This window comes from Aulonocara stuartgranti, assembly GCF_965226115.1.
Source record: "Aulonocara stuartgranti genome assembly, chromosome: 7".
NCBI lineage: Eukaryota > Metazoa > Chordata > Actinopteri > Cichliformes > Cichlidae > Aulonocara > Aulonocara stuartgranti.
This window is the reverse complement of record NC_138945.1, coordinates 16,265,258-16,409,436: the sequence shown is the minus strand read 5'-3', so window position 1 is coordinate 16,409,436 and position 144,179 is coordinate 16,265,258. Positions and strand designations below refer to the sequence as shown.

At 39.6% G+C, this 144,179-nt stretch overlaps 3 protein-coding genes across 7 annotated transcripts; 1 reads left to right on the top strand and 2 right to left on the bottom strand.

Annotated features, from left to right (window-relative positions):
• Window positions 1–58,547: 58,547 nt before the first annotated feature.
• On the bottom strand, window positions 58,548–109,167 carry fcho2 (FCH and mu domain containing endocytic adaptor 2). 4 transcript variants are annotated; one of them, XM_082542333.1, is made up of 30 exons: window positions 108,953–109,167; window positions 98,354–98,445; window positions 95,485–95,559; window positions 91,840–91,981; window positions 90,184–90,336; window positions 89,844–89,948; window positions 88,458–88,556; window positions 82,986–83,082; window positions 79,792–79,836; window positions 79,603–79,669; window positions 79,479–79,503; window positions 79,194–79,244; window positions 78,492–78,549; window positions 78,161–78,336; window positions 75,905–75,929; window positions 74,503–74,542; window positions 73,711–73,796; window positions 72,387–72,476; window positions 67,966–68,475; window positions 67,425–67,540; window positions 67,209–67,332; window positions 66,949–67,092; window positions 66,657–66,716; window positions 66,030–66,141; window positions 63,413–63,568; window positions 62,561–62,693; window positions 62,018–62,217; window positions 61,359–61,423; window positions 61,071–61,235; window positions 58,548–60,992 (listed from the first exon to the last, which is right to left on the bottom strand). In XM_082542333.1, exons 1-30 carry the CDS (start codon window positions 108,983–108,985, stop codon window positions 60,970–60,972), a joined length of 3,267 nt encoding a protein of 1,088 aa, XP_082398459.1. In that variant the 5' UTR covers window positions 108,986–109,167; the 3' UTR covers window positions 58,548–60,969. The 4 variants fall into 4 exon arrangements, with proteins under 4 accessions (XP_082398459.1, XP_082398456.1, XP_082398457.1 ...); XM_082542330.1 differs by lacking the exons at window positions 67,966–68,475; window positions 72,387–72,476 and having other exon boundaries at window positions 108,953–109,164; XM_082542331.1 differs by lacking the exons at window positions 66,949–67,092; window positions 67,966–68,475; window positions 72,387–72,476 and having other exon boundaries at window positions 108,953–109,163.
• Window positions 109,168–110,129: 962 nt separating this feature from the next.
• tnpo1 (transportin 1) lies at window positions 110,130–133,398 on the bottom strand. 2 transcript variants are annotated; one of them, XM_082539630.1, is made up of 25 exons: window positions 133,222–133,391; window positions 132,998–133,109; window positions 131,730–131,805; window positions 131,029–131,178; window positions 129,850–129,956; window positions 124,483–124,616; window positions 123,774–123,855; window positions 122,879–123,001; window positions 120,962–121,080; window positions 120,567–120,627; window positions 120,177–120,345; window positions 119,700–119,852; window positions 119,364–119,589; window positions 118,998–119,169; window positions 118,728–118,814; window positions 118,531–118,638; window positions 118,030–118,188; window positions 117,841–117,928; window positions 117,658–117,756; window positions 117,480–117,575; window positions 115,517–115,592; window positions 113,826–113,925; window positions 113,659–113,733; window positions 113,287–113,425; window positions 110,130–113,208 (listed from the first exon to the last, which is right to left on the bottom strand). In XM_082539630.1, exons 2-24 carry the CDS (start codon window positions 133,100–133,102, stop codon window positions 113,318–113,320), a joined length of 2,673 nt encoding a protein of 890 aa, XP_082395756.1. In that variant the 5' UTR covers window positions 133,103–133,109; window positions 133,222–133,391; the 3' UTR covers window positions 110,130–113,208; window positions 113,287–113,317. The 2 variants fall into 2 exon arrangements, 1 of the variants encoding a protein (XP_082395756.1); XR_014277701.1 differs by lacking the exons at window positions 110,130–113,208; window positions 113,287–113,425; window positions 115,517–115,592 and having other exon boundaries at window positions 133,222–133,398.
• A 712-nt stretch (window positions 133,399–134,110) lies between these two features.
• Window positions 134,111–143,154, top strand: LOC309710302 (MOB kinase activator 1B). Its single transcript, XM_082539631.1, has 6 exons — window positions 134,111–134,397; window positions 135,433–135,599; window positions 138,760–138,853; window positions 139,615–139,748; window positions 140,712–140,875; window positions 140,981–143,154. Exons 1-6 carry the CDS (start codon window positions 134,384–134,386, stop codon window positions 141,056–141,058), a joined length of 651 nt encoding a protein of 216 aa, XP_082395757.1. The 5' UTR covers window positions 134,111–134,383; the 3' UTR covers window positions 141,059–143,154.
• The last annotated feature ends 1,025 nt before the right edge of the window (window positions 143,155–144,179 follow it).

Below are 144,179 nucleotides of genomic sequence, written 5' to 3'. Positions count from 1 at the left end.
TGCAATAGTTTTGAAACTGGGTGAACTGGGTTTAAACACAGGGCAATTTTACAGTAAACGTACTCACATGCAGTGTTTTTTAATACCTGTGCGACTGCTGGTCGAGAAAAGAGCCACAGTCAGAGCTTTTAATAAAAAGTGGCTCTGCAGTTAGTTGTTACTCCAGCTGAGAGACTGAAAAAAGCAACACTGGCAAGACCGAGGGAAAAGTACATCAATAACACAGCTAAACATACAAGAAACAGCCCTGCTCTAACTCACCTTCCTTTTCTCTCTCTCTCTCTCTCTCTCTCTCTCTCACACACACACACTTATAAGATAGCACATGCACAGCAATAGTGCCTGTACTCTCCTACATCTCTTAGGTTTTAAAAAAAAGGAAACATCAGAGAGCAGAGTATGCTTAAGCTGGTGGAGAAAAGATGAAGGTGGAGGGTGCCGGGCTGCATGAATGAATGAAGGTAAACGACACTGGAAAACCCAGCCTGAGTCAAAGTGCCCCCGCTCTGAGAAGTTTGCGTGAGGCAGCTCAATGGAACGTCGGGTTGTTTTTCCGCTCCGCTGCTTTCTGGACTGAACCATAAACTAAAGACGACATCCTCTCATTAGTCTGCCCTCTGTAGCAAAGCCAGGCCATTTAGTGTACCCAAAATCCCATTGTTTAATTGTGCGGGTCAAGTCAAAGGTCTAGCAAAATATTGATGAACTTTTTTAAGGAAAAGGAGGAGGAGGACGGTGGGGAGGCGGGCGAGGGCAGAGGTGCGAGGGCCACAAACACAGCTGTACTGAAGCAAAACAGAGCCAGAAGACAGCACGGTCGCAGTTTGCGCAGTAAAATTACAATGCACGGGATCACCAGAGCAGCACAGATACAGTTCACTGGCTCCTCTGTGAAGAGAGAAAGCCCTCTCACTTACAGCAACGCAGTCATAACAGCAAGGGCAGGGGGGAGCATAACGCCAGTGAGACGGCATACAAACGGCTAAGTGTTGTGGATTACACTGTTTGTTCAAATCCATCTTAGGTGGATTACGCTCCTTCACTAAAGAGGGTTGTTTGGGGGTCAAAGGGCAGTGAGGCAAAGACTGCTAAGAAGGTCCTCCAAACACAGCTATCTCTCTAACCTGAGGGGATTCCTGCAGACACCAATCTTTAAATCCAAGTTTGTTCCAATATATTTAATCCTCATTCCTCAATCCTCACCTTGTATATAACAACTAGCTACCCATCCCGTAGTTATTCCATATTTTATACCAAAACATTAGAGCAAAGAAATAGCCTGAGCCCAGTTCCCTGTATGTGTGCACATGCTTTGGTCAATAAAGCTGATCTAAAACGGCCTAAAGAGGTTTCTGAATGCCTAACAAGAAATAATAATGATAATAACACTGTTGTGTTTATGCATATGGGTCTATCTCATTGCTTTCCACCTATCTGAGCTGTCAGCTTGTTGCATTATTACAGTATGTCTCTGATGAGGCAGTGAAGTGATTTTAAGCTGAATTTGTGTGGTTTTAATCAGGGCTGAGAGGAAAGGAAAAGGGTGACCCGTTTGGCCCTTTTGGGTCAAAGTTCAAAGAACTGAAATGCATCTTGACGCTATAACCTAAAAATAACATGAAAAAAAACCTGCCAAAACTGTGCCAAACTTCTAATAGCAATTCCCACCTTAATTCAGCCAGTTATTTATTAATGAAATGAGCTACTTTGAGCGCGCTCTGAGTCCCATCAGCCAGCGCAGGAAGCTTCGAGGAGGGATTTGAGCACACAAAACAAAAACAAAGTGGTCACTTTATGCCTCAGGCGCGTTTCTGGTGACATTTAACAGCAAGGAAAGCTATTTCCTTTACCATTCAAAGCCAAACGCCCTTAATTGCTCGAGAAGTCTGCTGCAGTTTGGGAAACACTTTGTGATATTTCTCCAGCTTGATCTTTGCGGTTCACTTGAGTCTGTGTTTATTCCCGTGTGGAGAAAATTGGTTTACTCGAGTTGTAATTTTGATATGACACTAAAATATGCCCTTGAAAGCGCACCATTTGGAAAACCTTTGTAGTCCTAATGGCCATTCATTATGGGGTTTCAAGATACGTTTATGTTGCCATTAAATCTGACTAAACACAGAAACAAACACGTCCCAAACGCACCTTATCTTTTTCAGCGGAGTGGCCCGGCTCGGCCTATCAGATCACTGCTGAAGTCATCTGTTAACCAGGACCGCATCGATGGGATCATTTCACCGATAACAATCTTGGGAACATTTCTACTCGCAAAAAAAACCCTCCAGCAGATCGCTTCTCTGTGAGCGGGCACCCGTGGACTCCCACAGGGAAAATGGAATTTCCTTCATGCTTTGTCACAGGCTTTAAAACTTAAAATCAGCATGCATCCACCGAGGGAAAGAGCAAAAAGGGGAAAAAAAATCCTCCTCTCTGGACTTCTGTGGGTGTGCGCGCATCGAAAACGTTCACTTTACGAGTTATTTTAACCTCTCACCCACCTCTAAAACTTTATTTAAGACGAAGAGGGCAAATACACCGAGCGAAGGCTGTCGCTGTCACTTTATGTGTTTCAGAAATTGGAAACAAGTGTTTGACAAATCACTGAAAATCACGGCACATCACTGCCTTCTGTCAAGAGACACCTGGTGACACTGGTGATAAAAGTTTTTCTTTTTTCGTTTTTTTCCTTCTCCGCATTACAAACCGTATAATTACGGAACAATTTTAAGACTGTACTCTGAAATGAAAGCATTTAATTCTAAGGATGGTTTTTTTTTCAAATGACACACTCTTAGTTTTAATGTAACGATTCAATGCCTTGATTAGAGTTATTTCAAAAAAAATTCAGTATTTACATAATTTAATTTCTATAAATCCAAATCCTACTATTAAAAGTGTGTAAGTTTTCTACGTAATTCAGTGATGTTTTTCTTAATTTGCTGAATTTACAGAGGTGAAGCGGTCACAGTGCTCTTTTAGTTCAACTGGGGTAAACCTGCTGACTGGAGCTCTTCCAGTTCAAACTCTGCAAACTGGCCTGATTAGAAGGAGTTTAGCAGTTCTTGCCGGACTGGAGCCAAGCTGTGATGCCTTTTCATGGATTATTTTCGTGGAATTAATCGTAAACGTAGGGTGTTGCCTGTCCTTGCAGGGCTGCAATGTTTTATATCCAAAGGGTCGCTTTAAGAAAGGCTGTGTGTACTTTTAGCATCACAATTGCTATTAAAAAAAAAAAAAGATTTTATTGTGAAAATTCATATCCTCCCTGTGGACAGTATATGGAAAGGTGAAAAGAGCAGCTGTACCCTGCTCGGGAAATGTTTGATTTGTTGTGTTCTTCAAACAAAAACTGTTTAAATAAAGTTTTAAATCGTCCAAAAATTTAGCAGTAATACTTTATTTTACATTATTTTAAAACAAGTGAACATATTTTCCTTGATTTGACCACACGACATCATACATGTCTCTGCTACTTTTCAAAGCGGAGAAAGTAGCTTTGAGTTTAGGCCCTACTTGTAACTTCACTCATTTGATTCTGGGGCACAATGAATGTAGCTGAATAGAATATTTTGATATATTGATAATGAGAAACTGTAGAATAACAGTACACAGCTATTTTAAGCACTTCTTTCTTTTGCCTTTTTACGTGAAACAACAAAATAATACAACAGGCTATCGCTATTATTTGATTGACACTGGGTTTTTTGTTTGTTTTTTGTTTTTCCTTTTTTTTTTTTAAGTCATTGGCTTTCCCGGGCAAACACTCATCCCGGAAATGCAGCCAGCATCGCCCATGCGCGACCTGTATATTAATTATTAATCGCTTACAGCTGCTTACGGTTTACAGTTTGGCATGGGCACCAGCTCCTTAGCATACAGAAGACCTTTCCTGTGTCCCTTAATCAGGATTGTGTGTTTGTGCCCTAATTATTCATAATGGCCCGTGAGGGAGGAAAAAACAAAAAAGAAAAAACGAAAAAGAAAAAAAAAGAAGCAATGCTTTTAGGGCAAAGGGATTGGCAAAAAACAAAAAACAAAAAAAACAAAAAAACAAACACACCTTTGTAATTTAATAAATCGACGAAATTCATTTTTTTTCTTCCCCCTCCATTCAGGCTCACGCGCCCAGAAGCAGCCATATGTGACTCATGGGTCTAAACTGTGTTGCTTGGCTTTATACCGTCACCAGTAAAATATTAATGCCGAACAGTCAAGCTGATGAAAAATCTGTTTAAAAATGGATGTTTTGTTTTGCCGTAGTCTGAAGTGAATATGTTTTGGGGGTGGTGGTTGGGTGGAGGTGTGTGTTGGGTGGAGGGCTTCATGTGGGGCTGAGTCGTGGTGGGAGGTAGGCTAATTGATGAAAGGGACGAGTGTGTTTTGCCCCAAAGCGAAGGAAGCAGTTCTCCTTTCCTTCACTGCCAAACACACTACATGCGACTCACATTTTCTCTCTCTCATCAGATCAAAGACTTGCAAAAGGTTCGAAAACAAACAGAAAAGTACGGCTCCAAGTCTGCCAGACTGAAGGAGCAGAAATGAGATTTTCGACAGAGGAACTTTTTTTTTTCCAGTGGAGTTTTATTGTTGTTGCTTTTGGTAACGTTAGAAAAATTATTGACTGATTGATGTTTTTTATTATTGTGCACGAGGTGAGATTTTGGATTTATTTGGGATTTAATCCAATAATCAAGTGTACACTTGCTACTTGGACTTGTATTTGTACTAAAAATAAACTGCAGGTCTTGTGTCCAGCGGAGAAACTTTTTCTTTTTTTTTTTTTACTTTTCTGCTAAACCTTTTTAAACATTATTACGTAATGATATTCTTCCAAATATGTTATTTTCATTTTGGGGTTGCGCGTGCAATAAAATCAAAAATATGTAGATATTTAGATATATCATTTAAATAATAATAATAATAATAATAATAATAATAATAATAATTTAAAATTAAAATGTGACAATAAAGTTAATAGTCACGGACTAATAAGACAGTCACGACATAGGTGGGCTCAGTCTGGTTGCAGGCTTTATCTCACGCATGCCTATTGGCTCAGAGCTGTCGCTGCACGCAATATTTGTGTATGGTTGCAGGTCGTTTTTTGCTCTGCCTCCTCACTGACTGGTCGTGTTCTTGTAGCTCGGTGTGAACTATGATGTGGAGACCATGAATGTGGGCCACAGCTGCCCCGAGGGCCGAGAGGAGGATACCGAGAGGCAGAGCCACTTTTCCTGCTCCTCGTGGGGAAAAGCTGAGTCTCTGAAGCTTCTTAGATCGACACCCTTAAACCAGCGGGTGCATTATGATTAAAATCTCTTCTATCTTCTATCAACTCTGTATATTTTTGACTGACATTATTTTTTGAGAGATTTTTCATATTGATTTGCACAGTTCCCCAAAATTAGCTAAATCTCATTAAATCGGGCCATAAGACTGCTGATGCAAGAAAATGAATGAAAGGCCATTTTGAGAGCAAAAACAGGCTACACTTTTGTTTGTGCTGGCTAATTGCAGTAATGTGGGAACCTGCAATTAATGGGTTTAACACCTAACAGATGGCTCCGTATTTACCTAAAGTAAATTTCCGATAATCCGCATGTATTTATTATTGCCTCCCATTAATAATGGAAGTCTAATAACACCCTGCTTCACTGCAGTGCCAGAATGGTGTAGCATGAAGGCCTTTATTGACCTTTTGCAGCTATTCCTTTACATTTTTAGCAGGTAGATTACATCACAGAAGAAAATTAAGTTTATGTGATACATTTGTTTCTAAATCACTGCTTTTTTTAATTAAAAGTGAACATGTGGCACTGCTCAACATTAAAATGTGAACTACATAATGAAAGGTGATTATGAAAACTCTTATTACTGTGTTCAGAAAATGATCAGATTATAATGTTAATGAAATTCTGCAGTTGTGAAACAAAGAAGAAGAAGGAAAAGAAGGAGAAGGAGAAGGGAAAATGCTGCTTTAACCTCTTGAATGGGGTTGGGAACATGATGTCAGACTTCTCCACATCCAAATTAACCTCCAGCCATGGGCATTGATTTGCAAATCACTGCCATGTAGACCTTCAGTCGCTCCCTATGCTATTCAGTGCATCTAAGTTCAACAAGCACTGCTGCTCACCTGCTACTGCCTTGACTGCTGCCAGCTGCCAATTAACACCTATGGCATGTTAATTAGGCCGCAGAGTATACCACTTCAGGAGACTTTTCAGACCCCTCACCACAAGTGCCTTTATTTTCACAAGAGCTCATGTTGCAATGTGCATATGCATCTTGCATGGGGAATCAGGAGGAAGCCGATGTGGGATTCGGCTGAGATGTTTAGCTGTGACATGTGGGGATCAGGTGAAGTTTGGGTTTAATTAAACTAGTTTACTGTTGTGGGCTATAGATTCATGTTTAAGGCAAGAACAAGCGGAAGGTAACTGAGTTAGACAGGTCATAAATTAATTAACAGTTTAAAGGATTATATAGTGAACGAACACATCAAATAGTAGAACCAAATTGATGTAAAATCAATCTAAAAGCTGAAATTCACCAGCTGAAAACAATGAAATGAAACATCTATTTATCCAGTATCCATGCTGTTCAGTTTCTGCTGCTCCCTCATACATGAGCACAGATGAGTAAGACAAACAAACCTTGAAAGTAATTAACAAATGGCTGGCTCTTCTCACGCACAACTAACCGTGATTCATCTCCACAAATCTGGAATCAGTCAGCTCTGAATAGCTTAAAGAACCTGCCCAAGTGAGTCCAGAGGTAGAGGAATGCCTCAGAAAATAAGACAAATGCACAACATGGCATCATTAGTGCCATAAGGGATACTAGAGGTGAAGTGGGTGTTTGGGGCCGGTGCAGGAGTGTGGGGACTGAGGAGCTGCTGTGTGTGTGAGTGCACGTGCTTGTCAGTGTGTATGTGTGTGATTGTGTGTATGCTGGGGATGTTGGTGGTGGGGTGATCATGAAACATTACTCAGAAAAGAAGAAAACCACCTAAAAGGCTTGAGAAACACAATGACACATCAAAAGGGAAAACCTGAAAACCTTGGCATAATAAGACTCATGAATGAGCTCTGATCCCAAAGGAACAATGTGTGTTCAAGTGTGTGTGTGTGTGTGAGTGTGAGTGTGATTAAGGTATTACTTAGGTTGTGTTGTTTCTCGTTTCTCCCTTCCTGGTTTTCTGTTTTCTGTATGTTTGTCACAGTTAAATGTTTTAAGCGAGAGCCACTATCCACACATGGCAAAAACACGGAAGATTGGTGAACCTTCCCTGGAGTGGCTGGCAGACCAAAATTACCTCAAGAAAACAGCAACAATTCAAAGGTCACAAAAGACCCCAAAACAAAAGTCAAAGAACTGCAGGCCTCACTTGCCTCTTCATCACTCCACCATAAGAAAAAGATGGGGCAAAAATGACTTGCATGGCAGAGTTCCGAGACAAAAACCACTGCAGAGCAAAAGGAACATAAAGACTCACCTCAGTTTTACTAGAAAACACCTTGATGAGCCCCAAGACTTTTGAGAAAAGACTCTGTGGACTGATAAAACAAAAATTGAACTTTTTGGAATGTGTGTCCTATTACATTTGGCATAAAGGCACCACACCATTTAAGAAAATGAACATCATACCAACAGTAAAATATGGTGGTGGTAGTGTGATGGTCTTGGGCTGTTTTGCTGTCTCAGGACCTGGAGGACTTGCTGTGGTAAATGGAACCATGCCTTCTGCTGTCTACCAAAACATCCTGAAGTCCTGACCCGAATCCGATTGAGATGGTAAATGGCCTGTATTTGTATAGCGCTTTACTAGTCCCTAAGGACCCCAAAGCGCTTTACACATTCAGTCATCCACCCATTCATACACTGGTGATGGCAAGCTACGTTGTAGCCACAGCCACCGACAGAGGCGAGGCTGCCGAACACTGACGCCACCGGGCCCTCTGACCACCACCAGTATGCAATGGGTGAAGTAAAAAGGTGGTTCATGCTTGAGAACCCTCTATTGTGGCTGCATTAAAACAATCGCGCAAAGATGATTGGGCCAAAATTCCTCCAAAGTGCTGTAAAAGACTCATTGCCAGTCATTGCAAATGACTGCAGTTGTTGCTGCTAAGGGTTGCCCAACCAGTAATTAGATTTAGGGGGCAATCACCTTTTTACAGAGGACCATGTAGATTTCGATATTTTCCCCCTTAATAACAAACTTAATAAGTAACTGCAAATAGTTTTTACTTGTATTATATTTGTCTAACATTAAATTTTGTTTAATGATCTGGCAACACCTCTGCTGCTATGAGCTAAGCATGTTGGCAGTGTCACACAGCACAAAAATGAGTGTTTTGAATGATGCATGCATTCTTTTAGCATGTGGGATTATTTGTTGCTTTGGTGTTTGAAAGAGAGTAAAAATGGATACAATGAAATAGCAAATCTGTAAATGTTCTTTAATTATAGGGTTAAAGTTATAGTAAAAAATGAAAAATGATCTCTAACGAATAATAATGACTTGCGTGCTGGTACGCTGAATAAACACTTTTGATTAAACTTTGCAGCACCAGATGCTATTGATAAGTAAATACAGAGCAATAAAGTACAGACGTGGAAGAGAAACAGAGTCATCTGGGTTCTGTATGCCCACACAGCGCTGCAGTCCATTAGCTGCGTGTGTGTGTGTATGTGTGTGTGTGTGTGTGTGTGTGTGTGTGTGTGTGTGTGATAGCCCAGTCCTGCTTTCTTACTTCAGTTTTATGATTTGTCAACAAACAGTCTGTTCAGTGTCCACTGTTTCTGAGCTGACCCCACTCTGTATATTATGACATCATTTCCTTATTGTTAGGCAATTTCTGTTAGGCAAGGTAAAGTGACACTGTGCCAGAAGTTAAGGGATACAATATAATTCGCTTTTCTAAACAACGAGAGGCCAGCTTTGTATAAGCAGAGTCTTTGGACTTGTAAAATAGAGAAAGTTGCTCAACAAATGGAGATTTGTTGAGGATACTAAAATTGTCAAATTGTTCTCAATGAAAAAGTCCTGAATGTGTTTACTGCATGTGTGAGTGACGTAGGTTGTAGTAATGCATTACTCAGGCTAACACAAGTCATGTACTGAATTGCTTTTAAACCACAGCACTTAAAGTGCATCTGAAGTCCTGTAGTGTCAGAACTACCTTAAACAAACAGGACTGTGGGTCGGGAGAGCTGGTGCAACAGATTAAGGTCACACCATGTCAAATGTGTTGCATTTTTGAGGAAGTTGTCTTTACACCTTTGTTCTTTTATTTCATGTGATGTCAGTTTAGAAACAAGTGAAGAGAAAGCCTAAAAACTGAAAATAAAACAAGAAGACCCAAGTCTCTCACAGGCACCCGCTTCTCTGTTTTTACTTGATCAGCAAGTTAAATATCTGCTGGCTTCATCGATGCAAGTGGCTTTGTAAAAATGGGTCTGAAAGTTGTGTATTGTGTGTATTGTGTACAGTTTTTAATTGAAGATAGCACACAAACCTTAAAACAAACAGTACACAATAAAAGGAGATCACAAGCTTCAAAAACCATACAATTCAAAGAGTCAATATGTCACCATTCAATACTCCAATGACTGAAGGGAAGTAGAGCAGAAAAATATTAGTAAACTGCGGTGAAGTGGAAGAACCTTTTCAAAGACAAAAATGGAAAGAATAATAAAAAAAAAACCCAACAAAAAACATTACTTAAAATTCTAAAATGTCAAAGACTAAGTCAGGGGTGTCAAACATAAGGCCCAGGGACCAAAGATTCAATCTGGCCAACAGGACAGCTTTGAAAGATGTGACAAGGAGCCTAGATTTTGAACTTTTAACTCTAAACTGGTGAAAAGGTGATGACAGAGACCTCTTCAATGGCATCATATTGCCCAAAGTAACAAAGTAATAGATAATCAATTAAATTACAGAATAATTCCTGTTTTACAGCATCTACAATAGAAATGTCTTAAGTGTATTTTTTTAATGGTCAAGAGTAAAAAACTAAAGCCAAAAAACTAACCACTGTGAATTAATGTTGACGTTTTTATATAAGGATAACTGAGAGATTTGATGTGTGATTAAACATCTGAACACTGTCCCTGGTCTAAGTGATGTCTCCATTAATACCTCTGCTTTTTGTCTGTATGTGCTGCCTCATAATATTTTAAATTAGTTGTATTTATTTATTTAGTGCAAAATCAAAATGACAACAGTCACATCATAGCTTTATTTGTATGGTAAAGACAGTACACAAAACCTCAACAACGAAATGTCTATATGAGCAAGCACTTGGCAACAGGGGGAAAGAAAAACTCCCTTTAAACAGGAAGAAACCTGCAGCAGAACCAGGATCAGGGAGGGGGAGCCATCTGCCCTAATGGAAAAGGAGGGAGAGAGACAAAACAAAAGAAATGCTGTGGAAGAGAGCAAGAGTTTAAGATAATACTCAAAATATCAAGAAATGTGGTTCTGAATGCAATCAAAAAACTATAAAATGCTACAGTTTATAAACTAAGATTGTTAGACCTTCTGGCCTTTGACTCCTTAGCAGAGTTTTAAAACCTAAGGTCCCTAAAAATAAAGATCAAATCATCTATACGGACCATTAATTGATCTGGATGCCAGGGCAGCCAGTAGGACTCAGGCCTTACCCTAGCAGTGCAAAAAAAAAAAAAAGGGGGGGGGGGGGGCACAACCCAAAAAACAGAGCTGGAGCTGGACTCCAGCTCTAACTGAACTTTAAGAGTGTGCTCTTCTAATGCTACAGCTAGCAATTTGGGTAATTACCAGTTCAATAATATCAAAATAGGATTTTAGTAACTCTATATCTCATTTACCTCTAAAAAGGTGCACGTTGGTATAAAGTAATGTTCATAAGTTTAGGAATCCCTAAAAAAAAAAACACAAGTTGGATTTTTACCACATTTGGTTCTGATATTATTAATACCCTTATTTTCCTTAGATTGTTGTTATTGTTACTTAACACGATGAAAGGTTGAAAAATTGGTTTATGTTACGGTCTGAGATCTGACAGGGTGCATGGAGTGGAGTTTCCACGTATAAACACAGACACACACACACACACACACACACACACACACACACACACACACACACACACATCTCAAAAGCACAGGACTGGGGACTTAAGTGGCAAACACTCTGCAGGCCTGCCCAATTTTCAAGGCGATTTCCTAACTTGAGAAAGAGCGGGCTGTGAATAATTGTGGCTCTCTTCATGCTTGTGATAATAATGTTATTCTAAAGGGGTGAAAGTGGTACGAATGGTGGAAAATAAATGCTTAAGAGGAGAAAAAAGGGAGAAAATAGGATATGTAAGAAACCACACATTCCAACTTGCTGCCAAATTACTCCTTTATCGTGGTGTTTCATTTACTCCGACAATTAGAGCGATGGAGGGACTTTGGTAACACCACACTCCTTCTCAAAGACATCGACCATGTGTTGAGGAACGCTGATAAACTCTGGTATTTTTTTACTTATTTATTTGTTGAGCCCCCACCTTTCTGATAAATTGGGTCATTGAAACCCAGACACCGAAACACTGTCATAGAGAAGAGCTAATTATTTGTCTAAAAGTGGCTTCTTAATGCTTCTTAACTTGGGTTCACTTTAAAATGCTAGCTGGTTGCTTGTTTTCTATAAACTAGTTTGTTTTGGGGTTTTATTTTGGGGGGGGGGGGGGGGGGTGATTGATCACTAGGCGTAGCTGTAAGTCAGATGGTCACGACAAAAAACAATCAATTTCTATGTTTTCATGGACACCTGCAACCTCTTGACTTTTTCCATTTATAGTTGCCTTGTTTTCGGCCAAACACCCGACCCCATTGTGATCTGGATGTGTGTGTATTTTTCTAGTTTGTTCTGCCACCTGCCAGCTATTTTTCACCAGGGCTGTTTAGCCAAAATGCTGGAAAGTTGTTCACAGATAGTATCACACACAGACGTAGCGTCCGAGCCTGAAATGTAAAACCAACACAGAAATGGCTTAAACCTTGTCACATCTGGCTTAACGTGAGGTGAAACCATAAATCAAGCCGAAGAACAAAAGCTTTTATTTGAAATTAGCAGAACTAAACAAAGTTGCCAGAGAAAATAGGTCAGTCAGTAGTGCTGGTATGTTTGCATGTGTTCTAGTGTGGTGAGTGAGGTGTTGTTTAGGTAAAAAGAAAAACCAAAATAGTTCTACAGCACATGGCAATCAGTAGCAGAGCTGTTCTCCTCTCCGAGGGAGCAAGTGGAGTGAGCTTTTCTGCTGGGGAACACTGGGCCTAATCACTGATCACTATAATACCACAGCTACTGAGTACCTGCAACACAAAACATTCAAAAACAACCTGCCAGCCCAGCTGCCAAAAGAGGCAGGGTCCTCATAACCTGCATTATTTTCAGTAGTCAGCAGGGGGCGATACCTGTGGCTTGCAGCTGTGGGAAAACGACTGTGTGACTGTAAACATTTTTTTGGATGAAGTTCATGGGTCAGTCACTCATTTCACGACATACTGACTGACACTTTAAGGCAATTTTGTAAACTTTGCTAATTTTGAGTTTCAGAAAAGATCATTATCAGGTGTGTGTTCAATGGCTAACAACATGTGACTGGCAAACTGGCAGCCAATGACTGCGTGGTTTAACAGTCGGCCCACTCCTTTGCTCATCACCTCCAGTTTCAAAACACCAAGATGACAGTGGTTAAGGTGTTCACCTTCAGACTTCAGAATGGGACTTCACAAACCAGTGGGGGCAGTCATAGTAAGAAAGACAAACTTTATGCTGTCTATCAGTACAACAGAGCCACTCCATGAGTTTGCAACCTATAGCAATACGTAGAGGGTCATTCCATGAAAAATCAGCTGACCTCTCAGAATTAGCTGGTATTTATTTGTACAGTAAGTTTAGTATATTCATTAAAGCCATGCAAAATAATACCTTCATGTTCATGTACAACAGCTTCATAAGGACACTTTGCAGTAGCTTAAATAACTGGCACTGCATCCAAAACTTGCAGTTTGTTCACATATCTTTGTTTTTCTTCTTCTGAGAGATGATCTAAATACTGGTGACCTGAAACAGACAGAAAACTGAAAAGTCTGAGCTGTATTTCTTTGTCTATTGTTCTTCACTGGTCTTTATGTCTGAATGTTGTTTAGACTTTGTGATACTTAGTAATCATGTTACAGCTACAATTACATTGTTACTTGTACTACAAAGATTCTTCAATTATGGGTAGACAGAAAACAAAAAAAAAACATGCCCTTCTCTTCCTGCTCTTGCATTACAAACTGCTGATTTCAGTTTGTGTGCAGAGAGGAGTAAAAGGGTAGTGTACATATTGTGAGGAGTGGACATAGGGATATTGCTTTTATTTTTATTGCATAAAAGGACAAAGGGGTAATGGTAAAGTACAAACTGTATCCAGTTTAGAAACAAGTGCTTTAAACTGCAAACACAACATTGTGCCTTTGCAAACACCTGCACAGACAGCATGCTAATGCAAGACTAACAAAGAACCCAGAGTGAGTGCATGCTGACACCAACCAGCAGCCAGAGCTGCACCTTCAACAGGTAACAAAGGCAGTGATTAGCAGTCAGTGTAGCATTGTCCATTTCCACCTGTTCATGTTTCTACTGCAGAATCACTGTGACGATCACTTTGAAGTCTCTTCGGGCTGGCTTCCATCTTTGCTTTGTGTTGTCAGCTATGTGTTTATACTCAAACCATAAAATAAAATTGTATGTATGTCCTCATCAGAATAGAGATTTATTTCAGTGTGTGACTGTCACCCATGGTTTGTATTGTAAATTGGTAGTTTGTGATAATGTATTTCAAAGCTGTGCTATTGAGTAATGCAAAAGTGCAAAAGAGTAATGAGAAGCGTAGCAAATTCTTGTCTATGGCAGGTAATATAATGCATAATCTTTTTAATAAACTGGCTAATTACAGATGACACACCAACAAGACTGATAAGACAATGAGAATAATACATGTAAGACTGACAAATAAAGGTACAAATGACTCATTAGGCATCCTCCATGTCACCTGACCCATCTGACAAAAAATAAATAAAGATGTATGACAGATTTCATAATGGAAAAAAAAAAGATTCGTCTGCACAAGTATTTGCTATTAGTTCCTGCTCATTGTTTCACTAAGTGGACACAACTGTGTGTTGGACTTTGTGTGGGTCGGTGTGTTTGAAAAGGATGAGGGGAGGCATTTGTGTACACTTTCAATGTTTTGTCTGGGGTTTGAGTGCCCAGGCTATTCTTCCAATCTGTGTGTGTGTGCGTGTGTGTGAGAGCGAGACAGAGAGTGAGAGCGAGCGATACCCTAGAGAGTGCTCTACACACTCTCTGTGTATGAAATGAATAATGCATCCGGAGATTCTTTTCCTTTCGCTCTTCTCTCGTTTCCTATCCTCATCTCCGTCACTCGCCTTAATCCCCAATCTTTCAATCATGCGCTTGTTTTTCTAATATTCACCTATAGTTACATGACCCATGTTCTCGTGTCTCATCCTCTGCCATCAATCTACATCATCGCCTTCTCTCACTCCCCCGTGCTCTCCTCCCTCTGTCAGTCAGCCCCTCCCAAGACTACTCATGCGTAAGGCAGTGGGGTGAAAATGCTATGCTCTCGGCGCAGCTTCTGCACGCAACAGTGCTAGGATCGTGTGAGAAGGCCGGCAGACGTGATGCAGCCCCACATGGCTGTGCATGGAGCAACAGAAAAGAGAAGCAGTGCAGCTCAGCCGAAACCATGGCAACGTTTCACACTGATGAGATTTTTTCATTTGCCACCTTCAGGGTCAATCAAGCAGGTCAAGGTGAAATGGCTGGCACTCACGCAATGCCACTCTTAAAGGGAGGGAGGGAGGGAAGGGGAGAGTGGACTGACAGAATGCACTGAGAAAACAAAGAAAGCTGAGTGACTTTCCGTTTTTGTAGGAGGGCTCCTAATGAAAAAAAAAATCCCTGGGCATATTTCTTTTTAAACACGTTGATTTAAAGTGGTGATTACAGCAAAAGGCTGAGGGAGGAGGAATGGCTCTAAATCACAACCATCACTCATTCCCGTTTGATTTTTCGGGGCTCAATCCTCAAAGGCCAGCGAGCGAGTTCCTTTGACTCCCACTTTCCCCTCGGGCCGCCTGCAGCCACTCTCCACACCTCCACTGATCCCGATCTCATTTCAGGGGCGGGTTGTAATGAAGTCCTCACCCTCTGATGTATGTTCCTCTGAGGCTGCGGGCCGTGTGGGCCGAGCTGCTGAGCAAGCGAAGGCCTCTCCATTACAGACGGGTTAACGTCTTGTGTCAAGCTTCGGTCCGTGCGGCTGCAGTTGTGATAACAACATAATGACTTTCTACCTCTGATTACCAAAGGCTCCGAAACATGCAGGATCAAAGTAAATAAAACAGAGTAGCACCTTCAGCTAGAATAATAAACCCCCCTGAGAAGTGGTGCATGCTGGGAGGATTACTCATATTTTTTCATCTAATTAGGACAATACATCATTTACATTTCACACGGTGGAATGGGGCCAAACACAGAGGCACAGGTTGCTCAACATGAGGTAAGTTAAAACGTGTGAGCAGCCAAGGAAAATGAAGCAAATGTATGAAATATACAGATTGTGTCTAATTATTTTAACAGAAAACACGAACATTTTTTAGTTAATTGCTGTAATTGTAGTCTTTGTTTACATCTCAAGTAATACAAGACCGTAAAATCATTCGCGATCTATTTCAGTTTCTTCTTTAAATAGACAACTGCATTGGAAGTGCTTTGAATGTTTGAATGTAGGGTCCTTGATCTGAGTGCATGTGTGTGTGTGTGTGTGTGTGTGTGTGTGTGTGTTGCATGTGTGTTTTTTGTGAGATGCCGCAGGTGTCTCTGTGTGTGTGGTCCCGTAGTGGAGGTGCTGGCCATATTAGGGAGAGTCTTTGAGTGAGGAGGCCTCTTGGAGAACCATCACTCGCAGGGTTAATATCTGTTTCCCGTCTTTTCCAAGTGGCTCTTGAGGAACTGCGAGTTTCCCCATTTTATTTTCAAAAAGGGGTGAAAAAAGGCTTCTCTTATGAAATTACAAGCACTCGAAAAGATCTAATGTGGTCTTAATTGTCTCACAGCATTTGACAATGGGTGTGGAGGGAGGCCTTGGGCTTGGTGGGGGGGGGGCGGGGGGTGGGGGTGCTTTCAAGTGTGTTTCGAATTACAATTCTTCCATAGAAAATGTGCTTGGCTCTGTTGTGAGGCTTTGTTGTCTTGAACAGGATGAGAAGGTGCAGGCTTTGGTGAGGTACCTATTTAGAAGAAGAACATAGGACACGAAATGACAGGTTTGAATCGAAAGCTTCTTCTGATTGCACAGAATCACAAAAATGAACTGATGCTATCAATACGAGAAAAAAACAGCAGTATTTATTTTGTGTTACAGGATTAATGTTGCTGTATTACTTCTAGTGGCCGTTGACATGCAGACGTCTCCATAGAGCTAGACACACACCACGCACTCCTACCTACATCCTGTCTGTGACTATTTCATTTGGCTAAAATTTACCCAACTTTAACTCTACTGATAGAAATTGATGCTTTGAGGGATTAAATCAGAGAAAAACTCACAGAGGTGAGCTGCAAACTAAAACTTTTCACTAAATAAACACTATTGAGGTTACTGTGAGTTTCACAAAGGTTTGATGACTGAGTGCCAAGCTAGGGTGTCAACAATAGGTGATTATCTCTTCATCATAGCACCTGTTAGTGTGTGGAACATTTTGTTCTCAGAGTTGATGTGTTAGAAGCAGGAAAAATAGTCAAGTGTAAGGTTTTCAGCAAATCTGACAAGGGCCACATTTTGATGCCTACAGGACTCTTCAGAGGATCTTCCAAAATTGAATCTCTTGTGGGGTGTTCTTGGTCTGAAGTGGTCAACGAATCAGGATTTTTTTTTTCTTTTTTTACAGGACGTGGATGGTCAGGTGAGTGTGCATCGCTTACCCAGGAAAACACACACAAGGATGGCGCAAGCTGGTGGAGGCAGTGTGATGCTTTGGGCAATGTTCTCCTGGGAAACCTTGGGCCCTGCCATGCATGTAGATGTTACTTACCTAAGCACTGTTGCAGACCATATATACCCTTTCATAGAAATGGTACTCCCTGATGGGTGTTGCCTCTTTCAGCAAGATAATGCACCCTGCCACAAAGCAAAATGAGATGGTTTGAGGAGCACAACAACAGCTTTTTATGGTTTGTCATTATTAAGAAGGTTAAGTCTGGTATGATAGTTAGAAAAGAAGAGTTGATATTGAAGAAATGCTCCCTTTGTCTCACGCTGAGCTGTTAAGAACATTTTTTGCTTGTCGCATCAGCAGGTTGAATAAAACATTGTCAAGAGCTGCCACTGGCCTGTGGGCTGCTCTTTGAGGTCGGTCTCATGCCCCCCATGTTGCATCTACACCTGTTAAAGAGTAACTTTTCTTTCAGACTGTAAATGGAAGACAGCTCAAGGTTATTTTGGGCCATCGCTATCAAGTAATTACTCATGGAAAAAGATGGTGTTATAGAAACAATGATAAACAGTTTATTCTTTAGTTAAATGTTAGTTACTTTTCAACCACTGCTGTCACTCAAGCTCCAGTTTTTCAGCCAGATTCAGTTCATCTAAAACATTGTTGATTTTCATCTAAAACATTGTTGATTTTCGCCACTCTAAAACCCAAAGAATCGTTTTGGGGGTTTTTCTCCATTCAAGCGCAACAAGAACCCAATGAAACTGAAGCCAAACTGATCCCTGGGACTAACTGATGTGTTTGACTACGTACGGCCACCCCGGCTGTCAAGTTTCTCCTTTGCCAGCTGCTGTAGCCTAATTAGCCATTTTCAATTTCACCCTGCCAGAAGAGATGTATTTCGTCGTATGTGAGTTTCCCTCACCAGCCATTCACTTAAACATGTTTCCCACCCTCCGCGGCTAGAAATCTGCATGTGGCGCACATCTGGGCCTTCATTCACGAACATTCGGGGTACTGAGGTGGTTATCTGACGAGAGGAACACACAAAGAAATCTGGCAGGCCTTTTTTGCTTACTGTGTGACCGGCTCAATGTTGACAGAGAGATGGTTTGAGAAATAAATGTGTTTTGGATCCCACGGAGCTCAGTCGGGTTGGTATACACAAGTGCTTTTGTTATTTTCCTGTTTAACTGTGAAAACTGCCTCCACTGCATCTCGTAGCACGAGCTGAAACAATGAGAACAGTTTACAGCGTCTGATTATTTTAAAATGAAATCAAAGTGCAGCCATTGCTTTACAAGGGATTTATAGCTTGCAAAAATAAAGAAACAACATGCGCACACACACACAGACAGACACACACACACGAACACACATGCAAACAAACCATCTCTAATTGGATCACGGCGACTCTTTGGGCGGAATCAGTGACCATGGAGGCTCTATTCTCTGATAAGCAGGGATCTAACCAACACTGGCTGTCTGTTTACTGACCTCCACAGTCACTTAGCATCCACTGACACCTAACGCGACCAGCTTATTCTCCACTGGAGCCAAATGTCTGCTGATGGCAGAGACCACCATCCCCTCTTTAGTTTGGGTGCAGTGGTCCACGTACACACGGAATAATAAAGTGTGTCACCTTCCACCCACCCACCTCTCATTAGGACAAGACGACCTGTGCAAATGACTCTTGGGGTATTCTATGCGGGTGGTGGGCACAGGGGTTTCCCACTCACTATGTTGCACTGGCTCAAAGATAATAATTAGGCTCAGGGCTGTGCTAAAATACCCTCAGAGTCTGGTTCTGGTTGGATTTATACAAGCATTTAACATTATGTGGCTTTTAAAACAATTTAGAAAAATTATACCCCGGTGATAGTGCTCTTAAGTTGTGGTTTTCCCCATTACACAGAGCATGTGCAAGGCAAGAGTATGTAACAGCATAAACCTGCATGATATTAATAGTATGCACGGCAGCAAATTTGGCAGGGAGGTGGCTACTTCACAGACCTCACTAACAGCAATGCAGTTTTCCCATGCTTCATAAGTCACCCATAGCCTCAGTCATTTCCTCTCAACAGCTTTTACTCTATTTTTGGATTAACCCTTTAATGCCACAGCCAGATTCTGAACAGCATCAGCCCATCAAATCAGAAAAACATCTAATCATTTGAAAGCACAAAGCTTCACAATTTGTGATTTTTTGGAGATACCACATTAGCAATAATCGTTAGAGTTGTAATCTGTAGTGCTCAGAACTGTTCAGTTATTAAGGGCTGTGAAATTTTTCATAACAACAGTTCAACAACATGCTTACCAGTTTTTGGTCTTTTAAAAAAAGGGTTGATACTTAATAAAACTCCAAAAAACTATGAACGAATGATGATTCTTTGACTAAATAAAACTACATGTGGAAATTCATCGACACCAATAAAGGCAATCTAAAATTAAAACATTAATAAATGTAATTTTTAAAATTTCAAAATACTTTTGAAAATACATACACGAGCAGTTTGATTTTAAAATACAAGTTTCTGGCTCATAAATTAAAGTAGAGCCCTCATCTTGTATCTAAGTGTACATGTAAAATATGTGGGCCTTCCTGTGAATCAGAATTTGGATAGTCAAATTACATTCAGCCATTCACTAGAACAGCCTGCATAGTTATTCCTGTTTTGAAGCATTAGCAAAAACACATGCAAAATCTATTTACAGACACCATTGTACACATAACATCGACATCTGATGCGATTTTGTATACTTATGAAATCAAGCTCTTTTTTCTAATACTAGTCAATAACCACAGGTGTGCTGGGAGAGCAGGGGGGGGAGGAGACCACCCCTACCATTTGAACATGAAGGAAACTAAATTAGAGAGAGATGACTCAAGCAAACTTAACTACTATACTTTTTACTTACTTATAATTCATGCTATATGAGCAAGGGGAATATAGTAAAAAAAAATACACTGCAATGAATCTCTCAATCATATGTAGCAGCTATTTTTGCTACCCTCAGTTTCAAACCATTGTGATTGTTTGGTAGTAAAAACACAGACTGACACTAAATGTTTCAAAGAAGGCCAAAACTTTCAAAATGTTTTTTAAAAAGTATTTTACTGGAGCAATGACTGTGGCAGTCTGCAATAATGGCAATGCAAATGCGAATTTGAGTGGGTGTGTTATGCAAGAACAACTCTTTGAGTGACTTTCACTTTGTTTTTTAAATCCAACTGCAAATATAACTCTCTCTCTCTCTCTCTCTCTCTCTCTCTCTCTCTCTCTCTCTCTCTATATATATATATATATATATATATATATATATATATATATATATATATATATCTCCTTGTTTCCACCCTCCATGTACCTGTGTGATGCACCTCATGATGATCACCAAGTTCATCATTGGTTGGCATATTACAGTGAGAGGTTATAACTATTTGAATACATAAGTATTTGAATTCATGTACAATGTTCCTAAATAGGTATTTTTCTTGATCATGATACTTCACCTGCTGGCTGCTTGTAGTCTCAATCAAGCTGCAAGTTGCACTATACATCTCTGCCATACTGGCCTCTTTCTGTCTCTGTAGTTTATATTGAGAACATGTGGCAAAAATTACTTTGGAAGCATATCTGGAGATTTCTATTCACGGGGAATCTAATTGGTCAAACTGTTTGTTGTTCATTTTGACAACTTTAGAAATAGTCAACCAGAGGACTCACACAACATCAAGCACGGCAAGTTTAGATGCAATATTTTTTTCTTTGTCCCACGGAGGTATGCCTATAGTATGCAAAAATAAGAAACATCTGAATGCTATTTGTCTAACTTTTCAAATTAGTGCAGTCACAGTGGTGCCTCAGTCAAAGAGAGCACAGCTTTCTGTACAACCTTTGTGTCAAGTGTACTGTAGACTTGTTAAAGTTGCAAACACAACAGAAGGCTGATGCTGGGCAGATGTAAAAGAGAAACAGTGAAGACATGGATCAGCTTTTATATCCTGCAAGGTCTAGGTAAGTTATATTCTCTGACAGCGTATTGCCCTCTAAGGTAGGTAAGGTTCTGACACAATTACATGTGAAGTTATTGCTGGTGTTGGAATTGTTTCGAGATCTATATTTTATGATGTTTAATGGTTTAATGGTCATGACTTGGGAAAATGAAAACAACTAGGAAATGAATGTTGTGGAATCTAATGTTCACCAGCAGTAATTGTTTTCAGCTGCCTGGTGTTTGCCTCACAGGTTGGTACAAATAAAAAAATCATCAAACATCCAGCACAAGGAGCTGATAGTATAAAGGGCCATCAAAAAGTAATCGACTGCAGCTTTGCATCAGCGTATGGAAGCGCAGCGCACAAGAAAAGGAACAGGACATTTTTAGTTGGAACAGTGGTGACAAACAACTATTGAATCAAAACTTCACAGAGTGGCTGTTAAGTCCTACAGCATGTACACAAACCATCATCAGATGCTGTTTTGTTGCTGGAAATGGAAATTAATCATTTACACTCCTCCTTACTTGAAAATAGCAAGATGCCCTAGCAAGGTTTTAAATGCGATCAATCTGCACATGGTCATCTGACATCGGTCTCGTCCAATTATGGTTAAACAAAGTGGGGATGACGCTCATTACGATGGGTGGAGATGCTTTCTCGATTCCTTTCCTTCACTTTTTGACAGATGCTATAATTCAAAATGTGAGGGGAACATTGGTGCGAGTTAAATACTGAGTGTAGCCCACGCTCTCATTCGACTTAGCTGGTGGTCCGTTTGAATTATGGTTTAGGAAATGTTTTGTGCGTGTGTGTTTTTAACTTTTAAAAGGAACGAAAAAGCCAATCTTGACAAAAGCTATCCTTAAAGCATCCATTACGTCCCGCCTCATGTGTTGTCTATGAACACCACATGCTGCTGGTCAATGGCAAGAGAAATATGACTTTCTAAAACACTTGTGGCAAGTTTACAGTACACTTCATTCACTGCATGTCTGTCCTGCGCTCTTTGTGTCTGCTCTTATAAAAACATGCACATAAACACACATATGAAACCGCAAAAAGAAGAACGTGCTGTAATGGGACAGCGTTTTACATCACATAAAAGGATTACATCTGTCAGCGGTGAAAAAAGCAACATTATTGTATAATATGTGCTTTACATTGTGTTAAAACAAAATAAAAGGATAAAATGTTCACAGTGGTTTAAGAAATATTCATGTCCTGAAGTTAAAGGATATATCAGTGTATCCCTTCAATGCACTGAATCCCTGTGTCGAACGCTTTACCTTTTGCTCTGTGCCAAAAAAAAAGAATAAAAACTTATATTAGGCACACTACCAGTCACGGTTACATAGATCTTAATTTCTACAATCACAGGCCTGGAGTTCTCTTTTTGTGGATCTCAGAGGTATGCTGAAATCAAATCCCGAGGCTGAAAGTAGCCCCAGTGGTTACTCTGGTTTAAGTAACATTTGCTAAAAAACTATAGCGATGATCAAGTTTTTATAGAGAATACAGTATATATCTGTTATTTTACTTTAAATATATAAATCCTAAGTGGCAGGTAATGGGTTTTAGCTTTAGTGGCACAAAACAGACAGAAAAAAGTTTGTCAAGTTATTCTGAAAAGTTATTCTGACTCAAGAAAACCAGGCCTAATGTTACTACTCCAGCTTTGGTCTGTAGCTTTACCCGTTAGCTTTCTGGTTAGCCACACTTCCCCTCTTTTGCATGTATTGACTGCTCCAGTAGGTTAGCAGTTAGCCTTAGCTGAGATGCTGTAGTGGTGTGGGCTTTAAATATGCCTTAGCTTTAGGACAATTGCTCTTCTAAATACAAGAAGGGCATTTTGAACTCAACTGCTCCTTTGGATTTTGGCATGTTAAATACGCTAGCTTTACAAAGACTGCTAAATGAGCCTCATCCTTCTAGGCATCATATTTCCTTGCATGCTTCCATATTTTATGAGCTATCTCACCCAAATTTCCGAAATAATTACTCCGATCGGGTATTTTGTCACAGAATTCTTTCACCTGTACTTTAACAAATTTTCATTTGCTATCTCTAAATCAGAAAAAGGTTTTCATCTAGCAAGCCCCGTTATTTTACTCACATTCCAAGTGTTGGACAACTGGGACGACTGGAAAAAGCGTTTCAGGTCTGGAGTAATAAGTTTGGTCTTGAAAAGGTTAAAGGCCAGAATTAACAAAGGTGTTTTTGTTAGTCCTCAGGTGCACAAAGCAAATCAACTTTATATGTATAATTGTTGTGTTGCTTTGAATGAAGGAAAATTAACACATCACCATGGAGTGCACTCCTCCAGCCCTGGACTATAAAAAGATGTACAGTTGAGCTACAGTTGCAGCTTCCATGGTTCCTCCAGCCAAGAGTTTAAACTGGTTTCTCAGTTCTTCCTCCCCAAATTCTCTCTTTCTCCACAGAATTATTCCAAATTTTCATGTTAAGTGTGTGCAACCTCAAAATGAGAGCCAGCCCCACTCATTAAAGAAAAAAGAATTAAAGTTCAATAAAACTGATAAATCGTCAGTTCAGTTTTACAGCTAAACAATGTTTTGAATTAACCATATCAAAATGAGTACGGCATCTTTGTGATTGGTCCCTGCTGAAAGAGTCAGAGCCCACCGCTACCACGTGGGTTTTAAATCACTGTTGCCATGTGCTGAAACACTCCATCGTGAATACTGACCCAGAAAAAAAACAACCAAGTGGGTCATCAAAGTTTGTACCTCTCCCTCTGATGCAGTTATATCTGTTGCCAGTTATTTTGGCCTCTGGTTGGTGTTTGTGCAAGGTGCTCTGCTATGATAGATGCCAACTAAATGTAGGCCTGTCATCCATAATGTTAAAAAAAAGAGCATCCAGTGCCACACGTTACTGTAATATATCGAAACAGCAACATATCAGCATTTCCATAAGATCATCATGAACCTAATAGGTCTTTTTAAACAGCAGCATTCATTTTGAGTCATGTTCCTCTTAACAAGTGTAAAGCCAGTGCTGACACTGCTGTTAGCTTCAATTTGATATCCACCAGGTGATACTCGGAAAGTGGCGTACAGTGGGCTGCTAAATGAAAACATTTAGCTTTCTGCTAGAAAGGGCTCTCATCAGAGCAATGACAGTGGACTAAAACAAACACTCAAACAAGCGGGGTGAAACTGGATTGCCACTGCCAGTGACCTTATTTCATATTTTACATCCATTTTGCACTTGCTGATTGTTTATTTACCGGTTGTGTTTCTACTGCTTTCTTACAAAGAAAATGCATTTCATACTTAAGAAAAAGTTTTGCAAAAAATGAATTGCATGAGAAGCAGGTAAGCAAGCTGGATGTATGATGCACCCATCAATGTGGGAGTAACATCCAAAAACATGTAACACTGGCAGTTGGACTTAAAGTACAGACTTGAGAAGGTGATATGAAAGCGCTTTTTTTCTTATGGCCAGCAGAGGATGATTTCTTTACATAGAAGTTCATGAAAAAGGATCCTACTTACTTGATTTATTTATACCTATTTATTGTCATAGTCCTCACAGGCCTGCTGTCTTGTGCTTCCTCTCTTTCTCTCTCTCTCTCAACTTCGCTCACTGCTTTTGTGCCAGTCTGTCCTGTGATTATGACATCTATGGGTTCAGTTCTTCAGTAGAGATTTATATTCATTATGTAATTCATGGCCCCATTTTGAGTAAAATATATAAATATCCAGTCCTCAGGTTTCTCAATGTATTTTTCTGTTTCGAAAGAGTCAAGGCTTAATATTTAATATTTTCCAGTGTTTTCAGTCAGCCTCTCTCTCTCTTACTACTGCTACACTGTATCAGTGTAGCTATTTCAGTGGCGCGCCCAGTGGCACATTAGACGCCAAGAAAACTGCAGTTATTAGCTCACAGCTGAAGTTCAGTTTAATCAATCAAGCTCTGATCAGCTCTTTAGGTCGTCCAAGTATTTCTACTTTCATATTAATTTATGTTTTTGTGAAATGTTAATTATGCTTAGTCATTTTAGCAAGTGTCTGAAGTGTCAAAGTTTTTACAAGGTGACCGTCTGCTCAGGGAGGAGGTCGGGGTAGATGAGCAGGTCAGCCAAACATACAATTTTTAATCTCTCGGGTTCAAGTCATCATCAGTGATAAATCCTATCAGAGTATATGTCTTTTTTTTTTCTTTAAAAATAAAATGCTCTTTCAGGTCTTGGCAATAAACAAAAATGGGGCACAGAAAATATTCTTTCTAAATGACACACATCAAAATCTATTTACAGTGTTTCTTTAAAAAAAAAAAGTTGTTGCTTGTCTTTAAAACATACGCTTAGGGTTAGGGTTCAGGGCTAGGCTTGATGCTGTCACTGATGATGACCTCAGAGCGACGATATGGTAGGGCTGTATTTGCTTCCTGTTTCCATGTGAGAAATAATTTAAAACTATCAAGTTATCCCAGTGCAAAGGTTATGTGTTCACTGAACTCCTTCTATGGATTGTGTGCATTATAAAATAAAACAGGAACTAGAGTTGTTTCTAAGAAAAGGTTAACATCTGGAGTATAAATTTCAATAATGACAAATTGATCGGATTATGAAAGAGACTAAGTAGATTTCATTATAGTTATAAATGGACACTAAATTTGCTCGTAGCTGGAACTATGCATATTTCCACTGAACGTGAACTGGAAAATATAAGCATGATGGAGGGAAAATGAAGAAAAGGGACTGATAAAAAGAGGCAATGTATCCCAGCTGAGTAATGCAAGTGGCAGATGAATTGAAAACAATATCCCATCGGTTGGGCTTGCCAAATTCAGTTACGGATTTCGGCTCTAACCTATTGGAACCCTGGAGCTGTTTTGAGGGGAGTGAACAGGAAAGCAAACAGTATTAATCCTCAAAAAGTTCAAAATATCTTCCTGTCATAACAAAGGATTGAGCCCTTGTTCTGCGCAAAGTCTGCAAAATAATATTAAGTGCAGATGTGAAGGAAGATGGAGGCATAAACACTGGACCCTGTCTTCTATAAATGTTTAAAAATGAGCCCTAATGCAGAAGGGCTGTGGGTATTTGCCCAGCTGTTGGATAAATAAGCAGTGAGATTCAAAGGCTGGATAACCTCCACCAATGCCCATCAAACCAAACAGATGAGAGGCCATAATAATCTGCTCCATCCTCAAACAGGACATCACTGTCTCCAATTAGCATTTTGAACTAGTTCCACAGTGGAGAGGGTGGAAATTTGGAAAAAGGAAATATAAAGGGGACATTGTTGATCTGCCTTAAATAGCACAGAATGCAAAAATGCGTGGCAGAATAACTGATTTTCTTCTATTGTTTAATGATATTTTGCTAACATTTCTCAACACTCCCTTTTCATCCAGGCCTCAGCGCAAGCCCAATGTTTGACCATCTAATGCGAGTTTCCCTCTTTCTGTCCGCGCAATTAAATCACAACAATTAATAAAAGCAGACGAGCTGTTTCTTTGCAAACACTGACGTCACGTTTCGTTCTGCTCAGCCTTTTTTGCCATATAGAGGATCTTGAACTGTGATAATGTGTTCTTCTTGGCCAGCTGTTGGCCGAAAGATGAATGATTGCATTCAGAGCAAAAGCGCTTTGATGTGCAATAATTGGCAACAGCGTTCTTCCAGAAAAAAAGAAAAAAATAGGACATCTTTCAAGAGACTCGAGAACTGTTTTCACTGCCTGCTGAGCTCGTTCTGTGCTATGTTGGGGGGGGGGGTGCGGGGAGAGTAATTAAAGCGAGGTGGAAGAAGTGAGCTGACATTCATCAGGGTCGAGGGAGGAAAGCTGATGCTGAGTCCTGGGCCAAAGTAACAGTCTAATTCTTCATCTCTACTTATTTTCTTGGCCTTTCCACTCTCCGAAGTTTGTTTTGTCATGGTATGGTCTTTTTTTTGTAGCCAAATCTCTATTTCCATATTTAATCTGCACTATTTATTGCACAAATACAATTTCCAGAGTTATTATGTAATTAAATGTATGCTTTGCTGCTGGATACTTCAAAAGGCCGGATACTTCTGAAGGCATTGCTTTCTGCTGATGCAATCATTTCCCTGGGATATTGAAAACAAACACATTAGGCCTAAAAGAACTCAAAACCTGTCTGGGACTATAATGCCTGGCTTTTTGATTGGCGTGAGGCGCAGAATGCCACTTTTCAGTGGAAAACCAACGGTCGTCTTTAACAGCCCACGTTTTCCAAGCTCCCATGCAGTGTAAATTATAGGATAATATGGTGCAGGCGATTGTAGACTCTGTTTATTCAATCCATTTCTTCACACAAGTTCCCATTGCCTTTTCCCTTCTTTTCTGCCTTGTGTGTGGCGGTCCTCTGATCCCTGACCCTCGCCATGTGTTTTCACTTTCGGCTCTGATCTCAGCTCTGTGACCAGCGGGGAACCAAATACAAATTGAACAGTAACCATTCACAGGCCACTCCGTTTCATACCTCCGCTAAACCCGCTTTGTCTTCCCAAGGAGGCGCTCGGGGGATAGCTGTCCCCGGTTTGTTCCAAGGCTTTGAGCCCCTCTCGCAGCCATCAGTCATCCGACAACAAATGCGGTTTACTGTAGCTCGTGGCGCAATCGACATCTTCTAAATGGACATCACGGTATTCCCCTCAAAGAATCAACAGACCACAAAACACGGGCTAAAACGAAAATGTTTAAACTTGCTTTGAGAGTGATGAGCGGAGGCCCAGAGAAAACACTACAGAAAAAAAAGAACAAATCATCAGTGTTTGGGTGGTGTGCTTTTTATTATTTCAGTTAAGGTGAAGTTTTCATTAGACCCATAAGCCCCCTCCTTTGGAAAGCGAGCCCCCCCCCCCCCCCTTTTTTTTTTTTTCTCCTGTGAAACTCGCTGGACAGCAGCCGCTCGCAAGTGGCAGGGTATGTTTGTTCAGCTTTTATTGGGAGATGTGGTTTGAAGAAGTTAAAAAGAACCCTTTTGTTGTTCTTGGGGTTCATATTTTTCCTGGAGTTGCTCCACGCTCTGTATTTGCCCCCACCCCCCTCGGCAACCGAAACTGAAAAAGGATAAAACCTGAACGCAATAACTCAACTAAAGTGAAGACAAACTCTCCAAAGACTTGACAGATAATCTCTCAGATAAGATATAAATCAAGGAAAAAACTACTAGCTGCAAGCTTTTTACTGAGAGCGGCTCCCAGAAGTTGTGCCTGGACACTTCATGCTCCAAATGCCCATCTGAGACTTAGTGAGCAATTTAGCGATCGGACATAAAGTAATCCGCAAAACTGAACCCAGACTTACACCAAAAGCTTTAGTATTTGATGAAATGATATGGCACAGATAACATCTACGGGCTATTATTGAAATATTAGTCCAGGGCAGGACATGTGGATATGCTACAAGTGCATAAAAACATCCCTACACGTGGGTTTATGATGTGATTTTTTTCCCCCAATAATCTTTTCTTCACCCGGATTCTCCCTCGGAGTCTCTTTATTAGAGTAAAAACACATTCATCACCTGTTTCGCGTTAACGTTTCACGCATGCAGTCCCAGCCTCTTGTATCTTGTAAACTCTGCTTCGTTTACTTAGCCTGGCTTTCATTGCAGCCATTTTGCACGGTTTACCTTTGTTTAGTTTATTAACCCAGGGGGTTACTTAACCTAAACATCCCAGCCGAATGCTTCAGGTTTGTGTTCCAAAGTGTTTAACAAAAGTCTTCTTTTTTTTTCTTAAACACAGCTGAAAGTGGTGCTAGGTGAGGATGATAAAGGTTCGGTTGCAACAAATCATTTGCTATCTATTTATGTCATCTGATTACTCGATAAAGCTCACGTTTAAAACATTTGATTCAAATGTGTAACTCGGTGCTGAGGTCTAACGTGCAAGGGTTAGAGTAGTAAGCAGTAGTGCCAATCACATTTAGAATTAAAGCTCTCTCATTTAACTCGGGCATTTTTGTCCTAAAACCAGTAATATTTTACCTCCTATCTGTCTTCAAGGTTGCATCAGTCTCAATATCACATGCCACCAACTCTCAGGGGACTTTCCTTCAACAAATAAAGGCTCAGAGCGGCATTAAACACAAGTACAACCTAAAACCCAGTGTGCACGCCGAAAGTCGAGGCAGCCTCTCCTCATGTGCTAAACCAAATATATCCCCACAGTTTAAGGACCAGTTCCACGGCTAATGGCAGGAGCTGGATTCCCATGCTCCGGCATTGTGTCTCTTCCAGATGCAGCCAGGGGAAAATGGGGGAGGCACGCTCATGGGTGGTCTGCCCCACATGGTCCCACACTCTGCGGTTTGCGCCCTACATCTGACATCTCTCATCTACAGTGGCTCTCAGCTGGGGCGCTCACAGCTCACATTCTCCGTGCCATTTTTACTGCAACAATCTTGAGCTCCGGGACGAGGCTGGAACTGTTTACCATCCAATGTCTTGATCAGGGAGGCACACAGCAGATCTGGCTTCCTAAATACTAAAACGTTCAGTTTTTTCAACAAAGGATGTTGCAAAATTCTTCAATAAGTTAGTGTAGTACTTTCACCGTTAATCAAACAGATGATAGTTCTTAGTGATTATTACTTTTATCTTTTTAGCCACTCACCATACGCCTGCATGCTGCCTTTTAAATAATACTTCGACATAATAATCGACACTTTTATCTACTTTTATCGTGCTCAGATAAGTGAGCATTAACTACTTATGCTGCACCACAACCATTACTTTGCGCGCATTTGGCTTAAAGAGACTCTCACACGCCCTTGCTATGGGGGTAAAATCGATCATTTTTTAAGCCAGAAGGCTTTAAAATGTTCACACAAATCATGCTGATATTTCAGTAGTGAACACCGTACAATCTAGGTAATAAATGAAGGGGATGTTAGATCATTTATATTGAAGTGGATTTATCCTCAAGCCCACAAATACCACATTTTATTGACTTTCATATGCTGGAAACCTGATGTGAAGTACAGGAGGACAATTAGCGTCATAATAACATTTTATGGGAATAATCGATATAGAGCAGAGCAGAGATTTGGGCTGGGGCAAGGGCTTCAAGTGTGGTCTTACATGCGATGAACGCAGTGAGGCTATGGTTCTCAACTAAGTTCTCATGAGCAGAGCACCCAAATTGTTGCAATCGGCTTTTAACCCAGCCACACACGTAGATAAATACTGACACAGATTTTTGTTTTCTCTGATGAAAAAAATCGTATACGCTTCATACTGTTGCGTATCAGAATAGGTGACTCTTTGCTTTCATTATGTTGCCTGCTAATCACTCATGCTGCAGATTGCTTTGAGAAAATTCAGCATTTTAAATTTTTGTGTATCATAAATGTAAACATTTTAATCTGAATTGTGTGTACAGTGCTGATACAATCTGTTGCATGTTTCATGACAGATGTGCTACATTTATTACATCACAATTTTGAAAAAAATATATAGATACATATATACTGTTATTGTAACTATGTGTGTGTGTGTGTGTGTGTGTGTGTGTGTGTGTGTGTGTGTGTGTGTGAACCTTCAGTTGTGAAAATTCAGGCCACTGTGCAAGTGCCTTAAATCTGTATTTTATCTAGTGTCCAGCAGGGGTCGACTCCTGTGGTTGTAGAAGAAGTTAGATTGTATAGCTGTCTATGAGAAAATAAGCCTACTATAAACTTGATTTATGACTCCAGTAAACTCAATCCTGGTGAATTTATTTTCTGAATCTTTAGTTTCAAGTCCTGTTTAACACAGCATGGCATTCATTTAGTAAATTATGGCCCAGTTTATTGTAAAACAGACAGTAAATCAGAGTATGCTTTAGGGTTATGACTGAGAAATCACAATAAGAGCGAGAAGTTGTTGGCTTCGTCTTGCTCATCTCGTCAAGTTTCAACAAGATGATGACACTCAAACTGCTCAACTTGAGGCTTCAGAACCAGGCTCCTTAAATCATTCAAAGACAACATAGGGGCTTCATACACCTTTTATATACAGTCTGTCCTGAAAACCTAGACTCAAATTCTTTCATGGCTGCTTGTTCAGAAAACCCTACCTAACAGCACATTGTTTTCAATGTTGACTTTGCCTTTTTTCCAGCTCTTTGATTAGTTAGGTTTGAAGGGAAAATTAAGTTTTAGGTTTAAGTACACAATCTTTACACATTTAGCATACATGAAAAGGTAAACTTTACCTATGCCCCTTTAATTACAGTGACAGTAAACCTGCCCATGGTCTCATGCTATTTCTTTTAGCCTCAAATTGACTCTATCAGACTGCTCAACATATTGAAAATCTCTTGTAAAAAAGGATAACCAGTGAGCTACAATGGGATGTCTACAAGTCCTAACAAAACATCAGTATGTGATGAATTGGGAGAGCAGGTTGCGAAGAACATGATCTATAGCTATGGCGAAAAAGTGATGCTCTGTAAATACAACAACTGTGAAAAACCCCCAGATGCAGTTGTAACACGGCCAAGTGTTTTCGAGCACATATGTGTGTGTAAAGCAGATGGGCGGTTATAAATTCTTCTACTTCAGAAGCTGTTTTTCAAATTTTTTATGTGCAACATGTTTCTGAGAGACATTCTCAAAAAATGAGCTCCAGAAGATTAACCAAGCCAAAGGTGATATCATTCATCACACAGTACTGCAACTGTGATGCAGATGAAGATGTTTCCGAGCCAAGAGATGACACTGATTGGGGCTTCGAATATTTCACAACCTTATCTATCTACTAAAGGCATCAACAACTTTGCTGTGAGTCATTTGAACAAGGACATGGAAAAACTCAAGATAACTTTATTGGTTATTGTCATCAGAATAAATCCAGGGCTTACTAGTTTGTTCGGTATACATGTACGAAAGCTACAATTATGGACAGATGGAAGGGATAAAAACATTTTCGAAATTGCAGCAGTGTCATGGAGAGAGTTTAAGACCTGGATACCCTTTTTTCCAGCCATTGTATCAGCTACTAGTATGCAAAAAAACTCCAGTTGGACCAGTCAAAAGTTAGTAAACCAACACAAACAAGCCAAATGTGCTGACATGCTCAATGAGTGCAGCAAAAGCATCATCTTGCTCGCACATTAATTCTGCTCGTCATACGCACAGAAGGTTAGAGCAGCAATAATCATAGCCATACAAAATAAATACAAACTATATGCAATTAATCAAACGTAATCTGATGAATGTTAACTGTTGTGTTTGGCACCAGAGAAATATAAGTTGCTCAGTAGCCTCTGTTTCAATTTGTTACAGCAAAGCCTCCAATTGTTTAAAAGCTCTAACCTTTAAGTTTGGTTAAGACCGCAAAAATAAGAGTAAAAGACCTACTGACATGTGCATATGGATTAAGCACTACTAGTCACTTTAATAGTAACCAAGGGATTTTTATTGATTGGTTGTTCCCTGATACGGTTTCATCTCCGCTGAGGACATCGCAACAAAGAAACCCATAATTAAAGGAACATGCTGAAAATGGCTTTTTCTTTTTAAAGAGTATTACATAATGAAGCAGCAGGGGAAGATGGCCCCATGCTTGCTGACAGCAAATTAATATCTTCAGCATGAAAGATTAAATGTTGGCATTGTTAGTGGCATTTACAAGAACAAACTTGGAATAAATTTTACGCCCTCCACTTAAACTCATCAGTGAAAGCATAATGAAAAGCAGTTCAGTTAATTCTAACAAAAGTCTCAGTGAATCATTTTGTTGAAGTAATATCTGTACGTATTTAAGAAAAAACACAACTGAATGTAGCTAAAACTGAGACTAGAATGTTAGAACATTTAAGACTGACTCCATCGCTGAGCCTGGTTCTGCCAGAAATGTCTTCCTGTTAAAAGGGAGTTTTTCCTTCCCACTATCACCAAGTGCTTGCGCAAAGGAGATCATCACATTGAGGTTTAGAGTAGGTTTATATAGAATGATCTTAATGTTAACCTTGTAAATTTTTAATTTCTAGCTACATTTCTCTTGTCTTCACTCAAAATTTGAAAACAAAATGCCAGCACTGTATAAAACCTGACAAGTGAAGGGTATCGTTTTATACATTGACCAGAAATACATTGTTCTGCATTGTGTTACAGTCTTTTTACAGGCTTTCAGTAAAAGAAATCTTTTCCACCAGAAAAGATTGTTTCAGAAGGAAATTACAAACTTTTTAGTTCCATCAAAAAGAGATGCTTTTGAAAGATAATGTTTCTAAGATAAGAATGTCACAAGAGTGTACAGCTATGCTAGAAGCTCTCACTAAAGCTGTGCTTAGACACAATGGGGCTTTGCACTAAATGCTAATGTCAGGACATTATTTAAATTGCAACCAAAACACTGTAGCTACACAAGCACGGGAGCACGAGACTGTTTAAGATACTTCCTGATGGTAGTGATAACCTGCTTTACTGTTAATTATACTAGTGAAAATACTTTAAAATGTTCAATTGCACCTGTGGGAGAATACTGCAGGTAATTGTCTTGTGAATTCACTGCAAGCGAGTACTGTAGCTTTCATGTGTGCGGCCTGCATAGACTCTGATCAGGCCATAGACTCAACTAAATCACAGTTTCTCAGTAGTAAGAAAAGTACAAACGTCCTGCCTGTGCTCTTTGAGGAAGAAATTAATGTCTGTATCAATATTTTATGGTAATCTAATTGCTGATGCTATCAACTGTTGCTTAACTTATGGTGCTACAAATTAAAAGTCAAGGGATCCAAACTGCATGCTACGTCATCTCTTAGAAAGGTTTTACTGGAAGGTGAAATATTAATTAAAGTTAGAGTCCTCCTTTGGACCTTTTTATATCCTTTATCTCCTGTTTATATATGTTGTGTATAATCTGTACTACTTGCACTCATTCTACTATCATGACTACAAAGTACTTATCAATGACTGTCTTATCAGTAGGTTTTATACTAGTTTACTACTAGGTTGCAAATTTTGCATTAATGATGTGTTTAATGCATGAAAAATATTTTTTGCAGTCTGTGTGTATAAGTGTGTGTGCGTATGTATGAGTGTGGGCTTCATTGTACACACACATGCACAATGTTTATATGTGTTTGTCAGAGAAAGCTTTGTTTCTGGGTGTGTGTGGGGTGGGCGTGTTTGATTTCAAAGCACAGCAATTGAAACCTAAAACTTGGGAAAAGCTGACAAAACATACCGATCGCAGGTGGTTAATGGGATGGGAGAAATGACCAGTTGACCAGCATCATAGGTGACCCCATTCTGATGTGCCCTCCTCAGTGGCTGACCCCCATCTGCTAGATATTACTCCTATAAAACTCTTCTGTTTGTCCAACATATGTCAAGGATGGGTGGTCCTGAGATAACACGACACGGAGCCCTTATGTCAAGTTGCTGAATGACACTTTACCTAGTGTTCTCATAACACTGTCAAAGCAGTTCTAAAAGGGGGGGAAACGGCTGCTAGTGTTGCAACTACAGGCACAACCTGCTCATTTCTTCATGATGCCACTTAGATGCCAGTTTCTGGAAGGATGCAGGTCTTTGGCAGAAGGAACTTTTATCTCCTTTCAAACTGCCAATTGCACCGTCTCACACTGATGCCTCAAGAAGACACAAAAAAAGAAGAGTGTCAGAAAGAAATCTACGGTCTGGGAGCTAAGATGTGAAAGTTCCAGGTGTCAGGGGTGAGAGGTTGAAGGTCCTTGTAATGTGGGTGGTTCTGATGAAGCCCTGTTTGCAGTTAATGAGGGCTAAACAGACATGCTGATCGCCCCTTGTAATTCGCAGGGGACTAATCGCTGAATATTCCCTTTGACAAGAGAGATTACACAGAGCCCGAGGCCGGACAATAGAGATTTGCCATGTAATGTCTGTGCTATAGACAGGGGACACAAAAAAAGAGTGGATCAGACCATAGGAGAGAAGAATTAGAGGAGGGAGAGGCAAGGGGGGTGGATGTGACACTGGCCAAGAGGTGCCACCTTTGGAACAATGTGATGACGTGGGTGGAGGGTGGGGTGGGGGGGACATAACAGCACCAACCTCAGAATCACATGGGTCAATTATGACCTTAAGGAACGGCCATATGTGTGAGGCATCTTGATTGGCAAACATGAAAAAAAGAATCCTCAGTTGTTCCCCTTTCAAGCAGTGCAGATTCCTTCAGCTCTACACAGTTTTACATCTTTTTTTTCTCAGCAAAAGAAAAAAGACAAACCCACTGCCTCTATCTTAGCAACATCAAAGAGCAGTAGCTACACTAAAATTTGATAAAGTCAAATGTTCTCTATAGACTGTATATAAAAGATGAACATTGTCTCTGTGGCATAACCAATTGGAACGTCATATCGCATTAAGAAGCCTTGAAACTGAACATACTGGTGGTTTCTTTCTTTGTTTTTTCAAAGCCAAGGGTAATCTTAGAACTGTTATAAGAAGGTGGAGTGCTAACTTATCGGCTAATGCTAACAGGCCTCGCTTGCAAAGTAGATTCATATTATAGGTGCATCTCCTAGATATGGATACCTGCTAAGTAGTGTTACCTAACATACAAATAAAATATTTAAATTTCACTCTCAAAAATAGAGTGCAAATGTCTTGAATGAGTAGAATAAATGACAGCAGAAAAAGGGTGAAGCTTAGCTTAAAGCTACCAAATAGGGCAGCCTGCATAGGTGTCCTACTGTGAGGATATATTCCTAATAATGCAAATGCTAAGCTTTAGAAAGAAAAAAAAATTAATAGCACTTTACTTCCTGGTATAAAATTTGGAATTTTAACATAAATGTCTGTAACACTTGTCTTGCTTTTGGCCTCGAAATGCAGAGTTATTGCTTAAGCTAATGGGGTTGCGACAAATATGACTTAAAGTCAAAGTTAATATTGCTCTGTGTGTGGAATGTGTCAATAGGCTGTGTTTGTGAGCATGTTTAGCATATAACCTTAATAAGGCGATCACAGACTGCATTTTCTTTTGTCACTTTTTTCCTACTTCCCCAAAGTAGCCACTAAAAAAAAGCATGATTTATCAGGATCTACATAAAAAAGGAGAGAATTTCATCAAAAAATTTGTTGCCTCATAAGTGTCTATCAGCCATTCGTTCCATGAATGTCAATTTTGCTCAGCAAGGAAAAACCCAACGGATGGATTTGGGTCTCAGTCTATCAAACACATGGAAAGCTCATATCTTGATGAGGTCGAGCTCACTTTAGTGGTTTCCAGTAATACAGATGACTTTCACAGGCAAAATTATTCCACACTAAAAGCAGCGTTCACTCCTACATGTGCAAATACACAGTATATACTTACGTTGGTGGTCTGTTAATATACATTACATTTGGACATTTACATAATACTGTGGCCAAATCCAGAGGTTTGGGTTTGTCATCATAGTTTTTAGATACAGCATAACCTTCTGTCTTTATAGAGTAATCTGAGATAGAAACCCATACTTCTGTCAATTCAGAAATTTCAAGCAAGTCGTGTTTCAAATACTAGCAATACTAGCAAATACTACATGTAAAGATATTAATTGTGTGCATAAAAGTGGAACAAATTAATGATGAAATGTTATCGTTAAATAGGAGAGAGACCTCAAGTGAGGGATAGATAAGAAAGGACGAGAGAAGACATGGAAGCTAATGCAGAAACAAAACAGAGGAGACACGGAGGCAATGTGAACACTTAGAAACATGATAAATGATATCAATTCTTATCAATCAAAGCAAGAACAAAAACTCTAGTACTTGACACTGCACCAGTAACCATGGCAGAAAATGATATGGTTTTTATACTGGCATATAGAAATCCAATGATATGAGAAAACATTATTATTGTTATTAACCATATCATAACATAATCACTGTTAACGCCACACTGTGGAGCCCTAATCTATGTGTACAGAAACATGGATTGCAACCAGTGTAGAATTAAGCCAGAATTTCATATTTAATTTAGCTTTTACAATTTTTTCATATAGAAATCTGTGCCAGTGGCTTTGTGATGCAGGGCCAACTCATAAGTGTCGTTGGTGAACTGCAGTAGCTACCTAATGCAGTATCAAAAGCCACAAACAACTCAAACAATTGCTCTTTAGAGTGTCTAGCTTTATGTCTTCTGGTCAACATTATCTATAATGAAGTGCAATGTTTATCTCAGTGTAAAAGAAATGGGAATGGCTTTACTTTGACACTGCATGTCATTGCTCTGAAATGGCACACAACTGAAACTCTTAGATGCTGGTGTGATTGTGTACAGTGTGATGTCTCTGTTACCCACTTCAGGGCAATTTACTGCCATGAGTTACATCCACTTGTTCCCTTAAGAGGGAATAGTAACTTCAGATCAATACAAAGTCCTGAACAATCATCTTTTTCCTGTGATGAATAACTTTGGTCCTGATGGGAGTGATTGCTTCTCCTGGATGAAAATTCCCAAAGGGTTATTAACGGGTTTGATGAGGCTGAAAATGATGTAACTCCTGTGTTTTGGCCTTTGAAATCACCAGATTTCAACAAGTCTGAGTACCAAAGGGAGATATTTGGACGAACAAGTTAGCACCAGATAGGGAACATCTTTTCACATTTATCATTCCATTCCACCAGCAGACTTCCAAGACTTCCACCAGTTGTTTTTCCTTTAATTTGTCACTTTGTATGCATACAAACAGTCTCAGCAGGGAGTGTTTGGCGGATTGTGAGCAATACCACGTGACAAAGGTCATGCGCAAAATAAGGGTAATAAGTCCAGACTTGCTATTTTTGACCTTGTGTTATTTACAGCGATCTGTTGCTTTAACTCATTTGTTTTCTCACCATTTGTTTTCTTCCTCAGCTTGACGTTCCTATATGTCAGTCATATTCGAGACCTGCGGTTTTCTGTTTTGCCAAAAACATCCTTTGGGGTTTGGCATGCATGTTGAAATGAAAGGATGCATGCAACATGTTGCAAGAGTCTGTGAAGAAGGACAGGATTTTCCTTGTTTTTCAACCCCCCCCTTCGCCGTCCTTTAGAAGCTTGCGTGGACCACCAAAGATGTCAGCTCCAAATGCAAAGGAATTACAATCTCAGGGATGATGATGCGTGTTTCTGAGCCTCTCGTCATGTTTGTGTGCATTTACTTTTAAGCGGTACTCTGCATAACTTCACATACACTGAAAAAGAGCTCGACTCCCAAAGGCTCCATGGTCATGGGAATCTGAAGCTGCACATTGAATATAAACTCCCAGTGGCAGTCTGACGAGAGCCCTTTGGCTGAGAACATGTACAGTATAGTTTGCGAAAGTTGCAGGTGCTGTCATTGGAGGCGTTATCCCCTCTTTCTCTCTCTTACACACACACACACACACACACACACACACACACACACACACACACACACAGTTTGTAGATGAAGTACAAGGTGCCAGGTTGGAAAGGGGGGCGGGCATGGATACACTGAAGATGTAAAGGTGAAGATCCTGACTGTGGTGCCTTGATTTAACAGCTGAAGTTTTGAAAGGCCAGTGCATATAAAAGCCTGCCATCAACACATATAATCTCTTAGCTGAGCCCATTGAAAGCTGGGTCCCAGGGGTTAATTCTCCCTTCACTCCATGTTTGAATCAATTCCTGACTCACATTGAGATGAAAGCCACAGAGTCCCAGGACCGAGCCCGGACTCCGAAGGCCCACTGATCCCGGACGACTGGAGTGGATTATTGCGTGTTCGTCTCGTCGGACCTCCATTGGGACAGGGAAACTGAAAAGAAAAACAATAATTAGAGATAATTGCTTGTGTCCAAACACAAGCATTAAAGCCCTCCTCCCTCCCATCTCCTTTCGTAGTATGTGAGGTGGAATGAAAGGGACACCCCCCTGTTTTGACAGCTGGGCAGGCGAACATAATTTGTGACAGCTGAACTGAAACGTCTTTAACCGCAGGGAGACAGAGAGAGAGACAGAGAGAGAGACAGAGAGGGAGAGAAGGATTTGGTTTGAGAAAGTAATGGTGGGAGAGGGAGATCAGACAGAGAGATCCTTTTCAGCAGAAAGGAAGATGTCAGAGAAGGGCAAAAAGAAAGAGAGAAAAGAATTAGAAGAAACTGATTGCTGTGTGGTGGGGTGGGATGAGCAAGATTAAAAGAGGGGAAATGGTCCCAGAGTAGGACGAGTTAACATCAAATACAAGTGTTACAGAATAGAATATTAAAACAACAGGGCTCGGGTGAACATGGTGTCATACCAGGTCTGACACATTGGGTTAATTTGCTGCTCCCTGGAGGTGACCCCTGAACTTCAGGGACACGGGGGTCACAGAGACCTCAGAGCGAGACAGGCAAAATCATGTCAGTCTGAGAAGCCGGGTCATGGGTCACCTCTGATATTCTGGGTATATAGGCCAAAACAAGGACCATATGTGGATGGAAACACATTTGAAACAAAAATAAGTCATGAATTTCCATCTTCACTCATAACTGGTCACTTGCTTTCTTTCTGTTATTTTTCTCCTCCCCCTCTTCTCCCCTCCTGCCCCAAACATCTCGACCCACCGCAGACTTTCTGCCCTAATTCAATAAAGTCATAAATACCAGCGTAACGGCAAATTGACATAATGTTGGCTGTATGCCCTTTAAATTGTCAGTGACAGAAGTTTTCCCAGAGGTGAAATATTAATACAAACACAGGATTTCTTTTCCAAAATACCCAGCTCCCAAATTCTCCTATGTTTACTTTTCTCCTTGGTCCTAATTTCTGTTAGTGTGAAATGTTATACTTACTGTTGTATTTACTGACAGGGGAGGGACAGAAACCCAGGACCTGGGAATGTGATCTTTATGGCTCAGATTGCTTGGCCAAATAAGTGACTCTCTGTGCTTTCATTTTCACTTCATATAGAAAGTTTGAGCCCGTCTTCCAGCTTCCCTAAAGTATTACGTTACAAAAAAAAGAACCTGTGCATTCTGTTGAGTGTCTAAAAGTGCTGCAATTCATGAGGGAAAAGGGCCAAAACATTTTCATTTAAGAACGATGTTGAGGATCACCACTAGGAACGGGAATTGATAAGAATTTAGCGATTAAATTCCATTATCGATATTACTTGTCGATTTGATTCCTTATTAGTTCTTTTATTCATTCTCATTGGGTTCTCACTAGCTCCGCTTTGAGAGTTATCACCATCACTAAGTAGCATATCAAAGCATTACACTGGTGCAAATTACTTGCGCACTGTGTGCTCAAATGTTTGTGCATGTTGGATGTATTTCCTCTCTCTGTTGTGATCAGTGTTGGGTCATTTCTCAAAGTAATCTATTACACATATCACACAGAAAACCTTTAAGTACGGTAATTAATTAGCCCAAGGAGAAAACCAGCAGTCAGACACTTCAGGGCGATCACAAACACAAACCTCAACAGGTAGAAACGAAGGATACAGCCTGACTGCTTATTTTTTTGTTACCTGATGAAGTTCAGCAGCGGCGAGCTTCACCACAGCTCACAAATGCTCACTTGACAGTGTAATTGGCATTTACTCAGCTTTAGCATCACTCTAGGTTTTTGGCTAGCTTAGCATTTACATGCTGTCAGCACTCTTGTTTCAACAGAAGTTAATTTAAAAAAAATTGCATTTAATACAGAAGTCCAGTTATTCTGTAAGGGGGAATTATGTAATCCTTTATGTAATGTTTGTTTGTTTGTTTGTTTTTTAAATATTTGTATACCAACTGCGACCTTATCATGGTGGAGGGGCTTATGGGTCTCAGCACCTATGTTGCTGTTAGGGTCTCCCATAGCAAACTGGTCCTGGTGAGACAGACAAAGAGTGATTCAAACACCCCTATGAATGAAAAGTTCACCCTGCCTGGGAAAGGGTTACCGGTGCCCCACCCTGGAGCCAGGCCAGGAGAGGGAGCCCGAGGACGAGCACCTGGTGGCCGTGTCTTAGTCCTTGGGTCCCGGCAGGGCACAGCCCAAAAAAGGGACATGGGCATCCTCCTGTAGGCCCAACATTTACTGGGTGACTGCAGAGGTGGAGACCCTGGCGGACCCCTGGATGCACTGGTTACTGAAACTAGCGATTGGGACATGGAACGTCACCTCTCTGGTGGGGAAGGAGCCTGAGCTAGACCTAGTAAATACTAGCTTATTTTCTACATTACAACTCCCAGTTCTATCACTATATATTCAGAGAAAAGGTGTAGCTGGATTATTGTAGCTCTTGTCTAAATGTCTACTTTTAAAGTAAAAGTGAATCAGTGAATACAAAGTGCAGATTCAATCTGGTTTCTCCATTTTTGTATTTGAGAATAATAATGTGAAGTGTTGGAGCCACTGGGAGAAAATATTACTTTTATTTTTAACCTTACGAACGACAAGTTCTGTTATATTTTATTTACTGGTCAGTATTTAAATCACTGAAACATCTACCCCGAGACAACTGTCTAAATATTTACATTTCTATAGCAATGAAGCATAGCATTGTAATCAATCAATCCCTATCTGTATCCAAGCAAACAAAAACAAAGAGTACTAATAGCATGAAGGGAAAGAAAACAAAAATAACATTAAAAAAAAGAATTACAAAGTTTGGAAGTCAAAAAAAATGGAAGTCATTTTTTAACACTAAAACATTTACATTCTACATATTATCCCCAAAAATATAGGATAATAAACTGTTAACATTCCACTGTAAATGGGTAAACACATGATAAAGATCTTCCAAATATATTTTTTAAAAGGACTTCATGATGTCAACTAACTCAAGATTTAACTAAAGTCGTTATTATCTTGTAAAGGGATATGGGGATTTGAAAATAAAGGAAAAAGAAAAGAAGTTTCTCTGGCTTCTGCAATGGACCTTTCCTTCTCACACAAATCCCTGGGAGTTCATTTTGTGATACAACCACATTTTAACACACAGGACTTGTCTGCCTCCATTTATCTATGATAGCCACTATAAAATATCCCACATCTGGCATCACAATTACTAATGCAATCGTGTCATTTTAAAACCTCTGACTTGTGGAAGCAATATAAAATATAAAAATCTTATAAGGACTGCTAAAGCCAAAATTTGATCAAATGCAAAATTAAACAGTGTCCATAAGTGTAATCTCGGGACTCTTTTCCTTCACCACATGATGTGATGTCCTCCTGCTCTCGAAGACGGCACATGTGATTGCACTCAGAACAGAGTCACATCCAGTGCGGTTGGCCTCATAACATATACGGCAATTTTCAATAAGGCAGCAAATGACCTCGCCGTGCTCTCCCCCAATGAGCTGAACACCTGCTCTCTGAGGTAAGTCAAAGAGGGAGATGGGATTCATGAGAGAGCAAAAGAGAGAACAGGGGTAGAAGGTTAAACACACAGGGGGGAGGATGGCAGTATGTGGCTTACAGTCAATAAAAAATAGCTTGAATATCAAAGTGGATCTAAAGAAGTATGTGTGTATGTGTGTTCTCGGTGCGGTGTTAGCAATTTAGCTGGTTTTTTTCATACCTCCAGTATAACTGGAGATACCTGTACAGCTCGTTTGTGTGTTCATATGGTGCAGCTTAAAAGTGGACTGTGTGTTTCTGAGCCCAGCTCCACACAAGGATGAGTAAGTAAAAATGGGTTATTATGCTGAGGAGATCTGCAGATGATTTCCTGTGGGCAGACTGTTTATCGGATCTCCTTGAGACTCATCCCCATGTAAACTTGTGTGTGCATATGTGTGCGTGTGTGTGTGTGTGTGTGTGTGTGTGTGTGTGTGTGTGTGTGTGTGTGTGTGTGAATGAATACGAGTAAGAGATACAATTAGCTGTAGCTTTGCATTTTTCATCTCCATCACCACGAAAATGTAGCTGAAACTGATGAAACAGTCAGACCTGTGCAGTCCTTCTGTCTCTGTGGGTGCATGTGAGTTCACTGCATGTGTGTCTGTAAACTTCATGCACAGACACAGATCTGCTCGCCGGGTGGTGACACTGCTGGCGAGCGAACTAAAAACTGCAAACGACAAGAGCTGGAACAACAGGAAGATAATTCAGATTTGATTGGTTTCACGTGTTCTTCATAAACAACAAAAGTTTTTTCCTGCGCCTCCAGCGTGTTTTTTTCCTGCAAACATGGAATCCATTTGTCCCTCCGTCTCCATGCCCTGTAGTTGCCCAGGCTCTTACGCACACACGCGCACAAACATACACACAGACACACACACACATGAAACATGCTCAGAGTGAAATGAAAGCAGGCACAGAGTCAGCCCACCACTGTGGCACTGGAATCTTTTGATATACTGTCAGGAACTTATTTTGAAAACAGCCACTTTCAACTGCTAAAAATAATCACGGGGGACTCTGAGATGAAAATGTGAATGAGGTTTGCCAGCTCTTGCTCTCCAGTCAAAATAATAAGAAATGATCTGTCGGACGCTTGTGTACTTTAGTGCCATGTTAGTGAAAAAGCTTGCTTGAATGCATCCAGTTTCTGCACTTCTTTGTGAGTGACATTTTAAAGGGAACGTCCACTAAAATACAAGGAAACATACTTTTAATTTACTTCAGGAGTAAAACCGTTACAGAGGGGTTTGGATTTCTTTAAAATTGAATCAAATTGCGAGATTTGCTTTTGGAGCTCTCATACACATAAAAAATATGCTGAAAAGTGTCAGTAGCCATGTTCAGCTATAATATGAAAAATAGGGGAAATACATCTGTAATACAGGGGTGTAAAACTCATTTTACATTGTAGTGATCACTTTGATCTTAAATAGGCCAAACTAGCAAAACTCCTCTTTGTTTCAGTGTAAGTAATAAGTAAACATTTAATCCATGAGATATGCTGATATTTAAAAAAAAAAAGTGTGTAAAAAGTGCGATTTCAAAAGTACGTCTCAGCTTTTCTACATGATAAAGAAATGCTGCTGTAGTAAAGAAAGGACAACTCTTTGGACTGAAATAGAAATAAATGTGTAAAATTACAGGAAGAGTTCTGCCAGCTCATTGCCCAGATGGTCCTGTAATTATAAAACAGGAAGTTTTTGTTAAATCACAGAAAACCTCCTGTTTTTTTTCTACTGTAGTCCCATTGTAAAAAACTGAAAAATCTATACTACATAGTGAAAAACAGGAACTTTTATGTCACTGAATTGTTAATCAGTTACTTAATGGCCTCTGTGTAGTATGAATTGCTACGTCTTTATTAGTGGGAAAAGTCAAACTTGCTGTAAAACTTGTGAAAATACAGTTAAATCTCCAACATTTCTTCCTTCATTCATAAGTTCTAAAGCCATTGCAATGGGCTGAATCAAAGTCTTTGCCGGGCCGATGCTTATGTTTCACACGCCTGCTGTAATAGAAACTAAGACTTGTATAAGATTGCAAAGATGTCAACACATAAATAAAAACCACCAAAACAATCTGAATATAGTTAATGAGTGAATTAGGATATAGAAGTTAAAAACTTGTTACTGCTGGAGCATGTAATTCAAACATTACTTTCATTTGTAACGATTATAGTGCATCAGGATGTTGTTTGGGAGTATGTACGTAAAATCTTGCACATGATATCAAGATATTTTTTGCTGACCGTGCAGGTAAAAAAAAAGGCATGAATGTTGGGGATTTTTTAAACTGTTTGAAAATATGATCTCTAACAAAGCTATATCACTGCCCTACTGTTAGCCACAAGATGGAACAAAAAAGGGAAAGTGTTAAAATGACTGGGGGTAAGACACACAGCTCCTGCTGGGGTAAAAAGCCTCCACTCTACAAACGAGTTCCTTGTGTGTCCTGCACTGAGACAATTTCCATTTCAGCTGTTTTTCTGCACAGAGCTGAGAAAAACCATTTTGGTGGTGGGCGGGAAATTATAAAGAAAAAAAAGTATTTTTGATAGATGTTGATGTTTTATTTTTACCCAAAACGTTGTTGTATTCTGTTGAGAAGAGAATTGGAGGTAAAATAAATAAATTAATTAATTAATTAATTAAGGAAAGAACTGAACAAAAAACAAAAACAAAAAAAGTAGAAGAATCTCCCACGTGCTATTAAAAGCCCCCACAGCTCAGCACCAATGTAATTTAATGATTTAATCATTTAGTTACTTAATGCCATTATCCTGGGTTTTTACCTGGATCCATGAATTTGAAATTATCCATCCATGTTTTTAAAACACAGTCAAAATCATTTTTGTATGTGTTGCAAGTAAAATAATTGAAATGTCAAAAAAAATTACAAATTAAGGTATCAGGGGTTTTTTTTTTTGTTTTTTACAAAAACATAGAAAATAAGTTTGTATAGATAGAAAGTGGGGGGTCTTCCTCCCTTCTCAAGATTTGACATAATTTATTATGTCAAATCTTATTTATTTATTTACTTTTTTTATTATATACATAATAATAATCATATATATATATATATATATACATACATATATATATATATATAAAAAAGGCCACATTCAGGCTATAAAAACAGACTATAAATATGTTATGTATATTTTTCTACAGTCTGTCATGTGCGCTATAGTTTTTAATAATTCAGTGACATAAGAGAGTTTGTATAAGGAACTGATCTCCAGTTACAGCTTGAGCACCAGCTTCAGCTGTGTGTGAGCAGCACAGAGCAAGCCTTCTTTACTCTTATTAGCGCGCCCCATATGGGAGCATGGTGTTGTAACAATGCAAAGACAATATCTCCGTCCACTCACTGCCAGCGTCCAAAGCCAGGTCAGTGCTAATTACACTAGTCTAATGATGATTTCCAGGGATTATCTGAGCCTTTGGTATTTTTTTTATTTCAAAAGGTTAAAAAAAAATCTATCTCAGATAGCTGTAGTTTCCAAATCTGTCCACAAATGTTTAGCTGGGAGCGCATGTGGTTTAAGAGAGAAGGCCTCCAGCTCAGGCCTCCTCAAGCATTATCAGACCACTTTAGGGGGCCGAAAACATCACGTGACACACACACACACACACACACAAATTCAAATGTAAAAACAATCCGACTGAGTAGGAGTTTGTCCAGTCCAGAGGAGATAGTTTTTTTTAAAAAGAAAGAAAGAAAAGAAACAGAAAGGAAAAGCACCTGTTGCCTTCAGAGAGAGCTCTGCATATTCCAGACTGAGACAATCAGCTGTTTCATTTGGAGAAAAGTTACAGAAATCATCACGTATTATGAGATTTTGCAGGCTGCCAAACAATTTCATTTTTTCAAACTCGTGATTGTAAATAATTGATTGTTGCTGCTTTCCTTTTTAAAGACCTCCAGCTGGAATTAATAAAGCGGTCCTCCTTATTATTAACCACAAAATCACTGCTAATAACCCATTCATAACCTTCAAAACTCATATCAGAAGTCATCCTGGGGGATTTTGTTGGCAAATATAGCCCCTTTTTTTCGCCTCTTCTTTTTTTTTGGTTTTAATTTTTTTTTTATTGCGGACTTGTTATCGTTCAGCATGTTCCGTAATACTTTCATAAATCGTCTCCAGTTCTCCAGAATGGTGAAATAATGGCTCTTGTCGGCCACCCGCATTTTACTGTGCTGTAAAAATAATGAAAGTCATATTGCGCTGCGGTTACAGATCTGCACAGGCAAACGGCACAAGTTTGAAGGAGGTCCCGAGATTTTTTCCTTTTCTTTTTTTTCTAAATTGCTATGAATTTTCATTTTTGAGACAGTTTTTGGAGAGCTGCTTTGCTGTGTGCGCGCTTTTTTGGAGCAAAGCCGAGTGTAAACGTAAGGAGATGTTTAGCAAGAGTTGGAATAATTATATTTGTACTTATCAACTCCATATTTCCCGAGCTGAGCCTCCAATGGGGAGGAAAAAACAGAAGAAGTAGGTAATTCAGTTCAGTTATCACCGCTGCCGAGATTCAGTTTGTGATTCCTGAAGCCGAAATAACTAAAAGCCGTGAGAGACAAATACAGTGTTCATAGGGATACACTAATAAATGATCTCAACTTTTTATTTGTTTTTAAAGTTTTTAAAAACTCCTTCTAAATAAGTCTTCTAAATTAAGTAAACAATTAAATGAAGGCTTGTACAAATAAAGATCTTTAATGCAATCATTCGCTGAACTCCCTGTGTGGGAGACGGTACTGCCTCATCTTTAGAGAATCTGCCTCATCTTTACAGAAACTTTACTGAGCGGTGTTTCCTCTTTTATGCACGTATTTATTTATTTATTATATCATTAACTTGTCCGAATAAGATGAACACCCGGAGATCGTTACGCTTTCTTCGTGGGGGACCTTATATACTTTCATGATAAGAGAACCGAAAGTGTTGCATATAGTTTACTGCAATATGGCACAAGAAATTAGATATTTAAATAATATTTAACATATTCAAAAACATAGAAGTGGGAAAAATGATTTAAAAATAAAGGTAAGTGCTGCATATCACACTAAATAAATTTAAGTGGCAACATATATAAATAAATATAAATATTAATGTAATACAGCCTAAAATAATAGCAGTAGTAGACACAATAGGCTATCTGCGGTTAAAATAAATAAATTGAGTGACCTGACCCGGTGAAGGTGTATTTGATTTCCTCACCCTTTCTGCCCCCGTGTGGTGCAGTGACTCTTGTGTTTATGCTGCAAACAACAGACATAAACTCTTGGACGACTTCAGTGCACACAGGAAAACACGAAAGACGTCAAAGTCGAATATTTTATGATTCTTTTATTTAGCAGTAGAAGAGGAGGGGACACAATTTGTTTGGATCAATTTATTTTGCGCCAGTCACATTTTGCCACAGATGTGTCAAATCTACAGTCTGGGTTCTGAGGTAACTGTTTCTGAGGTAATTGCTGCTGAGGTAACTGTGTTGGTGAACGCCACACAGATATGGGATTTGTGCAGAATTCGGAACATACTTGTAAAGTCCTGTTTTTCTTCTTCTTCTTCTTCTTTTGATGTTAATTTACCCCAGCAAAGAGCCTGAAGAAACAGAACTCTTCTAAAGTATACTCTGATAAACTATCCCCGTGTTTGTTTCAGGCAATAGTTTGCATTTCCTCTGCTAACATTTACAGGGCATGTACAGCGAGAACCAAGCACACGATGAGTGGTATGTGTGTGTTCTGTGCCGAATATAAATGTGTGTTTCCAAAACCTTCGAGCCCTCAGACGGAGGGCTGTCCATAAATCTCAATCTGAATGAGGTTTTCTTCCAGGGAGCCTCGTCTTAGTGGAGCTTGTGATTTCAAACATAATCATTATGTGAAAGCTCCACGATAACACATGTGCCATAAGCCCAGCTGTACTTATTTTGCTGAGGAATGAAGCGCCACAGATACTGGGGGTGGCAGGGGTGTGGGGGTTATTTCACAGGACATGATCAAATCAATCGCTTTAACGAATCATCTAATGGATCAGTGAGGAAAAGAAAAATCAAAGACAGATGAGTTTCTGGAGAGGTTTATACTCGGCTGCATTTGCCAGAGGAAGGGTTGACGTCTTGGTACGCAGGTGGATATGAACAGGTGGAGCAGGTCTCATCACTGCTCCCCTTTTCGTCTCTTGTTTTCTGTGGGCTATGAGAGAGGGGGAAAGTGTGTGTGTGGGGGTAAAATATCACACAGAACATTATAGGCAGATTGAAAGGAAGTGAAGCAGTAGTTTACAAATGTTTACAGGCCCAAATGATGACGCTCAAAGAAAAACCTCAGCGCTTTCTTTAGCTTGTCCCTTGATCGTTCCTCTGTTTGACATTAAAGTTGGGGGTTCATATGAGCAAGGCAACACTTTATGGTTTTCCTAGGTTAAATGTATTTTGCCTGCTGTCTTTTTTTTTATTTGACTAAATTGCTTTTCTGGAAGCCTGCTGGGAGTAATTGTTCTAAAACAATGAAAGAAAGTGAAAACTTGTAACTTCCCCGCAAGCCTTAACCTTCAGGCGACCTTTCGGGAATGGAAGGTCACCTGGTGGTTACTGCATGCTGCTGGGATCCTGCAGTTAGTTTTCTTTTTCTTAAAAAAAAAAATGTATGACATATGTATTTTTAAACTGGGCAAATATGCTGACCTAAAAATTTTCACATGACAAAATTACCCATGCATGCTGTAAAAGTGTCTTTTAATCGGATGGGGCAGCAGGACGGTTATATTAAAGGATGAGTAGTTATTTGGGGGTTTAGTTGTATTTGAAGAGTTTCAGTCAGGTTTCAGAGCTCATCACAGCACAGAAACAGCTTTAGTGAAGGTTACAAATGATCTTCTTCTGGCCTCTGACAGTGGACTCATCTCTGTGCTTGTCCTGCTAGACCTTAGTGCAGCGTTAGATACTGTTGACCATAATATCCTATTAGAGCGATTAGAACATGCTGTAGGTATTACAGGTACTGCGCTGCAGTGGTTTGTATCATATCTATCTAATAGACTCCAATTTGTGCATGTAAATGGAGAGTCCTCTTCACACACTGAGGTTAATTATGGAGTTCCACAGGGTTCAGTGCTAGGACCAATTCTGTTTACATTATACATGCTTCCCTTAGGCAGCATCATTAGAAGACATAGCATACATTTTCACTGCTATGCAGATGACACCCAGCTCTATCTGTCCATGAAGCCAGATAACACACACCAATTAGTTAAACTGCAGGAATGTCTTAAAGACATAAAGACCTGGATGGCCGCTAACTTTCTGCTTCTTAATTCAGATCAAACTGAGGTTATTGTACTCGGCCCTGAAAATCTTAGAAATATGGTATCTAACCAGATTGTTACTCTGGATGGCATTACCTTGGCCTCCAGTAACGCTGTGAGGAACGCTGGTCGAGGATATGTTGCTGTGAGGACATATCCTCGACCAGGACATGTCCTTCAATGCACATATTAAACAAATATGTAAGACTGCGTTCTTCCATTTGCACAACATCTCTAAAATTAGAAATATCCTGTCTCAGAGTGACGCTGAAAAACTAGTTCATGCATTTATTACTTCCAGGCTGGACTACTGTAATTCATTATTATCAGGATGTCCAAAAAACTCGCTAAAAAGCCTTCAGTTAATCCAAAATGCTGCAGCAAGAGTACTGACAGGGACTAGAAAGAGAGAGCATATTTCTCCTGTTTTGGCTTCCCTTCATTGGCTTCCTGTTAAATCCAGAATTGAATTCAAAATCCTGCTTCTCACATACAAGGTCTTAAATAATCAGGCCCCATCTTATCGTAATGATCTTGTAGTACCATATCACCCTATTAGAGCACTTTGCTCTGCAGAACTACTTGTTGTTCCTAGAGTATTTAAAAGTAGAATGGGAGGGAGAGCCTTCAGTTTTCAGGCCCCACTTCTGTGGAACCAGCTTCTAGTTTGGATTCGGGAGACAGAAACTATCTCTACTTTCAAGATTAGGCTTAAAACTTTCCTTTTTGCTAAAGCATATAGTTAGGGCTGGACCAGGTGACCCTGAATCCTCCCTTAGTTATGCTGCAATAGATGTAGGCTGCCACGGATTCCCATGATACATTGAGTTTTTCCTTTCCAGTCACCTTCCTCACTCACTATGTGTTAATAGACCTCTCTGCATCGAATCATGTCTGTTATTAACTTCTGTCTCTCTTCCACAGCATGTCTTTTATCCTGTCTTCCTTCTCTCATCCCAACCGGTCGCAGCAGATGGCCCCGCCCCTCCCTGAGCCTGGTTCTGCTGGAGGTTTCTTCCTGTTAAAAGGGAGTTTTTCCTTCCCACTGTCACCAAAGTGCTTGCTCATAGGGGGTCATATGATTGTTGGGTTTTTCTCTGTATCTATGAAGCACCTTGAGGCGACTTTTGTTGTGATTTGGCGCTATATAAATAAAATTGAATTGAATTGAATTGAATTGAATTGAATTGAATTGAATTAATCATTCCAATTTCACTAAGACAGTACTAAGTTTACTTTGTGGAAACAAGCTGAAAAAAATCCATCATTTAGTCACTTTTTCAGAGTTACAAAAACCAGCACTCATGTGCCACATTGCTTAGTAATTTCAGCGGTAATCAACACTGAGGTGTCGACTATCAGAGAGACCTTAATTACGCCATAATTGACTTGGGAGTGCAGTGACGGCCAAGAACCACTTTGGGCTGAGAGAAAAGTGATCTTGTGGCTAGTATGAAATGAACCCTGGCACACAGTGTCTGCTTTAATGAGCTCAGCGAGGAGCTGCAAGTTGTAACGCACTGAAATTCTGACATAAGATTCGCTCTGCCTTTTGTTGGTTTTATCCACTCTAGCCTCGACACGTTGCATATGTACCCATCTTCCAAAGCCAGACCTCTAAAATAACAGCATGTTTAAATAATGGTGAACCCCAGCGGGACTACAGCTGTTCTTCTTCGGGTTATATTCCTCACAATAAGCATGGTTTCCTACCTGTTTGCACGATACACCGCATCATATGGAGGCAGTGCTCCATCAATGTCGTTCACGGAGTTGTCAGTCTGGGACCCATTGGCCTGGCGTGCTTCTTGAGTTTTACCAGTTGACTTAACTAGTACTGGCGTCGGTGATGTAATTGGCAAAAATGGTAAAACTCGGAAGGTGTGCACCATAGGTGTTCCATCGTCGTGAGCCTTCACATGCAAGAAGAAACCTAGGAATAGGAAACCAAGTGCGACTATGGCCAGGAAAGGGCCAATCAGTTGTTTCAGCTCTTCTTGGGGATCTTTGAAGTGAATCCACCAATCAATGCAAGTGTACAGGATAGCCACTATTAGCATTATGCTTCCAGTGTTCATCAGGCATTCTCCAGCCTTGTTGCACCGCAACTGGCTTGCAGTCATCTGAGTTGGGTCATTAGATTTCCCACTGGGATCCTGTGTAGGATTTCCACCCTTTTTTGGTTTTCATTCCAGCCCACTTCCCCACCACCGTTCTCTAAACGGGACCATGCTGTGAATGCAGAGGTATACTGGCTGGAAACTGGATAACAGTGAAGACTCTTATAGGGGACAGGTTACAAATTAACTACTGACCCTGACACCAGCCTCTAGAGACCATGACTTATTAACACAAAGAGAGATTCCTGCATAGAAAATCATCCAACCCCGCCACATATCATTTCACACAGACTCATGTGAAACTGGCTCTGCTGTAATGCATTGCTGATAATCAACAATGGCTTGTGCTGAAGTCTTGCATCTTAAGTGGAAAGGCTTACAACAACATCACCCTGTAGTACAAAGATGAGCTAGTTGTCTAACTACTGAGAGTAACTGCTCCAGCTGCTCCTCCATACTCTACTTTAGGTGTCCATAAGCTTTAGCAGGTCTGTGTCTGTGTGTACTACAGTAATAAAAAAAAAAAAAAACACACCTTTGTTCATAAAATTTTCATTCGGAATGCAAACACAGTCACATGCAAACATGTTTTTAGAATTTCAAGCAGTCCTTTCCCCCAGAGGGCAGCTTGAATTTGCCTACTCTGAGCGCATCTACGCTGTGTTGCGTGTAACCAGCCTGTCAGTCACAATGCGAGGATAATGCGCCACTGATGGCAAAGCAAAACAAAGGGTCTTCAGTTGGATAACAACGGACTATCAAACACACAATACCAATAGCTGATTAAATCTAACCTGTGTGTGTATCTGTGTCCTCGAATGTGCGTCTGTCTGTTTACCATAGCCTCAGCTCATTTCACAGATACAAAGGATCCATATGAGCGCAGTGTTTAAAGAACCTCCCAGAATTTAAGCTGCGCAGATTCTTTCAATTAGCAAACTCCAAATATTTATGGAGTGAACATTTCCTCTCTGGAAGGAAGGAAAGTTTTGTGTGTGTGTCTGTCTCCTGTTGACTCACTCTGGGGTGTATTGATCCCCAGGGCTTATGCTTCGTTTCACTTCAGCTCTGCCATCATCCTTCAAAAGCATATCTTTGCAGCATTTAGACTGTCACTTTCTATCAGAAATAGTCACAAAGCGGCAATATTCCAAAAGGCTATCCAGAGAAAAGAGGTAAGAAATGATGCCACGCCCATGCAATGGATTATATGCCCACAGATATAAATAGCCCTAATTCATCCATCCTTCCATCATTTCCTGTCTGAAGTCTAAAACACTTTATAGGGTAGAAAACTGATTCATTTCACCTCTTGGGTCTTTCATTTTGTACTAATTGTGTCTTCCAAATGGCGCTAACATGGCAAACATGGTCAAGAGGTCCAGTTTGGTGACTTGGATACGATGAGTTGACACCTACCACTCCTAATAATACATGATCCTAAAGTTACAATGTGTAAAATTTTAATAAGTCAGTGACAGTCACCTATGTCCAATGACAGCGATACTGAGGTGAGATTTTGAGGATATCCTGAACTTTTCTGTTGGAAAGCGCTGCTGTTTTTTGATGTTGTCAGCTGCTGTTAGCCAATGTTAGCAAAACCTTCTTTGAAATAGATCTAACACTGTTGGACTATGACACGATCTGAGAACGCAGAGAATATAGAGAGGTTTATGAGAGGAAACGTATGACACTCAAGCCTAATGTTAGCTGGCATAATGTGCTTATAACTAGCTGCTGTTGTTTAGCTAGCTCGCTGTAAACTGTTTGAAGACGTGAGGTTCGTATGCCTAATCTACTGACAATAAGTCATTTTGACAATACCTTGAATAATACGTAAGTTTATTTACACTAATTAAAGTACATTTATGAGTACAGTATTGTTTTCTTCTTTTAATAATAAATGAAAAAAACAGCTGACTGTACCTTTAAGTCTTCAAGTTTGTTGAGTTATTTATCAGGACCTGTATTTTTCATACATATTTGCAATGTGTTGGTTGTCTCTTATATCCTCATCCCAGTTACAGGGCTTTTTGGGAGAGTTTTTCTAATCCAAATTAAGGGTGTACCAAAAGGGACATTTTGTAGAGCTCATTCATTCATCCACCAATTTTCTAACCACTAGCCATTGAGTGAAATTTATAATTTGTGATATTTCTCTATGTAAACTAAATGAGTTTATTTAATCTAAAGGGACAAAGTGCTCCAATATCATTTTTAAAATCTTATAAAAAAAAAAAAGCAACGAAACTGTGATTGTCCTAGGCCGCTAAAGAAGCACGAGAAGAACTGCAATAGGAATAGAGATGTGACTATTTTTCAGTTTTCCCCTCCCCCACATACACACACTAAGACACACATGCGTAAAATGACAAATAGCCTGTGACGTGCCTCTGTGAACATGGCACGAAAGGGCCCACTCCCTTTCCCCAGGGCTAATAAGGCACTGCAGTCTGCTCCTGGGCAGATCTCCCTGCTTAATCCAAATTTTACTACCAATAAAGGAAAAGTCTTATGCGAAACGACGCCTTTATTTCTGTTAGTGTTTGCAGTCGCCAGGTAGCAGAAACACAATAAGTGCACTTCATTATGTTTTCCTGATCCCCCAGGCCCACCGGTTTGCATGACTCAACATCTAAATGTGCAAAGAAGCAGAAAGGAAAAGGACTCACAATTGGTTGATTGGAATTCTGAAATCGGCCAATTACAAAGCTCAATTATATTACTTCCATCTCACATTCAGGTTTTGTTTGTGAAAGAATGCATCCGTGCGAGATACATAATTGAGATACTAGATTCCTATTGTAGCTCTACAGGCTCAGACTAAAAAAAAGGTAATTGTCTGTTACTGTTAGCTAGACAAAAATTGAAAATTCTTTGTTTTTAGTTTCCTGTCAGATCTGTTATCAAGTTACATTCAATATTTTCTTTGAGAGGGGGAAGCAGTCGACAGAGTTCTGCTTGCTCAGTGGAAAATGTGACAGGTGGCCTCGAATGTGAGTACGACACATTCAGGGTTTGAGTTATTCTTAAAGGTCTCCTGGATTTTGGTACGAGCACGAGAAGAAGAGGAAAGGAATGCATATTGATGCCGTAAACTTACACCATCCTTGTTTATTCAGATGGCTTTTCTCATGGTGAAGAGGGAGATCAAATAGGCACATCAATTATAAATTGTGCATAAATGTTACTGATGTGGCTCTTGCTTTTCGGGATACTAGAATAACTCAGCTCTATGGCTCCAGTGGGCCTTTGGACAAACAGAAGTGTGATGGTGGACAGCAAAAACTAAATGCTCCCTCTGGTCTGATGGTTGCACGGGGCTGTTGTGACGTTAAGTTTCTCACAACCGATACCAGACGCAGACAGCTCGACTGTCCAGAGCAAAAAATGTTCTCCATTCCTTTGACCAAGAGGCAGCCCAGAATATAAATCCTTGTATACGCTTGTCTTCTTTCTTTTCCTTCCTTCTTATTTTTGCTATCGAGATATAATATGGTGCCGACAGTGTTTGAGTAGCACTGGTCAAATGCAATTGAGAACACTATCAATCTTCCCATCCAGCTCTTGGTAAGAGAGCATATTTCCACTCTGCTGTTACCCATTTATTTTTGGACCATTGTTTCAAAGGCTTCAGTTTGGCATTTCCACTGCTGCTACTTTGGTTAGCATTTTAAGCCAGATGTGACCATATCTGGAAAAGTGAGTAGTTTCTCACGTGATTTCACGCGCACTTGATCGAGTTACTCACCATGTTGGACATAATACAGCGTACGGTCACTAGGGAAATATGTCTACTCCCTGACTCGTTGGCGAATTTTGCTACATCAGGCTGAAGATACTGTTCATGAACATGGGCAGGGTAAATACACTACCAAAAAAACTGGTCAAACACTCATTTTATACAATGTAGCAACATTTATTTCCATCCAGAGTTGCATTCATTTTTCCACATTAGCGATGGGAGAGTCGGACTATTGCGTACTCTTCCCCAGCAACTCCCAACAGTTCTCAGCGGGGTTAAGATCTCAACTCTGTGGTGCTCAATCTGTGTATAGAAGTGTATGTAACAGCTCCTGCTCCCTGAACCACTTTTTCACTGTTTGAACCCGCTGAATCCCAGCATTGACATCTGGGAATATTCCCATGTCATCAGGGAAGAAAAAATCCACTGATGGAAAAACTTGGTCAGTCAATATACTCAGGCAGTCAGTTGACCCAATCTTCTATTCACAGCTTCAGTTATGTTTGCCAGCCTAAATATATTAATCAGTAATGAACTATTTGCCTAGTTAAATCCAGGTGGTGATTTTTTTGGGGTCAGGAAGTTTATATAAATCACAACCTGGAAAGTCCTCTAGGCACCACCAGACACAAAGTAATGTGTAATAAGCTAACCACTTTATAAGTGAGCGATGTGTTAATGTGTCCATGTTTGAACTGATCAGATAGTCTGATGACTTGGCTTCTGCGAATGGCTGTTTTCTGGGATTTCAGTGAAGCCAGGACATCTCAAGGCTAAGATTTACATTTTTATCCTGCAAGCATGTTTATGAATAAAGATCTTTTTAAAAGCATAAAAATGTCATCAGAGAATTTGCATTACAACAAATGTTTTCCATGTATTACAGTCCACATGGACTATGTTCTTGCATGCAACCAAAGCCTGCTCCAACGGTCAATAGCATTTGGACTACAAGCGCACTGCAAAGGCAAACCAGAAAGCTTCAGGTAAAGTTTCATGTAACACAATGTCAACATAGCTTATTCATATCTATTTCCGGAGATTTGCCATAAACAATTGCTGAACAGGATAGTGCCCACTTTTCAGTCAAAGCTGCAGTGCCTTTTATTTTGCATATTTTAAACTTCAATAGAAATTAAATAAATCATAAAAAAAAAAGACCGAAAAAAAAAAAGCGATTGAGTCACCCAAACATTGATGGGGACCTACAGTTTCTGGGACAGACTGGCTTCCTTTTTCATTTGGTTGCCACAAATAGACATTTTCTTTCTCCCTGAAGACATCAAGCTGTTCCAAAGTGCTCTCCCTCTCACATTATTAGTCTTCCTACCTGTTACAGCCCGCACACACACACACACACACACACACACACACACACACACACACACACACCCCCACAGAGAGATCCGCTGATCCACTCTTGCTGTATACATCGTCTGGCCACACACAAGAGTCTACATATGGACCAACACACTTTTTGGATATAATTTCAGATCACATATCTTACTTTGGCCCTTCAGAAAATAACATCATACACAAGAGACCCTAAGATCTTTTCCTCTGTGTCTGAGTGAGGCGGACAGGGGGAGGCAGAGTCAACACTGATGGCTCGCACATGTGGCTGTGAAACAGGCAGCTCAGAGGCTGTATTTCAAACAGCAAGGAGGAGGTCTTCAGGCAGAGAGACACAAGGGATGACTGAGTGTGTAAATACGCACAAGGTGTTGATGTAGTGTCGAGTGTGTCATGCCTGCATCCTTCTAAGCACTGCATAAGGAAGTAATAACGCATGTAACCATGTCCTTTATCTCATGCTCATCTTGCATCCTGATAGTTTTAATATAAACTTTTTGACATGGATTTTGGTTTTTCTCTTGCAATGCTAGATAGATGGGGTAAGGGTTGCAGGCTTTACAGAGCCATTTCAGTCAAAGACTACCTCCTCCCCCCGGGCACTGTATTTATCAGTTCAAGTCAATGCAGTGTCATTTTCACATCTTTCAGCCTTCATACTGAGCTCAAATTTCCACTAAAGCACACCCATCTGTCTCAGCACCAAAGAATAAAATGTTCACAGGAGGTTTGCTTATTACTGTGAGAACAGATCATACTCGTCTCAAAAGAGGTGTTTCTATTTGGCATTAAAATGGGATTTTTCGATAGTTTAATGGTTTGACATTGTATGGTAGTGAAGTTGCAGTAATTATCTAAAGTAAGTACATTTGCCAAATAGAGGCATGCAAATTTAAACATAAGATTATTAAGATTTTCTGTTTTAATTCCAGGAGTTTATCAAAAGTACTGAATTACATTTATATCTATATATCTATATCTATCTATCTATATATATATATATATACATATATATATATATATACATATATATATATATATATATTTTATAATGAACAAACAAAAATAATTTTCATATAACAGTACATTTCTAATACTTGACTGCATTCATTGCAGTCAATGACTACACAAGCCTAGAGAGAAGACCCAACCGGTCGCAGCAGATGGCCCCGCCCCTCCCTGAGCCTGGTTCTGCCGGAGGTTTCTTCCTGTTAAAACAGAGTTTTTCCTTCCCACTGTCGCCAAAGTGCTTGCTCATAGGGGGTTATATGATTGTTGGGTTTTTCTCTGTATGTATTATTGTAGGTTCTACCTTACAATTTAAAGTGCCTTGAGGAGACTGTTGTTGTGATTTGGCGCTATATAAATAAAATTGAATTGAATAGAATCTATTAACATCACCAAATGCTGCATTTCCTCCCTGACGACGTTCTGTCAAGACTTTGGTCAGATTGAACAGCACAATCTGTCTCATGAGGCATCGATGGACTGAACTCCTTTATATCTTATCCCTCACAAATACCAACGCATGACAATAATTTTAAAAAAGGAGAGTAAAAATAACTAAAACTAACTATGCTAACTAAATGCACTGCAAAACCCTACATTCACACGTGTCAGTTTGAGTAAATACAATAATCAAGAAGTCGCACGGGACACATTTAAAGTAGTCATTTTCATATATTTGTATATGTTCATATATTATACATTTAATACAGGCACAATAAGAAATCATAAAATAGAGACAAAAAGTGGCAGAAATATTGGTAAAAACATATGAGAATCATTTACACAATCTTGCTCTTTTTAAACTCTGTCTGATACAACAAATAAAGAAAAAGAGTGGAAAGTGACCATAAAAGGAGCTTTGGGGGTACAATTTGAGTGTTTTAGGGACAGCAAGAACCAGCTTGCTGACACTGAATGCAGAATCTCCCTACTCTTTTTTTTTTTTTTTTTAAAACCAATGATACAACTAATTCAGAGGGAACACAGTGTGACACGCGATAGTACAATTCCAGGACTTTGTGTAAACTCATTTCAAATGCCTTCAAAATATTTGGCTTATTAAAGAGTCAGGTACAAAATTTATTTCTACAAACACTTAAATGAGTTTTCCTAATCTATTTAGGAAGTTAATCTTAAAGGCATTAAGAGTCAAAACTAAAAAAAAAGATGATTACATGAATCACCCTGGCCAGATATGATGACTGAAATAAAATAATCCTTCTATTTCTACAAGTTGCGAGACACTTAAATCAAGTATCATCATGAGCCTAAAACACCTGTAAACCAGTCAAAATCTACAATGAACCCGGTTCATTAGCACTGAGGACACAGTCGTATCTGAGAGGTCAGTTGGCCACGTGTTGCACAGTGTATCAATCTCCTCTCATTAAAGGTTTCAATAATTTTCAATCACAGCTTTCAGGCAATTTATCATTCATTCCTCCAAACATATCACATTCCAACACATTAACCAATTTCAGGACCATGCCAAGGATGAAGTCGACAGGGGAGGGGGGAAAAACAAGAAGAACAAAGGGCAAAATATTCAGTTAAGAAGTAAAACAGCCTCTACAGCACTATTCCTCCATTAGTAAAAGACAAGAAAGAAGCACCAAGAGTCAGTTGTGGCCATTTCCCCACACATCCACGTATTGTTCACAGCTACAAGACGCTGTACTTTCCCCCCAGCTCACTCTGGGTAAGAAGCAGGACAGGCCAGTGATGTGCGACAGAGGCAACGGCAGTGCTGTGTGACAGTATCACTAGATTACTTGGTATTAAGTAATCATGATAAGGCATTTCAATCATTAATTTGGCCTCAAGGTGCTACTTTTCACCAACATCGTCTGCTGTGTGGTGAGAGTAAGAGATCGGATGAGCTTCAAAGGCTAAAAATTGATAAAAGAGTACAATGATTAAACTCAGTCCAAATGATCATTCGTTTCTGGAAGACACGTTACAAAGCGGAGACGTTTTCCCTTCGATATCCAAATAAAAGAGTAAAAAAAACAAACAAAGACATAAATGGCACGTTGTTGGTGCTATTCTCAATGACAGGAAATGAAAGGAACAGATAAAAGTTAGATTCAGGCACATTTCAATACTAACACAGAAGTATGTTAAAAAATAAATCACTGGCAGCTCTTACAAAAGCTGCCAACTTCAATTTAGAGAAATGTCCCTTGATTCTTTTTTATATCTATCTATATATAGATAGATAAAACATATGACTTTTGACACAATGTTTTACAGTCAATTAAAAGGCTTAAAAACACAAGGCATGACTAAAAGGGGGGTTTACAAAGGAAAATGTTAAAAAATTTTAAATAAGCACACTGACAGCGGTAAGGGTGATTGTTCAAAAGGACTCTGGTATTCAACCACAGAGAAATGCAGCTTCAAACCCCAAACACTAACAGAATTTTTTTGCCTGTTGTTCCACAGTATAAGAGGAGGCACTGAGGTCAGATCATTATTGGTTTTGCTTCTTTCTTTTTTTTTTTGCATTTTCCGAAAGCAAAATATTTTATAAAGATTAAGCCTGTGCTGCAAGTCTGCGAGTTCAGATTTTACCTTCATTGCACCAGTTTAAAAAAAAAAAGTGAAAGTGAAGAAGCTGATTTGTGAGCCGAGTCAAAGGTGGTCGAGCAGAATATTCAGCATTATTATTTACAGTTTGGACAGAGAAAGAGAGAAATTGTTTTCTTTTATATTCCTTACAGGTTCTTGGAAATTATATATAAGAGCAAAAAGAGCATCTGAAAGGTTGTTAGTGCACTTTTTTTCTGTTTTTTATGATTTCAAATACAACATAGAGCCATAAACTGTTTCTGACTATACAAAAAAGGATTTGATCGGAAAGAATTATTAGACTTATCTACACATTTCCTGAAATCTCATCTTAGTTTTCTTTTCTTTTTAACAGTGTTCAATACTCAGTGCTGTTTAGTTTTGTAGTGAGAGTCTCACTTCCTGGGTGTGACAGGAGGTGATCCAGAGGTTCAGGGGGCCTTTGCGAGTGAGTCGGCAGGTTTTGCTCTTGGGTTTCTTGGCGACCGCGATGATGAGTCACCTCAGCAATCTGCCATATAACGCCCTGTGGACAAAAGATGTGAAATTTGAGTCATTAAATAGTGCCACCTAGTACATGTAGACCATCAAGCTTTTTACACACCTGTGGCAAATCTCTTCTTGCTGAGGGAAAGTCTGTATCCGGCCCCCTGCAGCTCCATGTCCACTCCTGACAGGGTGCTCCCCTCATTCATAAACTGCACTGCCAGAGTGGAGGGGTGCGATGGGCCATTTGACAGTTCAAACTTGGCCCTCAGGGACCCGGCACCTAGAATCAAACACAAACGAGTAGGCTCACTTACAAGGGACTGATCCAGTTCTAGTGCTTGCTGCAGGATTTTGCACAAACTTTGATGCAAAACATTCATAAACTCAAAAAAAGATTTCTTACCATCGTTTTCAGACTTTTCTGAGATGTCAGTCAGCCTCCACAGACACTTACTCTGCTCTGAATTCCTAAAAATGGAATAAGGAAATAACACCCTATAACATCACGCTTTAATGATTGTAGCGTATGTATGTATATTTGTGTGCGTCTTTCTCCTCCTAGATAAGCAGACCAATCTTGATGAAACTTTGCATAAACACTGCCCGGAGCATTGAAAGTGGCATCATCTATATGGTATATACAAATATTTTATACAAATCAAACTATTGTGTATATTTGTACATTGTTTGTTTGTCGACTTTTAGTGTGTGCGTGCTACCTTGATTTAGTTTGTGGATGGTCTATGTTTCTTCCACATCGTATTTTCACAGACAATGCAAATTTTTAATCTTCTAATCATCTATATTGATGATTTATCGTTAATTTTACAATAATATTTACATTATTTTGATTCATTTTTCATATTACATATTTATATTCTGACAAAATATCCCATCTGACAATCCATGTAAGACTTCTGTGCCATTGCATGACTAAAGTGCCACAACGGTGGCAGTATCATAGCAACAACAGGAGGGGGGTGCAAGTCAATCAATACTGCTGGCCCATAACAATTACATGTTGCTCTCCTGCTAACGGTGCCAAGAGGCACTACGTCTCACCATATGGAGTTAGGCAGAGACTGCATGTTGGTGACTCCTCCATCAACAGGCACTAAGATCTGTACGTTGGTGAGTGGACTGGGTGAGTCCATGGACTCGGGGTTGTAGCGGTAGTCTATCCGCAGGTCCGTTGTACTTGCTGTACATTTCCAGTATACGGCCAGGTTTAGCGGGGTGGAATGGATCCCATCAGACATCACCTGGACACATCAATAAAGAATATGTAGCAATTTTTCCACAATATTACATCTCTGTGTGTTATCCATTTGTTGGACTGCTATGATGCTAGTTTTTAAGGAAGTGTTTTTAAAAATGCTCTAAGTATTGGTATGCAATGTTCTATGACCACAGTAACCCACACCAGGGTGACCACCACCGACAGGTTCAGTGGATTAACACTGATCGTGTCGTGATGATGCAATGCTTTGCTGAGAAATGTTGGATTTTGAAGTCTTTTTCTTCTCTTTCAGAAAGAAAAGTCTTAGCCTGAAATACAATTATCATATCTGGTTTATTTTTTTCATGCAGTTCTTGCTGACTGACCTGGTATTTCAGGATGTCTACATTATAGTAGGAAGCTGAAGGACTCTGTTCTGAGGCTTTTCTGAGGTAGGACGTCAGTGCTTGCATGTTGAACCAGAAATCCTTGGAATCTGAGTCACTTTGAGAGGGATCACTAGAAAAAAGCAAAACAGTCAGAAAGATGAATACACACACATACACACAAGTAATAATAATCACAGGCTCAATTATTCATTGCGCTTCTTGGCTTTGTGTGTAGAGCTCCAACAGCTTGGAAAAAATGACCCTGTTATATCCAACCAGCTACTAAATCATGAATTCCATTTGATTCAATTAGTCCTGCCATGTGGTCTGAGGATAACCGAGAGGAACCAGAGCGGGAAATGTTCAAATAAACAGAAAAAAGATGTGGTTCTTCATTAATTTTCGGGAACAATACACTTTTAAAATAGAAGCAACTAATTTGGTACCTTATTGAAGCTTTAATTAAAAAGCTTTGCCTGAGACTGAAGAAGTAAGATGTGGAATAAGATGTTGAACAAATAAAGTGTTGAATGAGCACTGTCTGTGACCTTTTTTTTGTCCTTTGCCATTTAAGGCATCTTTTTGAAGAGACACAGGCTGCTGAGAACCTGGCTGTCTGGTGGAAAATACTTCCCTGACAGCTTAATACTAGGTTCATGTCAGATTACTAATTGAATTTCCTCTCACTGACGCAGACTGCATTTCCGTGATTCTCGCTCATATCACCGAGTCCAAGGTCCTCTTTCACTCTATCACTGTCAAGTTATCGATTCAACAGCTCAGCTAAGATGGTTAATTATAAAGCAAAACAAAACCGGGTTGTACTTTAGCTTTTTCTCGATACCTCACCTGTATAACAGCTGTTGGTTGGGTAGGATCTGCTCCAGCCTGCTGGTGTTCTTCAGCTTGAAGGTGAGGACGGCTGGGGAGGGGTTGGTAGTGAACACCTTGATGATGCCCATTGGAAACGACAGTGTCATGTCTCCAGTGATCTTCACAATGCACCTGTAGAAAACCACCAATGGTTTAGCATGTTAAGCTGAAGTGAACTTTTTAATAGAGACTTTTTCCCAAAGTGCACAACAGTCGCATGTAAAACCAGTAGGACCAACATGGCTCCTAACTTTTTTCATCAAATACTACTATTGTCTTTAATATTTAATTATTTTAAGCTAACAACTTGTTTTGTAATGGTAGTTTTACTTTTAATTAAAAAGTAATTTTATTCATAATTTCAGCTAGCTAATTTACATTGTTTATCCATTAGGTTTAGCAAACTGTTTAATTTGTACACTTAGCTAACAATTTAAATGCTAACCACATTTAATTTTTGGGGGGAATTTTTGTTTAAAAACTCCAAAAAACAAATGTACTCAATTTCATATATTAAAATTTAAGCTAGCTATTAAATGACTTAAATCTACCAAATAAAACGTGGAGCGACCCACTGTGGTGACCCTTTGCAACAGTGGAGCAGCTGAAAAATTAGCTTTTTATCCATCAAGTTTAACTAACTAGGGCAGGGATAGCTCAGTAGGTAGAGTGGTGGCCTCATGATCGGAAGGTCGGGGTTTCGACTCCACTGAACGGCTACCCTGAGGTACCCCTGAGCAAGGTACCGTCCCTACACACCGCTCCCCGGGCGCTGCACTGGTGGCTGCCCACTGCTTCACTGGGTGAATGGGTTAAATGCAGAGGAACTATTTCCCTATGGGGACTAACACGCACACTTTTTTTTTTAAACAATATATTCTTTTTACTCATAATTTTGGCTAACTGTTGATGCCTAACACTAGAGTAGCAAGTCCCGCAACTTGCGACTATAAAAATAATATATATATTGGTAGATGAACTGAATTTTTTGCTGTCAGAGACTGACTGCAAAAATCTGTCACCAAACAAATGTGGCCGACTGCAATCACTCTCAGAAAAACTGGCAAAGGTTTGCTAATAATTGCAGTCTATCAATTTAATAAATGCTTACAGACTGCTGACATGTTACATTGGAGCCAGTATGCAGTAATGACTGCAACTCAATAAAGGGACTCAACTCAATTAGTTGCCAAATAGTTAAATTCTGGCTCTATTCCTACAGAAAAGCTGCCAAAAAGCCATGTCATTTTGCAGTGAAATTGCACGTCAAAATGTCAGTATTTATATCTGTGAAAGCACACTATTGGCTAACAATTAAAAGGTTGGCTAAATTCTTTGTGAACTATTTAAATCATTCATTCAGATTTTTTCCACTACATCATCACATCCTCCTAAATAATTCTTCTTGGCCACTACTATTTATTGCTCATCCATTACTGTTAGTTACTATTACTGTTTTTGCTTAGTTCTTCAAATAAATCCACAAAAATGGACCGCACATCACTGCAAACAGATTATGATTTATACAACCATCACCAACACGCCATCATAACAATTATCATTTTAACTTTCTGGTACATAACATTACAGACAGCCCAAAATGAGTTACAAGCTGTGTAGAAGTCCTTGAGGAACATCTTTAACACAGAGTTCATCTGTTAGTTTTTGATTATTCTACGAGTCACCAAAAAGCTAGAAAACTTCAAAACGAGCAGCCCCCTGGTTTTGTACACCAGCCAAAGATTTTCTATTTATTTTAATCTAATAATATAAAATTTAAAGATACACCTTTGAGAACCTGGAATTAGCAAATGTATTCAATTATCTAATCATTTCTTTAATATAAAAAAAATCTACAAATGACAAATTTAGTCCAGTTGCAGGTCTTTCTTTAGCACTAGTAATTCATGTTTTAAATAACCACAACAACGAAAGCTCTATCAAAGACAGGAATAGCTTGCAAACATTTTTTTGTGTAAAACCATGTCACGGCTTGTTAAAAGAATATTTTTCTCTTTAATGTATATTCCTGTTGGAGATTTGTGTTTCAGAAATTCTATATACTTTGAGGCTCTAATGTAGAGCCAGTGTAGGGGTGAGAGGTGTATACTTTTAGCAGAAGTCTGGCCTAAGTTGTGGTGGTAATGGCCCACAGTAGGTCTCAACCTTGTACTCCATCTCTGCTCCATTGCTTATGAAATGTTCCATTTGCTAATCCCTGCAAAAATAAGCCTTCTGCACAGCAGCAATTTAACAGCAGTTAACCAATAAAAGGCTGTATGTTTTCTCTGCCCCAGACTATAATCTGCTCCACGGAGGTTATCCACTCTGAAAGAATGGTGTCAGACTAACGCAAAACATTCCACACATGCAGAGCCAACGGGAGATAACACTCAGCAAAACGCAAGTCCAAAGGCTCATGGAGTGTGTACTGCACATTTGGCTAGGTACAACCATGTATACCACTGTGTACTGTATAACTCACAGCACCAACTTGAACATGTTATTGTTCAACTTCAAATAAAAACAATGTCTGTATGACCGCAGGTCCAAGTCCGGGTCTTGGAGCAGCAGGAGGTCATGTGAGACTCACTTAGTGGGATCAGCTCCTTTGAAGTAAGCATTAACCGATTCTGTGAAGGCCACAGCAATGGGCAAAGCATCTTGGGATGCCAGGGTCACAGGGCTGGGACCGCGAGACGTCCCTGAGAACGAGAAAGGCACAGAGTTAGAGGTCTGTTGACTCAGCTGCAGATCAGACTTACACAAGAGTCCCAAAGCTCACATCAGAATTAGGAATTTTTGATCATGCAAAGGTGCACTATATAATTATTGCATTTCATAAGGTCAGCCATCATACACTGCAAATCAGTATATTTAGTTATTTTTCAGTAAGAGGATGGGAGATTGTTTAGATGCTTGTGGTGCTTACGTTAAAATACTATAAGTAATAAGTACTATTAGGCAGTCAGGACAATCTTAGACAGCAGTCAAGTTATTCCTCGCTATATCACTTTAACAAACAAATATTTATCAGGTTAGGAGCTGATCCTGACAAATGTGAGAATCAGGTTTAAAATGTCAAAAACAAAACTCACAAACAAGACAGAAAACTGCAACCACGGCAAAGCAAGAGATTGGACTGTCCATCCATCCGGCCCATTCAGCAGACTGGTGTTAGTTTTAGCTAAGAGCCCGCTAATATGAACTTCAACCATACCTGCTGGAGTTTCACACCGCTTCTCAAAGGTAGGCAGCTTCGCTATGAACATATCATCCTCTTTATGCCGAATTAAAGGCATAAAAGAGGGAAAAGAGGAGATACACAAAACCCAGAGAGAAGAAATGTGAGGAAGTGATGCAAAGCACAGTTCCTATATATGTGATGATGGCAGGTGAGCCCTGAGCTGATCAGTCTGATATAACTGCATATAAAGATGATAAAAGTCAGTGTAATGCATGTAGAGTAAACCCACAGTGGTAGGAGGCAGGAAAAAAAAAGGAAGACTCACTTTGGTTTAGTGGAAAGAAAGGAGAGAGGGAGAGCAACTCTGGCTCTGGGGAGGAGAGGGGGAGAGCAAAGGTGTGCTCAGCTCCTGTAAGGAGAGGAGTGAATGAAGGAAAGCGAGGGCGGGGGGATGACAGTGTACACTGTACTGCAAAGACAAAAGGATGTGACAGACTGGTGAGGAGCTGAAGAAAAGGAGGATAAAAGAAAAATTATTACAAGAAAGAGCCTTTAAATACGTGTATACTGAGGGAGCGTTCCTACCGACAGTGGGGGTGTTGCCAGCACTGAGTGAGGCGTTGGAGGACAAAGAGGAAGAGCTCTCTGCCCGGGCGAGGGGTGCAGTCGGAGTAGGGCTAGATGCTTTAGGTGGACTGAATGGCCTTACCTGCGTTAAAGGGATTCAGATAGATGCCTTTTAGAATATATGGATATAATTTGAACAGCAATAAATGTATGCAACACATATGTTTCCATTACAATTTCATTGATTCCTGTGAGTTTTCCAGCCGGGAGTTTGGGCCTGGAGGAGGGTCGTGGAGGAGGCACCAAGGCTCCAGGTGCCAGAGGGGTTGTAGGTCGATTTGGTACTGGCACTAAACACAGAAACACATATTTGTTCTGGTCAGTGCTACTTAAACTGCATGAAAACTGGGTATGAAAAAACATCTTTATACTGCATGAAATTCATACAGTTAGATACAGCAAACTCATGCAGCATGACCTCTTTTTTTTTTTTAACACACAAGTGCAAAAAAATTAAAATTAAATAGCAAAAACAACAGAAAACAAGTAAAAGACATTCCAAAATAAATGGCACAAAATAAACCCAAAGACAAACAAGCAAACGGAGTCATGAGTTACACAAAATAACACAAAAAAACAGAAAACATTTGCAAATAACATGTAACCTCCACACTTAATCATAAAATAAATAAGAACTTACATTTAAATAAAAAGAAAATATCAAAATAATCTAGCAAACCTCAGGCAAAAGGCAGCAGTTTCTAGCAGCAGTTACCATTGAATATTTTGCTTGTTGGAGCTGCAGCCCTATCTGTAATCCCAGAGAAGACATCAGTGAAAGAGAGGCTGCTGTCATCTCGGCTGCTCGCTGCTTTGTAGAAGGCATCAGCAGACTCATCGGACAGGAAGTGACCTGACCTACTGGAACCTGACTGTTTTTTTTGAAGCTCCTTCACAGATGACCCAGAGCTCTGACAGCGAGGTGGAGGTGGAGCAAAATTATCACTGAAGGCAATCCACTGGCTCTGGGCCCAGGAAACAGAGGAGAAGGTGTCTGCGCTCTTTGGAGGGCTGGGTGTGTCTGAGTTTTTGATGGGGTCGACTGGCTCAGTTGGCCGGGTGATGGGGGCACTCTGGGCCCTCGCCGGTACGGGCTTAAGTGCTTGAAAAGGGTTTTCTGGTGAATCCCAGGGAGAGGACGTAGATGACGAGAAAGAGTAAACATCTTTGGACTGCTGGCTCTCTGCCAAGGGAGGGTAGCGCTCCCGTTGTGGCACTGTCTCAGCTGAAGGGGGCAACGTGATTGACAGTGGGAGGGTAAACATGACAAATGCAAAGTGGTTGGGTTTAGACGGACAGACAGCAGATATACTCTAATGCACAGTTAACAGTAATAAACTGCATATTTTATTACTTACTATTTATATTTTATAAATATTTTAACAAAAATCAAATATAAAATGTTACCGTTAACAGGTATTTGTATTATTATTCTTATAGTTAGAAAAAATGTGAGAATAGGACACACACACACACACACACACACACACACACACACACACACACAAAACATACCAGCATGATTTAGTATGTGTTCAAAGTAGCATCAAGTCAATCAGCTGAGAATGGGGACATTATCTATGCATTGCAATCTGAACAATAACTTGAAATTGAGCAAATTTTAAACGTTTTTTTAACTGTTTTTTCTGTCGACTGACTAATCAGACACACTGAGCATATCATTAGTTCACGTTGGACATTAAGTCAGGCTTAGCTGACCACAATCCCGGCCCACATCAGCTGATGGCTCAGCTGATACCAATCAGCATCCAACTGGCAAATCTCATTTACGACACTCTGTATAAGCTGCTTTACCATGATGCACACTCCGAGCTGCTTTGCAACCCACCCTGACCCCAGCTCCTCCTTTCATGCTGTGTCTGACTTCATCAGTGTCAAGCTCTGATGTCATTGTCTCCTTTTCTGTGCTGTACTGTAGCCTTGCTGCTCTCTTCACCTCCAACTTCAGATGTAAGTGCCTGGATGTGTGGGGAGGTCTCAGGACAGAGTCAAACACCAAATAAATTACTGCTGGTGGAAATAAGTAGGTTGTTTTGACTATAGAGGCCCTGACTGAACATTTGGCTGTTTTGTGATGCAATCTTGTTCCTGAAATAAATCTTAACTTTGCATCATGTTAATGAGACCACTTTGGCACTGTCATTGTACCTGTATATGATTGTTTAACCATACAGCAAAGAATACGGAGAGACTTATTTTGTGTAATGGCTCAGACACCCAGGAGTAAGAAGAAAAACAACTTTCTTGCAACAAGCAAAAATCGGGGGTTGCACAGCAATTTCATTGAGGTTTTTGTTGCTGTTGCCTGTCTCATTGGAATGGGGGACTCCGCTTAACCGGCTGATAGTTAGTTGTATTCTGGTTACATTCTTATATAAAAGTAAGGTTGCAAAGCTCCTGTGTCATCTTGCCATAAATTTTGGTCATGCCACAGCCTCCTATCACTGTTTTCCATAGTGTGACTGTAGCACAACGACGCTTTTATGCCTGCTGTGTGGTCCCTGGCGAGTTGCACCATACAACAGTTAAGTTAACATTAAATAATGTTACTCCGGCTTTCACAAGCTACCATTTCAGCTGGTTGCACAACTCTCGATTTTTCTAGCCTGGCATGATGTGCTGCTGCCGACAAAGTGGTGGGTATACCAAGACTTTAATGATCCAAAATGAAAAACTAATTTTAAAGTGTAACCAATTTAAATTTATGCTGTCTCTAAATTCAATGATCTTTTGACACATAACGTATTAACTTGTGAAAGTTAATGCATATCTTTTCTTCTCCACAAAAGAAGTGATTCATCTGCTTTCACAAGTTAATACATGACTTTTTGTTGACATGAAAAGCATCTACAATTGATATTAAGAATTACAGTGGAAGAACAAGCAGGCAGTAAAATGTCTATTTGAGGACTGTAAATTGTAAATGTGAGAATATATGAAAGCTGTTTTTTATGACTCCAATGTCTTTTTTTTTGCATCCAGCTTTTAATTAAAGTAAAGAAAGTCTGGAGAAAAAAAAAAGAATTACAGTGGCTTGCAAAAGTATTCGGCCCCCTTGAACTTTGCCACATTTTGTCACATTACAGCCACAAACATGAATCAATTTTATTGGAATTCCACGTGAAAGACAAATACAAAGTGGGGTACACGTGAGAAGTGGAACGAAAATCAGACATGATTCCAAACATTTTCTACAAATAAATAACTGAAAAGTGGGGTGTGCGTAATTATTCAGCCCCCTGAGTCAATACTTTGTAGAACCACCTTTTGCTGCAATTACAGCTGCCAGTCTTGTAGGGTATGTCTCTACCAGCTTTGCACATCTAGAGACTGAAATCTTTGCCCATTCTTCTTTGCAAAACAGCTCCAGCTCAGTCAGATTAGATGGACAGCATTTGTGAACAGCAGTTTTTAGATCTTGCCACAGATTCTTGATTGGATTTAGATCTGGACTTTGACTAACACATGGACATGTTTTGTTTTAAACCATTCCATTGTTGCCCTGGCTTTATGTTTAGGGTCATTGTCCTGCTGGAAGTTGCAACCTCCGCCCCAGTCTCAAGTCTTTTGCAGACTCCAAGAGGTTTTCTTCCAAGATTGTCCTTTATTTGGCTCCATCCATCTTCCCATCAACTCTGACCAGCTTCCCTGTCCCTGCTGAAGAGAAGCACCCCCAGAGCGTGATGCTGCCACCACCATATTTGACAGTGGGGATGGTGTGTTCAGAGTGATGTGCAGTGTTAGTTTTCCGCCACACACAGCGTTTTGCATTTTGGACAAAAAGTTCCATTCTGGTCTCATCTGACCAGAGCACCTTCTTCCACATGTTTGCTGTGTCCCCCACATGGCTTGTGGCAAACTGCAAACGGGACTTCTTATGGTTTTCTGTTAACAATGGCTTTCTTCTTGCCACTCTTCCATAAAGGCCAACTTTGTGCAGTGCACGACTAATAGTTGTCCTATGGACAGATTCCCCTACCTGAGCTGTAGATCTCTGCAGCTCGTCCAGAGTCACCATGGGCCTCTTGGCTGCATTTCTGATCAGCGCTCTCCTTGTTCGGCCTGTGAGTTTAGGTGGACGGCCTTGTCTTGGTAGGTTTACAGTTGTGCCATACTCCTTCCATTTCTGAATGATCGCTTGAACAGTGCTCCGTGGGATGTTCAAGGCTTGGGAAATCTTTTTGTAGCCTAAGCCTGCTTTAAATTTCTCAATAACTTTATCCCTGACCTGTCTGCTGTGTTCTTTGGACTTCATGGTGCTGTTGCTCTTAGACAACCTCTGAGGCCGTCACAGAGCAGCTGTATTTGTACTGACATTAGATTACACACAGGTGCACTCTATTTAGTCATTAGCACTCATCAGGCAATGTCAACTGGGCAACTGACTGCACTCAGACCAAAGGGGGCTGAATAATTACACACACCCCACTTTTCAGTTATTTATTTGTAGAAAATGTTTGGAATCATGTATGATTTTCGTTCCACTTCTCAAGTGTACACCACTTTGTGTTGGTCTTTCACGTGGAATTCCAATAAAATTGATTCATGTTTGTGGCTGTAATGTGAGAAAATGTGGAAAAGTTCAAGAGGGCCGAATACTTTTGCAAGCCACTGTACATCTATTTACATTTGCTTAAAATCTGAGTAAATTTCAATTACGAGAAGACAATCTACTGGCTATTGTTACATTCACTTCAGTGTAGCACTAACAGGACTGTGAATATTCACTATAGCTATCAAAGAGCTTTAGTTACACAGAAACTCTGTGTATCCACAGTCTGTAGCCTAGCCTGTTGTCGCATTCTTACAGAAATACCACACATATTTGAAACTAAAACATATCCTCTTATTAGCAATAAATGTGCCAGGTGGTGACCCTGATTTTAGATAAGCTTATGGAAACACATCCTGATTATTATAGGCAGCATGAGTCACATGTGAAGTAGAATGCACTCCAAGGTTTAGTTAAGATGAAATGGAAAAAAAAAACCCTTATATAAAGATATATGCCATGCAAAAAGAAAAAAGAAAAAGAAAAGCGGTTGATGTCTGGTGCTGTTTGAAAAAAAAATTAATTTCAGCTTCTCTCTGATGAACAGGGCAAACAAACTTTACCTGATGTCTCTGGCAGAAAGACATCTGAGTCTGAGTCATTCACCAGAAAAGGTGGAGATGGAGGGTTTGAAAAGAAGATAGAGGCAAGGTCTGACAAGAACAGGTGAAAATAATCAAGCCAACAATAAAGCAAGTCATTTAAAAGAAAAAATGTAAAGAATAACATTATAATGAAACAATAAAAGGAGAAAGTAAATGGACAAAAACTAAAAACACAATAAAATCCATGACCACAAAATAAACAGACACGTGCCATATATATTTACATAAAAAAAATAAATAAAATAAAACCCTTTAAACACTTCTCAGATTACACTTGTTTGATGTGTGATGTGTGCATATGGGGTTGGTAATACCACTGCAGTGTATAAACTGAGATTTAACATGCTGAAAGCTGGGATTTAATTCCTGTCAGTGTATCTTAATCAGGGCACTTTTTGATGCTATTTTGACTTTAAAGCCAAGACCTTTGACAGTAACAAGATTCTGTTTGACAACATACGTGCCAGCGAGCTTTATAGCTGACCCTTTGACCCCAACTAGGTGCCAATTAACTGTGGATTATGCTTAACCTAGGCAATGGGTCAATGACAATGTCACTCTCTTTAAACATTGGTGTTGCACATGTAAATCCATGAGAAACAAGCTAAATGCTGGTGAATGTGGTGATGTTAAATGCACTCAAATTTCTTGCGGGAGGGTGGAGTGACTGTTTGATTTGTAGAAAATGGTGAAAAATTACACCGGGAAAATGCAAAGTGGGGAAAAAGCCTACAAACTCTAATAATTTGGTAATTTTAGGCTTCTGTTTCCGGACTAAACTAAAGGAGAGGCTTCAAATTAAGTAGCTCGGAAGAAAAAACTGAGTGACAAGTTAATGAGTAAAAACCTGAACTGTTGTAGCATAGCTGCTTGTTGAAGTTAGACTACTCAGATTTTCATGTAACCAGAGGTAATATTTGAAAAGCATTCTCAGTCTGCAGCAGGCCCTGGGTTAATTGCATGCAGTTTTACTAAGAGGATTGGCATTTCTCTAATTGAAATAACAGTCAACTGCAACTTTTTTACCTTTGTTATAAATAAATGGATAATATGTTTTATTTTTTATTATGGAAATAAGGCAGTGATAGTCATATGAAGCCAGATCCCACCCCACACGGTGCCCGCTGGACAGTCAACCACTGGAACAACTGTTCCATCACTACTCGTTTGCCACTCACTATTACCCAGTTTCTGTAATTTAATATTTGCAGGAAGTGATCAACTTTAATTATATGCTTCTGCTGTAACAAATCATTTCAAACACAAACTGTCTGTGGGTTACCTGCCGATGATGACACAGCGGAGGAAGATCTGATGGCCTGAGCTGGACTTAAAGGATCCAGAGACAGAAGGTCGTTGTTAGTCAGCCTGCCGTAGTTACGAGAGAAAGAGAAAGTCAAATAAACGGACGTCACCTTTCTAATATAAAGCAGCACATTTGGATTCAGTATAAAACAAGAAGCACTCAGAGAGCGCGAAACCTCCACCAATGCAGCTCTCTCTCTGGGCAGTGTTTACTTTTAAGGGAATAGTATTTTATTTTGGATATGTTCATTTTGTTTTCTTTGTTCTTTTGTAGTGCGGTAAAAATCAGATAAGGGCAGCATGACAGATTTTAAATAGGTCTATATAGCATTATTTATCACTTTGATCTTCAGATCACAATCTACTGACCTTGAAGGAGAGGTTAGAGGTCAACTGTGACATGATATTTTAAATCTTTGCATGGTACTTTCTATTTGCACACTACACTTGTAAGAAGCATAGTTTCTTTTTGTCAAGTTGACCTTTTGGTGTATGTAAGCCAACTTTCAGTGGATGGTTAACATCACTCCACTCTACACTGTTAAAAAGTTTTACAATAGTTCCTTTAACACTTTTCGACCTATTGTGTTTACAGACAGAATGACACAGACATAAATGCTACCAAAAACATAACCTCCTTGGCAGAGGTAATAATAATAATAATAATAATAATAATAACTGAAATGTTCACAGACGGCGCAAACATAAAGAAAAATATGATCATTGGCACTGAGCAGGCAAAGGTTTGATGTTTTACTCCAGTACTCACTCGAATGATGTTGGCACTCTGGGTTTTCCTAGCTCATCACCTGAAGCAAGAGAAAAACAAACAGAAAAGTCAGGCCCGCAGTTCTTAACAGAGTGGTGACAGCAAATACACAGCAAGTTACTCAAAATCAAATTTAAAAAAAGATATTTGATAATTAAACCTTAAACCAGATTTTTTCCCCATTAAAAAAAAAAAATTAAACCACCACCTACAGTACCACTGAAAATATATATATTTGCAGTAAGGTTAGATACAGGTGTTTAATTTTCTTATTTCTGCTTTGTAAAATGTTTTTTTGAACTTTCATCCAAATACTGCAAAAGAGTTAACACAGGAGGTTATGCTGTATGTTCAATATGGTGGTACCACTTTAAAACAAGGGATGAAGCAACTAATCAGGAAATGCCCTGTTCTTTTGTTCCCCTGCTTTAAAGCGCTGCCTTACATTGAAAAGATCCATATAAGCGACCTGAAGCAGCACTTCAAGCACTAGAAGTAAAAAGGTACTGCTGAGAGGACCCAGATTTAAAACCACACGTGTATTTAAGTCCTTCAAATTCAGAAACTGAAAGTTTTCAGTGAGTCAGTGATGTTAGCTGGGGGGTCAGCTGGCTTCAGAAGCTGTATGAAAGGCTCCCAGGAAGGGACAGCGATGAGGGCTGTGGAAGACATTTTAAAAGTGGAGGGGAAGGAAGGGTTGCAGGCCAACTACTGTAGTGAAAAAATACTCACCGAAGCCCTTAGTCTTAGACCTTACTGTAGACACTCCTGTGATCCCTGAGCGCATGTAAAGTATACATCTATCAATGCTACTAATTTTTGCAAATTGATGTAAATGCTATCAGTGTGTGGGTTGCAGAAAGCAAATGGGATTATCATTAAGTCTCATACAAACACTGACTATAAAAACAAAGTAATAAAAAGAAAAACAAGATAAAAAGAAGATTAAAAAAACTTTCTGGGTGAATAATCAGTGCTTTTACGCTTCTTTTATCAAAGACCTCGTGGAGTACAACAAACACGTTTTCATAAGCTCTTGGGGACATACACAAATTCAGCAAAACTCCCACAACTGTGCCAGCTTGCAGAAGGGAAAAGATCATTTCTGACATGTCCAAACATAAACAGTTAATTAAGCAATTAATCTTATTTGTACCATTGGAGGGAAATATCCCCCGAGCTCAGATTTATAGAAGGGAACAGTTATTTACTTTTTCTTGGGATGTGTTGGTTTTGGCTAGATTTCTGGATTTTCCCTCTTAAAGACAACCCCTTTAAAAACAACCCGGGCCAGGAAAAACGTGGTCGAGGAGTTGTGCAGTCGAGCCCCCCTCCACTTCATCCTTCACAGTCATGTAGCAACACAGATAAAGAAAAGGTCTGGAAGAAAAAAAATACTCACTGGACTGGTTCCTCCGCATCTGTCCCTGAAAGCAAAAACAGACAATGATTAATCAAAGATGCATATATCCCAAAGCCAATTACTAACCGATACATGTCAGAACTTTGTTTACTTGTTAACAAAAGGACAAAAAGGACAAGAAAGAGGTGTTCGCGCTCTTCAAACTGGACTTCACGAAGGGAGAATTGATCTACAAAGTGCAATGCGATGCTGAATGGATCCCTAACTTTCTCTGGGGATTAAAAAAAAAAAAGCAAATACCTATTAAAATACGTGTTAACACTGGTCAAAATTGTATTATTAATTATTCCCAATGGCAAAGGGAATTTTTTCCACTTAGAGTTCAAGACAGTAAATCACAGGACTACTCTCGACTCACACATACCAGACATTAAACCTAGGGTGAAAAATTCAGCAGCACAAAACCGTGTACGTAATCCCATATAACGATCAGTCAGAGACAGCACAGAGCGTGCCTCAAACTCTTCACCAGCTTCCTTTACAGATTCTTTTTTTTTCTCCTTTTCCTGCGACATAAATCTTCCCGGGTCCAACTGCGTTAACACAACCTATGTGAGATGCACTCTTCAGGTCCAACACTTTCGGCGAAGAATTTATTTCTTACAAGAATAAAGGTCAGGTTGGAGACGGGGGGAGACAAAAAAAAGAAACAAAATGGGTTTAAGGAACATAGCAAAAGCATTTAACTGCCGTTGAGCTGCGAGGCCAGGGTTTAGTCCCACAGGCGCTAAGCGGCAAATGGGTTCAATTATGGCTATTGCTGGCCACACACACACACACACACGACTTCCATTGCTATTTCAATAAAGGGAACACCGTGGAGGGGAAACGAAACAGGAGGAGAAATGAAAAAAAAAAAGACAGAAAAATGAGCACTGATGGGGGAAGAAAATCTATCAATAATTCACACCAGATGATGCAATGTTTGTCATCATCTTGGATGGAGTATATGTTTTCAGCTTTGTGTAAATATAAAATAGGCAGAGGGAGCAGAAAATAAACAAAAGGAGGGCATATACAATCTAGAGACTACGCTGGTATTTCAATTCAAATCAGTAGTGACAGAGACGAGAATGTAAGGGTGGGTTTAACTACAAATCGGTGACAGACAAGGTTTGAGGTTAAAACTCCCAATCGAAATTATTTATTTTTTTGCACTTAATAGAAAAAACATCTCTGTAAGCTTGAAAGTTATCTTTATAATTAATGTCGGTGGGGGGGGGGAACATTTGTCAAAACTACGTAACGAACCCCATAAAGTATTCATAAATAACCACAACAGAGTCCTGTCTAGAATAAATGGGCTTCAATAAAACCCAAAGACTAAAACCAAAGAAAGAAACGAGAGGGGGGAAAAACAGAGTGAGATACGACGCAAATGGCGAGGAGGAAAAGCAATGAGAGCTGAGGCTGAGAGAGACGGCCAAAGTTGGGAAAGAGGATGCCGTGACAATCGGTTAATGGTGCAGCCAGGGAGCGAGGCGGGTGAAACCCACTAGACCCCCTTAGCAACACTGAGCGTGCCCCTCTCGGCCGCTCCACAACACTATTAACAACAGCAGCTCAGTGCACACAGGCTGTGCGTTTGCACACAAGCCGTAGTGGTTTTAAAGTTTAACGACAGTGGCTATTTTCATGGAGCGCCAGAGAGTGATTCAGAGACTGAGAGATGATGAGGGACAAGGACTTGAATGGAGAGCTCCATGACTGAGGTCACAGATCGTGTGTATGTGTGCAGACTGCAGAGCATTGCTGTAAAACATTCCCTAAAGAGCTGAGAGTGTGTGTGTGTGTGCGTGCGCGAGAGTAAGAAACAGCAACATCACACACTTAACTCAAAAATTGTTTCTGAGTTCTTAATATTTGAAAAAAGAAGATGAAAGAATAAGTGATCCTAATGTTGCTTGATATTAATCTAAATTCTAAGAAAAAAAGAAAAAGAAAAAATTGCACAAACATGAACCTCAATGAATAAGAAAACAATATAGCATGTAAAATAAACATAAAGCTTTTCAATGTAAAAAATAATAGCTTCAAGAAAGAGTAACCAATGGGAAACACCTTTGATAAATGGCAGTTTAATCTGCCCTACGAGGGGACGTTTTTACATTCTCGTGATGCCCTCTAGTGTTACACAAGCAGAGCAGCCTCCTTCTGCAGCAGGGCAAGGTAGCAACAAGTTTATCTTTGAGGATTTTACTATTTGGTGTGCTATCAGAGTGTCACGAGCCGTACCGAGGTTGAAGGCGACAGGATGATGTTTCCAATGGAGGCCTTGAGCTCATCGATGTTGGCTTGGTTCTGATGAACGCCGTTGTTTGGCTGAACGGGCTTGATCTGCACGTGGAACTTCCTGGGTTCGTCTTCATCCTCCGAGTCGCTGGACGAGTAGAAGGAATTCTCTTTGGCATGTGAGCAGAGAAGTTAAGGAGGATAATGGCAACAACCTCAGATCAGAAACATGGGCATAAATCTGAGTTTCATTTAGCCTTGTTTAAAAAAAACCTCAACAACTCCAACGTGCCTAACAAGCGAGCCTGGCGCTGAGATAAACAAAAAAGGATATCGTTTTCATTTACTTCTGGTCTGATGCAGAAACCCTCTTCATCAACTTGAGGAACATTCTGCAAAAACACAAGCAGGATACGATTTTCCTTTCTTCCACAATTTATTTTGAGTTAACACACAGTTAATTTTACAGGATGAAATCCTTTGTTAACGCATCTTTTCTTTATGCTGCTCATTTCAAACTAGATAAAAATAACTTTATTTTGTCAATTTGTTCAGAAAATTGCTAAAACTTCATGTTAAATTGTAAATGATACATTTTAAAAAGAAGGTTGATTAATACCTAACTTCAAAAGGCAAAAAATTCCAATTAAGTCTAAAATGGTGTTTTTGCTTAGATATAAATTTGTTGTAAATGAATGGGTACAATCATTCATGTTGAGGCTTTAAATAATAAAAAATATACTACAATTGAAAATCAGTACACATATTTATAGATACATAAAACAACCTAAAACAAATAAAGACCGGGTTAAAGGGGTGATATTATGGTGATTTTTCACTATCTCATCCTACACAACCAAATTTGAGAGCCCTGTAAATTCAGCGGAATCACACAACACCTTATACCATTAGGGACACGTTTTGTAGGATATTAAGATTTTTAATGAAATGCATTATCTATGTCGGTATGAATATTTGCTGCGCATGTGTTAGAAAGAGACACTATGTGTAAGAGTGACGTTAATAGCTTGCTTACAGCATTCTGGATGTCTGCAAAGTATCCAGGCGGAGCACCATTGGCGGTGTTCTACAAGCACAGAGAGGGATGAATACATGAATACGTGAACAAGCACATCCACAAAAAACCGAAACGAACGGGAACAGAGAGATGGAGAAAGTGACCGGAAAATCATTAAAACAGAACATGGCGATAAACGAACGAAGATGTTTTCCACCTCCTGCTGTCTGAAATCAAGATAACACAACAGGGTGAAACTCAAAGATTATAGTCGCGGTCTGCGTCGGTGAAAGTTATACTCACAGCAGCCTCGACTTCTGTCGACTCCCTGGAAGACACAAATGGTCACGTGATCATGACTAAGAAGTGAAGATGAGTGAAGATGCATAAATTGTGCTGTGGACTGGAAATACGAGTCTCTACTCACGTAGAGTCTGTGTCCTTGTCTTTCCTCCGACCTGGGATTAATAGTTTTCTTCTTCTGGGTTTGGCTCCTTAATACATATTTAAAAAATGAAGAGCTTTAACCACAGATTTATTTAAAAAGCATCAGTTTTCAGACATATTTAATATTTGTGTCCCTCAAATGTGTTTCTTCTTTTACAAAAAGGCTTACCTTCAGCAGCAATAGCTACATTGCACTCCTCAAACTCAATGGGTCCTAAAAAAAAAAAATCATTTAGGTTCATTTGACATACAAAGGGTCAATGACCCACTGCTGTGAACGTTGTGAATGTGAATCACGCAATGATCACACAGACACACACACACACACGCAGTCTGCCGTGCAATGCAGCGAGTGTATACAAACAAAGCTAGGCTGCTCCCAGAGGGCAGACAGGGTCAATAGCAGAGTCAACTGTGTGTCTGGTGGCCCTTACAGAGATGGCACAATCCCTCCTGGTTGACACAAAGCCCCACTCTACACCGTCACATAATCTTCCTCACAGAGAGACGTTTCTAAGCACAAAACCTCACCGCAACCATGAACCAATTCCAAATCCTTGCAGGAGCTCGGGTATTTTCAGCAAGCGGCAGGTGTGAAGGCTAAACTGCGGTGAAACTAAACCCGGCCGCGTGACACACGCACAGTTACTAAACCCTACTACGAAAAAGACAAGCGAGTGCAAGATTACATGCGCTGAAGTGTTTAAAGACACTCAGACAAATCTGCTCTTGAGCTTTACGTAACGCCCTTTTCTCCTTCACTCCCACATGTAGAAAACGGCGAGAGAAAGAACAAACCATAAACAAACAAACATGATCGACTGAAATCGCTGAAACATCCTTGGCTAACAGGCAAATCCTTAAATCGGTTCCAGCAATTGATCAGTGCATCATTTGGAGTGAAACCAGCCATGAATTTATATGGACAAAAACAACAGCAACAAAAAACCAAATAGTTTTTGGCTATTTGGACACGTCATTTAAATGATGAGAAAACAAAAAACAACAACGTTTACGCCTAATTTACTCCTCGTCAATTATGCATATTTGCCTCTAACGCCCTGCACTTTGATTGTCACGCCGAGTAGGCACTCACACACACACAAATGAGAAGTAAGGCATGCAATGCGTGCACGTGTCAATCAGCCAAATCCACTAGATCAGGCGGTGCGTGCCTCTGTATTCGTGTGTAGTTACAATCCATTTAAAAGACTCACGCCTTCTTAGGTACACAATTAAACAAACAGTGGTTAATTAATGGTTTTAAATGGCAATGTGACTATGACTATTAGCTCTTAAAATGCGTGACATGAAAGAAATGGGTGATATACTGCACATACCTAGAAAGCTTAAGAGTGTACACAAGATTAACAGGAGGCACAGAAAGATATACAGAGAAAGAAAGATGGGGCAGGACCCTCCGGCGAAATCTGCAATACACTAACAGGGCTTGACCTGAAAACAACAAAGCTAATGATATTTTAACTCAAAATATACACAGCAGCAGTCCAATGCAGTCCCCTGCCCCCCACCACCACCAAGAAGAGGCCAGTCACGAGCAGAATCGACGCATTGTTCTGAGTGTGCGATGCCGACTGAAGCGCAGGGAAGCGGCGAGTCACGAGAGGCATGCGAGCAAGTGGAGTGGATAAAGCTCACCGATGACCGATCTACTCTACTGTGCAATATCGGGCTTCAGCACTGCTGGCAAACACACAGCGGCGGCACGGAGGGCTGTTGTGGGTTTTGAGTGAGTGAGAGCTTCGTGCCAATCAAAGCAGCCCTGGCGTGCTCATTCAAGAAGACTCACAGAAGGAGGCGAGAGATAATTTCATCATCCCTGTTCAATCAGCTTTAAGAACATGTGAATATATGTCGAGTGTTGCTTTTTTGGGTGTTTTTTATAAGGAGAAGAAGAAGAAACACATCATTAACTTATGACATCAGTGTTTATTTACCCATCAGTGGTAAAAATAGTCAAACAAAAGTAGTGGACGGGGTTGAAAGATTACCCTGTGCCATCGGGATGTTTAAAAAAAAAAAGGCTGTAGGAATCTGCATGAGACCCAAGCAGAGCAGGAATTCTTTGCCACCGGCATCCTGCGATCCCATCTGACAATATTTATCCACACAAACAGCCGAAAATGTCTAAACACCAGATGCATGAATATTACCTAAATCTGGACAGACATTAGGAACTGTTTAAGCATCTCCTAAACAGACAGACGACTTTGTTTATACAGGGGAAGATGTTTCTTTTCTTTCTACTCTCTGTGAGGGAAGCATGCAGTCACGCATGAGAGGAAGATGGATTTTTTTTTTTTTCAAATTGCATATGCTTCACATGGCAACTGGGAGCCAGAGAGAGGGGTGGAGTGGTTTGCGTGTCTGGCCCGCCGCCAGTTGACAGCTCAGCTGGATATCGTTGAACACGCCGACCCCCCCTGCCTCGCAGCGTGTCACTTTGGGATTGTTTCCGCAATAGAAAGTTTATTCAACCTCTCTCTCTCTCTCTCTAAAGGCTCCAGACCGGCCATCCGTTCAGCTATTTCATCACGGGGACAGACGGGTTATTTTTCTGACAGGGCCAGGGCTGGTGAGCAATTCCTAATGAACGCGTTTGATACGGGGAAGGAATTTTCTGACCGTTTTTTTTAAGCGTCAATTAATACTGCTGTCCAAACAAATGAAGGCCACCACTTCTTAGATGCAGCGTCTGGACACAGGGGGTCACCGTTTGTGTACACACAAACACAGCAGAGGTGACCCCTCTGCGCCCGTGACCTGACGTGATGTAGTACAAGTGCACAAGGGCAGCTTGTAATATTGCAGACTGGGTTTTGAGCTATGTTGCATGATGAGACTACAGAGGCTAATGCCAGAAAAAAAAACAATACGTCAGAGACGCTGTAAAAGAAGGAAAATATCGACCAAGGAGATAAGGGAATGAGTGCGTGTGCGTGAATGAGAGGGAGGTAAGGGAGTGGAGCCAAAAGTGTCTGTGGAGTTTTCCCTTGATTATTGTGGCATGGCAAAGTTTACACAAGAGTTATTGTTGAGCCCTGACCTCCTGAAGAAGTTGGTTATGCCTGCTTAGCCTGTGAACACAGCAAAGCCCCCGGTGTGTCACATGCTTACTGGAATGCCAAGCCTGCCTACCTTTACAGCAGATTACTGTGATTGACTCTGATGGCCCTCTCTCCTACCACTAATTGCCCCTCTCTATATACCCCTCCCCTCTCCACAAGCCTGGGTCAGAAAGAAGCCCCCCATACCCCCTGGCAACAATTTCTTAACACACAGTACAGACACTGAAAAATATAAATTACTCTAAATAAAACATACAGGACCCCGGCGGCTTACCTGGTCTCTCTTTGCCCGTTCCTTTGCTTTCAGCCAGTTTCTGGATTAAGCTCTCAACTGATGTGTTCTCGATGTTCCTCACAAATTCATGGTGGACCTGGAAAGGTTCAAAAAGAAATCAGATTTACCCATGATCTTAAAATTTATAGTCTTCTTTAAATGAGGTTGTGGTGATTTTTAACTGATGTAGTGCTTAGAGCGAGTTGGTCAACTAATGGTAGAGTTTGTTTGTTACTTGTATAAAAGAGGTCATTTGGGACCACTTGCCAGGTAACATTTCTCTTAAAGTGTGATAAGAAGATGATGTGCATATTTAAGTGCTGCCTGCAAAGCCAGATTATATTTTCCTCTAAAATCTGGCCTGTTTTTTCACTGTGCAGTAGCTATACAGCTCAGTTACAATGTACTTAAAAGTTGAAAAAAAAGGTCTTTACCCTCTGCAAGCAAATACCTACACAAATGAAAAAAACCTCAGTATCACAAGCCAAGCATTGATCTTTAGTGTAGCTACAGCGCAGTTAGAACCCCCCCTCAACTCTGTGATTCACGTTATTACCTCCATGCAAAATGAGGGGGGTGTGAGCAGTTTGCTTTGTCTGTTTGTTTGTGGGCACAATTATTCAAAAAGTTTTGACCCGGGGCTTGGCCCAAGTCAGAAGTGACTTTTGGAGCCCATCAGAATGCAGGAATCCAGAAAGCATTTGTTGCTTTTCAAATCATAACTTTGCAGACAAATATATTTAATAGAGAAAAAAAAATGGGAGAGACAAGTAAATATCACAGAGGGGACATCCTTTTGGATCCAGAGGCTCAACTGATGCATGCCATGAAGGTTAATTTACTGCCTTGGCAGACGTATGCAATTTTGGACTCCTCTTGTTAAACATTTTCTCTGCATAACTGAATCAATTAAACAAGGAGAAACTGCTCTGTTTGATAGGTCATTTATAATGAGGCACATTAAACTTAATGACTGCTTTTAATGTCAATATGTTTGATTATAACATGACAGAAACCAGTGTCATTCGCTTAATAATCTTTATGAGCACATATCTGACACAAGTAACAAAATTTGTGAGACTGGAGATTTTCTGGGTTTCAGCAGTAGTCTGTTTGTGGTCCGACTTCTACTGACAAGTACTGTATGAACACACCAAGAAGCCTCGACTGAAAGCCCCAAAATACTGACCGTTGCCCCCCCCAGATGATAGGAATGGTTAGCAATAGGTTAGTGCTGCCACTTGCTTTATGATATACAGGAACGGAGAGCTTCCTGCTGTTCCTCAGTAATATGAGCTGTGTTGCCTTTGGTCGGCATTTAAAACCATTTGTTTTGTTTATTTTGCATGCGGAGAAATACTGTACTTTACTGGCATTCTCTTGTGTCAGGTTGCATCATTGTTGCTGGCACTGAGATACCCTTTGGGTAGTGTGAGAGGAAGGATAGTGTTTGTTTGCTTGTTTGTTTTGGATGTGCGTATGTGCTTGTGTGTTTAGTGAGGGGGAAGTGAAACTGACTGACTGAGCCATCTCAACAAAACCATTTAGATTTGCGTGATACTGTAAGCGCAGAGTGGCTCCACTATCGAAAACACGCATACGCACACATATGTGTTTGCCCCCCGGGCCCCTGTGGCGAGGTGGAGTGCATTAGCCTTCTGTGCCCTGGCAGGAGAGGATGTTGGTGGGGGTCGGGTTGAGGAGGTGGGGGCAGGGAGGTTGCAGTGGTGAGGAAGTGTGCTCAGTACAGTACACGCAATCTGTCAGGTGCTGCTGCCATGATGGAGGCTACTAATGTCATCAACCCTCACTCCCCCTATCTCTATCTCTCTCCCCCTCTCTCTCTCTCTCGCTCTCACACACAGACAAACAACAAAACTCCCAGAGAGTCTTTCGCCCACATGCTCGAAACATGTATCTGCCTTAAAGGTATCCTCGCTCGCACACAAACGCTCACTTACCAAAACAAACACAGCACGCACACAGACAGACGCAACTACCCTTATGTGAGTTCAAAGCTCTCTGAACAGCAAACCACACTCAAATATGGACCAAACATACCTTTCAAATCTCCCATGCCTACCCAGCTTGTCTGAAGAAACTTGTATGTCTAATATTATCACTGCGGTTTTTGTGTGTTTGTGTGTGCTAGCTTCTTTGCTGGCATGATACAATAGTAGTGCCGGTAAAGAAAATGGTCCCTTCACCAGGCTTGTACCATCTGCGTCCAATGATGAACAGGTGGCAACTGTTTTTTTTCTTCTTCTTCTTCTTTTCTTTTTTTATGTAGGACAGGTAAAAAAAAAAGAAGTAAAAAACAAAAAGCTCAAACAATAAAAATTGTATTTTAAAGAAAATGGCAACAACACTAACAACTGTAGTAAGTATGTTAAACACAGACACACGGAGTGTTGTGGAAAAAGTATTTGCCTGATTTTGTTGTTTTGTTTTGTTTTTAGCTCAAACAAATGGTAAATGGTAAATGGCCTGCAATTGTATAGCGCTTTTACTTAGTCCCTAAGGACCCCAAAGCGCTTTACACTACATTCACACACACATTCACACACTGGTGATGGCAAGCTACATTGTAGCCACAGCTGCCCTGGGGTGCATTGACAGAGGTGAGACTGCCGGACACTGGCGCCACCGGGCCCTCTGACCAAACAAATTTCAATATTAGTCAAAGATAACCAGGGTAAACACAAAATGCAGTATTTGAATGATGATTTCAGTTATTAAGGGGAAAAAAATCTATTCAAACCTACCTGTCCCTATGTGAAAATTAGCCCTGTGAACCCTTGTTTCACCCTAGGCAGCAGGAACTTGAATAATATGTTTGCAATACCTGGCAATGAGTCTTTCATACTGCTGTGGAATTTTAGCTCACTCTTCTTTGCAGAATTGTTTTAATTCAGCCACATTGGGAAGGTTTAAGTGTGAATGGCCTGTTTAAGGTCATGCCAAAAAATCTGAACTGGATTTGAGTCAAAGACCTTGATTAGGCCACTTTTTGAACCATTCAAAAAGTGGACTTGAGGTGGACTTGCTGCTGTCTTTTTTAAGTGCTCTTGAGCTTCAGGACACAAACTGATGGGTGGAAATACTCCTTCATGACTTCCTGGCAGAGAGCAGAATTCATGGTTCCATAAAGGGCAAGCCTAACCCCTAACCCTTATGGAAAACCATCAAAGTCCCGAAGCAGCAAAGCAGCCCCAGAACATCCCAGACCATCGCACTACCACCACCATGCTTGACTGCTGGTATGATGTACTTTTTATGAAATGCTGTGTTAGCTTTAGACCAGATCTAACGGGACTTGAACCTTCCAAAAAGTTCAGCTGTTGTCTCGTCAGGCTACAGAATATTTTCCCAAAAGTCTTGGGGATCGTCAAGATGTTTTTTGGCAAATATGAGGCCTTTGTGTTCTTTTGGTCAGCAGTGTCAAATTGAACTCTCCCATGGATGCCATTTTTGCCCATTATCTTTCCTATTGTTAAATCATGAACTCTGACCCTAACTGAGACAAGTGAAGCCAGCAGTTATTTAGATATGGTTCTCGGCTCTTTTGTGACCTCCTCGTTGAGTCGCTGATGTGCCCTTGGAGTAATTTCGGTAGAACAGGCACTCCTCGGAAGGTTCACCGCTATTGCTTTGTAAGGCTTTCCCAGCTGACAGTGTTTCTCGGCTGTTTCTTTTGATAGTGGCATAATGAGTTGCTCTCTGTGAGCTTTTATCTTACTTCACGCTTTGTCAGACAGGTTCTAGTTAAGTCATTTCTTGACCCTAGAGGTTTAGTGAAGTTGAACTCAGCTTTTTTTTTTTTTTTTTTTAAACATGTGGTTACGGTAATTACAGTTATTTCATGATTTAACAGTTGGGTCAATTACTTTTGCACACATGTATATTTAGATAACCTTTTCCATTTAATAACTAAATTAATATTTTGTATTTACTCAGGTTATCTTAGACCAATAATAAAATTAGTTTGGTGATCTTAAACATTTAATTCTAAAAAATGTGCAAAAACAAAAAAACCTGAGAAGCAGTAGTTTTTACGTCATATGTACATATGTTGAATAGTTTTACACACTCTTCTTCTACTAGCAGAAGCCTTGTAGATATTTGTGAGCATGTATGTGGGATTGTATACCTGGTGATGACTTTAACAGGCCCCTGATGGCAGTATGACTGGTGGTGTACTAACATAAACAACTGATCAAATCCTTTATGAAAGATTTATAAACACCTGTTTATATTCATAAGCAGGTGTCTGGCTAACCGATGAACTGATAAACATAAAGGTTGCCTCATGGTAGGGGTTAGATTAGTGGAGGTGCTATGCTGCGGTTCTGCCCATCACCTCTGTATCTACATTGTGATGAACCCTAAAGAGGAAACAGTTTCTAACGTTTGACTTTAGTTTTGTGGTTTTCACAAATGTTTGAGTCTTGGTTCAATGCTACACCCCCTTTAGAATACATTTTTAGAACTTCTAACTAAGAAACACTTGTTTAAAATCAGAGAGTTCACATCTCGCAGATTTTTGTCATCATTTAAATGAAAATGTGAAACAGTTCTTTAGCTGCTGACTTTCAACCACAAATATAATTTTTTTCACTGTCATTAGTAATATTATTGCCTTTTAAGAAAAAATGCTCCAAATAACCGAAATGCTTTTATGTGGGAAAACATTTCGGTTTGTAACTTTTAAAAAAATATGTGCGTAATGCGTAAACATTTTTTTTTCAAGTTGTCCTGGGGCTACAATGACACGTCAATAAAATGACATCCAACGACAGAAAATAAGGGCACTAAAACAACTTTTATTAACAACTGTTATTCCCAGCCGTGTACACTGAAGAGGATTTCTTTTTTAGACTGTCCACAGCTAGACTCTGATTCTCTTGGTGGAGTTGCGTCGCCCTCTACAGATCTTAAGGGAACTACAGCAGCAGCGTTAGCACAAAGCAGCTACAGATTAATGAAACAGAGCAGCAGATTGTAGTTAGGTATTCTGTGTGGCACTGCTAAGTATGAGTGCTAAATAACTAAATGAAAAGCAATCTCTGGTTCACGCTGAATACTGATTGATGTAGTTCTGAATGATGTTTGAAAGCCTTCACAATTGTGCTTGATGCCAAACCCAAACACACTGCTCCAGAGAGGAAAAAGAGGCCCGTGCAGCACTTTTTACTACCATACACAGTATTTGGCAAAGTCTCTGCCCTTGTGGAGGTGCTTTCGATAGACTGAGAGGGAGTTTTGATCTGAGAGGGAGTTTTGATCAGTTTCTAATTGCTTGGCATAAAAGGATGAATGGACCATTTCCTGCTCCTCGGTTAAATTATTAGCGAGATCAAAGACGACACTAATTGATATGACGCACAGTGAACCCAGTGAGCACAGCCTCAGGTCAGCGAGACACCTACTCCACCCACAGGAATGTCTGTGCGTGTGTGTGTACATACTCACCTCTCCTATCTGAATGTGTGTTTCATCCACATACAACGAGTACGACTGAATGATCTCCTTCATGTGGAGAATGTGGTTTTCTTCGATGTCTTGGAATTTCTGTAAGACAGGGTTATAATATTAATGGCACAGCGATGTCACTTTAAGAAGGCTTCACCTGGTTAAGAATTAGTATTTGGGGGGGTAACTATGTATATACAAATATGTGGTCAGCATACATTAAAGGAAATAGGTTTGTGCTACGTCATTTAACAAAAATCTGTGGACATTTAGTTCTTTCTAACCAGCTGTTGAACCAAAATATATATATATATATTTTTGTCTCTTACAGGAACCTGTTTGTGCAATCTGTCTCTATGCAGCAAAAAAAAAGGAAAAACGAATAAAAAAGCTTCAAACTTGAAAACAAATTAATTGCATGCCAAAAAATCTTTATAAAAAAAACGTACAAGTCAAAGGCCAAATGTGAGACTTTGCTTCTGTATTTGGTTCCTGTGACTTTCTTTTGGTGTGTGTGTGTGTATGTCTGGGTGGTCTCTGGCTCAGGAGCACATATAGCTCCTCCCACCAAGACTCAATTCTGGACGTGACATATAGTGATGAGGATTCATTTCAAGTATGGTGTGGACCACAAACTTAAATGCTGGTACTTACTTCCATTTGTGTGTGACTCGGGGCTTTGAGGGTAAACCGAGGAGAATGAGTATAAATAATCATAAACTGGAAAATCGCAGGGGGACCGGGGGGATTGAGCCTTTCTGACCACGAAAACACCGGATAAAGAGCATCCGGCCTCTGCATCTACACTTCAGAGACTTGCATGCAAAATAAAACTGCGCTTTTGTCTTCTGCCATGATGACAGCTCGCACAGGCTCACACACAGACAGTCAAAGGGAACACACATGTCGGCGACACGGTGATCTCAGAGAGCACATGTGTTCAGTGTTTATAATACACGTCTACATGTGTTGCGCTGGAGATGAGCCGTAGACTGTAATTCGGGGGAAGCGGCAATGCTGCCTTCTATAGGGGAAAACAAAACCACTGGGCTAACTGGAACCAGCTCTGGTGGCAGCGCTGCTGCGGTTCAGGAGGACACTGAGACCAAATTCTGTTGATCTGATTTTAATTTGGAGTTTATCTAATCAGCGCTTCAGATGGATTCAATTACACAATGATTACGTTAAGGGGGAAAAAACACAATCTGGAGATGATACAGGGCTCAAAGCGTGGAACAGACACACACGTGCGCACACACACAGAACTAACAGATTTACCAACAAAAGTGCTGCATACCACAGAGATAGACAACAAACAGAGTTTGTGAGCATGCATTTGATTAAAGCACATGCACAAAGAAGGAGGGAGAACCAGCTAATAAATACCTGTGCAGTTTCTGTCATCTTCTGTTCAAACTCAGACTTAGCTGTGGCATATTTCTCCACGTATGATTTGTAGGTCTCTGTGGCTTTTTTGGCTTTCACTCCAGCCTGCAGAGCATAAACAAACAGATAAATGACTATCAAGTGTTTGTATATTGGAGACAATGACTGTCAGTCTTTCAGGCTCCTCTGACAAAATGGCAAGAAAACCGATCTCCACTTAACATCTGAAGCCTTTGGGGTTGAACTTTCAGTATAGACTCCTCTATTAAAGCACTTCATCATGCCTTATTACCAGACCATGATTATGTGGGAGTGTGTACGTGCGAGTGTGGCCTCCCACCTTGTCTACATCTCTCTGGGTGGCCCCCTCCTTGCGGAGGCGTTCCTGCTCCACAATTTTGGCATTATAGTTCTCCTTGGACTTCTGCAGAGCCTGGAAGATGCTCTGGATGTTCTGGACGGCCTCAAGGGTAGACGCCACCTCTTCTTTTGTCTGAAAACACACATGTCGTATAGGGTAAGCCTAATAACAACACGCCTTGTTTAAGATGCGAGTTTGAATGTGTCTGAATGTGTCTGTGCAAACTGGCTGCATGTGCCTTTGGCACAGTATAGCAACTAGCAATTAATAAACTCAAAGCATCTGATCCATTCTTAAAGCCTTTCGTCATTCTCATGGATATAAAAAGAGGTCTTTAATGGAGGGTAAATGCTTATGAACACTAAAACCACATAAAAAACCTTGCTTGATCATCTGTTTTACTAATTAGCATCATCCCTAAACCCTCTCATGTACTCATTATGACACCATTATGTTGTAATGCGCACATCACTGGATAAAAAAGAAAAAATGTTAAGTATTTTATCATATTATGTTATGAACACATTTATCTAAATACAGTCTTATATTGTTTTAGCAAGAGAGCCAAGAAACATAAACAGCTGAGAGGAGCAGGGAGTTGTGGGGAAGTGATCAAGAGAAACTGTGACCGCCTTTTTGTCATGCTCTAAGCACAAACACAACTCCCCTAATGCCGAGCTCCTATTTTACATTGTGCTCCGTGGCTTCATGCATCAAATATGAGTTCATCCTGCGTCTCAACAAAACGAGGTAGCAGAGTGAGGTGTAAAGAAATGCCTCGCAGAACGACACCACGAGCACATCACTGTGGTTTTGTCAAGATGGAATCCGCCAAAACTATATCCCCTCTCTTGTACATGGCTTACTTTCAGCTTCTTTGACTCTGAGGACAATCACTAGAGTGTGAAACAATTTGTAATGGTGGAAGGTTAGAATGGGTTTAAATTTAAATAGTTCATTTTGTTCAGTGAAGACGAGTTTGTGTCAAAAGTGGAGCAGAAAACCACTGTAATCTAACTGAAAGAAAAACAGCATTGGTGCAATCAAACCTCAATTAGTGTTTACAGGAATGTAAGTATCAAAAATGCATGGTTCAAAATGTTCTCTTACTGGGCATTCATGCGGTGTCAGAGTAATAGGAAAATACGCTTAGAACAACTTGGAAAGTTTGAGAATATTTTGATGCAAGAGTTGGCTGAATGTGACACAAAAACACAGAAAAAATGCCACATAAAAGTAATCATTGGGTTGATGCTAAGAAACTTTAGCTAACAGTTCACTGTAACTGCTTAATGTGTGTCACTTTCAGCTATCTTTAGTTAATGAATTAGTTAATATCACATCAGGTTCCAGTCTCTGTTTGCTGTCTGTACAGAGGTGTGTAGATTAATCAGAAAGTGAAAAGTTGTTATTATTATAAGGAATTCTGACAACAATGGATCTGAAGCAATACTGGAAACAACTATAAAGGTTTTCTACAAGTGATCTGAGGAAGAAAAACACTTTTTTTGTACTTGTCATTTTTAATGTTCAACTTTAAAAGCACGCAAATAGAAAATCAGAAGACAGACTTCATCATATTGCACTGTATCAGTATTTTGTGTTCACAGTTTCTCCAACACCAAATGTCCTTACCTTTTTGTGTGCTTTGGACTGCTCTTCCACATATTTCTGAACCTCTTTTATAAGTTCCTGTAGTTTCCTCACAAGTTCCATGTGACAACTGGCCAGCTTCTCTGTTGAACCTTTAAACACGTCCCACATCGGAGCAAATGTCCTGTGATAAAGAAAAGAATATTTACATAATTAAATTCATATGAATTCATTCAAGCATCTTCTTTAGAAAGTCATATGCATCGCGCTTATTATATTTAACCAAAAAAATTAAAAAGTAAACTAATTGAAAAGAAATTGTAAAACTAAATAAAATAAAATAATCTAGAAAATATCCTACATATAGTTTTGAGAATGGATCATTTGGTAACATTTATTTTTACAAACTACCTGATGAGGCTTTGATGGACATGTTTATTGAGGCTTTGTCTAGAAGAATGTGAGTCAGCTGCTTTTAAAAAGCTGATTGATTTTTTTGCTGAATTTCCTAAATCCTGGCTCTGGCATTTGCCATAAATACAATAATAATTAAAACAGAATAAAACTAACACTGAAATGAATAAAAACAAAACATTTTTAAACAATAAAAACTAAACTGAAACTAACAAAGCTACTTTGCAAACGAACTGAAACTAAACTCATTAAAAAACAAAAATTAAAAACGAAATCTAACTAGAAAACACAAAACAATGATAATAACTCTGGTACTAACTAGAGATGGACCAATCCCATATTACGTATCGGAATCGGTCCGATACTGACCTAAATTACTGGATCGGATATCGGAGGGAAATAAAAAATGTAATCCGATCCATTAAATATCAAAAAAGCACCTCAAAAAACTTGCGACGTGACATAACTCGGCTCATAACCGTAGTCGGAGCAGTGTGCTCACGTGATAGAGCGGCTGTGTGTATTTGTAGCCTCCAATCCGGCATTTCATCTCAGAGGAAGTGATCCCAGGGAGAAGTAAAGCAAATGTGTAAGTTCATTTTGAATGTTTGCAAAGCATTCCTGCGTTAAGCTTAACAACTGATATATGGAGCGACTGACTCTTCTCTCTCCCTCCCTCTCCTGTTTCTACTTCAATCATGAAACTGATCAATGATCAGCTGATCGGCTTTTCTGTCGCGAGTCCGTCTCTCTTTTGTTTATCGCCAACTTCGCGCCAGAAAGAGGAAACCAGCGGCTGAACAACAGCAGCACGTTTAAGCTTGATAAGGTGTTGTTAGAATTTATTTAATATAACTTTCTACACCAGGATCCTTTTCTATGCAGCTGACGGCTGGTAACTGTGCAGGGGCGGATCTAGCAAAGTTTAGCCAGGGGGGCCGATAGGGCATTAACAGGGAAAAGGGGGCACAAAGACATACGTTTCTTTCTTATTCTCATTTAAAATGTCTAGCTTTTAATAAATAATTATCTGAATCTTACACCCAAAGTTTTAATCTGATGTAAAATGTATAGAAGTCCATTACTGTACAGGGAGTGCAGAATTATTAGGCAAGTTGTATTTTTGAGGAATAATTTTATTATTGAACAACAACCATGTTCTCAATGAACCCAAAAAACTCATTAATATCAAAGCTGAATGTTTTTGGAAGTAGTTTTTAGTTTGTTTTTAGTTTTAGCTATTTTAGGGGGATTGTGCAGGTGACTATTACTGTGCATAATTATTAGGCAACTTAACAAAAAACAAATATATACCCATTTCAATTATTTCTTTTTACCAGTGAAACCAATATAACATCTCCACATTCACAAATATACATTTCTGACATTCAAAAACAAAACAAAAACAAATCAGCGACCAATATAGCCACCTTTCTTTGCAAGGACACTCAAAAGCCTGCCATCCATGGATTCTGTCAGTGTTTTGATCTGTTCACCATCAACATTGCGTGCAGCAGCAACCACAGCCTCCCAGACACTGTTCAGAGAGGTGTACTGTTTTCCCTCCTTGTAAATCTCACATTTGATGATGGACCACAGGTTCTCAATGGGGTTCAGATCAGGTGAACAATTTGGCCATGTCATTAGTTTTTCTTCTTTTATACCCTTTCTTGCCAGCTACGCTGTGGAGTACTTGGACGCGTGTGATGGAGCATTGTCCTGCATGAAAATCATGTTTTTCTTGAAGGATGCAGACTTCTTCCTGTACCACTGCTTGAAGAAGGTGTCTTCCAGAAACTGGCAGTAGGACTGGGAGTTGAACTTGACTCCATCCTCAACCCGAAAAGGCCCCACAAGCTCATCTTTGATGATACCAGCCCAAACCAGTACTCCACCTCCACCTTGCTGGCGTCTGAGTCGGACTGGACCTCTCTGCCCTTTACCAATCCAGCCACGGGCCCATCCATCTGGCCCATCAAGACTCACTCTCATTTCATCAGTCCATAAAACCTTAGAAAAATCTGTCTTGAGATATTTCTTGGCCCAGTCTTGACGTTTCAGCTTGTGTGTCTTGTTCAGTGGTGGTCGTCTTTCAGCCTTTCTTACCTTGGCCATGTCTCTGAGTATTGCACACCTTGTGCTTTTGGGCACTCCAGTGATGTTGCAGCTCTGAAATATGGCCAAACTGGTGGCAAGTGGCATCTTGGCAGCTGCACGCTTGACTTTTCTCAGTTCATGGGCAGTTATTTGGCGCCTTGGTTTTTCCACACGCTTCTTGCGACCCTGTTGACTATTTTGAATGAAACGCTTGATTGTTCGATGATCACGCTTCAGAAGCTTTGCAATTTTGAGACTGCTGCATCCCTCTGCAAGATATCTCACTATTTTTGACTATTTATGGCACCAAAACCAATGCCACTTTCAGCCTGTCAAGTCCTTCTTTTGACCCATTTTGCCAAAGGAAAGGACGTTGCCTAATAATTATGCACACCTGATATAGGGTGTTGATGTCATTAGACCACACCCCTTCTCATTACAGAGATGCACATCACCTAATATGCTTAATTGGTAGTAGGCTTTCGAGCCTATACAGCTTGAAGTAAGACAACATGCATGAAGAAGATGATGTGGACAAAATACTCATTTGCCTAATAATTCTGCACTCCCTGTATATAGTAACTATTAAGTCTAATATACCCTAGTAAGCTATACTACTTTTTCCTTTGGGAAGGTACCATCTGTGCAGTCTGCAATTCTGTTGAAGAAAGATGTTGAATCTATTTAATTATTCTTGAAAAATAATTTATTTCTGCGCATTTTTTTTCACACTGCATCAAATTAAAGTTGATTACGTCGATTAAGCATCACGAGGTGGAGGGTGGGTGGTTCCCTATTTTTTATTTTTATTTATTTTTTTGCTGGGAGTTTTAGAACCCTGTTGGTTAGGTTGCTTACTCTTTAAAATACCAGAATAGGGAGGATGGAGTAGGTTTAAGTTTATTAGATTGATCAGTGTTGCTGAACTATGAAATATTTTGGGTGCAGTGTATTTTTTGCATACAGGTATAACAGAATAGCTTTAGTGTTTGTTGTTGTTTGTTTTTTTAACTTGAGTATGAACTTATACAAAAAGCAGCAAGATATTTAAAAAAAAACAGTTTTATTGATTAAAAAACACACTATATCGGATTCATTTCGGTATCGGCAGATATCCAGATTTATGATATCGGTATCGGACATAAAAAAGTGGCATGTGCCATCTCTAGTACTAACCCAAGCTGAGAAAAGTTGCCAGCTGACTTGGCAAGTTTGGTCATTGACCTGGCATAGGCCTCCTCAATAGTACTCCTAGAAGAGAGCAAGAACAAGAAATTAAACACAACACCACAATATATAAGCATGACTTTAAATAAACTGTTCAAATAACCATGAGTTTATACTGTTATGTCAACAATGTCAAAATAACAATTATTCTTCTCAAAACTAGAGGATAGTGTTGTAGAGTATGATAAAGTTTTTCCAATTCACTTGCAACTAGGCTGCAGCTCAAACGGGACACGTCGCTAAGAATCTGCACATCCAGGCCAGAAACACCCACTTAGAACTCGCAGCATAAATGTTTGACCACATGCACCGTGTGTGGGCAAATAAATGTGGTTTGGCCTGGGATTTGGTCATAAACCTCATGCGGAAGATGACAGAGTATGAAAGCTAGTGTTTGAACTGCATGCTTCTCTCAATTTCCCTTTTTATTCCTGTATTCTGTAACAAAGTGACAGTAGTGGGGAGAAAAAACTGCAGCGGTGTTGTAGTGAAAGCGTGAATTTTGCATTTGTGTCTCCCGAACGAGGTCAGCCAGGGGGAAGCAGGTCAAATGTGCACATAGGCAAATGCACACACCCAGCCTAGGCACACGCGCACACACATAATCACGCACAGGATATTGTGACACTGTCTGCAGCACGGTGGAGATGCCTGCACTTCTTCTTCTGCATCTTTCGATAGCCTGGGTTGGGAATTCGTTTTTTAAACTTTATCATGTCATAAATGCTCCCAAGCATAACTACAGCCCTTACATTAACCCTAAGGAAGTTCGTGTTGTACTTCTGAATATTTAAATTCTGTGCTTACACATTGTGGACGCATACAAGTTTGACAACCATTACTATTACTGGACAGCTCCTCCACCAGATTAGACCTCAGAATACCTTTTAACTTCTTATTCAACGACATACAACGTCAACGTCAATGGATTTTTAAAAGTGACTGTTGGTTGCTTTTAAGTCCTTCAAATGAAACTGTAGAGCATAAATTGTTAAAACAATGTGTCATACATTTGTGAATAAGTCTACAGTGTTTGACGCTTATTGTGTGACACACATGACAGGGAAGTGAATTTAAATTTAAAGACACTTTCTTTTCCATATTTGATATCCATTCTCTCATGGTGAATAACTATAAGCTTAATAATTGATCATTTTTACGTTAACAAGGGTGCTTTTTGTTTCTCGCTTTACTTCCTCTTCTGCTGAAAATGAGAAACGGACTCCACGCCGCCTCTTTCTCCTTTCCCTCGTTCAGTTTTTTAAGCTCAAACAAACGTGAAAATAGGCACCATATTCAAGCACTGGGACCTAACAGCTGCTAGTAATGGACTGGTAGTATTTTTGAAAGCCAAAGTGTGGCTCACTCTCATTACTCCACGTGAAGTTTAATTAGCAGACACTGTTGTGTGTGTGTGGTGTGTGTGTGTCCCTTTAAGATTTCATTAACTGACAGACACACAGTGCACATAGCTGCTTTCCCCAGCAGAGGAAGCCATAGTGCAGATTTTGAAACACTCTGTGAAATGTAAAAGACCAAGCTGACTATGAAGCTGGCACAAAGCAGCATAACCACACAGTAAGTAAAACACTAACTGACCTTCTGTCTCCTCCATGAATAATGCATTGATTAATTTTAGTGTACTAAAGAATAGCACAGCTGCAGAGTAGGAGGAGTGTTAATATTTAAGCAAAGTCAAAAATCTGAAAGATTATTTATTATGTTTATTACAGGTCTTTGTTGTAAATGAGACATTGAGTCTCAATGGGACTAGCTGTATAAATAAAGGTTAAATAAATAAAAACATCAAAGTGTGACTGGATGCTTTAAAAAGTGCAGGTGAGCGTCACAATTGTTGGAACAGCTTGTGGCAAGAAATATGAAGGTGGTGGTTTTCCTATCAGTAAACCTGCCACCAAAGAAATAAGAATAATAAAAAGATGTGGAATTATTGGAAAAATAAACATGTTAAATGACTGGGCTAAGTGAATAATTACTTAATTGTTGTTGAATATGACTGGTAGCATGATTGTTTTAGAGATATTTGGAAATGTTTCTACTGTGAAACTTTTTGATTAAAATAATCATGAAGTGGGAATCTGACCACGACGGCGCAAATTCTATTTTTATCCTTCAATAAAGTAATCTGATCAACTCAAAGCGAGTTGAGTGCATTCCTCAACAACAGGAGGAGCAGACAGTGGAATCCACAGCTGAATTCCAGAGCCAGCTCATCCGTCATGTGGCAGGTTACAGACTCACACCTCTTCCCACAAAGAACTGAGTCATCGTGGAGGTGGTAAAGGATGTGTAAGTTTACAGCAATATGGGCAAATGAAACAGTTGGCAAGAATTAAATCATTTTCAAATGATAGTCATATAGATGGCTTTTTGTGAGGTTTCACCTTCACTGGTTTATTTTTCTTATTTGCTTTCGCCAACCAAAAAACTCACTGAACTTAATCACTCAATCGATTATGACATATGAAGACCTAATAGATATTTCTGTATGATTAGTCGAAGCCCTTTAACACCCCAGTGTGGTTCAAGGTTACAGTGTGTAAAAAACTTGCAAATTCAACGTGGATATTCATGGAAGTGTCAGCAAAGAATCTGGGTGTTATTATACGCACAGTATGAGGAACTGGACGTGCAGGTTATAGCCTTAGAAAGACTTTTAAATACCAAAAAACCACATGGACAGGAAAGACATGTATTGAAGAGCTAGACAGAGTGCAACCAGTTAATTAGTAATGTGTTCAATGTGTTAGATTAACCATATTGTGCCCTTGATGCGTACCAGAACACTGTGTCTTACCTTTCTCTGATGAAGTCTGTCAGCTCCTTAGTGGAAATTTGGCCATGCTTCATGTTATGGTAGAGCACATCAAAGCCATTATTTTTTTCCCCCTGTTTGGCAGACAGAAACAAAAAAAAAAACGTGGAAGTTGATGCTCAGTCACTGCAAAAACCATTAAGTGTAGCAACACAAAGTCTGTTATTGATTACACATTACCGTTAAGGCTTTTTCTAGCAGCAGCGTTCTCATTTTTTGCATAGCTTCTATCTGCATCTGCAGTAAACTCTGGTCGACCATATTCATCTTGGCCATGTTTAAGAGAAACAACACTTAGAAATTAGCAAATCAACAGAAGACTGGTCGAAGGCTAAAACCTACAATGAAAGACACACCTGAACAGCTTTCTGCGCTGCTGTAACCATGCCACTGGGCAACAGTGTCCAGTTGCACTTTAAAAATGCAAAGACATTCTAAATAATTCATCTAGATGAAAAACAGCAGTTTTGTTTTAACCAGAATTATTGTCTTCTAGGGGTAGCGGAACAATCGATAACCCATAACGTTGTGATATTTTGTATCAATACAGGAACACACCAAATATCTACATTTTACTGAATAAAATTAAATCTTATGAACAAGAGGGCCCCTCTCATACAACACCATCCTGAGACAACATTAGTCAGCAAACTTACATTAAATTAGCTCAAACGAAGAACCGTCCAACACTGGACACACTTAGCTTGACAAAGCTACCTCATAACTGGCTCAGTTACACGAGTAAGAATAGGATGGTTGTCCAAAACTTGAGGGTGTTGCACACTCATTACCACTTCTGATTGCTAAATGATTGCAAAGGTTGCTTAATAAGAGGCAACCTTTCGCAGTCTGACTTAGACTGGATGCAATCACTCTCAAAGAGATTGCCAAATGTCTGCAAATAATTGTTATCTACTTTATAAATGTAGTCAAGATTGCCAACATGTTGCCATTGGTCTGAATAAGTCTTTGTCAATGAGCACAACTTGACTCAAGTGGCTGCCAGCTGGTTGTATTCTGGTTACATTCCTACAGAACAGGAAGGTTGCTGAGTGCAACCTTAATAGTAGATTTTCTGTCTATGCAGACAGCAACAAATATCTTTTTTTAACTATTTATCACGGCTAAATGCTGTATTATCAAAAACCAATTGCATTTAATTACCAAATTGACTCATTTAATTGACATTGAAATGATATAAGACTTCATCAGGGTTCATCTAATGCCAACAGGAGGTTTTATTGACAATCTCATTTTGCAACAAAAAAATAACTAAAGTGAGATAACTTTAACTTATTGTATAAAACAGATACTGACAGAGTTTAACTTTGAAGACATAACACACATCACAACACATCTTGAATAATTTGCAGTTGAGGAAAAATCACAACATATGTTCACAATATTGGATCGCCAGGTGTCTGTTTATTCCTACCTCTATTTTCTGTATAATTCCTAAACCACTGAAATTACAGATAACAACTGTCAACACACATCACACCGCATGTGTACGGGCGGTTATACTTATAGAACATTTTGCAGGAATAGAAAAGTTCAGTCTTTGATCAAATGTAAACTATGTTCGCATTGCCACTTCTATTGCAGACTTATGGAATTAAAATATGCCCGGAAAAAAGGTTCTGTAAAACATTAGGATGTCACAGAGAAGATGAACCTAACTTACTGTGTCTAATTCTCCCAAAAGCATAAAAAGTAAACAAATAAATAAGAATTCACGACATAAAAATGTTTAGTGAGGTCACACTACAATTCTTTATCTTCATGAGTCTTAAGTTTTTGTTGTCTGAAATAACTCGTCTAAAAGGGCATCCACACAGGAAGTGATGCGCTCATTGCATATTATTTTGCGGCTCATGGCTGGTCACTAGCTGACCTTCCAGGCTCCGACTGTCTGGACAACCTCCACCCTATCAAATGTCAATTGTCTGGGACTTGCGTCAATTGCTCACACTAAAGTTGAATAAAGTTTAAACATGGGACTTGTCCTAGTTATTAATTTCACTAACTTTTGGTCACACCTTCAGTGTCTCTGAAATTACTGTTTGTACTGTTTCCACTTTAGTGTACAAATACAAATGCCTTCTGAAATAGGATCAGGAAAACATGCATTAAAATACCACCTTATACAGTGTGAAGCACATGAGAAAGCTGCATTTTGTAGCTTACTGGCTGCAAATCTTACATGGATTTGTTCACGCAGCTGCTAGAGGATATTTTAAAAATGGGGCCTGGGACAAGCTAGACTCTATAGCTGAACTTGATCTTTGACCAACAAAGTCGAGCCAGTTCATCCCTGAGTTAAAATGAATGATTGTGGCACATGAGGCCCCTCCAGGTGATGCTGAGATATTACATTCATGAGAATAGGATGAACAACCTGGAAACATAATGCCTTTGGCCAGAGCAGCTGTGAGTGACTGGGGTAAAATAAAAAGATTGAACTTGTACTATAATGGCTGTAGTGCATGTATGTCTGTTTCCTATCCCCTCCAAGACACGTTAATCAATCTGGATAAAAACTGATATATCAACTACCCAGGTAGCAGTATTATCAACATATATATATCTTTTGGTAATTATTTTTATAACCCTAAAATCCTTACAAATTACATATATTATGTGCAGTAGCTGATCTCAAAACAAACAACGACATTAAATGTACACTACATGTACAGTGTTGTCGACAATACTTGTACATTTCTGTTTGTAAATATAGTTTGCTAAATTTTAGTGCAGTGGCACTTTAGGGTAACTGGAATGTGTGAAATTTACGAGCAACTGGGACAGTTAGAGGTTAACACCAGATCAGCCAAGGCTTGTTACACATTACAAAACCATTTGAAACACAACACTGACTACAAAACCTAGCTTTGATTGTACAAGAAAATGTGTGGCTCTTTGAAGCTAATACAATTAGCCAACGACTAAAGAGGGGGAGATTGAAGTGAATTGGACAGCCTGAGAGCGATTCCAGTAGAGAGCATTACAACCTTACAACCCTTTGTGGCAACAGGGACAAAGAGGACTGAACTGAGCTACTGCACACAGTTCATATAGCTCATGATATCTGCATTAGGAGTGTAGATTTTATATGTTTATAAAACTGCTGTTGTCTGACATGACTTATTTCACATTGGCTTGTGTTAACTAGTTTATAGGAAACGACAATGACGTGTTTTTGCAGCTTCACAGCAAAAGAAAGCTGCACGGGACAGCCATGGCCAATGTCTTACATATGCTTGAGCAAACCGAGAAATGAAATATTAAACACTTGAACTGATAGAAAAGTTGGCTTGTTTAGACCACTGCAAAGGCAGCATAATCAATCAATCAATAATCCATCTGATGCCATCAGATGTGGCGGAATAAAACCGATTATGATGGGTTTGTGTTTGCATGACTGGTCTTTGGAAAATAGATCTGGTCCCGATTTCTAACCCTGTGCAGGGGTTGCAAATCTATGGCTACAGATGCATAAACAAGAATATGATATGAAAATAAACTATTTCTAGCATTTTAATTTGTTTTGGTTGTTGTTATTGTGGTTTGCAGGTCTGAGTACTTACTGCTATATGCAGCTAAAGAAAAAAAATGAAGACCTGCTCCTACTGACTTGGACTTCAATCAAAATGAAATTCAAACTAGCCAATGTCTTTATTTCTTTTATCTTTCCCAATTTAAAAGCTATTAGGCCGCTTTTATTTATTATCAAATGAGTCTACTTTTTATTTGATTAAAACATGCGGAGGACAGATTTTTCCTCGACTTCACATTTGGTCCACGTGCCAAAAGATTTTAGTTTTTCACTCCTATTAGCAATGTTGCCATGCTAATTTATACTTAATAGGACATGTCATTCTGTATGATGCTTAAATTTGTTTTAGGGTGTCACAAGCAGTTCTTTGGTCAAAAATTTCTATTAAAAGTGAGTCTTTTGACCCCTACTCTAAAGCAATAGCTGTCCAACACTGGTAATAACCTTCTTTAACATATTTAAGCTAAACTTGGGCATACAAATGTGAAAACAGCGTAAAGATAGATCTTTAAATGGTAAATGGCCAGCATTTGTATAGCGCTTTTCTAGTCCCTAAGGACCCCAAAGCGCTTCACACTACATTCAGTCATTCACCCATTCACACACACATTCACACACTTTAGGACAAAGTTGAATAATTTCACCCCCCCCCCTAGCCACATAGACAAAGAAGATAAAGATCCAGACTAGAGAATGTCATCAAATTTATTTTCGATTTAAAAATATCCTCTTTTTCCAGCTTTACTTCCTCATTGGCCTTCTTGATTGCTTCAGCTCAGGAGGACACATGCCTTACTAGAAGCCTCAAAAGATGTCAAAGGAAAATCAATAACGGTAACATGACTAAGAACACTTTATTAGCACATTTGTTGTGATATTTTGGGAAATGAAATGTAAAAGCGATAAATGCTGATAAACCCGCAGTTGGTGATGAAACTGCTGTCTGATGTCACATACAAATAGGAAAAGTTTAACTAAAATGCATGTCACAATATGGGAAGACTCCAGTTCACCAGAGTTCACCATCAGTCTTGTATTAATCTGCAGTCCAGCTTAGTTTCCCCTTGAGCCGAGGCCATCGCAGATATTTCCTAGTTCCTGAAGCAATCCACTGTCAGCAGTTTAGCCTAAAGGCTAAAGCATTAACTAATGGCTTTAGTTTTCTTTTTCCACATATTTTCAGGAAGTTTATGTCAAGAAGCTCCAAAAATAACTATATACAAATAAAATACACACTAAAAGGAAAGCGTTGTTCTCCAGGTCACGGCTCACTGGCCAACATTTACCCCAGTGAGCAGACCACTGAAGTGTGCTTCCTACTGTAACAAGAAAACAGCTAAAAAAAAAAGTTTAGCTATTACCCCACTTAACAGCAATCATGACATGCAAACTACTGCATGCATTAGATGTCAAAGCTATAAGAAGCACAGTTTATGAGACCACATGTTACGCAACACTTTAAAACACAAACTAAGTGAGAGATTTAACAACTGGCCAATCGTACTACAAAACAGGGAAGTGACGAAAGTAAGTGAAAACAGAGCAGAAAGGCAACAGGAAGAGAGCCCATTCTGTTCAGCTCCTGTGTTCGACTGGTACCTGATATCAATGAATACAAAAGAAAAAGAAACACGGGAAACAGCTAAGGGCGTTTTTTTTTCCTCACAATTGCTAAGGCTGGAATCAATTTCTAAAGCAGTAGAGAGAAATGTAAAAATACATATAGATATATAAATAATATGTACATTTTAGATAAATATATAATATAAGTGATACCAGAGTGACGCAGTTTTTTTTTTACACTCATGTCTGTGATGTAATCAATGAAAACACTGTTTGTTTAATATTCCAACCACACATTAAATGTGCCCACCCCAACTGGACGATAACCTACTGAGAATTTAGCATACGTCAACTGTGGTGTGTTTGACAAACAGTACAGACGAGCTGAGACAGCTTCCTATGAACTGACCAAATTCATTAAAAAAGGGAAGAGAACAAGCTGTGTCAGCTGGTTGTACCATAATTACAGAAACAGGTGCTAGAATGAGAAAATTGTGATACACTACACTGCACAGACTAGGGGGAACTAAAGAAAAAGTTGTATGCTTTAGGCCAAAAAAAATAGGTAATACTAGTTTCACCCATGAGGGGAAAGAAAAGAGAACTATTAAAGCTGGAATTAAATCTAAAGTCAGTGGAAATGAGCCAGATGGCTGATGGAACAACTGCCCAAGGAGAGAATAATTATACAAACATTGGTGACTAATGGTTCTGTGACACCTTTCCTGCACAACATTTTAAGCTTTTATTTTGAAACACCAGTTTATCTTTATTTGGGGTTACTGTCTGTGAAATCATATAAAATTTTATCTCACTCAGAAGTGGGCTGCTTTAAATATTTTTGACTTCTCATAGAGCAAACAGCCAAATTGATTTTCATATTTATCATTAATTGCTTATAAAATTCAGTTTTTGTTTTAGCCACCACTTATATCTTTATATTCTGATTCCAGTCAACCAGACTTTGTCATTTTTTGGTCTTCAGTGGTTCAAACTGTTGCTCAACAGTTTGAACGTTTTTCTTTAGACAGTGTCCGTTTTCATTCATTTTCACTTCAGGTTTTGTAACTGACACCTTTCAGAGAAATTTTCTGTTTTCTTGGTAAGTCACTTTACACTGACCTATGAATTGTTCAATGATAAAAAGGCACCAAACTCAAAGGGATGAACTAATGTTGTATATACACATGTAACAACTTAGCAAATAACCCATTTTAATTTAATCTTTAGGCACTTTGGCTCTAGCAGCCTGTCCCAAAAACAGATATTCTATTTATTTAATTGAATCTATGAAAAATGCCAAAGCTCACACAGTTTGACAGACAGAAAAAAGCATTTTGTATCAATAAGCTAATTCCCAAAGAGGCTTTAGCTAAGAACAGCAGAAGAAGTGGCAGGCAGATGAACAATATGTCAAAGTCCTGTTCTTAAGAGTTTGTCCAGTTTTCCCAGTGTCCCAGTGTTGGAGTGGTATTGTGAATACAGAAAAGCACCATCAGCTTTTGTCCCACCAAGCAATACTACCTGGAAAGTGTCTGATTGGCGACAGCTTCATTTTTCAACATGGGAATGATCCCAAACACAATATCAATGGAGTAAAAGTATACCTGGATAGAAAAATACACAATGGAACACAATCAGTCATGGACTGGCCTCCCCAAAGCCCGGACCATAACATTGTTGAAGCAGTGTAGGATCTTAACAGAGAACAAAATAAAAAGCACCCAACATTCAAAGAAGAGCTTCAAGAAGTCCAGAAAACAATTCCTGAAGATCACTTAAAGAAAGTACCAGAAAGCATGAGTGCACACTGTGTTTAAAAATAAAGGTGTTCATACCAAATATTGTCTTAGAACTGCACAAACTATTTATTTTTTTTGCTTTATAAACTATAATCGCATTTATGTTTGCAGATATTTCAAAAAAATCACTGCACATATTTCCACCGTTCTAGCAAAATATAAAGAAATAAGAGGTGGCACAAGACTTTTGCAATTTAAAGTGATGTAAATTATGAAAGTAAAGACGAATGGTCAATAAAGAAAAAAAAACTGTCATTACATAGAGTGAAAGAAACTCTTTGCATATTATAACAGTTTATGTACTAGACAGAGTACATGGCTTTCTCACCAGAAAAACAATCTATTTGTTAAGTCAGTAAGAACATATCTTTGAAAACCATGCTTTATATTTACAGCAATTCAATACTGAGCACTGAACACAAAAAGAAACTGACATCTTTAATCTTAACTACCACCTTAAAAAGGAAAGATAAACCAAACCGCAGTGCTATGGTTTATCATGCAACATCTGCTGCACAGAGATGGACAGGAATTCATTCTCCTGCAGTCAGACTACAATGCAAGGTTCAATATCGTTTATGTAGGGAATCAAGTGGTTGTTGCCTATTGTTGTTTATCATGCTGCATATTGTTATACTATACCTTCCAAACTGCAAAAGAACGCTAAAAAAAAAATAAGCCTGGGAGCAAATGAATGCTTACATTATTTCAGACTATTTTTATTTGTAAGTTTGTCTGCCTCAGTAAACACTGATGTTTGTGTGCAATGCTTTTTCAGTTAAACAACATATATGTAGGACATATAATAAATGTGCTTGAGTAAAAAATTACAATTTAAAAATTTCTAATGTGCTGAATGTGTGAAAATGGGAGTATGGGCAAAAGAATTATAGCACATAGGTGCCAAGTGTGTAAATCTATGGTATGCAAGCAGGAAAGTGGTACAGTGTAGCAGTTTACCTAAGCTCTAGGGGAAACCTATGAAAAAACTTCATAGGTTTCCCATGCTTGTTATTACAGCACTGATGTTGTGCTTTAGGAAGGGGGAAACAATACACAGGATTAGAAGTGTCTCAGCTGACATGACTTCTTCTCCTGTTCCGGTGTGTGCTCAGGTGAGAGCAGTGGAAAGAATTGCACGCTGTCCCTGAGGAATTTAGACAGAGCCAAACAACACAGTGTCTCTCCAACGCAGACTGTAAACGGTGGCCCGGTACAGCCTATAGAGCACACAGCCATGAGCTGCGCACTCGGCGCCTTGACATCAGAGTGTCTGGCCTCAGTCATGTGACCAGAGAGGTCTGGGAGCGGTGCACTGAGCTATCACAGCTCATCACAGACAACACACACAGCTTTAGTATGCGGTATGCACACAGAGGCTGGGCTTTGTTTGTGGTAGATACAAACGAAAACTTGACCATTACTTAACTTGTTAGGGATGATAACGCCAAAACGGGTTGGTCTAATGCAACTAAAACCGACTCGTTTAAATATAAAGGGAAGAATGAACAACAAACAGCAAGAGGCAGGATGTTTGTTTCACAAAAAAACCATAATTAGTGTAATGTTTTCACTCTCTGGTAATCTTAGAAAATTGCTACTGATTCTCAAGGCTGTTGGGTTGAACCACCATTCAATCCAGTTACAAAACCTCAACAAGCCCTTCCTCTGAAGGCAGAGCCATGCTGGTTTGATTTCAGAGACAGCTGAAGAAAATTAGGTAGCCAAAAGGATGTGTGCCACTCCTGTCCACCTCTTTAATAGCGTCACTCTTTGCCGTGTCAGTGGGACACTGCGTGTGAAGTGTGGGACAATATATAAGACAACATATTAGCTGTCTCTATACTGCCTAGTCAGTGCTAGTGCTCTGTTGAGACTCCATGTTAAACATAAGGTCATCATAGTTTTGCTACAACAATCCAATGACTCAGGCATTTCAGCACATAGGCCACATCTTGCACTTTTGCGCCAGAACTTCCATCGAGAAACCAAACTCTTGCTTAGATTTCGTACAGAGAGAGAAAAAGGAAATGAAACAAAGCCTGCAAATAAATCCAAGGAGTAGAAATGTTACAGCTGGTGACCAGTCCAGTGCTGCAACTATGACAGATAAACAGCACTGCCTGAATTCCTAAAGAACTTGTATATTCAGCTGAGGAGATCCATTTTGTATAGATGACAAAAAAGGGAGAAAAAAAAACCCCAATGAAAACATCGAAAAAAAGTGAAAGAGCATGGGATGTGAATGGGGAAAGCCTCTCTGCTTAGCAATATAACAAACAAACTGAAAAACTCAATACGTCTGATAAAGATGATGATGATTTGTAGTCAAGTCAAAAGGGAAATGGATGCATCTCCTCCCAGTGCCAAGTATGTGCGCTCATGTGTGTCCTGCATGTTAAACACACAGCTGATCGCGACCATCACTGGATTCTCTTGTGGCTCACAGCAGGGCACAAAGGGCAGATTGAAGAGTCAGGAGTGTCTCTGATTGCTCCTCTTTTTGCCTTTTAGATATTGATGAACTCTCATTTAGGAACAAAAAAGGCGTTAGTGGGTAACAGCAGTGTTATTGGTAATTACTTCAAGCACTTAGCTTAATGTAGTTTTCCACAAATATTCATTACAGCCCCTTTATAAGCCCTGGATCACCTCCAGAGTTCAACTAAGGCTAAAACTTAAGGATGTGTTTGTCCACCTTAAAGAAGACAAGAACAGATTCTGATTGGTTGTTTCAAGCTGAGAGTCCTGTTGTATTATATATAAATGAGTAACAGATTTTTTTTTTAAAAGAACAGAAAAAGAAAGGGGGAAGTTACAACAGTTAGGTACAAATTTACCCATGGGTTTTATTCAAAACTATGTCGCTGTAAGAATTTGTAACATTTTAGCTATGACGCATAACCAATACTTGCCGTAGTGTTATAGTGCAATACATACACCGTCTTGACATGGAGGAGTAGCCCTAATAAGGCCAATACTGTTCGAGTTTCACTTCTAATGGCACTATCTTTGTGACTTCAGTGTAGTGCAACAAGTAGTAACGGTAGACTTCTACTTTCCCACCTGCTTTGACACAGCCACGTCAAATTATTATCGGGAGAAAAATGACCTTTAGGCAGTACGCAGAAAGCGCTGAGCTCAGCTTAACACAGCCAGTGCTCTGCGGCACCCGCTGTACGAAATAAAGTATCGCTATTTAGGTTGGTATTGAGGCTTTAAAATCTATTCTAACTTACTAACATCTGGTATCTCACTGAAACTTTGTCACGGAAGAAAATGACGCGTACGACCAACGGCTATGACTGACAGCCGAGGCGTCCAATAGCATTCAGGGAACTGACCATATACGTTCCAAGCGATCCTGACCGAGCCAATTGACAGAAAACAGGGGTGGACGCTTCGACGTTTCAAGTTAGATTGGTTCACAGAGGCCCAAACCCCGGGGTAGCAAAATATTTGCCGAAGGAAATTAGCGGTGGCCGCGGGGTTGCTGACCAGGACACTGCGACTTCAGAGGGAACTAAGCTTGTGAGCTAGACGACTTCCTCTGCAAAACGAATAACACTTGATTCCTGATTGGCATGAACATGATAAGGAGGGAACATAGCATGATAATAGCACCGGTGTAAACACCGTGAATAAAAAAGCACCACCTACCCAGAAATTCTCTAGGAAGTACGGCGTTATCATCTTGCTTTATTACTCTTCGCCACAACTCTTCAGTTTGTTGTAATGCAACTTTTGAAGCGTATATCATCCACCGTCCTCCCCCCGTTTCTCTTGTATCTGCCTTTCCCCGTTTTCCTCCTCTCCCCTTTCTTCTCCCTCCCCACCTACAGACTCCACCTCCACCCGGCGTCTCTCCCCTATGGTTTATTCCCGTAGAAATGTAGACGTTCAGTGGGTGAAACAGCGCTATCAATGGCGAAGAGAGACACTACAGTCGCCGGATGAAATGCTGCCTTCACATGCTTTACGAAAATTCCCCACATAGAAGGCCGAGATTGACTAAAATACAGATAAACCATAACGCAGCTATGTGAAAATAATAGTATATAAAAATAAATAGTAAGATATTATTAGCTATATCACTGTTTGTTTTAGTTAGCATTACTTATGAATTCAGCATCTACAGATATGTCTCCCTGTTTAATAAATCTATGTGCCGATTTGTTGTGCACTAGTGGGTAAAGATTATTCATACCCGTTTAAACGTCCTTTTCCAGTGGGATTGTTTAGTCAACACACGTTCTACCAATATTGCAAAAGCAAATACTCTTGTTACGGTTGTGGTTTATTTAAAGTATAAGAAAAGGTCTTCCAACACCAAGTCTATGAATAAGCCTTTACATTTATTTAAACTGATTTATAGATTTAGCAGTATGCCACTTTTCAAGGTTTTGCAACTAATCATCTGTTGGGCAACAAGCATCTAGGTTTTGGAATAAATCGTCTTTCCACGTTAGACAGTTACATTGTTAATTTTTAAATCTTGTCTTAAACACCTGTATGCTGCCTGGCCTTCGACCCAGTGTGAGACATTGATCTTACTTGTTTTTGTTGTACGACAGTTGTTTTTGTAAATGATTGCTTTCACTCTACTTATTCACTTTTGTGTACAACCACTTTACATCTGCTGTGGCTGTTTTAAAGTGCTTTATAAATAAATAAACATTGTATTTAAAGGCCCATTTACAGTCGGCACAGTGGACAGAGTCTGCTATTTGTGTAATTCCAATTTCACAAAGCCTGATAAAGTACCAGTGACATTGCCAAAAAAAAAAAAAAAAAAAAAAAAAAAGACTTGGAGAAAATACATGATAAAGGCCCACAATAATGTAAACAATTTATTGGAACAATGTACAGATTCAAGCTATGGTAACCAGTCACACCCACTATATCATCTTACAAATATTACAAAATTACTACAGTACAATATAGAGTCTTTGCATGATCCAAAATATTTGGTGGCCCCAAAAGTATTACTTATTTTTAAAATTCAGCAGCTTATAAAAAAAAAAAAAGAAAAATCAAAACATGTCTATGAGAATGATGTTTTCACTTTCATTAGCAAAAGGATGAAGGCAGATAATCTAATCAAGTTTAAAGGCTAATTAAACTAGACTACTAGAGCTCCTTGACTAGACATTCCTTAATATTGATGGGTGCTTTATAAAATACAAATTTTTCAATAAAGCTTCATAAAGTCAAACCTATATTTGCAGAGTTGTCAACATATGCAATTGCTTTTAAATCAGCTTTCACCTGCATCTCTACATACAGTGTACTGTACTTCTATTGCAAAACCCCAGCAAAAATCCTCAAAGTATTTGCATTAAAGGCATTGTGCAGAGATTACACCATTTACCTAAGCCTGATAACAATCACGTTTGACAATAAGGATGTAGAAGTAGGAATCGTTCCTACTTCCTGGTTTCCAACTGTAATCCCACTGTTCAGCTAGCAGTGTTGTATGTATTAATGCTAATGTGAAGTAACACCCACTGATGATGGGTGGCTTTTTAAACCAATCTTTCTTGTTTGAAGAGATGTGGAAAGGTGGAGACATGAGGAAATCGATTAAAAAAAAACAAACAAACAAAAAAAACCAAAAAAAAACCCCCAAAACAAATAGAGACACAAACACAGAAACACACACACACACACACACCCAACCTGAGGTAAACACAAAAACATATTCATATAGTGAAACAAGTACAATGTATAGCAGCAGTTACGTCAAAATTATAGCACAGTAGTAATTGGGATTGTTGTGTGTTTTGTAGAACTACTATCTTTTGAAGAAAGAACAGAAGTGTGTGCACATCCACCCCGTCAAGCTGCGATTACTTCATATTTTTGCAAGCCGCGAGCTGGAATGTGACAAGACAAAAATCACTTCTAAACACATAATGATGTGACACATACGAGTATTTGCCTCTGTATTCCATGATGCATTATAACCTGCATTCACCGTGTATGTCCTCAAAAAATGTTTAATCTAAGATTAGTAATACATTTCTTAATGTGGCAGTTGAGCTAACACATTAAACTACTTCTACACTCTAATATCCCAATTGGATCAAGATGCTTAATGCATTAAGGTCCACACATTTTAGCAGCAATGCTCAATGACCTGTCAGGTCATATTCTAAAGTGTTTGGCTACATCATTCATTTTAAGCACTTGCTAAGTAAGTAGGTAAGTAAGTAAGTACATTTTAGGTGCATCACAAAGGATTTAAATACTGCAATTATTACTCTGGCCAGCAGAGGAAGAATGGATGGGCGTAAAAAATTAAAATTAAACAAAACAATAATATAAAAAAAAATAAAAATAAAAATCCATCATGGAATACATTCAGGCCATCTGCAACTTAAACATATAGATTTAAAAAAAAAATAATAATAATAACAACACTGCAACACAAGAAGACAACATGTAATTTCACAGTATTTAAAATCTACATATCCAACTATAGGTGAAAGGTGAAGAAGAGAACACTAGCAAGATTACTGTGAAGTCTTTAAAAGTCACAGTGATGCTGAACATGGTTGCTATATAAAAAAAATAAATAAAACCAAAACTTGATTGAAGCTCCTGCAACCTTCCCACTTTAAGTTGGGGTGTAAGGGGCCACCAACATGCAAAAGATGAAAGTACCCCACAGTGACAACCACCCAAAACATTAGAAAGTCATCCTCAAGATCATGCTTTTAGCACAAAAATTCCAACAACCAATAACAAAAACATCAGTACATTGAGAAATTAACATAGTTAACATTGATTTGATGGTTTATATGGTTCTGACAACCAAAGTCACAAAAAAAAGCAAAAGCAAAAAAGCAAAAAAAACAAATCACTGAGACAGTATTTGTGCCATTGTGACATTTACGTCCAAAACACAATGACACAATAATCAGCAAACAGGATCTTGTTATCCTGCATGCTTCTCCTTCATTTGTCCTTTCCGAGGCTCAGACAATATAAAAGGATAAAGTAAGCATCTAAAGCTTTGATATGCCTGCAGATAGATGTCCATGTCACATTCACGCCACAAGACCAAACAATGATTCACTCGGACATCACGCCACAGCCAAGATTTTACACATTTTTCTAAGTCAGTGTGTGTAAAGCCCGTCATGCTACATTACAGCTGATTGCCGTAAATCTCCAGTAGAAGAAAACATGAGTACTGTAAATACAAGACCCAAAAAAAAGAACCTTATCAAAGCTCAACAACAGCTGTCAACACATTTCACTACAGCTTTTCCACAATGATATACACATGCTACCCATTTTCAGAAAAGCTGCTCATTTAAAAAACAAAAACTATGTGCTCCCTTGTGACAAAACAGCTTTTTCTGTAGGAACTTTAAACCATCTCTGTACTTACAGGAAATGTGTCTCAAAGAACCTTCAGCTTTACTTCATAATACTTCTCGTTTACTCTTATAAACGCATATCTGAGCAGAAGACCTACATTTCTCCTTGTCTAACAAAAAGTACAGGGTTTTGTAAAGATTTCTCAATTTTTTCCACATTCATTTCTTCTCAGTAGTCCAGAAAACAAGATGTTTGGAGAATAAATGGAGAGGAAAAAGCAAAAAAAACCCCCAAAAAACAAAAAAACAACAACAAAAAAACCCCCCCAACAAACTACAACTTCTGATTCAGATATTAGATGAATTTTCCTCCAGTGATAAGGTTGTCCTGCCAGTCCCTTTTGCCCCTTTGTCTGTGCATAGGGGCACTGAGAACTGTAGCTATCATCTCCCTCCCACCCCATCCACCAGGTCAAGGAGGGGGGTCAGCACCCCTTCCCCTTCCCTCAGCAGGCAGATCCTTCCCCCCAGTAAAGGGTAACATGCTCCCTGGGATGGTTCCCGATATTGTCTCCCATAGTGAATGACCTGTATATAGAGAAAACCCTGATTAGAATACAACATTTTGGGTTAAATAATAAAAATTATTTTCAGAGTGGTACCAACCCCAACGATGAGGCACGTGCTGTGGAAACAGTTACACCCCATAAAAGGTTGCCAACCGTTCCTTCAGTGGCATTGGAAACTGATCTGCGAAGCGTCTCCAGTTGTCGTCTCCCACCTGGTTCTTAAACCCATGAAGGATCTGAAATTAAACACCACGAGATGTTTATACTGAGGAGTGCTTTTCAAAATAAATCCTGTGCATTTTAAAGGGTCAACTGCAAAAGCTGCCATTCCTGAATTTGGTCACTAGGGAGCAGCAATAACTGTTGATAAGCAATAAATGGGTTAAAGCCTGAGTGCAAACTCTGAAACCAGGCAAAACTGACAGAATTTATTCAGCGATTTTTATTGTTAGTGTTTTTCAGCTTTTACCTTGTAGAACATGTCTCTGAGGTCATCCTTTGGATTGACCCAGGAAGCCACTGCATCACAGAAGAATATAAAATCCTGTTCCAGAGAAAATAAATAAGGCGATGCTTCAGCTTCCAGAGTTATTAAAAACAAAGTGGCCACACAGTCATCTCTCTACTGCATCTCACCTGCACTACACCTCCTGGATTTACACTAATCATAGTGCAAATTCCTCTGAATGCGGAATCCTTCTCCTCGTTGTCCCTTATATTTCGCAGACAGGTGCACCTGACAACAGGGACGGCCACATTTAACACCACGCTTATCTTAAGAATACTTGAGCAACAACAGAAACCAGCATAAATCTGCAACTATGAATAACTAGTACAGAAACTCGGATGCATTCAGTACATGTTACTAAACTGACATGCATGTTTATAATGCCAACTTTGAATGAAGCCAATTACCTCCTTTGACACAAATGTGTTTTCATTATCAATCCTTTTCTTCATATACTCTAAAGACAAATTACATTTTTCAAATGTGATCAAAATGTCCTGCAACAACTAACCCACAAAAATGAAGAGCCACTCCCAATTTGCATCTGATCAAGGTTCAACTTCGGTGTTTTCTCCTCGTATGCCTCTGAACTGCTTCCAGTAACACTGCTGACACCTCCAAACCTGCACTTTTAATCAATGCTAGCATATTTTCCTGACATTTGCACAGTAATGTATGGTAAAGTGAAGCGCGGTGCAGCTGCCATACACATAAGTCCCTGGGAACTGTTGCAATGATGCTTAAAACCTTTGTAAGCCTGTTGGTTCTCCACTCAGACTGATCAGGAAGAGTTTAAAAAGAAATTGATAATGACTGAAATATATCTCTTTAAAAAAAATAACTTTCCCTACTTTTTTCATTTCACCAAGGAGATCTGTGAGTCATTGCACGTGTGCAAGTGAAAAAAGAAAAGAAAAAAGAGCATAAACGGAATGATTTAAAGGATCAGCAGCTCTTGAAAGCTTTCTAGAGGTGCACTAGGAAGCAATGCTAAAGAGGCGATTGGTCAAGTTTGCCATGATTTGTTTGGTTTTTTTTTTAAAGCCACAGAACTTTTTGATCACTTTGCACATTTATCTAAATATGAAATTGTTTCCCGATTTACAACACATGAAGCATGCACACAAAAGAGATTCAAGTAAAACAAATCAAGCATTTTAAAATATTTAAAACTCAGAAACTCTTCTAATATCTTCACTGATGTCTTTGAGCAGTGTGTTCAGCAAAACCTCATCTATAGCACCTTGAATATAACATTACTTTTTTGTTTTGTTTTCGAAGATCTACTAAAGAAGGTTTGGGGTCGTTTTGGGACAGGCACATGCAGCTGGGTGACTACTAAATGAGAAAGGAATTTAAGAATGCTCTTTCTCATTAAAAGACTGCATCCTTTCTCTGTTGTTGAACCAGCAGGCATGTGACAAAAAAAAAAGAAAAATCTGATCCCATGCATCTTTTAGGTTGTTAGCGACAGTTTACAATGACCAAAAAAAAACTAGAAATTAAACAAATTAATGTATAAAAAACACATGAAGGTGCTACTGAGGCAAAAACAAATCACAAGTAGGACCTAAAAGAGGACAGGGTTAGTCACACGGTTGGCAATGATTACAAACTGATAGGAAAAAAAACAAACAAAAAACCAAAAAAACTGAAAAGAAAAAAAAAAAAAAACCCAAAACGCTTTTGAGAAAGGAGAGTGAGAAGGGGAAGAGGAGGAGAGCTACAGGGGAGAAAAAGGGAAGAACAGGCGACAGACGAGAAGATCAGAGGAAAGCAGAGAGAAGATGAATTAAATAAAAGATTGAATAATACACACCAGGGTCTTATAAACTGCTGTAGCATGGGTGCCACCTCTTGAGGACAAACGTAACCAAGACGACCAATTGTTATTGCTAAGGTAACGCAATCACGGTTACACACCACCAAACGCCAACCAAGACATGAGCAATGAGGAGGGGGGAGGAGAAAAAAATAAAGAAAAAACAAACAACTCAGAGACAGAAATCAACAGAATCTGTGTATGATAATAAACAGAAGATTTCACTAGCGTTGATTATTACTGCCCCTTCAAGTCAAAAGGGAGGAATGTAAAAATATGACACTCTAAAAAAAGACATACAACACGTTTAAGGGAGAACACATTGACAACTCTGACAGGACATTCATAGAAAAGGCAAACAATGGCATCTGCTTCCAGGAATTACATGGATTTAAAAAAAAAAAAAAAAGAAGCTATTTAAATTGATCAATTTGATGAAACTGTACGTGCCAAGACACATGCTAATAAAAGGTGTAGCATGTATGGCGTAAAACAAGAGCAGTTCAGTGGGATTTTTTTTCCCCCTCTTAGCGATTTCTCCCTTAAACTCACAAATGTTAATTTTCATAAGAAACAGAAATGTTTTTTGTTTTGTTTTTCTTTTGGAAAAGAAATGACAGATTACTCCAAGCCAACTACATGGAGGGAGACTAGTATCCAGCACAGCAGGTTCTTATGAGGCAGAGAGGAGGGAGGACCTAAGTTTAAGAAGACACAAAACTATGCAACATTCTCATTAACAAACAGGCATTTATGAACAGTCCAATGACACATGCAGAAAGCAGATGGTATGCTCATTAGAGTAGAGTTCAGTGCAGGATCAGCTGATTAGAGGCAAACTGAAGAGTGCCGCTGTGCGAGCCGAGAATTTACAGCCACCTTAAACTGTGGTATTATGTGACCTAGTTTAAAAATAGTTCCAGTGGTACGCTGGCTCTCGTGGAAACATCCATGTTAACGGAATTTACACATGGCTATGTTTGCTAAGGTTTGATTCACTGTGGCGTTGTCAATTTATAGATCGATAACATGCAAGAAACTGTTAGTGGAAAGGTTAATGATCTGATACTTCAAAAATTGAAGTTGTATGATGCCCAATTGTTAAGACATGGTTATTGATTATCATGTATCCTGCATCAAACATTGGCCATTCTTAACAACATTTAACATCTATTGGCAGATATGCATCCACATTTAAAGAACAGTAAATAAAAGCAACAAATAAACTGACAGCAAACAAACAGGAACACATCTATAGAGTCCCTAGTTTTATTTCCTTTTATTTTGGCAGGTCACACTTCACCCTTGCATGCATAATTTTGATGCAATGTTCACTTGACTCATCCAATTCAAATCTCCAATGCATTTGGTTCAAACAAGAGTAGAGTGTGCAACCTAAAAATAATCTCAGCTAGGTGCCCTACTTTTAGTCAGTTTAGGTGTCATTTGGGATTAGTTGTTTAGCTGATCAGTAACTATGTGAGGCTATGCAGTCATCTATCTATAATTCTGTGTAAGCTTTGCATTTGGTTTCATTACAATATTGTACTTCACCTCATAGAGCAAAGTCAGTCGACATTAGTTCATTCCAAGGCAGGGCTCTTACACGGTTTGCTCAGTTGAAGAGTGTTAAGAATTTCACACCAGGGCTTGCTCAAGGCTTCATTTTAATTTTATTTCAACTTACAGGCCACTGTGCCAGGCTGCAAATCAATACCTGAAATATTCAGCATACTTTGGTGAAACAAGCAAAACTAGTAAGGCTCATACCTTGGGAAAGGCTGAAATTAAAAGGGAAAGACACGCAGTCTAATAAGTATAGTTAATCCTGGCTAAGTGGACCTGAGTGAGTGAGTGAGTGTGTGTATAAGTGTATACACCTCCCTCTCTCTGTGTTTGTGTGTGTGTGTGTGTGGCAACCTGGCTGGCTGACGGGCTCAGCACTACCACCGAGTGGTACCTGTGTTCTCCAGTAGTGTCTTTGGGGTATTGGGCCTGTTAATGATCTCCACCAGTTGGTGCAGCACCATCGCAATGTATGGTTGCATTTCAGGCCCTAAGAGTGTAGGTATAAGAACTTAAGTTAATTCAGATTTTAAATGTGTCACTGTACATCGTCTTAAAAGAAAGGCACTCACCCATTTGTATAGATATCTCTCCAATTGCCCATGTTGCATTGTTGCACACTGATATTAACTCTGGGTTTAAATTTGTACCCAGTATGGGCATGAAATCAGCTGAAAGGAGGAAAATTAATATCTTAGAAAATTACTTGGAATTTATTGTCACTGGTGCTTCAGAGTCAAGTACACCGAACGTACCGATGCATGGTTTGACATGCTGGAAACAAGCCTTGGTGAGATCCCCTAGCAGAGCAAATGAACTCTGACGAACTTCTGGCATTTTGTCCTGAACAGTTAGAGAAAAAAAAAGAGAGCACAAGGTGAGACATGCAAGTCAGTTTACGTTTGTTTGTTTTTTTCATGTTAAATACTTTTACAGGGCCTTACCTGCATGCACTGGTACATGAGGGTGAGGATATTGCTACGAGCCACCAGCTGCTCAATGGTGCCTCCCAATCCTTCTGCCAGTCCACTAAGAAGATCCAAAGCCACAATCATGAAGTCTTTGTCAGGGGCCTCATACTGTTCTGGTTGGGACTGATGAAGCTAGAAAATATAACATGACTTAATTTAACAGTAATAAATATTAAATAATAAGTTATATGGCTTCCATCTATGGATCCACCCCACTGTGGTAGTGGTTAAATGTCCACTAAATACCTTGTTTACCACTTGGGGCCAGTGCAGCAAATTGTAAACAATACTAACAGATTGTTAACTTTAAAAAAAACACAATAAAAATCACCATTTTTGTTGTTGTTTTGCTTTACATCGAGTTCCACTTGACTACGCAGAGTCTCCAGCAGGTTTAAATGTTTTCATTTTGAATAAATAGATAATAGAAAATGCACAGAAAGTCTTTAAGTTGTCCATTCTAGACATTCTCACCATGGACTGAGCAAGGGTCTTTTGAACGAGGTTGACACAGCGTTGGTACACGGGCTCACAGTAGGGCAGGAAGCCACTCTGCAGTGCTGTGGCTACAGATGACAGACACTGAGGAAGGTAGGAATTGTGGGTTAGATACAAAAATCATGGATATTATGCAAAAATTTGACACCTTTAAGTGTGCATGAGAAACTCACTTCTAACAAAGGGAAAAGATCTTTGTCTTCATCTTTTAGTTGGTTCCATTTCTGGATCAAGGGTGGCATCAACATCTGGATGTACTCCTAATACATATCACACATTGAATGCACCGATAACAATGGCTGCCAATGTATTCTATTTTACATTCAAACAAATACAGCTTTTTTGATATTTTACAAAAATAAGTACATGACAACAGCAGTATTAATGTTAGATTTGCATAGAAATGTGAAGTGAAATCCAGCAAATGCTTCTGTTTTGCATACCGGTTTATTGAGATGGTGGCCCACTGAATCTGCAAGTGTTCCTATTGCATCATAAAGAATTAGCAGATTTTTATGTTGGTACTTGCTGAAAGCAAACACCAGTGTGTCCAGGATGAATGCCAGGTAGGGCACCAGCTCTGTACAAGCCTCCTCCTCCAAAGTGGCAAAGGCACTGGCAGGGAAAGATTAAAAATGGGGGGTTAAAGCAATGTGTGAAAGTAACTACTCTGAAATTTGGATGCACCTGAATCCTTCAGGGGAATATGTGGGAAACACAGATGCAAAAAAAAAAAAAAAAGAAAAAAGAAAAAAAGTCAGAGTTAATGTGCTGTAAAATGAGAGACATGGCTTTATCATCTCACTCACCTGCAAGCAGCCTCCTGCACACGCTTGTTGCTATCCAAAATGCGTTTGAGCAGCTCTGTCATTAAAGGCTTCAGGTAAACATCCGGAGGCTGGCTGACAACCCAGTGTGCATAGCGGCTCAGTGTCCAACAGGTGATAGAACGCACCAGGGCTTTTGTGTCAGACAAACACTGGATGAGATGAGGGATGAGCTCAGGCAGGTATGGGATCATTCCTTGCATGCAGCCTGGAGAAAAAGGATAACAAAAGTATTGTTTCAAAGTGGTACTTCTTCTGATTTTATATTCAAAGAGGGACCTCCCTCTCTTCAATTTCTCTTCATTTCCCCCTTCTTACCTTCAGCTATAGCCCCCAGCACTAGGATTCCAGACTCTTTAACTACCCACTCTGGATGGAAAAGCAGCTCTTTGAGAAGAGGCAGGATGTGCATCAACAGATCTTCCCTGAACACGTTGGCCAACACGTCGAGCGCTGCTGCTGAACACTTGCCTAACAGCACACACATACACAGAAACAAAGATCATACAGATGTAACAAGCATAATACAAACAAGCAGAAGACAATTAGTACACCATCTGCTTTTTGGGACTGTTAAAAAGGTGCACGATGTGGCATGTTTGTTCTACTGATTATAAAGTTACATAAAACCTAAGAAAAATGAGATCTTCCTCTTCTCTATTAGCCGTTTGGACTACAAGACAATGCAGGGCTCCTTTCAGTGGAGTTCATGGATAAAGAGCCACTATGAATTATTTTGAAACAACCATCACAGAGCAATCTAGACAGTTCAATTTAGATATGCACTGAACTCACGCAGGTTCCAGTCAGAGATAGTATCATCATCATCTAGTTCGTCATCTTCATCCTCCTCATCCTCAATTCCATCACCCTCATGCTGTTGGGCAACAGTGCGGGAGCGATGGAAGCGTGGTCTGATGTCTTGCTCGTTGTCTGGAATGGCCTCATCCTCTTCAATGTCTCCCTGAAAATGAACGTATGGTATAAAAATTCTTCAGCGTGTAGGCATTAGCATGAGAGTTCAGTCAGCTGAAACCAGAAATTAGCTATGCATTTTGTGTTGTAAAATGTATACAACTCTAATTTGTTTGTACATCACAAACAACTTAACTGCATGTCAGCTTGACTCCTGGAGCAGTTTATCATTTTACCGTCACGTAAACATATTAGGCAGTACAAACTGACCTTGAGCAGAATGATGTCAATCTCAGAGTACTTCATCCCGTTGACAAGCACCGGAGTGAGCCTGGAGCAGCGGCGGGAAAAATGATGAGAACAAAGGGCAAGGTTAGGGCAGAACTCACAGGCAATTACTCACATTTGGTCCCTGCTGTGGACACAGTTTAATGTGACAATTTGGTGACAGATGTTAAACCTGAGGTCAACTCTTAATCAGCCACCGTGAGGTGAGGAAAAATAACACCCTAGTACAAGGTCTTCGCTGACTTGCTGCCAAGGCTGCTATGAATCAGCTACTTTCAAAACCAGCATAAGTCTGTACATTACATCTGGCTGTGTGTGTGTGTGTGTGTGTGTGTGTGTGTGTGTGTGTGTGTGTGTGTGTGTGTGTATTTTCTTACTGGGAGAGGTGGCCACACAGCACTTCCTTACACACCGGCTGCTCGGCCAGTGTCAGCCAGAACTCACAGGCCTCTAAGGCAACATTCTCGTCATGGTCCTGAGTCCTCTGTAGCATGTACTGAATTTAAAAAACAAAACAAAACATACAAATAAACAAAGACATTTTCACGTACAAATCTGAATATTTCATCCCAAAGGAAGGAATGCAACCAAATCTAAAACCTGCGACGCACTACTATGATTCTGTTCAGAGAATAGTTCATTTCATTTTTGTCTTATTATAATGACCATGGTGTATGTTTGATCAATGCCTCTAAGAGGAGTTGGGGAACAGACAATCTATATCAAACTTACTACATAAATTCTTATAGTACCAGGACCATCAACATCTATACAGCTTTTGGAAATAATTTTTACCTCACAGATAATATAAGTGTATAAGCTGATCTAAAAACGAACCACAACATTATAGTACATCAGTGCGTGCCTGTGAATTGTCCTCATCTTTAACGTTCATGAGTTCAGTACACGTTGCATATATGTTTTATAAGGGCCAAAGATTTGCAAGAGTCTAAATCAAGCAGTGATGTGAGTAACTGTAACTGGTTACTTTGTCTTCTATAATGAATAACTCACAAGGAAGAAGAAGAAAGAAAAAGTATTTCTAATTTGTTTGTTTGGTGCTTTTGAACATCTGACTACTATGATATAATGAATATAAAAATAATAAAATGATAAATTCACAAAAAGTGTTTGTATTTTAATACATGAGTAAAGAAAGTGAAGCCAGTAACACAACTAAAAGCTACCCGTGCATGTCTATTGTTTAAACCAAACCCATCAGAGAAAAGCAAATGGGCTGATAAAGAGTAAGCAATAACTCTTTATGAGAAACTATCATTTTATAGATTTAGTGGGCAAACAAATAATTATTCAGCAAAGTCATGTTTGCAAAATTGGGGGGAAAAATAAATTAAAACAAACAAACAAAAAACAAAACAAAACACAGCCCTACTTTATTCGGCCATGTTCATCAGAATGACATAAAACGACCTCCAGTACGACAGAGTTGCTTACTGCTGTGTTATTAATAGAGGTTTATGTCATATGTCATATTTACTCAGGGTTCATCCACATTTTCCATTTCAAAATGTCATATTTATCCACACTCCTGAGGTTTATTGAGAAAAAAAAAAGAAAAAAGAAAAAAAAAGAAAAAACACCCTGAATTTAACAACAAGCTACATGATTTTTTAGGTATCTAACATGCAAGTTTCATTTTGAAGAGCACACTGTTATCCCCCCCCCCCATTTCCTTTTTACATGAATACATTAGGGTGGTCGTGGCTTCTCCACTAGCTGACTCACTAATGTAAGTGATTCAATCCTGGCTCTTCAGGTATGCATGCCAAAAGGGCTTTGGGTAAAGTGTTTTAAGTATATGTATAAAAGGTACTGTGTGTGTGTGTGTGTGTGTGTGTGTGTGTGTGTAAACATGGCTTGTGCTGCAATGCCCATTCAATGGTTAAATGGACTATAGTACGTGCCAAATAAATGATAGTCCATTTATGTTACTATATAATCCAAAAATGTTCTGTCAAGCTTGACATTTGACCATCTGAAATGCTGACTTAATATAATTCAAAGACTGTAGAGGGAGCTGTGTGGAGGAGTGTGCATTCGGGTGCAGGCTAAGGTTGGCCTGCTCTCTCACATAGTAGTATTTTGTCTGAGGTGCCTGCCTTCCCCAAATGCTATTGAAAAAACACTGCAGAACACAGGGAGAATCTAGAACTATACCACCTCTCTAAACCTTGAAAACCCATTTCAATACTGCACCGATTCCCCGATTATCAGCTTTTAGGCGCCTCCCTTTTAGTTAATATAGTCATTCTTCATCTTTACAATACACTCACCTCTATGATGTTATGCATGTGTGGCAGGAGACGATCGAGGCGAACCTCAAGCAACATAACAAGAGCTCTACAAACATTCTTCCTCACTTCTGGCTCATCATCTGTTGCCAGTGCAAAGAGATTCTACAGAGGGCAGGGCGACAGCTTAAAGTTAATACCACTGTTGGCAATAACATAAGAATAAATATGATTGAGAGGGGAATAGTCAATACAGTAATGCAGAACATTACAGATAATGTACCAGTGTTTTAGATGTTTGTGAATGTACACAGTTCTGCGATTTGCTGTATGTATAATCTGTAGCCATTTGCTTTAAATGTCCAGTTTACTATATCAAAATGTTAAATATATACCCCATATCTTTAAAAGACATAACAAAGAAAGACATACATTGAGGTGCTGCACCATCTTACGGTACAAACTGACATTACAGAAAGGCCCCAGCTTGACTTCAGTTGAGTTGTCTTCAGCACAGTACACAAATGTTTCGGACATAAAGTCATAGCTGTTCGATTTATGACGGCTTTAGTTCATTTATTACACTTTTAAACTATTAATTGCTACTAACTATTCAGTTTTTTTGTGCTTCAGCCTCTGCCAAATATCTGACTTCAATTTTCTTATTATTAATCTCTTCTCCCAAGCCCTAAACATAATATAATTTGCAATAATTTGCATGAGGCTTGGCATATGCGGCGACTGATTGCAGAAAGCCACAAACTGGAGAGGTAAATCCCAAACTGTCAGAGGAATAGCTCGCCTTATTGAAGTGACCCTTTAGTAGCTTCTGTTTCTTTCTTTTGGGGCCAATGATTTGTTTTGCATATAGATACACTTAAAAAAAAAAAAACAAAGCATAATAGATAATATAAAGGAGCATTAGAGTCTGACTTGCCTCAATGAAAGGATCGATGTGAAGCATAAGAGCCTGAGTCCTGCTGATGATGAACTGATTGACGCAGGCGATGGCATGAGACCTGCAACAGAGTAACAACCACATTAGAGTCACACCGACATGTTTTCCTCACATGTTGCACACTGTGAATGTAGCCTCTGTATTATTATTTGCCCCATCTCCTCCAATCTAACCTCCAAATATGAGAAAGCTCTCTCTCTACAGGAGTTTTACACTGCAATAGACACTCGTTGTGTGTCGTCTCTAAGAAACATAAGACAGACTGAAAATGTACATACTGGCTGTGTATTCAGATTTAGACTAGACATTTTATTGTATCCAACAAATGGAGAATAGTTCAGGCAAGACACAAAGTCACAGTTTTGGTACACCAGCTGATATCAGCTGGAATGTCAAGTAAGTCCCAGTAGAAGTTTTTCATCAATTTTAAATTACTGAGGAGGAAAGGAACCATCTTCATTTGCTTAAAGTAGTTTTAACTGAAAAGTATGCACCGTCACTAAACAGGTATAATAAACAGCATTCACAGACAATTTAAATGCAATGCCATGCACATTCTAAAAGAGCGTAACAGACTAGGTCATTTCAAATAATAAAACATCCATGTGTAAGTGAAAGGTTCAAAGGACAGTGTAACTTAAAATCAACTTCAGTCAGCAAAATTGGAAAAAAAGAAGTATTATGATACCTAATCTTAGGACTGCTGTGTTTGAAAAACTGCAAGAACTTGGGGATCATGATGTTCAGAGGACGGTCCAGCATGTCACTGTCCAGGATCTCAGCAGAGTCCTCACAGATCTTCTGAAGAGCTCCGAAAGCTCCCTGAAAACAAAGAAAAAAAAATGGCATAAGGAAAAGACAGCAAAGTAAACAATGAGAAAGAAAGAGACATGATGGAAGATTGAATTTTTCTGCTAATTTATCAGGAAGTTAACCCCAAAATACTGAGACACTGAAGTAGACAGTAGGAATAAAACGTATTTGGAACTGGTCTTATTTGCCTGATTCTCATCTAACATTGAGGCAAAATTTACTGTATAATAACATAATTTGCTTCATTGCATAGTAAGAATAAAGTCTGCAATCGGAAGCACGCATAAGAGCCAAAGGCTTTACATGCTTAAGAGCCAAATATGACAGGTACAATGTAAGAGGCCACACAGTGAAATAAATAAATTGCCCGTATGGTACACTATAGTCATATTACAATCACGCATATTTAAACCCAAGCCCAAAACAAAATCACCCTGGTTCTATAAATCCACATACTGTGTAGAAGCTCTGTAACATATGAGACATGGAGGATCATAGTGCTAGTATTTGCACAGTGAAAGCACTAAATAATACATTCCACCTTCTCATCCACGATGTTCAATAGGATTCATCCACTTCTGCTCTAATAACCTTCAAACAGTTGGCGCACACATACACACGCACACACGCACACACACACACAAGCTGCTTGACAGATGGTTAGTATGCATGCTCACGATATGCTGCAGACTTCAGTCTCTCTCACAAAAATAAATAAATAAATAAAAACATTGCAGCCTGAGAGGCAGATACAAGAAACGGCACAGCACTGACACCAACGCTGTCTGAAATGTGTTTCTATGGAAACCACTCCCATGTCGGCATTCCTTTTAGAGGACAGATACAGAGCCATCTCCACAAGAGAAAAAAAAAAAAAGAGGGGAAAAATATGCTCAGAACCACAGGGGTGACACAAGACGAGGAGGCTAAGGTTAAATCAAGGTCACAAACAAGAAGGGACAAAGGAAATTTATGAAGGGGGAAAAAGGCATTTCTTTCATCAGACTGAATCTTGATGCCAGCAGGTAATCAGAGACAGCAGTGGAAATTTCCTTTTGGAATTTGGAGATGACATTGAGAGAACTGCTAATGGCACCTAGAAACAGACGAAAGGAGACAGTTCCTTTAATTGTATAAGACATGCTGCTGTTTAAGCTAAGAATTGGAAATCCAAACAAAAAAAAAAAAAAAAAGTAAACAGATGTCATATACATAAGCCATGATATAAAAATCTCATGACAACCCCCAAAATGTCAGATTTATCTTAATGTTGAAAAACATGACTGGGTTACTAATGAGCTATTTAGAAGAAAGACTTCCTTTTTCCCCCTCCTATCCATATGTATTCAAGATCACTGGGGTTTAAATGCTGGCATGGCATGATATGTTAACACACATCACGACTAATCAAGAATAATGACCAGACTAACTGATAATGCAATTGTTGGTTGCGAACCTGCGTGGGAACCCAAACAAATATTTCATATTACGCACAACTGTGCTCCAGCGCTGCATACAGTGACGTCAAAACATAATACAGGCATTTGTGTGTGTCAAGAGAGAAGTGCAAAGTAATGGGAGTGGCCTGCAAGTGTTTCAATGATATGCAAGTATCTAAAGTGTAATCTTCCTTTCAAGTCCTGCTACTGAAGGTCGTTCACTGTGAGAATGCAATTCACGCAGATGGCTGTGAGCCACGGCAAAGAAGAAAAATAATAATACACATGTAGTCGACTAAACGGCTCCTTCAGAATCCTGCCCTTGAAATGTGAATAATGCTACAAATGAGCACTGAGGTGGCAGAGCATTATCATAGGTGATCGTTTTCCCCTTCGAGTGGTATCAACACCGTTATAGCCACTTGTCAACCTCCATTAATCAAAACATAGCCATAACCTATATTAAGCCGTCCACCAGCATTAAACTTGGCATCTGACACACCTGCTTGTTTCTTTATATAGAGCATGCAGAGAAGAGCACAGCGTGGTGACACGAGGAGCTCTTCCAGCAACCACTAGTCTTAAACCACAAAAAAGGCAGGACTCACTGGTAGGGCAGCAGCTCCTTATGTTACCAAAACAAATGTGTTTTGATTTTTCTGCGTTTTGTTATGTTCATACTAAGCTTAAAAAAAATCTATGACATCATTACTTGAGAACAGATGATTTAAAGCTAAAAACAGCATGCTGCAGTTTCACCATATACAGAAGCTTGTCTTTATACACAGCGTCAGCAGACATTAGGTCTCAGCGTGGGACTGTTGAGCAATCAGAGGGAGGATGATTCACTGGGAGAGTCACGAGGATCATCTTGCACAGATACTGTAAATGCACAACATATATTGATCAAATGGCCCAAGGCCAACATGCATTTACACGTTTCTCAAAGCGTAGATTACAGATCGGAAACTGTACACTGGCAGTCACTAAATATACTCCCAAAATAGATATCAAAGTCATGCTGATAGAAATAGTGGATTATTTTGGGGAGGCAGTGGATGCTCAGTTCTTAAAGAGTACTATATGGCTAATCAAGACTACCAACAGCTCTATCCTAAAGTGAAGAAGGTGCCAGATACTACAGCAACAAAAAATAACATCAACATCAGCAACAAGAAGAAATACTGACCCTTTAAAGTGTACTTATTTACTCATTTTCAGCTCAATATTTAAATCTTGGACTCTAGACTAGCTGATTCACTTTTCCCAATAGCCCCCATCTATCTCACACTTAAACTCTTTACACACCAGATGTATACAATTCGGGCAAATATTTAGTGTTAATATTTTTTGAACTTGCCTATTTTTACATGCAGCCCTTCAAACCAACTGCGTAATATCACAGGACAAATTTTAAACCTTCATTCCCCCCCCCTGAATCAAGCTTGATTTTTCTGATATTTTGCATGGAAATAAACAGATCTGACCATTCAGAGCACTTAATTTGGAAACAACTGCGTTCGTAGCTCAAAAAATGCACTAAGCTAAATATACAATGACGTTGAAATAGTAAAATAATCGTATTTTACCTCAGACACACAGCTAGATGCTGCTCTGGGTCACGGTTCTCTGAAGTTATCCTCAAATCGGCCTCAACTCTGCCAACGAGAGCTCAAACTACCCACTGACATCCTGACATATGTATGACAGCATCTCTTCTGACTGGCTACACTGAGGTTTTTATTTCAAACTTTGGCCTGCTTATATAAACATAAAATAACTGGGTGTGCACTAGAAGTTGGTGGGGATGGTCTCTTCTGATGCAGCTAACCTTGGAAAAACCTGGAAACTATTCTAATGGTTGTCAAACCACATCTTCATTGATATATACTGAGGTGTCAAAACTCATCAAGGTTAGAAGGGAGGTCATCAAATGTTGTGCTTTGGGAGGAAAGAGATATAGTAATGATTATTTGTTTGCTTCCTAGTTATTCACAGTGCAGCAACTTGACCATCTTCAACAAGAAACATTAAGAAGCTTTCCAACCCTCAAGCTTCTTTTCAAAAAACATAGCTGGTCTTATAAGGAGTGTCTACATTTGGTTGCTTGAGTGTTAAGCCTCTTGCACACACGCACGCACACACACACACACACACACACACACACACACACACACACACGCACACGCACACGCACACACTTCAAGATGGTCTGCAGTAACTACCTGACCTAAATCTCAGCTTCTGAACAAGCTTTACAAAGGAGGCTAGCAGCGGTGCTACACAAAGATTTATTTTTTTATGTCACACCTATTCCTTAAATTACTTTAAATCACATCGACAAGTAATAATCCTGTCAGCATGTATTTTTATTGCCCTAAGACACAGCTGAATTTACCACGACACTTTAACATGCCGTTTAATTTATTAATTCTGATGTCATGGGCAAATCCAGCTGACAGAATACTAATGACCTGGGAGTTTATATGAGCTTGAATATGGTTACACAAATCAGATGATCTAACAGTCACAACAAACAACTGTACTGTCATTTTCGTGGCTGCTGCAATGGAGCATTTAGAAGAACAAGCACTTGAGTTTTATTCTGCAGAACATTCAGAAAAATTAAAGATATTAAAAAAAAAAAAACAACAGAGTGGATCATGGTGGCCTGTAAAGATGAAATATGACCCAACAGCATGTAGTTATCGGCGTTTTGAAAAGTAAAGCATATTTGGACGATGATCAAAAAAAAGAGAGAGAATAATTGAGTCAGAGCTGAATAATCTGCAGTCTGCAGCGGCTGCTCCAGCTGTGAGAATGTCTTTAGCTCATCTGGCCAGCAGGATACCATCCAGATGCTGCTTTATAGCTGAGCCAGCTTTTCTTTCCACAATAAATTAATTAATAAACAAATAAACAGTACACGCACAACTGTCTGTGTGCCCAGACAGGGAAACATGCTTAATTACAGCACACATGGGCTGTAATATACAGTCAGAAATATGTGCACGCTTAATCTCAGCACTCCCCACCCATCTCCAACACAGCTATGGCAAAAAGCGGCCTCTCATTCTCATACTCACACACACGCTTTTGTTAAACTTCTGATGAGTTGAAAGCACGGTAATTAAAGAGGAAGAAATCTGAGTCATTGGCAGATGATAATATTACAAAATGACATTAGCGTCATGTCCATATCAAGCAAAGTAATGGCTGCTGCCATATTAACGCTGAGCCCACTGCATTTCAGGTTGGATTCTTTAAGCTGGTTCGGGACTCTTTGTGTGATTTTTTTTTAGTAATGAAATGTCGAATTTTGACACTTTCCTGCGGAGCACTATTCATGTGCTACAGAGTGACTGAAACATGAATACATCATGGCTACTCAGCTGCAACATTTGAGTCCATCTTAACCAAGTCAGTTTCGTCAGAAGACATTTTATTAAAATCAATCTCATATTTTTGATTACTGCAGAAGATTTTAGAGCCACATTGTATTTGTATGATGCATTTTCAGTTCAGTGTGTTACAAGATAATTTTAGATTTTTAAGAACTTTTGAAATGATCTAAGTGATTTCCTGTTCATATATAGTTTGCTCATTTGTAATTGGGTTAGTACATACATTTCTGTGGAAACACGGTGTTAGTGGATTATTACAGGAAACATCATCTGTAGAACCCTTAAGAAATAGTTTTCACATCTTTCACCCGTATCAACACATTTGTGACACCACCAGCAAACATCAGCTTAGTGCCTAAAAGAAATTAATTTATAAGCTTCTGATTTGTTTGTCCTCACTTCACATGTGTTATAATCCTCAGAATCCAGCAGCAGGCAGAGTTTGGGTAACAGCTCCGGCCAGTTTTGTAGTTCTCCCTTGGAGGCAATTGTAGTGATGAGGATGCCTGTTGTCAGAGTGGGTTGAGTTAGTTGATTAAACCAAAATCATGCACAGGATATAATGAAACAGACATTTAATATTATAAAGCGCTTCTGTTTATAATCCATGTGAATAAGAAGCAACAGAAATGCAGCACATAAATAGCTTCAAGTTAGCTTAAACAGCAGGATGACCCCTAATTATGCAAATGTTAATATCAAGATTCTGCAATAATAGCAGGGAATGCTTGGGAGACCAAACCAGCATTTAAAAGCTGGCCTTTAACATTCTGATACAGTAGCCTATTGAGTTAAGGAAGACTATTTAGAGGCATTTAAAGCCAGTGTAGGGCTTTGCTCTCACTGGATTAAAAAGAAATAGATTAAAAAGAAATTCACAGTAGCCTTCAATCATACTGTAACTGACAAGGTCTGAGAGATAACTGCACCGCCTCTAAGCTCTGTTTTCAGGCTTCACAATCTTGAGCCAGTTACAGGTCCGTTAGGCCAGATTAGCCAAGCAGCGGTGAAAACCTGAGAGAGCAAACTTTGAGTGCCTGAAGTCAAAAGTCAGCAATAGCACGCTTTTGACAGCAAGTCTATGTGTCCACGCTAATCTGGTGGGAGGGGTTAAGAATGGAGAGAGGAGAACTGCAGGAGTTTTATTTCTAAGGGTTTTTTCATAGATTTCTGCCCACTAGATAAATAAAGAAATATAAACAACACAGAAAAGCAGACTCATTTTCTACTAAAAACATAACCATATCCCTAAAAATAAGAAAATAAATGAGCTACTATCCCAAATCCCTTTCATCGGTTTAATTAGTGTAAATAATATACAACCATCACAACCAATAATAAGGTGTTGTGTAAATATTCATTGTCATTTATTTCCCTGCTTTGTCTGCAAATGCTGATTATGTTCCCAATATAGTGAGCTGTAGGTTTTATATTTCAGCATGTAGTTTAAACAAATAAGGAAGTTATTTACAGGAACAACAAAGCAACGTACATAACAACAGAAAACATATAAACATAAAAAGGTATGCATGGATGCTAAGGACAACATTACAATCAGAAGACAGAGAGGGGACTTACCAACAGTGGCCCGAATCAGAGGAGATGAGTCTCCGATGTTTTGGAGGCACTCACTCTTGATGAAATCAGACACGCCATTAGGGAAGTTCTGATAGTGAGCTTTCACATTGTTCTTCAGTATCAGCCCGCTCAAGGATCGGGTCGGTTCATCTTGGGAGAGAAAAGGCCAAGGAAGGAAATGTGAAAATTCCACTCTAGCTGTGATCAAAATGAAGGCTGGTGACTCAGACATTAAATTGCTTTCCTTTCATTTTTCACAAGCAGAGTATTACAGAAATTATGTTCAGACATTTATACTAACATTGTGGACAGAAACTATTTTACTGTTTGCTTAAAATGGGTAAGTAATAAATTCGGTCATTTTTTTTGTTTAAACACTTGTGGCTTGTTGCATCTGAGCTAAGGTCGTCATGCAACCGAAAAGGTCTTAACACCACTTAACATTTGGGTCATCTGCTGTGCAGACAGTCAAGCCAAAAGTTGAGCAGTGCCAGGATTTAGCTTTAAAATTAGAGTGGCCCATATTCTGTGTGGCACATCATTTGCAACAAAGATGCCATCAGGTCACCCAAGTCTCAGCCGGGCTGACCTGTCAATAAGCAGTTACATAAAAACGACAGCTGCCCAGGTGCTATTAGACGATCTAGGAACACACCACAGACACAAAATGACAGAGCGAAGGAGAAGGGCGGACAGCTTACCTTCTGATTTCAACTTTGTCAAAACAAATATCAAATAGTTGTTAAAGTCTGGATACTGATTCAGCTGCTCGAGTCTCTGGGAGAAATGGTTAAGGGTTACAAATGTACGAAGAGCATGTTAAAAGGCTGAAAGAACATCACTGCATTCTGTAATCTGATAACAACAATAAAGCCAAAAAGAGTTTTTTTTCCTCCGCCCCATATAAAGAGGAGGAGTGGTCTAATCTAACAGCATAATGATGGGAGCGTATGTCAGTGTGTGTGAGTGGACTGGATGTATGCTTGTAAGGGGGTCATAAATGTGTCATTTGGCATGACTGTACTGGCAGATGGCATCTTTAGGGCTATAACAGCAGCTAGTCTATGAGTTAATGAGACAGTCTGTATGAAGGGTTACATAAGAAATTTATTAAGGACCTGCATGAAACCAGACAAAAACATAAGGACCAGCAGCTCTGAGCAGCAGATGATTGCTCCTCAACTGCATTGTCACACAACACTAGCACAGTGTTGTGTGACAATACAGTGCCCAAGCTACAGAGTAAAGCTAATAAAGCACTTACATGTTAAACCTACCCTTTAGTGCTTGCCATTTAATCTAGCCGGAAGAGGTCACCTTAATACGGTTTTGTTTGATAATCCCTGGCACCCTTTGGAAAAGTGACATAGAGTAAAATGTCACAGCGAAAATGCTTGAATAATGATGGCTTCTTATTCCACTCCATTAACTCCATTAACTCCTGTTTTAGAACAGGAGATTTCAGATTCTGTTGCACTAGTAAAATCCAGCAATTTCGTGCATTGCATACACTACTGTCACAATTAACACAATCACCATTACATCATTATATTATGCACAGAATTTCTAATTCGAATGTTAACTTAAATTAGTAGCATGTTTCCGGTAAGCTTAGCTTTAATTGAGGATTAAGTTGCAGATGATATACCGGGGCTTTAGACATGTTTTATTATGATGTTCTGCCGAAGCAATATGCAAGGTAAAGGTGTACAGGAGGAGCAATTAGAAGCTACCGTTGGTTATTGTATTAACCAAGCAAGACAATTTATAGCATTTTTAATGTCAAATGATGTTAGCACGACCTGCTCCGTTTGTAGCGCGTGCAAGCGAGACAAAAAAAAGGCACGAGCGTACCTGCTTGTAACTGTAACCACCCAGGCTAGTATTAGCTATCGTTAGCCTGTTGAGTCTGTTTTGTTATTAAATCACTAACAGATTATATCATCCATATCTGGCTCAAAAAGGATACTTGCTGGACGGATCTCTGTGTGGACGTATCAGGCGACTGAGACTCCTTCAGCAGCTGTAAAATTTGTTGAAGTCCTTGCTCGTCTGGTTTCCACTCACACTCCATCTTGCTGCTGCGGATAAAGAAATAACATAAGCTCAGACAGAGGACTTGTCATCGTACGCCTCACTAATGCTGCTCCCTACGAGGCGGAGTGATTTTGGATAGGGAAAAAAGGCTTTTACCTGTTCTGGCTTTGCCGTGCTGTGCAGTCGACTTTCTGCTGAAATGTGAACGTCTGTTTGGGTTTTCAGACATGGGCCTTACACGGCGAGTCGACCCGTTTTCTCCCAACCCAAGCTGAAAAAAACCTTCGGGCTACGGTCTGGCGTCGCATATAACTGGCTACATAGTCAGCTGACACGGAGCTGGAGGGTCCTAGTGCGCCACAAGTTTTTTTTAAGCCTAAATAGTCTAACTAAAGATGCTTTTTTACAGGAGGAAGATAACTAGAAGGACCAAACATGTTTACATATATCTATTTAGTCTTATCATTAAAGACAATACGAGGTTGCCCTTTGTTCAGAGAAGGTAAAGAGACGCTGTAAGAGGGAAACTATACTGAAAAATCTGGGAAATGCCGACGCTTTTCCTAGATTTCCAACGGACATGAAGGCAGCACAGATCGTGACACTGGCTATGAAATTTCCATTTTATATTTCAAGAAAACAGCTCCATCTTCAGGCTATATTTTTTATCGAACAAATTCAACAGCATTTACCCTGTAATTTTAACTTAGCTAGCAGCATCAGTTATAATAATTTTTGAATCACAGTTAAATAAAAAAACAAACAAAGACATGTAGCCTAGGCCGTTATAAATATCAGTGAATTAATAATTAATGAAGAAAACATAAAAAACATAAATACTGAAGCATACGCCAGTTTCGTAAAATATATTACTTTATTCTTCAATATAATATATAGAAAGTAGCCTACATGTTTGCTTAAAATGTTCCTATTCAAAGGAAAGAACAGTAGTTCTGAACCATTTGTTCCACTAGATGGCAGCACACAGTAGAACTGCGTCTTCTCTGCCTTCAAGGTTAGATGAAGAAGTGAGTATTGCAGTCAGTGCGCTGCTGCCTCCCAGCGTACAGCAGCTAGTAGATTGGTCTGTCTTTAAAATACATCTGTTTCCCCCCTTTTTAAAAACTAGTGGGTAGTTATTTCTGTTAATATTTATATTTTTTCGGATGTTTAACAAGGACCACACGACTAAGCCCGAGAAGAACCGAGGAAGTGCGAGGCTTTAGAGTTTTTGGCAATCCTTTTGGGCTGCCTTTACTCTGCTTTTATTATCGGCTGTTTTCCAAGAAGGGATTTTTTTTCGGCGACCCGAGGAAACATGAGCTTTCTTTTGTGAGTTACAACCTTTCGATACACGCTTATTTTGTCTCGCCATTTAGCTTCGTGTTTGGGAAATGCCAGCTTTGCTGCAACAGCTAGAAAGTTAGCTAGCCGTAGCGTTTCAAGGGCTTAGACTATTTCCTGGACGTACCTCGGACTGCTACTGATTCGCCTTATTTTCTGTAGCTTTCACTACACTTTCAAATTGTAATCAATACTAATCGCATATTCATCGGTACTTTAAGGCTAGTGGTTACAGTTGACCAAAAGAGAAATTTCACCTACTTAGAACAGGTCCACTGACAAATTGCCTCGAGAGAGATGGAGGGTTTTGATTGTGACTTGGATATTTGCTGGTGTAAACACTTTGATGCCACCGGCTAATCTAACACAGCACTGCTACCGCTAAACGCAGCAAAGTAACACCACAGTATGTCGTCGATATTTAGCCAGCTATTAAAATAATGTCTGTTTGAGGTAAGCTGAGAAACGTCAGACACACCTACTCTGATAGTTTGTAGTTAGATTGAAGAAGATGAGGTCTAGATTTACTATTGTTGTTGTCATCTTAATTTTTGTGTACTTGGTATATATGGGGAGGCTCGAAGGAAATGGCTAATGAAGAACAACAGTATCCTGATAATGGCACATACTTATTTTGAATTACAGAAATGCTACAGGATATTTTGGGTCGGATCTTGCCATTAGAGGATGCTCTAATTAAACATTTATTTTGTGTGTCCAACCCATGCTGTGAGGACTCACAAATTCTTGTTTAATGGGGCAGTGAGATCAACTGAATACAGTACCTCTACAAATAGCCTCATTATACAGAGAGGGGCCACACTGTTCACACACACCCACTTACATTCTGCTAAACTCAAACGAGCTTAAGCTCCCTTTGACATCTTTTTAAGAAAGTCACAACTTTTTTTTGAAAGGTCACCTCACATTAGTGTTCGGGGACCTCATGATTTCTTATCATATCTTTCTGTCTTTTTGTTTATTCTACCTTTTGTCTTCCGGTTTTATGTGTGACTCACACAGTGGAAATCGTTCATCTAAAACATTCAAGCCCAAGAAGAACATCCCGGAGGGTTCTCATCAGTATGAGCTGCTGAAACATGCAGAGGCTACTCTGGGGAGTGGAAACCTGCGCATGGCAGTCATGTTGCCTGAGGGTGAAGACTTAAATGAGTGGGTCGCAGTCAACAGTAAGCACTGAGTTTTATTTATTTTTCTTCTCTCTTGATACACCCTTTTATTTTAGGTTTAGATTCCTGGCTAAAGGGGCTCAGCACACTTCTGAAAAACATTTAATATCTTCAAGTCTTGTTCCTGACTCTTAATTAGTCCAAATCATGAGTCAGTTGCGAGCGAACTATCAAGCTGTAAGAGCTTGGCATTGCTTCCAAAGACCATGTGCATTCATGCCAGAGCAGCCACCGTGAATGTTAAATAGACTTTATTGTCTGTGCTGTGAGCGCCTTGTTTACTTTCCTCTAAAAGGAGACAAATGGTCAGTGGATGCTTAAATCCTCATGCGTCAAAAAGCCTTCAGGGTTGGAGACAATCACGAGCCCAGCCTTTTAACACGTGATTGTCTGTCAGATGCTTTCTTAAGAAAAAATTTTAGGCGTGCCCAATTTCTAGCTTTGTTAACTGCACCTCTGAATTGCTGCCGCCACCGCTGCTGCACTCCTAATATTTGTGCTCTCCAGATTCACAGAGGGGTAGAAGCAAGGTTGGCTAGTATTGCACAAGCTGTTGCAGCTTGCACAATGAGTGAAGTCAGAATAAAAGTGCTGTGAGCAATAACTTCTCCCACCACCAAGCACAAATGACTTTTCACATGATCTGTGTTCACGAGAAGCCGTCCACTTCATGTTTTTAAGATTGTTTTGCATGTACTGGATAGCAACACAGTCCTGTGGCAGCTGTTCAACCCCAGATGGATGGATGGATGAATGGATGGATAGTGACAGTAGAAGGAGAAGTTACTGGCATGCAGTAAAAGGTCTCCAGGTACAATTGAACATGGGGAAATAATCTGACCAGTATCTTAACCAATTGCCTAGCTGGATACCCATCTGTTCCCTTTAGGAACTATTTCATAGTAACTGTTGGAGGTAGTACCCTCTCTTCTCCAGTGTCTTCACTTAGAAATGCGTTATTGTGATCCTTTTGAGACCTTTTCCAAACATAAGAGGAACAGTGAGTAACACAGTCGACAGAAAAGCGATAATGTTGGTCAAACATTGGCTACAGCAACTCTTAACATTAGCCCTGAAAGTGGAACCATGCATGGAGAAATGAGTTGACAGTGAAGTCGTGTCTTTGAGTCTTTGAGTGGGACAAGGAAATGCAATGCAGTTTTGCCTCGCCCAAGCATTACATTGAAATCTTTGCTAGGATTTCCCCCTCAAATTGCTGTTGGGTATGCGTGACACAGTGAAGCAATGTGGGTGAAAATAAAGAGGCTGAAGCAAGATTACAGGAAAATAAAGGACCACAGGAAGAGATAGCGTTTTATCACTGACTGTTACATCATTTTAGGGTTCTTATTAGCTTTATGAATGAAAACAGAAAAAAGGTTTGAGGTTCATCTGTTAGAGCTTAGCATCAGGTATTCCCCAGACGGATTTTGGCTCCTGAATTTTTAGTCTATTTTATATCATTAAGATAATTCTGCTTTCTCTCACTGGTATAGGGCTGGATCATATCATATCGTTCACGGTAATACCAGTATAATGTTGGGCAACGATAAGAGAATGAAATATCATGATAGAATATGGGTAAAATGCGCATGCGCAGTGCCTTTATTTTCATATGTACATGGCGGAAAAAGCATTGCTGCGACGGAGAATGAGGAGGGCGAAAGCGGATCGTCGAATGAAACGGATGAACCAGAATTGGTTTGTAAAAATGCTGCAACTTCAGTGGTGTTGAACTGGTTTAGCTTTCGTCCGTTCAATAAACAACAAAGCACTATTTTTGGTAGAGCATGCTAGCGGGCCGTCGTTATTAACGTGTTTTTTGGAAAATATGGCACACTTAAAATCAATCCTTTGATTTTTCTGAAAATCAACAATGCCCCTTATAATCCCGTGTGCCTTATGTATGAATTCTGGTTGTGTTTACTGACCTGGAAAAGATTTTATGTGGTACACGGCACTCGTAAATCTGTCAGATGTTTTAGTACGACTTTGCTAAGCTACAAACCTGCACCGCTTGATGGATTGTCGGGGCATGGTCATATCGCCCTGCTCTACGCTGGAATATTCATTTCTAGGCTGTAATCACATCAGTATGTTTGGTGGCATAAACAGGAATTTGGACTATTGGCTTTGTACAGCAGCATACAAAAATATTCTGTCAACTATGATTGGACAGTTTTTTGTTTTTAAAGGGATCTCAAAGTGAACCTGACAAACCACATGCCATGACAACTGGTCAGTATGGGTTTTTTTTTTTTTGTGTGCGTTTTGTTTTTTCAATGGGATTTTTAAGTTACACTCTCAACCCAAATGCTGCCAGTGCTTAAAATGGATCTCCCCAACTGATGGGAAGCCAAAGTTGGCTGTATGCCACTGGGAATGAGTTGTAGCACAGTTTGTGCCAGATAACTGGACTGTGCACTGGTCTACAGTTTTGGCCTGGGTGGTGAAATAGGGATAGGCACAGTGCTGTGGGGTAATCTGATGCCAGCAATCGGTGCTGGCAAACACTACAGTTGGTGTCATATAGCAACACTTTTTCATCCCCAGGGCCAGAAACTGCCTTTCTGTTAGCAAATATTGTCCTTGCAGAAATGTCCTCAAGTAACCCTTTTCACTGACGCACTATTGGTGCCCAATTTATAACTTGTCCTGCAAATTTTTCCACCCACAATAATAATAATCATCATAATCATAATAGTGCCATTACCAAAAAGCTGGAACCATTGTGGGAACAGAAAAATATATTGCCAAAAGTTAAAAGTAATGAAAGGGAGTAGTACAAGCAGTATACTGCTGAAGGAGGTGTGAAAGTGTCCTTTCGTGTCTGTGCCTTAACACCAAGGAGGTAGTCCCCACACTGTTTGACCATGGTTTGTGTCCAAATGGGAGTTTTGTGTTCTGTTCTGTTTTCAGTTTTTTGCCTCCCACTTTCACATGCTGGTTAAGTTTAGACTCTGAAAATTATATTTGGGGGTATCAAGTTTGTTTAGCAAGTGTGCACATGTGAGTGGTTGGTTCACTATTATAACTACAGAGTAGAGGTGAAAGGAGGCCTTCTGCAAATCACTAACACAGGAGTGTGTGATGCACTAGAAATGAAAACAAGCTGCCTAAACACAATTTTAATGTTTTTCTTTATTTCACATTTTTCCAGCTGTGGACTTCTTCAACCAGATCAACATGCTGTATGGCACCATCACAGATTTTTGCACTGAGGAAAGCTGTCCAGTCATGTCTGCTGGTCCTAAGTAAGTGATTAAAACTCATAAAACTAGCCCATGGGCTATTCTTCAGTCTTTGTTGTGTGACGAGACTGAGCAGGGTCAGGATTTGGAAAATGCACTTGTCTTCATAATCGTATACACCCTGTGACATAGATCTTTTTGTTTTGGACTCCCGCTGTCACGGTAGATTTGCAGCAGATGTCTTTTATGTGCTGATAAAAATTTAGATTTAATTCTACAAAGGAAAAAACGCCTATTAGAAAATGTTTGGTGACTAGCATCAACTCTTACTCGAACCAGGACAACTTGTATATTATCTGCTTATTGAGAAAGACCACTTTGCTACAGTTGATTACATCAGTGTTGAATAAGTCCAGATGGAGACCATAACGGGGTTTTTCCTTGCTCAGAATGGGCCTCTGGCTAGGGACTGCTCGCATAAGCGTGATTAGTGCTTGTAGTTACTGAGCCACACAGGCCAGTTTGATCTCAGCTGGGCCATACTAATAAAACAATCGCATGATAACATACCTTTCATTTAATATACAGAAGTTTACGTTTAAAGATCCACCTATTAACAAACAAAACACACGATTATGTGTGCATTAGATGTGCAGAAATCATTTTTCTCCTGTTTCTGAGAATTTGATTAACATGAATATTCATTATGCTCAATTAAGCTTTTGTTATAACACTCGGGATTTTCTTCCTTCTCTTTTGAGTCAGCCAAAAATTCCTCTTGGTATAAATGTGCTCAGTGTGTTTTTCATTGTTATTTCCTGTAGGTATGAGTACCACTGGGCTGATGGAACCAACATCAAGAAGCCCATCAAATGCTCTGCTCCCAAGTATATTGATTACCTCATGACTTGGGTGCAAGATCAGCTCGACGATGAGACGCTTTTCCCTTCAAAGATCGGTATGATTCACTTTGTAGTTTCTACCAGCCTTCACCTTCAGTTATCGTTTTAATGCACATGTCGTACATCAAACAATAAGGTGTGTGGAGATTCAGAATACATGCACAGCCTTTTTTATTACCAGAGAAATCCAGCTCCCACGCAAAATGAATGCATGCAAGTAATAGAAATGATGAACTTAGCAGAAATGTGAACTTTTCAAGTTTTCCTTATTTAAATGTAGCGGTGCATTTGTCTTTTTTAATTTTATGTAATAACCTAACACATTTAGAGATCTTCCTGGATGACAGTGTACAGGACTGTTAAGTGGTAGTATTTGCATACCTACAGTTATCAGCCTCATAACTAGTTGTGGCGTGTGCAGTCTAAGGTGGAGTTTTATTGCTATTGAATGGCAGCCAGCATAAACTGCAGTCTGATAGACCCAGTACATATTAGTAGAAGTGGTGAGTGTGCTGCCCTGGAGGTACACAATTCACTCCATTGCCTATGATCTGTTGTTCACTTGGCCAGAAATAACCTCAAAACCTGCCAGCATCTTCAAGGTTCCTTGGAGGTGTGTGTTGTGATGAAGTACCCATTGCACACATGTTAAAATCAATTCGGGGCTCAATAAGCGTGCATTCATTTGTTCAGCATCTGAAGCTTTAATTTACTCGTCCTAGTGTCTATATTGACTTGTACGGTAGGTGGCTCTCTGTAGAAGCCTCTGTGCTCTGCAGCAGTTTAGTTTAGTGTTTATTGTTGAAACTAAAACTTTCTTTCCTGCAGATGAATCCTCGGCACAGTGAACATGAGGTGTTGCTGTGTTGCTTTCATCACTCTTTGTGCTTCCCTAAGATCATGCTGTGGTCTGTCTGTGCAGACTGCAGCATTTTCACAGGCAGACTGTAATGTAGCTGCATGTCGAGCTCTCTGGTGTTTTTTCGAAACACTTTCCTTCTCTTTCTTTTGTTCCCAAGGCGTGCCCTTTAAGCGTAATTTTATGTCTGTGGCGAAGACCATTCTGAAGCGTCTGTTCAGGGTCTACGCCCACATCTACCACCAGCACTTTGACTCCGTCATGCAGCTGCAAGAGGAGGCCCACCTCAACACATCATTCAAACACTTCATCTTTTTTGTTCAGGTAAAGAATCCCTGATATCTGACTAATGCGGCACGTTGCTAACAAGGGCTGTAGCGTGTCGAGTCATGGGGTAATGCTTGCTCCTTTTTCTTTTGTCTTTCACAGGAGTTCAACCTCATTGACAGGAAAGAGCTGGTCCCACTACAGGAGCTGATTGAAAAACTGACAACCAAGGATAGATAAACAGCCCTGTAATCCTTATTTTATTGCTCTTCTAGTTTTTGCATAGATACCCACCCACCCCCACCCTGGCTATATGTATGCAGTATGTACTATTTCCATTTGGGGAAATGTTTTTAATAAGGCCAGGAAGAAGGAAGGGTGTTGTTAGGTTAAAGGCACCAGGACTAATGCTATCAGGGATTAAGTTAATTGAGCAAACCACAGATTAACATTAGCTGTATGGGGGGAAAAAAAAAGAAATTTCCCTTATATTCTATCACGGCTTACTTTAAGATAAGATGGATATATGTTTATTAATTTTCTACCTGACTGCACAGATGTTTTGTTTTTGTCCCACTTGAATTTAAGATAACATACTATTAGGTTCCAGCTCCATCATAGAAGAGAGCAGCGATTAAGCAGAGATGCTGTATCATAGGGTGGTGTGATAAATAACTGAATATTATTGGTTTATTTTAACATAGAAGGATCTTGATTTGATTTGATCTAGGTTTGCTACTGTCCACATCTGTAATATCATAACATCAGTCACAAAAGAATCCTAAGTGCCTAGCATGGCTCATAATTGCCCTAGTATATCAAAGGCCATATAACACTGATGTGATTGATTCATTCAATTTTCCTCACCACGTCCCTTTTAAGTTTGTGCTTCTTACACCCACACCCCTATTTTTTTTTCCTATGTGTCCTGTAACTTGGCTCAGAATTATTTCTTTATTTCTTCTGCTCCTCGTCGACTTTATTTAGTTATAAAGTCTTTTGGCCAAGTTTTATAATGTGCAGGCTATGATACATGAATGTGTTGTGAAGGACATAGAAGTGAAGCTAGAATGATGTTATGCTGTAGCAGGGACTAAGAAATGACGAATCTTGTAGCATGGTCTAGTAACATGTCCCTGTGTACTAGTTTTTCCCCTTCAAAAACTTTGAAATAGTAACAGGTTTTAGAAGAACTTTGAAGGGATGAAAAACCCGAAATTGTAGGGAAATAGATGTAGAAATCTGTGTTTAGACTCCACTGTTTGAGACATGCTAGCATTATGAATTGGATACAGCAGAATCCCTTGTTATCATACTGGCTGTAAAGCACTTTGAACAGTGTTTCTGATCTCTATTTTTTGAATGTTTTCTTCCTCCTTGCCCCATGCCCCACCCCCACATGGATTGGCTGTGCTTTGGGAGAAGCTGTACCATGTGACTGACCATAGTTTATTTCATTTAACTCCCTCTTAAATCAGCTGAAAGGCACAAGTGAGACTTCTTATTGCTTTCTTTCTTGACTGGTTTGTTGTTGTGGTGATTCGAAGAGGAGATTCATGTACCTTTCTCCAATCGCAAAGTGTAGTTTTTGACTATGCAATAATTGACACGACACTAAAAGGGGATGCCAGTTGGCTCATTCATACTTTATATCCAATATTGAGATTTCTTTATAGGTCTTCTGTTTGGGTGAAGGATGCATACAGAAGTGCTTCTCTGTCAGGTTAAGTTAAAAAAAACAAACAAAAAAAAAAAATGAACGGTGACATGAATATTTTATATCTGAAATTTGTCAGAGGTATAACACTTATAAACGCACATGTGTAAATACTGAGAGTTAGACACGTCTTGGAAGATTCAGTAAGCATGGAGTGATAGTTTTTGGTTAAACGAGTGCATTTATACCTTTTAGAGGCTGCTTCCTTCTCCCTTTCTTTGGATATTAAAATCTTGTTTGTTTTGATTGTTCAGTATCTTCTCATTTCCAACTTACTTAGCTTATTATGATGAATGTTACTGCTCACCAGATATCTGAAAATGTAATAGAATATCGGTCATCCTGCAAGCATCTCATCCTTATGAAATGCCCGAAACATAGCCTGTTGCCTACGGTTTTTCCTCCTCGACTGAAGTAATTGGTGAATTGTCTGTAAATAAAGGCTTGGTAGGGGTTTTCAATGCTACTGAATTGATTTATGCTGTTTATAAGGCAAATAAAGGTGGGCTTGACTCTTTGAAAAACTTGTATGTTCATTATGTACTGTGAGCTCAGCGCTACTGGTGATCAGAGTAAAGCATTTAATAAAGTACTGTACTCAAGTACAGTTGTAACCTTTTTTCTTTTTTTCCTTTTTTTTTAAACTGCTTTATGCTGCTTTTCGTGTCTGTGTGTGTCTGTCTTTAAGAAAATAAAAGAAACCCAACTATTATCAAAATGAAACTTTCCCGGTTAGGTATTTTGAGTTTCTGAAATGTTTAAATCACATGGCACCATTATTGTGCAATAGCAATAATAGTATTGCAGTAAAGTGTACTGCAATTTATCACTTCCTTTGCCAATATGTGTTTTATCCAATAAGACACACTTTACTCTTTATCAAGGTGCCCTGGTCTTGTGGCTGTTTTTCAGCACAGGACCTGGGCACCTTCCAGTCATTGAGTTGACCAAGAACATCCCTGAATACTGAAGTATTCTGGAGTAATATGTGAGGCTGTGCAGCCAGAATGATGATCCCAAGCTCAGCAGTACAATTATTGAAACAGGAAAGAATCAAGGTGCTGCAATGGCCCAGTCAAAGTCCAGACCTCAACCTGACTGCGATGCTGTTGAGAGGCGTTAAGAGAACTGTGAATAAATGTAAGTAAATGTCTACAAATCTCGCTGAACGGAAGCAAGGTCGTAAAGAAGAGTGGGCCAAAATGCCTCCACAACAACATGAGCGAATGATAAAGTCATAAGAAAAAGATTGCTTCAAGTTATTGCTGCTAAGAGTGGTTATACAAGCTATTCAGTCAAGGTGTGTAACATGGAATAACTGCATTTAAACTATAGTACAATGTTCTCAATGAAAGAAGACATCTAATAAAACTTAAATAGCCCCAAGTCTCTAAATTGACCTGCACTGCTCACGTAAATGCTGTGCGATGCTGCAAGTTTGTTATCAATCTCATGCGAAGTACATACAGGGACAGTCTTGCCGTCTATAAAGGCAGTTTATGTAGAGGAGAGCAATGTGTCATGATTTAATAAAATAGATGTGGCAATCAACACGAAAGGGTTCAGACAATTTTCATAGCGTGTTTGATGGGGTTTTTTCACTGCCAAAAGAATAAAAAAATATATAATACAGTTCAATGGGCT

Excerpts from the sequence above, each read along its gene's own strand:
- fcho2 (XM_082542333.1), bottom strand. The coding sequence starts at position 108,985 with ATGATAACGCCGTACTTCCTAGAGAATTTCTGG. Across the intron at positions 79,837-82,985 it reads AACGGGCAAAGAGAGACCAG|GACCCATTGAGTTTGAGGAG; the intron begins GTAAGCCGCCGG and ends TTTTTTTTTTAG. Across the intron at positions 66,717-66,948 it reads TTTCTTTCCACTAAACCAAA|AGGATGATATGTTCATAGCG; the intron begins GTGAGTCTTCCT and ends TTCGGCATAAAG.
- tnpo1 (XM_082539630.1), bottom strand. The coding sequence starts at position 133,102 with ATGGAGTGTGAGTGGAAACCAGACGAGCAAGGACTTCAACAAATTTTA. Across the intron at positions 121,081-122,878 it reads ACATGCATAACATCATAGAG|TACATGCTACAGAGGACTCA; the intron begins GTGAGTGTATTG and ends TTTTAAATTCAG. Across the intron at positions 113,426-113,658 it reads TCAGAGACATGTTCTACAAG|ATCCTTCATGGGTTTAAGAA; the intron begins GTAAAAGCTGAA and ends GTTTAATTTCAG.
- LOC309710302 (XM_082539631.1), top strand. Across the intron at positions 135,600-138,759 it reads TGAGTGGGTCGCAGTCAACA|CTGTGGACTTCTTCAACCAG; the intron begins GTAAGCACTGAG and ends ACATTTTTCCAG. Across the intron at positions 140,876-140,980 it reads ACTTCATCTTTTTTGTTCAG|GAGTTCAACCTCATTGACAG; the intron begins GTAAAGAATCCC and ends TGTCTTTCACAG.